The following is a 129,629-nucleotide window of genomic DNA, read 5'->3' as shown; positions in this document are numbered from 1 at the left end:
CCATGTGACCATGAGCAAGTTTGTTGCCGATCCAGAGCCTCTGAGCTATGATCTACAAACTGGGAGAAATGAAATCTATGTCCCGGGGTTCTTGAGATTATTAAGTCCAATCATGGGGAAAATATTGCCTGGCTCACCTTGCTGGCCGTCGTGAAGATCAAGCATTCATTCCACGCTTTTTAAGAAACCTACCGCGTGCTGGGCAGTCAGAAGACAGCCTCAGCTTTTGCCCTTGCCGAGCGGGGGTGAGTGGGAATTTACACGAACAACAGCAATAAGAGAAACAAAACCGAGGCACTGCCATTTGTGGAGGATTCACCAGAGGCCAGGTGTTCAGCTAAGTGCTTTACACACCTAATCCCGTTTCACCGCAACAATATCCCCAAGAGCATAATCATTCCCGGCTTATAGAGGAGAATCAAAGACTTGAGGGATAAGGAACTCACTTAAGGTTATGGAATCGGCACCTGGCAGAGCTGGGACTCACCCCCACAACTGTTCTCTTCTCAAAACAGATGTTATCCAGGAAGGTGGAGGTGGGATGGATTTTAGCAGAGATGGAACTGTGCAGAAGGAACTTACAGAGTCGGCCCTGCATCCACCCAAGCCCTTTGTGGATTGTGAAGCATTAATGGCGAAAACTTGCTGGCGCTCATTATTCCTACTGCATCATTTTTAGAGTCAAATCCTCCCCGTGAGGCATTTGAAGTTCTCCAAGCGCCCATGTGAGCATGTGGGAGAATTCCATTATTAGAGCAATGCTCCTTGATGCCTCCCAAGCCTTCACAAATGCAGGAATCACCCCCCGGGGAGCTTGTTAAAGCGCAGATTCGGAGTCTGGAGTGGAGCCTGAGAGTCTGCATTTCTCCTGAGTCCCCATGGTCTATTCTAGGTCAAAGCCACAGTTTGAATAGCAAGGCATTAAAGCCCTCAGAGCCCACAGAGTAGAGGTCCTTTCCCAATGTTCCCATGCAAATGAGCCCTACAAAGCTCTAAATCAAGAAGCAGCGTCTGAGGCAGGTGGACATTCTCCCTGGCCTGGTGGAAAATGAGCAGGACCAAGAAGGGCTGGAATCCCAGGGCAGAAGCTTCAGCTCTGAGAGGGAGAGGCGGGTGGGGAGACTGATGGCTCATAAATTCCCAGCAGCAATTAGCCGGAAGGAAGCTGGTCTGAGGAGCCATTAACATTTACAAGTCGCCCCAACAGTCCTCCCCACACTCACTCTAGGGCACCACAAAGGGCATATTATTGAGCCTAATGAAAAAGCCTATAAAATGTGCAGTTAAATTGCACTTCCTCAGGGACTGGTAGCTTATTTGGGGATAATAAACTCCCTCCACTTCGTGGTGGCCTGTTTGCTTGGTTATTTGGTTGTTTTCCTGTCTCTGGCTGGCCAGGTACGGGGCTGGTGCATATTGAGCAGAAAAGGGCATCAGTCTCTTCGTGGGAGCATCTCATTTCATCCTTGCTCCTTCCCAGACTGATAGAGACGGATGCTGAGCCCCAGACAAGTAGTTGATGACTCAGTTTCACCCCCAGGTTTCTGCACTCCAACCTCTAGTCTGAGAATGGACTGTTCGGGGTGATAGAGGGCTATCTGTGAACTACTGAAATTGTATGCGAAGTTGTACGTGTGTGGGTGCGTGCAACTAGGCTTATGCGTGTGAAGAGAACAGCTCTGTTTCATCAGATTCTCAAAAGCACCTGTGAGTCCCCCAAAGGTAAGCTCTCTCTGGCTAGATGGTCCAACCGAAAAGGAATCTCCCTGAGCTGTGGTTCTCAGTCTTTCTTAGTGAGAGGTCCCGGTTTTTAATGTCAAATTTTCCAATCATTCCCTCAAGTGATAGTCGGGATTTCAGCGTCTATTACTTGAGAAAACACATAATGACAAAAGGAACTCAATTCAGGCCTTCTTTCCAGTGAGTCTGTGTTTTAATCACTGTGCAAGCCTCTGCAGGCACTTGGTAAATAAGAGTAAGCAAATGTGCAAATATTGTTTCTTTTCTTCTCTCTTTATTCTCAACTGGCTTGTGGCAGGGTTGAGTCTAAATGACAGAGATCCCTATCAAATTTTGATCCCTAATCAAAGCTCACACCCTGCTATCACATGCCCACAACAAGCAGCTGCAGGATTTCTGTGTCTTAATCACGAAAGGCAGCTCATGACGGCGATTCAGTGCACCAGCCATGTTCGGAGCCAGACAGACCTGCACGCAAAACACAGTTGTCCTACCGTTGGCCAATCACTTCAGTTTACCAATCCATAAAATGGGGAGAAGACTAGTCAGTAGCTACCTTCTAAGGCGTTTTGTAAAGACTAAAGAGAGGATCTACACAAAGCATCATTACCATTAATCCAACACTTTCCAGGTGCTGGTCCCTTCATATTATCTCCTTTCATCTTGAGGGTTTGAAAGTTTATGTGCCTTGTTCAACATCCCAGGAAGAGCCGTGGTTTGAATCGGGTCTATCTAGAATCCACACCCAACGGTGGCAAGCATTTCACTGTCTCGAAACTTTATGCACTCAGTGCCACGAGCTATGCACACACAGGGGTTTGATAGGTGTTCACTCACATCGGTCTAAGTAAGTTCTAACCCAGTATACTTATTTGGAAATGAAACACCGCGAATCAGCCGGAGGCGCTCTCTCGGAAGGTGGGCTTGAGGTACAAACCCGGCGCTGCTGGGAAACAATGTCCTATTGTCAAAACAAGGCTTGTTGACAGGCATCATAGAAAAGAATCTGAGGAAGGCACCAGATAATGCAGACCCTTGTCTTGACTGGATAACATGGCCAAGACTTCACCTCTCTGAGCTCAGCTATAAGAGTGTTAATAGCTGCTTTGTCTACCTTTCAGAGCTGGCTGGCTGGAAGGAGTGATGAGATCAATTCTAGGAAAGTGTCTGACATTGTAGATGAGCTTTTCTCATCATTGCTATTACAGGTGTAGTGACAGGTAGAAAGTCCCAGGGGGACTCTAAAACAATTCTGCTTTGGAGGAAAGTTGCATTTATTTATTTATTAAAAAATCTAATGTTTATTTTTTATTTTTAAAAGAGAGAGAGAAAGAAAGAGCTAGCAGGGGAGGGGTCAGAGAGAGAGGGAAACACAGAACCTGAAGCAGGCTCCAGGCTCTGAGCTGTCAGCAAAGAGCCCGATGTGGGGCTCGAACCTACTAAAGGAACCATGAGATCATGACCTGAGCTGAAGTCGAAATCTGACGCTTAACCGACTGAGCCACTCAGGCGCCCCTGGAGGAAAGTTGCATTTAAAGAGACAGAGGACAAGAAGGAAACAGGACTATGGAAAGAGTCATTATCTTCGATGGAAATCTAAATGTAGCATTCCTGGTCTTAAGGCCACTCTAGGCCAGCGGGGTGGGGGGCGGAAGAGGGTGGCTAAAATTCATGGCCTTCCCAAAGAGTTAAAGTGATTTAAATAAGGTGTTTCCCAACACTTAAACTTTACTCCCCAAACTGCCCCAGTTTTCCTGACAACATCTGTAGCCTAGCAGCAGGGGGACTGGAGGAGCCCCCTCATATAGACAACCTGTCTAAAAGCACCTGTAAAAACTTGGAAGGCCCCATCAGAAGCCCATTGAAAAAGCTCTGAATTGGCTTTGTGCAGCTCACGAGGCGGCAGAGATCAGTAAATGATTTTCCAACAGAAAACAGCACAGTGAGTCTGCCTTTTCAAGTTGCCTGAGCAAAACCTCCAGCAAAGCTCATCAGAGCTGGACAGCTGTTCCCAGAGAGAAGGAGTAGGGAGGCTCAACTCCAGCTAGGGTCAGCCTCTCGGCACACCCACCTGGGTCCCCAAAGCTGGCCAGGCCACCAGCTTTAGTAATCAGGCTGCGAAAATCGCAAGCGGCCCTTTCCTCGGGAAGCTTTCCTGGCAGTAACAGATCGGTGCCCTGTCTGGAGCCTCAGACTTTCCTGGTAATTCATTTTCCAAGGCATGCTTAGGGATCACAGCAAGTAGATCTGTATCCTTCTCATCCCTCTGTTTTCCAAGCGGAGCTTTCCTTGGAATTAAAAAAGATATAATTAAAGGACCTTATTTGGGCATGCTGTAATCAGTCACCAATTCAGCGTGCCATCAAATGTAATCCAAATATAAACACCAGGGCTGCGGGTGCCAATCCCCTGGTGAGTTCTGGAAGCTAGTGGGCCCTACCTCTCTCTCTCATAAGACCTTGTCACCCCTGAGTGACTCACTTCCTGAGGCAGAGACTGGCTCTGACCACTGAGAGTGAGCCCCGAGGCAGTCTGTCTTCCCAAATATTTCTAAGCCCTGGGTGGTGGACTTCCAGGGGAGCAGATTTTGTGTCATCACCACAGAGAGAAACTTGGGGTGAAAGCGGCTTCTTGAGTCAACACTACAAAGGGAATAGTGTGGCTCCCTGATTAAATGCAAGCTTTGGGGCGACTTTTTATCCATTCAACAAATGTTTACTGAGCTCCTGCTGTGAAGGACACTGGGGATTCAGTAAGGAATAAGACAGGATAATCTGCCAGAAGCTCCACGGGACAGAAACTGTGCACTTAAGCTGTGTGACCTTGGGTAAATAAGTTGACCTCTCTGAGGCTGTTTGCTTGCCAATAAGATGGAGATAATAGCATTCATCTTACAGTGTTGTGGTGAAGACTGAACATGAGAAAAGACGTAAACATCCAGGACTTTGCTCAGCACAAAGCAGAGCTGGGACTGGAAAGTCATTCTCTCCAGTTAAGGACCTGGAACTGTAGGTCAGGGTCATGTGACTGCTCTCTCCTCATTTGGAGCTCGTGAGTTTTTCTGTAGCCGCTGGACAAGCGTAGAGTTGGCCATATACATGCAGGGCCTGTCCACTTTGCAGAGGGAATACCTCTATCTGACATTACTTGTGGGCATGGCTATTTCCTGTGGGATCTTTAGCTCCAGAAACCTCCTCCCCTCTCCTGCTTCTCATCTGTCCAGGCATTTTCCAATTCTGTGGAGAATTTCGCCCACTCAGGGTGCCTGGCTGGCTCAGACAGGAGAGCATGTGACTCTTGATCTCTGGGTCATGAATTTGAGCCCCATGTTGGGCACTGAGACTACATACATATATACATACATACACACATACATAAGTAATATAAAGTAAAATAAAATAGAATTTATTCCAACGTCCTGTGCATAAGGGAAGCAAGCCTGGCTGTAGTAATTCATTCAGCCAGCCCCAGGAGGCATGTCAACATTTATTCTCAGAACCCCGGGGTAGACTTTTCCTTTCGAGTGTGTGTGGTTTCCTTTCTGGCCCCAGTACTTAGCTGGCTGCTCAGTCAGTGCATTTCTGCGAATATTTACTGAGGCATCTACTACGTTAGACACTTCCAGGACTGCTTCACACACTGTAGTTTATTTCCTCCTCAACACATGGCACCAGCAACTCCCAATTATTTAAGTTAAAAAGTTCAGACTCCATCCTTGGTTTCTTTGCCCACAAACATCACATCTAATCTATCAGTATGACCTTCAAAATGCGATCCCCCATCTGTCCATTTCTTCCCTTCTTCACAACCACTTCCCTCCAAGTCACCTCTTAGACTCCCTGTTTCTGCTCCTCATGATCTGTTCTCTACAGAGTGACTGAGAGATCTTTTTTAAAAACACAGATCAGGTCAGAGTATGATGACCCCAGTCAAGACCCTCCAGCGGCTCCCATCACACTTAGAATCAAGTCCCAACCCCTTGCTCTGACCTCATGCCCCAGAACCCTGCTCCTCTATCCCTGCCTCTCATGGCTTCTGCAACCACAGGGTATTTGCCTTAGCTGTTGACTCTGCCTAACTCCTTCACACATCACGACATGGATGGAAACATCCTGAATGTTGACTCCTCAGAGAAGTTTTCTTGGCCAGTCTCTTCCCAACCATTCTCTGCCATATCAGCCTTTTAAATTTTGTACCCATCAATGTCTCATAATCTGTTGATTTCTACACTGGATCTTAGCCAAAAGGCCAAGAAGCGATCTGTTTATTTCTTTAGACTGTCTCTCTCCTGCCTAGAATGGAGGCTCCCTAAAGAAGGTTCTTTCTTTTTGTATCCCATCTCATCGAGCAGAGTCTGGGACATAGTGGACACTTGGTATATTTGTTGAGTGAAGGAATCTTCATAACAGTTTTCTGTAAAATGAGGATAAACCCACCTGAGAGAGGTCAGGTGATTTGTGTGACACATCCAGTATGCCACAGAGCCTCGATTCAAACCTGACTCTTTGCTACTCTAAACTTGGTACTTTTTCCACACTCGATGACTTCTGTTTATTTCTCCTTTCCTGACACTGCCCCCAGCAGCAACGACATTTCAGATTTATGATGAATGCCTGAACATAAGCCTCTGCCTCTTTTTTCTTCACTGGCTTATGGCTCACGCCCAGATGTTTGTATTTTCAGCCCCTACTGCTTTTCTGAATCTTAGAAAACACTCATTCAAAGAAGACCCTGGCAATATCCTTTATCTTTTATCAAGAGATGCCCACCACTCATCAAGCATCTGGCATTTCTGTCCATCATGACTGCAGAAAAGAGGCATGCACCACTCTGCAGATCAGAAAGTGGGTGGGAAGTTTATCTCCTTGAGGAAGAGTCAACCAAGATTGCCACCCTGGGGCTAATTGGCCAAGCTTTCTGGAATGGAGGCACCGTGACATAATAGGGGCAGAAAGTTGGGGTGGGAGCATGGGGCCATTTGCACAGAGAACTCATAAAGGGGGAAAGGGCATGCCTTGGGGGAGTGCCCAATATTCCTGTAGAACAGAAGTAAGTGAGTGACTGGACACAATCTGCACAAGTCTACATACCTGTACTCACCTTTTACAGCAGAAATGATTAGCTCTGGCCTGGGAGTCACAATATTTACCTGTGAGCACTGTTTATGATTTGCTTGCTGAAGGGCCTTGGACAAGTCTCATGACTTCCTGTCTCAGAATCCTTATCTCATAGGGTTGGGGGGGGGGGGGACGGTCAGCAACCCTGGACTGCCCACCCCAGAGCTTTCATGGAGACCATTCCAGATGATCAGTGGAACAGGACCTGTGCAAGGGAAACTAATTATTATTGTGGTTCTTGTGCAAATGGATCCCACTCTGCAATTCAACCCACAGGATATAGTGATGGGGGCAGGGCAGGCAGAGACGGGAATGTTGGGGTTTCATCCCCATCTCTCCATCTATGCCTTTTCATCCCTCAGCCCACCCTGTCCACTCCCCAGTACTGAAAGCCTCCAGTCCCCATGCTCTGCCCCACCCATTCTGCCACCTTCCCTAAGACTCTTCACTCATCCAAAATCTGGCTCTTGAAATCACACCTGAAGGTCCCTGAGGGAAAGAAAAACAGTCCTTGCCTCATTCCAATACGAAAGCATTAAAAGAGACTCAGCCGCAGAAGAGGGCTTACCTGAAAGTTGATGCCAAATCAAATGCCAAAAACCTAACCCATTGCACAAGACCAAGGCTGACATCTCTGGAGGCAAATGGGAAAGGACCATGGGCAGGAGGAATCTCATCACCACACCAATTTGGCTTACAACGCACAGAAACCTAGCCTTGCATTTTGGGTGATTTTCTTGGCACCACATTTCATGACCCTAAAGTCATTTGGTTAAGAAAGGGTAGGAGATCATATTAGTCACCTTGATAGGAAACTAATAACAGTACCACTTCTGCCCTGAAAAACACATTTGAACTTCTATGGGAGGTCTGAGAATTCATAGCTCTGGCCCACCTGCATATGAGTCTGTGAAACCATTTGAACAACTAGGGGACCAAAACCATATTCGGGGGAGATATTAAGCCTCTGTGCAGAGGGAACACCCTGTAAAGGGCTGTGGAGGCACAGTTTTGTGTGGGCCTCAGCCTGTCTATAGTGAAGTTATCAACTGCAAACGCCTGTGGGCACACACCTGGGCCTGAGGTGAGCCCCCAGACATTTCCCGGACCACAGCCAATGCTGGGGCGGGATGGCCCTGTGGTTCTTATCGTGATTGCAAACATACCTCAGCAATAACCATCAGGAAACTTTGAAAAGATAGGTTTATTACTCACAAGCCCTAGAGGGGTACACACCATACCCCGGGGCCACACGGCAAAGTTGAAGAGAGAGCAGGAGAGAGCCTGGACCAAGGGTTCCACCTTTATTGAGGTCAAGGGAAGGTGCCTAGGGTTGCATGGGCTCACTTTGGCGACTTTAAAACGTAAGAGTAGGAATTAAAGCACCGGAAGGAAAAAGCAAGCCATCTGTTGGTTCTTTATGTTGGGCACCCAGGCCCTTCCAAAAGGGGAATTTCTTGGGTGGGGGTGGGGCAGGCTAGCTCTTTATCTACTTGGGTCAGCTGGCAATGTATTTATTCAAGATGGATGCTTTTGAAATGGGTGCTTCAGCAATCAAAAGCTTGATGTCAGGCACTTACATTACAATCAAAAATGCTAATTGTGAGGCACTACAAGCACACTGTATTCAGTTCAATTCAACCCATTTTTATTGAGCACCTGCTAAATGTGGCTAGATGCCAGGAAGATGTTCTTACAGCTTTAAGGCCACATCTTGGTTTTATTGTTTATTACCAGTTCCATAGGATCACCATCACGTGGGTGACTTCCCTTCTCCAAGCCTCAGTTTCCTCATCTGTAAAATTAGGAAAAATAATGAAATTTAACCTGTGGGACTTGGTGTTTCAATAAAAATGCATATAAAAGTGATTGTAGGGGCAGCTGGCTGGCTCAGTTGGAGGAGCATGTGACTCTTGATCTTGGGGTTGTGAGTTTGAGCCCCACGTTGGGTGTAGAGATTACTTAAATAAATATTTTAAAAATGATTGTAAATAAAAATGCCAGTAAGCTGTTAAATAACCCCACAGATGTCAGCAGTGGGAACAGGTTGCATATATTGAGAGGGGAGAGGACGGTGTCTTCCTCAGCCAGTTGAAATGACAGCGTGTCTTGAGGAACCTCCTTGATTTCTATAAAGTGAAATACCTCCCTTGGTGGGCTATGTGGCAGGCAATAGATTATGCATCACAAACCCTGGGGCCACAATGACTACTTACTGGGTGACCTCAGGTGAGTTACTTACTCTGCCTGAGCCTGAGTTTTCTTATCTGTCAAACAGGGGTGTGCAGATTACATAAGTTAATATATGTAAAGTACCAGAACAGTGCCTGACACAGGCAAGTTCTGCATGTGTCTTTGCTATTTGTTATCACGTAGACATTTATTTTTATTTATTTTATTTATTTATGTTGAGAGAGACAGAGACCCAGAGACCATGTGAGCAGGAGAGAAGCAGAGAAAGAGGGAAGAGAGAGAATTCCAAGCAGGCTCCCCACTGCCACCTGCGGAGCCCCCACTCCTCGGGGCTAGAACTCATGAACTGTGAGGTCATGATCTGAGCTGAAAGCAAGAGTCGGTAGCTTAACTGACTGAGCCACCCAGGTGCCCCTTATCACATAGACATTTAAAAGGTAAATGGCTCCCAAATTACAAAGGTCTTGAAAGACAGGCCTTCCCTGAGGATCCTATTTGATATTGCACTCATTCACTACCCACTCCTTGGGTTGTCCGATAAAATACAGGATGCTCAGTTAAATCTGAATTTCAGATGAATAATGAATCATTTTTAGTACAAGTTTATCCCATGCAATATTTGGGACATACATATACTGAAAAAATTCATGCATTGCCTATCTGAAATTCAAATTGAACTGAGCGTTCTATATTTTTATTTGCTAAATCTAACAGCCCTTCCAACTCCTACCTTGTTAGATAATTCCAGGCAGCGAAAAGTACCTATGAAAGTGTCATTTTTAAGTTACTTAATCATAATGTCTTCCTCCCTAGAGTGTACACTCCATGAGAGCAAGATCTTGTCTGTGTGATTTCTGTCTGAATTCCCAGGATTGGCAGTGTACCTGGCCCATGGCAGGAACTTAACACAAAGATGTTTTTATAATGACTGAAGAAGGGGAACCTTGCGGTGCAAGGGAGAGGGGCCTTGGAAGCATCCAACTTCCTGCTTTTCCGGTCTTTCTCAAATGCTGCTTTAAAACATCTTTCCAAGCAGCATTCTGGTCCTCATACCAAACCAAGTCTGAGCACTTTGTGTTTGCGGTCTGAGGACCCTGATCCTTCTCAGAGCTTAGACTTCGATCCAGGCTTCAGCGTGGGGTTAGGAAACACGTTATATTTTTCCTTTGAACTGTGAACAATCAATTCTCTGCATTCCAATTCTGTCACAGTCCTGGGCTCCACAGACTACAAGAAATGGACTTGCCTTATGCTAATGGCATTTCATTTATCATTATGGTGCCGAATGAGGGGAGACCATTAAGCTGAGCGTGATGTTTTATTAGTGTGTTTTTCTGAGGTCTGTGAGTCTGCAGAACACAATGAATAAAAATGACCTAAATTTCTCTTCGTGAGACGTATTCAGGCTACACTTGCTCAGCCACCCAAGCCTGATGACGCCTTTGGTAAATAGCTTCAGATTTCAAGTCTTTCCTGCTAGAGCATTAGTGCAGGTGTGGCTGTAATTCCATTTAATTTGAATTTTTTTTTTTTTTTTTTTTTTGCTTTTAGCAATAACTCTGATTTCCCATAAAGTGAAAATCACTCAACTTTTTTTGACTGCTAATTTAGGACTATCTAGACTTTAGGGACTTAGGCACCAGAATGTCTACCCTATGCCTGAAACTGACAATGATTGCTGCAGTGTTAAAAATGGTGTTTCTAAGTGTGGTTGAAATGTTCATAGCCCTTTCTGATTCAAAGTGTCATATTTGTTGTGTCTGACGGACTGCATTTAAACAGAAATGGCTCTCTCTTTACTTTGGAATTGAGTTTTAAATTGGATGGGTAGTTATTCAAGCAGCGCTGTTATATGTTATAGGGAAACACTGGTTTGTAAGGACCGATGAGGAGTGGGGGAAGGTCCCACTGCCTTGCTTCCTGCATTGGGCATTAGGAGAACCTAATTAGCTACAGAAAGCTGATCTACTTTGGCCTTATGCTCCATAGGCCAAAAATTGTGTAACACAATTTTTCAAAGAAGAAAAGAAGAGGGACAGTAACATAAATTGCACTTGCCAAAAAGCCTTTGGACGGTTTTCACAGGTCACTTCAAAAGAGACAGATGATAGGAACTGTGGCCCAAAACTTCCTGTCTCTCTGGTCACAGGAAGGGATATGCAGCTTACACACAACCATATTTTGAGGCTGTAAATACCGCTTTACAGCTTCCAGCAGGTAGTTTCAAAACACACGAAGGCTCCCCCTGCCCTTGCTAGTCAATAACTCATCAGAGGGAAAAAAAGTTATACGCATACAGTGTTAATTAACAACATTATCAACACTGGCAAGAAGAGATTGGAAGCAAGCTGTATGTGCAGCATTCTGGAAATTGTTAAGTAAATTATGGTGTGTGGACTGTGATGAAATGATAATTAGAAAGACTTGGATACATGGAAAATGTTTAAGCTAAAGTATCAAGTGAGAGAAAAATTACTGAATTCTATGAGCATTTTGATTGCAACTATATTAGCATAACTAGGTAGATAAATACAAACTGGACGAGGAGGCAAAAATGAAAAGCATACTTGTATAGAATTAGGTGGATTAAAGGTAATTAATAACTTTTATTTAAAATTGTTTTCTAGGGGTGCCTGGGTGGTTCGGTCAGTTAAGCATCCAACTCATGGTTTCGGCTCAGATCATGATCCCATGGTTTGTGGGTTCGAGCCCTGCATTAGCATGGAGCCTGCTTGAGATTCTCTGTCTCCTTCCCCGCCCCTCCCGTGCTCAAGCTCGCTCTCTCTCTCAAAATAAAAAAATAAACATTTAAAAATAATAATAAATTAGGGGCGCCTGGGTGGCGCAGTCGGTTGAGCGTCCGACTTCAGCCAGGTCACGATCTCGCGGTCCGTGAGTTCAAGCCCCGCGTCAGGCTCTGGGCTGATGGCTCGGAGCCTGGAGCCTGTTTCCGATTCTGTGTCTCCCTCTCTCTCTGCCCCTCCCCCGTTCATGCTCTGTCTCTCTCTGTCCCAAAAATAAATAAAAAACGTTGAAAAATAAAAATAAAAATAAAAATAAAAATAAAATAATAATAAATTAATTAAGTCATTGTTTAAAGCCAAAAATTATTTTTTAAATAATGGTTTAAAAAAAACACACAATGGCAGAAACACGCCATCAGTTTAAATCTCTGAATCTAATGTCTACTCCTTCATTCATCCTGGAGCTCATTATTAAGGTAATATCCAGCTTATAGACTCATTTAAATTCTCCAAATATTTAGAAGAATGAAGTTGAAACTATACGGAGGTAAAGACTTCCAATAAGGAAAAAAAAAAGCCACCCTATTTTAGGATGAGAAGCTTTCAGAGATCACCAAGGATGTGCTCCTTGTATTACTGTTGGGAGAACTCCAGCTCAGGATTGAAGACTCGGGCCTAGGACAACGGGGCAGCCCCTGGTGTGGGACACATCTATCAAGTGAGTCACAGAGGCCTCCCTCTGGTGGGGGATTCCAGCAAGGTTCCTACAGCCCATGGACAAGGCCAGACGAGGGCTCAAGTTCAGCCCCTACTGCCCCCACAGCCAGCACACCCTCTCATTGCACTGCTGTGCTCGGCCTTGATGCTGGGGCTGGGGGAGGCTGGACAGTGTTCCCTTGCCTTTCCTATGAGTGTCGAGTGATCCTTTCTCTTCCCTGTTCAAGGCAAGGTTGCCTGTCACCTTCTCTCTGCTCTGCCCTTGACCCACAGCTGAGCACAGTCTTCACAGTCCCTGGAAATCTTTTCCTCTTCTTTGACAAAGTGCTGTCCTCATAGCTCTGGGCCCCTGGCAGAATGGGCAGGGACTTCTCTTGGGGGCAGCCACCCTTTACTATCAAGAAATTCTAACCCTAGAGCCTAGGTGACTCAGTCGGTTAAGTGTCCAACTTCTGCTCAGGTCATGATCTCACAGTTCTGGGCTGACAGTGTGCCTGCTTGGAAATCTCTCTCTCTCTCTCTCTCTCTCTCTCTCTCTCCCTCTCTCTCTCTCTGCCTTTCCCCTGCTCACTCTCTCTTTCTCTCAAAATAAATAAATAAACATTTTTAAAAATTAAAAAAAAAACCTGCAGGACAGTTCCTGGCATATGGTAAACATTTGCTGTGAGTTAACTATTATACTTATCCTAATCTTGATGAGGTAGCTTGGGGCAAGCTGAGGGCAAAATATAGGCTGGCACACTGTCCCTGCCCCCACCAGGTAGAATATGTGTGCTATTCCTCCGACACTCCTGGCTACCCAAGAACAGAGGAAAGGGGTTTTAAGTGCTTGCCATGGTGGTGTAGGGAACTAAGGCAAATGAAAAATTAAATTCCCTTACTGCCTACAGCCCATTGACAAGTCTTTGAAACAGGCAGACTGACCTCCCTCTGGGAGCTCAGCTGCCTGATGATGACACTTTGCTAGGGGCAAAAAGAGAACCTTTGCTCAACATCATCCTGACCCCTTGAGAATCCTATAAGTCTTCTTCCTTTATCTCAACTGTCCCAAGATATATGCTGGCAATCATACTCCAGGCTTATGGCTCCCCTCAATATACATCTGAAGGGTCTCATGACTGAGGTTTCATTAAATGGTAATAAATGGTATTTCCCTAGCAACACCTAGCCCCTCAATGTCCTGGAAACCTTGCTTCCAAAATACCTTAGAGACTTATGCTGTCCCTGACCCCCTCCCAACCTGAGGCTACATAATGAATTACCCATCACAACCCCAGTGCAGCATTTCCTGCCCATGGGTCCTGTCCCCCATGCTTTAATAAAATCACCTTTTTGCACCAAAGATGTCTTCAAGAATTCTTTCCTGGCCATCAGCTCCAGACCCCATGAACCCCCATCATCCCCAAACGTCATCAATCTCTTTGCAAAACAGGAAATGTAACACCTGTCTTCACCACCACCTTTAATGGTTGTGGCTATCAAGTATGTTCTAGAGCTGAGCCTGCTTAGGGCAAGAGTAGAGAACTGGGCAGACGCAGCAACATGAGCATCAGGGTGTTGGGTCATGGGGGCTCTTAGCATGAAGCAGCTCCCCCACTAGGACCACTCTCCCCCCATCAAAGTTGAGGAGACCGAGGCAAGTGGGCCAGAGTGTTGATGGGACATGTCCAAGATCACCAAGCTAATTAGTGACAGGACCTGTTTTAAAACCAGATTTATCCAGCTGTAAAGCCCGTATTCTTAGCCACTATTTTGTAGCACCCTTATGCTATCAGTCAAAAAATCAATTCTGCCATATATTACATGAAAAACACGTCAGTTACACTAAATGTCTATAGAATCCAGGGTATTTACGACAAATTTTGTTTTTAATATGTGAAGTTTTTGGTTTTTGTTTGGTCTTACTTGATTTGGTTCTATTTGACATCTTTATTCTGAAACAGAGCACGGGTGAAGAGATGGGGATGGCATGGAGGAAGCTTCCAGATCATAGAAGGCCCTCGTTACCCAGACTCTCTGTGGCTGATGATTACCGCGGACTCTTTCATCAAGACTCCAGGACCCAGGGAGGCCGTGGCTAGGCATCTCCTTTGAGGAAGGGCTTGGCATTAAAGAGTCCTCACAGCCCATTTGACCCAGTTATCTTGCCCTGGTGGTCAGAGAACATCTTCACCTTAAACTCTACCTCTCCGAGTCCTGTTAGAAACTAATGCCATCTCTCTACATTGCATTCAGAGCCTGTCGGTCATACTGGATTCAGATTTAAAGCTCATATTAATGAAAGTTTTATTTTAAGAATTGGGACAGGGGGAATGACATGTGCTTGCACTAATGGGAGAAAACAATAGCAACTGCATCCACACGTTATGGTTGGGTCTCGGATTCAATGAACTCTGGAATGAGATGGAAAATATAATAAGCATGATTCTGAAACTTGAATAATCAGCATTCCATGTGGTTCCAATTGTAATGGATGGAAAAACATAAGCAAAATAAAAGGATTGTTTGCTCTTAAACTTTTCTGAGCCTGTCACCCTGAAGGCAGACTTCCCTCTTCAAACAACTGCCCATTGTACTGTGGGATAAGGAACACAACCTGCATCGTTGAAATATCACATTTTAAGTCAAATTTTGAAAAAAAAAATCCAGACACTTTTAAATTTATAGGATTAATCTTCTGTCTTTCCTCCAATAACAAGTAAATTGAATCTGCAAAATTACGTTCAGTATATTATTTTCAACTGTATAATTATTGTTTAAAGATACATGTCTTCAATTTCTTCTGTTCCCTTTTGAAACTCAAGTCCATTTCAAATCTTTTGTTAATAAGCAATTTAGTTCTCAGAGAATGGTTTCTTTGTGTTGGTAATTAAGTGTTATATTTACACAAAGGAAATAGTGAAATACAATCTCTTCCAAAAAGAACATTCTAAAACATTCCACTGAATGCAAAAGCATGACCCTACAGTGTCAGAATTTCTTCTGGGGATGCCAAAAAAAATCCTTGAGCAATTTTACAAGGAAATAAAAAGAAAGTCTGATTCCTCTGAAGGATATGGCGCTACAGCTGTGATAGTTGAGGAAATACTGACACCCTTCATTAGCAATTGTGAAAGTGAATAAACAGCGAGTAAGAGATTTGCCACCATGGCAGGAGTTTGCTTCTTTGGCAGCAAATACCTTCAGTGCAAGATTTTTTTTCTGCACATTTAATATAATCACAGATGTGAATTTTTCCCTAAGGGGAACAATGGATGTTAGTTAATATTCCAATAAGCATGCATAGGGGTACGCCCTGACCATGTGACAGGCATTCTCCCACGAGCTGCAGAAGCCTTCCAAGTCTGAGTGAGATGAGGCCCCCCTCACTGGTATCCAGTCTGGTCAGGGAAATATGGGCAATGGAGCAGCAGGAAATGTAAAGCATGTTTAGGAAAGAAGAAGTGAAATATATATATATATATATACGAAGTATATATATATACACGAAATATATATATATACGAAATATATATATATGAAATATATATATACGAAATATATATATGAAATATATATATATGAAATATATATGAAATATATATATATGAAATATATATATATGAAATATATATGAAATATATATACGAAATATATATATATGAAATATATATATGAAATATATACGAAATATATATATGAAATATATACGAAATATATATATGAAATATATATACAAAATATATATATGAAATATATATACGAAATATATATACGAAATATATATATATGAAATATATATATATATAAAATGATTGTTATCATATTATGTGGTAAGTGATGTGGGAAACAAAGGCAGAAGGAAATGGCAGATAAAATTAAATTTCCTTCTGACCTGCAGCCCATTGACAAATAAGGCTGGCAGAGTAAAACGTTTCTCCAGGAACTCCCCACTGCCTTAATGTTAATGTTTTGCTAGAGGGAAAAACAACCTTAGCTTGACAACAGCTAGGCCTCCAGTCTCCTGTGAGTCTACTTTAGCACATGAAAATCCCTTTGAAAACTTCCCCTTGACTTTACCTCCCCCAACTCCATAGTGTATAACCAGTCTCTGCTCATGGTCAGAGGCAGCTCTTTTCTGCCCGCGGGTCCTGTCCCTGTGCTTTAATAAAGCCACCTTTTGGCACCAAAGGCATCTTCAAGAATTCTTTCTTGGGGGTACCTGAGTGGCTAGTTGGTAAAGTGTCTGATTTCAGCTCAGGTTATGATCTCATGGTTCGTGACTTTGACCCCGCGTCGGGCTCTGTGCTGACAGCTCAGAGCCTGGAGCCTACATCGGATTCTGTGTCTCTCTCTCTCTCTCTCTCTGCCCTCCCCAAATTGCACTCTGTCTCTCTCTCAAAAATACATAAACATTAAACAAATTAAAAAAAAAATTCTTTCTTGGCCGTCGGTTCCAAACACCACCATCACCTCAAAACTTCATCCCTAAGCACGGTTGTAAAGGTTTTATTTGTGATATGTCATAGAGAGTGACCAACTCATCCCAGTTTGTGCAGGATTGTCCCTTTCTGGCAACTAAAAGTTCTGCATACTACCCATGCCTCTCAGGCCTGGACAAACTGGGACTTCTCGTCCCTATATATAGTCCTTACAACGACCTTATGAGATTTAGCCTATAATCACCCTCAGTTTACAGATGTAGAAATGGAAGGTCAGAAGGCATGGGAACTTATCCAAGATTGTATAATTGCTAATACATGGGGGAGGGGACTGAGATATGAAATACAGTGCTCTGAACTACTAGGGCAAGACAAATCCCTCAGCTAAAATGGAGCATCTTCATTGCACAGTTCTAAGTGACCAAAAAAAAAAAAAAAAAAAAAAAAAGTTGGTACGGCATCGTGGTGGGATCCAAATTCAAAGAGTTTTCCTGTGGGTGCTGGAGAGCCATTAAAGGTTTCCAAGTAGCAGAACACGGTGGAAACTTTCCTGATTAACTTCATACAGAAGACACCAAAAAAATTCGTTCAAATCAACAATTTGTCCAATCACTCTTCCTGGCTCTAGAAATCTGCAACCTTACCACCCCGCCCCCCCCCCCCCCTTTAAGGCTACTTCTCCCAAACAATAAACAAAGCAAAGCAAACATTCTGAAGATGCAATAAATATTCTTCTATCCCAAATCCACTTCAGGATTGTTTCTCTTAACTTGTTAGAATTTTTCCCATGTTTCCCTCTAGAGCAGAAACTAGAAATACTTGGAAGGCTGTAAGCAGTTTGCTTAAACACACTTCTTTTATAGTTTATCATGCCTCAAATCTCATTTCCTTAGAGAAATAGCAGGTAGAAAAAGTGCTAGATCTAGGTTTTCCTCTGAGAGATGAGAACAGAAGTAAGCAAAGAAATTGTGTGGCGTGATTTAGAGTCTCTGTGTGTGCATGCATCTTTCATCATTCTACCAATTTCCTGTGAGTCTGTTTATTCCCTTTCATTGCCTTTTATTCTGAACTGTAATATGGTTTATTTTGAGATGGGGACTAAGTGGGGATCTACACATCCTATCTGTTGAGATGTGTGTCATCTGAGATCAGCATAATTCCATAGTCCAGTGCAGGACAGCCAAGCAGAGAAATGTCCATTCAAAGGGAAGGTGGCAATTTTCATGAGATGCCTCCCCCTGTCTGATTTAAGGAGGTATATTGTGCAGAAATCTGAAACAGCGAGCCTTTGTCCTGGGAATATTTAACTACATTCCATAATGTTTCCTGCCAAGTTGCCAGGTTCATACATTCTCAGGCTCTTGCTCGTTGGAAGTTGAGATCAGTCCCTTTACAGAAACAACCTACCCTTCTCTGTGAGGTCTTGTCCAACTGGTCAGAACTCCTGTCCCAGGGTTTATTTGATGATCGAGAAATTAAACAGAAACATCATTAGTAATGTTGACAATATTCCCCACACACATGAAATATTTAGTGAAAATCAGGAGCTGGGGAGTTGAATTTTGCACACACAGAACCTGTGTAAGATGGATGTTCTCTGATTGCAGATGCAAGCATTTTCCCCCCAAAGATCTTTGCAAATGCCTAAGAGCTGTCCCTTGTTTTGCTTTTAGTGACAGGGAAACATCCATTTAGTACTCTCTTGCCTCGGTCGATCCCATCCAGAATAGAATATCCAGAGAGAATTTAAAAGTCCAGGGATATTCTGAATATGGAAGCACAAGGGTAGAACCAGCCCAAATGGTTGGTGTCATCTGCAAAGGAGTTGGCAGTATGAATGACCAAAAGAATCCTTACTCTTCACTGGATGAGTGAGCTCTCTCGCATTCAAAAGAAGGTTGCTAAAGGAGAGTACATGTAGCTAAAGGAATTATTTACAGTGGGGATAGCTGAGGCTTCAAGTAAGAAATAAGAATTAAAAAACAATGTGGTTTGGTCCCCTAGGTGATTTAATGGGGCAAGTAGGGTTGAGAACCACTGACTACAGAAAGCTGACTTAGGACTCTGCTCAGGCATTCCTGGTTTGCTTCTGTTTTGCCCCAGTCCCCACTCAGGGGACTGCCCATGATCAGCCTTCTCCTTCAGTCTCCATGTGTGTCTTTAGACTCTTGACCTTTGGGATCCCACAATTTTCCCAGCTTTGAAAACCTCCAGCCATCATTGGCTCTACAGAACCCAAGGCTAGGCAATTAGAGAAGAGGGTTGGACTTTGATTTCCATGGAGTTTGTTTGGGCTTATGATTTCAGGGACCATATACACCTGGAAGCGCAGCTTTTAGTTCTGATGGCTAGTCCCAGCAGCGGTGTGCTGCCATGGGCTTTGATGAGAACCTAAATAGGAAAAATCTGTTATCCTGTGAGGTGTGGGTAAATGAAAATGTCAGATGTCATGCCTCTGCTTTTGTTCTCTGGTGAGCCTAATTGGGTTCTTTCTATTAAAGGTGGAGTTCCTCACTTACAAAACACCAACATGGTTAGATCACAAGAGATATAAGGCTAGTCCTTCTCATGCTCAGGACCTCCCACATACGTGAAAACACTGTAACTCCTCATTCAAACCATTAGAATAACTGTCATCAGGCTTCAGCCATTCATACAACAAATAGATATTCAGTGCCTAGTGTAAGCTAAGTCCTGTTATAGGCACTAGAGGTATTGCAGTGAACAAAGCAAAGGTGTTTCCACATGGAAGTCACATCCTGCTTGGGAAGAGAGACCATAAGTAAATAAACAAGTAAAACTATAATGTACGAGATGGCATTTTAGTTATGTATTACTGTGTAGCAAATTACCCCAAATTTAGGAAACAACAAAGATTTATTACCTCAAAGCTCTTGAGAGTCAGAAGTCTGGGAGCAGAGTAATTGCCTGGTTCTGGCTTAGGATCTCTCTTGAGGTTGTAGTCAAGTTGTCAGGAGGGGTGCAGTCTCATCTAAAGCTTTGCCTGGCTTGGGGAGATCTCCCTCCTTCCTTTCCTATCATGTTCCTCACCATGTGGACCTCTCCAGAGAGCTGCTGTCAAGTTGAGAGCTGGCTTCTCCACAGTGAGTGATCCAAGAGAAAGAGGGGTTAAGACAGAAGCCATGGTATCTTCGATAACCTCATCTTGGAAGTGACATGTCACTGATTCTGTTGTATTCTCTTGTCCCTAACCCTGATAAAAGTGGGAGAAGGCTACACGAGGGCAAGAATACCAAGACGCAGAGACCTTCGGGGCTCTCTCGAAGGCTGGCTTCCATGGATGGTAGTAAGTGCTCTGGAGCAAAAAAAGCAGAGTAAAAGGACAGAAAAGGCTGGGGGTTGGGATGGCTACTGGTTGTTCTTGAGACAGATGGTCAGGGAGGACCTCACTGATACAGCGCAGAGCCCTGAAGGAAATGAGGGAGTGGTTTTATGACTTGCTTTTTTAAAGGTTTCCACCAGGGTTCACATTTTCGGGGAAGACTTCCCTCAGCTCCTGTCTCACCTATCAGGTTTGCTAGGAACCCCTAGGTATTCTCCCAGGGATCCCACACTCCTGAAAGCTCTTGTCATCCTTTGCTGTCCTCTTTCTTCCTCTTCCCCTACAGGGGACATTTCTTAGCGCCATGGACAATGTTTTGTTCATCTTTGCATCCCTAGTAAAAGATCAGTTAATGTTTGATGAACAAATGAAATAAATGAAAAGATGCACTTACTCTGCAGTCTTTTTTGGGGATTTAGCTTGAACCCCTCTTTAACAGTACATGGGATTTTTCGTGTTTTTTTTAAATTAAACATCAGTTATCTTTTGTCTAAAGCAAAAAAGTCCTTTGACATGGATTGCTATAGCTACTTGAAACATCTAAGTCTCCCCCTCTGCTGCTATGTCAATTGCATTGCCTACAGACACTGTTAGTTTATAAAGCACCATATGGAACAAAACTACGTGGCAACTTATTGAAAGGGAACATTTTGTGAGAAAAATATTTTTGTTCCCATGCGGTAACGTTTCTATTAAATAGCTTCTAAATATGTAAAAAGGAAAAAAAAAAACAACAACCCTCCAAGTGGCAATAGAATACCCTAAGGAATCTAGAAAGCATGCAAAACAGCAATATTATTTTATAATGAAAAACAGATATGAGTAATATTATTTCTTCCTACCCTCCTTTCTTTTGGCAATCATTTTCTTTCTAAATATATGTCCTTTGTCCACTAAATCACATGCTCTGATTCACCCACAGCCCTGGGCCAGAGGCAGCCACTTATACAAAAGACAGTCGGTCACTCACAGAAATATGTCCCCCTTGTGTTTGGGAACTAAACCGTCATTCAGAACATCAGCAGTCGCTCTCTGTGTGGCTCTAGAGGTCTAGTCTGGCATGTAATTTAGGATTGCCCCCAGATTTCAGCCCTGAGAACTCAAAAGTACCAAAGCCATAGAAATTGTAATGTGCATAAGAATCCCAAGAGTACCTTGTGAAAAGCAGATTCTGGGGGGGATCCTAAGAGTCAGTGTTTCTAACAGACTCCTGGGTTATTGTAGGTAGTGGGCTGGGCTGGTGCTCATAACATGCTTTGCATAATAAGATACTAAAATAAGTTTGGAGAGTCCGAAGTTTACCTGTCTGCCTACATCTGTAGATGGTTTGAGATTATTGTTTCCTTTCTTTTACTTTTCTTTTCTTTCTTTTATTATTATTATTTTTTAATCATTCTAACGAGAGAGCAGCCTGGGTGGCTCAGTCAGATAAGCAACCAACTCTTGATTTCAGCTCAGGTCATGACCTCACGGTTCGTGAGTTCAAGCCCCTAATCGGGCTCTGTGCTGACAGTGAAGAGCCTGCTTGGGATTCTCTCTCTCTTTCTCTCTCTTTCTCCCTCTGCCCCCCCTGTGTGCTCTCTTTCTCTCAAAATAAATAAACTTAAAATTAAAAAAAATAAATCATCCTAATGAGGAATTCCCTAATAATTAAGAAACAAATTTATTTATTAATTTACAAAGTTGTTAAACCATATATTCTCCACAAGATGATCCATATTTTAGGTCTCTGTTCCCTTAAAAGATTAGTTTGAAAAACGTGTTCTAAAAACAAAAAAGAAAAAGAAAGAAAAGAAAAACACGTTCTGCCATACATTTTCACTGGAACAAATGCCAATGCCAAGGAATCTATACTTTAGAATTCAAACCAAAACTACATCCTTGCCTTTTATCTCCACATCAAATGTTCTGTGTTTCAAGCAAGCATACACCACAATTTCTCAGTCTTAAGATGTTTTTCTTGGACCAAACACCCAGACTTTAAAATCAGAAAACACATTAGGGTGCCTGGGTGGCTCAGTCAGGTAAGCCGTGGACTCTTGATTTCGTCTTAGGTCATCTTGTAGTTTGTGGGATCGAGCCTCGCATCACGCTCTGCACTGATGGTGAGGATCCTGCTTGGGACGCTCTCTCTCTGTCCCTCCCCACTCATACTCTCTTTCAAAATAAATACACATAAAAAATTAAAAATAAAAATACAAAAATGAAATCAGAAAATGTATTATCGGAATCCAATCTGGGTCAACGCTTGCTACAGGGGTGAGTTTGGGGAGACACCACAGGAAATAAAGGGGAAACTAAATTTGAAGAGCTCTCAGTTACTCTTTTCAAGTCACTTCCAGCTTTTTTCTATTTTATATGTTGAGGTGCAATTTTTAAATATATCACTCTTATAATGTAAAGTGGAGAGGAAGCCAGGAGACTTAAACCTGTGTTCAGCACTAGCTTAGTCCCTATCTATGTCCAGTTAGCGTGGGACACTACCCATGGCCTCCCCATGACTCGGTGTTTAGGAAAATGGACCAGCAGAGCTCTTGTGAGAGCAAATGAAATACTACAGCATTACTTGGGGAGTAAGTGCAAAGTATTCTCACATGCATGCCCTTGCTGGGGCAGCGGCCGGAAGGGGGGTGCTGGGGTCATGGGGTCTAGAGCCCAGGGCACGGTAGAACCTGCAGGGAAATTGCCATTGTTTTCCCAAGGATCATCCTGCCCTGGGAAAAAGTTTGAATGGTCCTATAAAGAAACTAGACCCTTTTCCTGTTCCCCATTAGGAAAACTGGCGTCATCAAAAGTAGTGGAATCTTTGGGGAAAGGGAGAGTGTTTGGCGTGTTAACATTCAGTTCTTTCCCAGCAGGGCCGATGAGAAGACCATCTTAGAATATACCTCGTGGGAATATGCTAGAGAGTGTTTCCTGAACTGATAGCCTGGGAGCAAGCAGGACATCAGAAACTGGCTTAAGTGAATTCATAACTCATTGTAACTGGAATCATGTCATCTGACTGGGATACTTTTTTTTTTCTTTTGGTCAATATAATTTCAACCTGAGGAGGAAGCACGGAAGAATAGAAATACAAGGAGCCTGGGTCGAATCTCCGCGTTTAAACTCTGGTTTAATCCCTGCTCTGTCATTTACAAACTGAATGAATTCAATTTCCTCACATATAAAATGAGCATATGTTGGGATTTGAGCAGGTCAGTAAATAATGCTTTTCTTCTCCTCCAAATGAGAATCTGAATAAAATAAAACCAGATACGAGTGGAATTGAGGGGTCAACGTCAGTTTAATAACTGGCACGTCAGACTTTGGGAATACAGCCTGGATTCATAGCCAGTAATTCCCAAGATTCCTAGTATTTCACCCTTTCCAAAAACCAAACCAAATTAGGGCAAAAGAGCTAAACAGTCATAACCATTTACCTTCCCCAAAGGTTACTCTTGGCCACGTAGAAAAGGATAATGGGCATCAGACAGATCAAGTCACTTCCAAAACAAGAAGAGAATCAGGGACTCTATGGTCTTAAGTCACCTGGGAAAAAACAGTGGGCCAAAGGCTGTGCAGACCCTTGGCCATCCTAGCAACTGAAACAAGGAAGCAGCTTCTGTAAGAGAGACGCTGGAAGGGTCTGGGATAGAAGCCTGAAAACATGAGGACAGAGGAAGGGGTTCCCCAGATACCATTCCTCTCCCCCACCCACCTCATACCATTGGTGAAATAAATGCGATCAAGGAGTTGGAGTACGAGAAAGCCAGTGAGCGAGCCTTGGTGATCATTCCTTCTTCTTTCTTCTCTGCCCCAGCCTGCTTTAGGAAATGAGAGAGGCCAAGTTGTGAAGCAGCTTCCTGAGACCCTTTCCGGAGGGCCGCACCATCTACCTCAGTCTCCCATGTCTAGCTGGAACCAGCACACCTCCTGGTTCCACCAAGCACCTTGGGCTTACGCCACCGTGGTCCCCGGTCCTGATTATTTACTGGCCGAAAGAATCCTTGCTGGGTGATTCTTATCCTGCTGCTGTCTTCCTAGCAGGAAGTTTTTTAGGCAGAGAAACAAGTTCTCCTCCCTTTGTTTCCAAATTACTGCTTTTTCTTGCCTCTTTTCTCTTCCCAGTCTCCTTTGCTGAGTTCTTTTTAATGAAGGTTGGCATTTCCCAGATGTAGTTCTTTTTCTTTTATTTCCTTCTGCTTGTTGTCTCTGGATGGTCCCCTCCCTGTCCCATGTTTTCAACTACACAAGCTGCATTTGACCCAATTCCTAATCTGTGTCCTGCCCTACCTGCCCGGCTCACAGCCTCCCATCTTCAGCGGCTGTGCCCCCACCTCGATTCCCTTCCAACACCACAAAGGTAACTCCCTTTCTTACCTTCCTTCCCTCAAGCTCCTTCTCTTTCTTATATTTCCCGGCTCTAGTTTTCCACTTTCCCCGAAAAAATATCTTAAAATTATCCTCAGTTGCCAATTCTTTCTTACCCCCTGCCTTTAATAGACACTCAGTTCTGTCAGTGCCTCTTCCATCTGGCGCTTCTCACCATGATGGCTATCACTGGCTTAGACTTGATCTTGGTCTTGCACCTGCCTCCTTGCAATGGCCTCGGAAATGATCTCCCAGCTACGAGTGTCAGCCTCTCTAGTATATCGCCCACCCTCATCGACAGGTAAGGTTGTCTACAAAAATCTATTTCTCCCCTTCCCTCACACACACACACACACACACACACACACACACACAACTTGCAACACACCCTTGAGTCTCTTCACCTCATGCTCTGAGTCTGCACTTCTCAGAATGACCAACAAGCTTTCTGGCACCCAGTGCACATGCCTTGTCTCCCATTTATGCACCCACCACATCTTAGGACCCGACGGCACTGAATTTATATCACCGTTCCCAGGACAGTCCATGCCCTTTAACACTTCTCTGTTTATGACCTTCCTGTGCCCTCCATTTTGAGTGTCCTTCCCCAACACACACCCCTACTCACTGCCTTGTAAACAGATTTTTCCTTTAAGGATAATCTCAGATGTCTCTGCCTTGGCAAAGCCTTCCCTGACTTTCCTGCTGGTTACCTACATGCCTTCTGCATGCCCTCGATATTTAACTGCTGTAACAGTCATGCATAATCAAATTGCTGGTCATCCATTGGCATTTACGATTCTCCCATTATTAATGGTAGCTTCTTGAGAATGGAATCATTTTTTTCATCTCTTTGTTTCCAGCATCTCGATATTGACCCCCTGTTAGGTATAGTCACTCTGTCATTCATTGCACGCAGAGATAAATGGAAGAATGAAAATTGATTTACTTTAGTGTGATAAAGTGTTCCCATTAACTGCAGGTCTGAGAATCAGGAAACACAGCCCCAGGCATTGGTGTTGCCTGCACTTAGCCTTGTGAACTTAGACAAGTCCCTCCTCCAGGTGTTTGGTGTTTTGGTTCTTCAGTCGGAACAATGGTCAAATAATAACTAAACAACTCTCTTTCTTTTTTTTTTCTTAACAACTCTCTTAATGGGTATTAATGGCAACATGAGAAATTACATGTTTCAGTATATTTCCATGTCTAATACACAAGTTCAGTATGATGACATATATCAATGCTACATAAAATTCACTCTGGCCAAACATCTAGGTGAGTTATGTGAGATACTTTGTAATAAGTGAGTAAAAAGATGCTATATATGCAGAAAAAGATTTAAAGAATTAGAACTCAGTTTACGGTTTTCTTATTAAGCCATATATATTACCAATTAACAGCCAGTAACATCCTGACTTTATAGATAGGCTTGCTTAGATTCCTTTTTTAATTTACACAAGGATTTATTTTTAAGTCAGACCTCTCCTGGGCTGTGAATTCGGGCCAGCCTGTCTTCAAACTTCTTCCCGACATTCTGAGAAATAAAGAAAAGAAACAAAGAAAGAAATTAGAGGCGAATACACTGCTTTGGTACTAGAACTCACTCTATGTTAAAATCGCTCTGAAGAAAATAATTCCAAATACAGAAAACTCTTTAGGCCCTGAGAGTTCATCACAATATTTTCTCCTGCAAGAAGAAAAAAAAAAAAAAAAGAAACAACCAAAACATCCAACAAGAGAGCAATGGTTAAATGCGTTACAGCATATTTGTGCCATGGAAACAATGCAGCAGTTATATATTCTGTGACAAGATTTGTAGCAATGTGAGCAAGCGTTTGTGTTACAATTTTATGTGAAAAAGCCAGGTGAAGAGCGCGTGTACAAGATGAGGACAAGTATCTAGAAAATAAGCATAAGAAACCAGAAGTACACCTGCATACCCTTGGCTATTAAGAACCATCTTGTTTTCAGGAGTAGGAACACTGCACCCAGAACTTTTCACCCATCGGCAGACTTCCTCCGCCAGTTTCCCCTGTGGGGAGAGGATTTCAGTACTCTCATATTCCCAGTCTTACTTCATTTCTCAGAAGGTTTTTTTTTAATAACTCATGTTTGATTACCAAAGTAATTTATGTTCACTTGAAAATCTCCCTCATTTTAAAGTTCCTTAACCATGTCTGGTTTGAAGTGAAATTGGAAAGTGATTGTTCTTTCAGCGACCAAGACTTTTGGCAGCTTGCCTCTGAACAGAGCTCGGCATTACATAAGTCTCAGTTTTGTAGAAAAACTTTCTAAAAGAGCCAACTTCTAGAACCCATCATTTCAAAACGGCTCTTAAGCAGATTGTAAATGGATTTTACCACCACCGTGGTGTTACTGCCAGCATACACACTTGGAAGCGTGATACAATTTATGGGTTGCTTTAATGCCTTGTAGTAGGTGGTGAATTCTAGGTAAACAAAGGGATCTTCCTCTCTCCCCCAAGAGGGCTGTTGGTGAAAAATTACCAACTAGAGGGAATAAAAAGAGAAGAGTAAAGCCTACTTAAGAAGAAGATGTGGGCCGGGGGATGCCCATCTTCTCGGTGAGTCAGGCAGCAGATGGGTGAATACACCTGACATGTAACACTCATCCCAGCTCTGTCATATGTTCAGAGGCTCTGGGGTCCTCACTGGTCTGAATAAATCTTGCCAGGGCCCCAGTGTAGATAGGCTTTCATACCAAATCACCTGGCATGACAATTATAGTCTGCAGGGCCTCACCCCAAACCCACTCAACTGCAATCTCTGGGGTGGGCTTCAAGATGCTGCATCTTAACAGTGTTTCTCTTCTCTCTACAGAAGAGAAATCTGAGTACCAACATGGGAACTTGACTTGCTTAAGGTCACACCACTGGGTGGTAGCAGGACCTCCTGACCTCCAGGTCAGTCCTTCTCTATGGAGAAATTAGGCCTTAGGACAGACCTGTGTAAAAACAGAGGGCTGCACGTTATGGGTGCCCAGGCCAGACACAAATATACCCTAAACATTGGGCTACCACCACTCCTGTCCTCCTTGGTTCACAGAGGTGTCTCTCAGAGGTTTTTAGAGGGAATGAAAGAAGAAAACTAAAAAATTGAAGCTGGGCTTCTGCAAACACATGTCTTAGAGAACTACTCACAAGGTAATCCATGAAAACAGAACTCCATTATTGAGGAAGTCACCGTATCCTTTCTTAGTATCGTGAATCATCTCGAGAAGTCACTTGTCATGTGAGCCTATAAAGGCACTGAGAAGTCCTACAATAAATAAACCCATTTAACTTTCCTTATTCATGTAATTCACTGACATATTTGACAGAAGTGTATGTGTGTGTGTGTGTGTGTGTGAGAGAGAGAGAGAGAGAGATCGTTAATATTTTTGAGAAACTAGTATTCTAGAGAAACCATCTAATCGCCCAGAAGTCTCCTTAGTCAAATCCATGTCACCAACATGAGCTGGCTAGTTTGGTGGGAAAGCACTAAGCTCAGAGTCTGGAGAGCTCTCTAACACTTGCTAGTTTTGAGACCTTGGGAACATCTCTTGCCTCATCTTACAACTGAAGAAGCCGAAACTAAGAGATACATGCCTTTTCTGTCCACTCTATGGGGTTGTTTGTATGACCACACAGAACTGCCCACAGAATAGGCAGCACTATACAAGTAAAGTTCCATCATCGCTTCTCTTCTACTCCTCCTCATCCTTCTCTTCCTTCTTTCTCACATGCTCATCACTTACGAGGTCATCTCCATCCCGGAGACCTCAACCTGTCTTTAATAGCAGGGCCTTGACAAGATGACACCACGAATTTGTTGTGATACAAGCATGGCACCCAAGGGTGACCAGCTGATTCTGGAGTTGCTATCATATCAACATTCTCTTGTCATTCATGACAAACTCTCAAAGTATCGACTATAAATGGTAGTGACTCAGGGGTCAAATCTTTCTCACTGAATTACAGGTCAGTTATTCACGTAATTGATTTTCCTCTCTAGAGACACTGGCATTGCTAACACTGTTCCAGTCAAATGGCAGAGGATAGAATCATTTTCCTTGGTCTGTGTTCCAGTGGGTTGTTCTCTGACCAGCACACTTTTATCAGGAGCAACTCCTTCCCTCCTCCCTAAGGGAGGGACTGTACTGTAGAGGAAGGGGATGAAGGCTAGAAATGGAGGCATCAATCTGTCACACACTGACTTTAGGGAAATAGTCACTCATGTGTGTCATTGGCCTGATGAAGTGTGACAAGGCACCATGCTTCATTCATCCCTGTGCCCCTCAGTGTTTGGCACGGTTCCTGCTACCTCCTAGGTTCTCAGGAAGTGTTCCTGAGTGAACAGACGAATAAATGAATGAACTATGTCCTACAATGCCCAGCATATTATCTCTGCTTTAATGGGGCCTCCACGAGCCATCCTTCTCACCCATGATTGGCCACACCTTATCATGAGGTTGAAACATTAACACACTCAGAAAACGAGAAAGTAGACGTCCAGAAATGAATAGAACAATCTTTGGACTCTCAATGATCTCACTGTGCAGTAGGGGAAATTTATTGGGCTGCAAGTATCCCAGGGTAAGGCCATGGCAACATGGGAGGTCGTTTTATTTCCCCCCGTAGATTTTAAGCTCCCGGAGGGTAGGAGTCATCTTCGGTGTCGTCATCAACATCTTCATCTTCCTCTTCATCCTCATTGTGTAAACTCCATGAGGACAGGGAGTTGCATGCATTCCAAGCACTCAACACAGCCCCTGGCACATAACAGGTACTTTTTAATCCTCAGTGAAGTGAATAATTAGTATCAAGTCTGTTTTCTGCCTGCTTCTTTCCAGGCACTGTGCCAAGTACTTTATGTTCATTATTTTAACAACAGGAGGAAACTAGGAGCAGAAATAGGTGCAGAAATGTCCTAAGTTGATGGAGACACACTTCTTACCTAGGCAATCTGACTCCAGAGAACATGCTCTTACCCACATCCCTCCACATTATGAATATCCACAGCTCCCTCTCATGCTTTGCTATGTCCCTCATGGTTCCTTGTGGGATGAGTGGCAAATGTCAAGTACATGAAAGGACAAGATTCCAAACCAAATTAACGGCCTTGGACTGTTGACTATACCTATCCCTGCACTCCAACTGTCTGACACCAAAGGAAGGTTAATAAACGAACAGACACAGGATTAACCAGATAAGCATGCCAATCTTAAACCCTGCCCAGTCAGGCAGCTAACAAGATTTTTATTGACAGGAAAATAAAGACTTCAGAGAGAAATATGATGCATTCTGCCCTGTCTTTAAGTGAAAAATGAGTTGGTCCAGGGACGTAACAGATCATTTCCCCTTTCAAAGACACTCTCTCTAGTTTCTCTCCAGTGATACTGATGCAACCAAGCAAACAGCAGGACTACTGGTTCAACTGGGACAGGGGGACAAAAAGCATGATGGCTGGGACAAAAGGGAGGGAGCTACACAGCTTCCTAGGCCTGGAGAATGCCCATGCCACTGGGAGGGACATCTCTGTATGTGCCAAGAAGTGTGCTGAGCATTTTCCCCTTGAAACGCAAACAAGAATGTACCTGGGCAAGGGCTAATATCTGGTGCCGAGCAATATTAAATAGAAAAATATTAAATAGCAAAGCCTCCTATTCTCAATAATTATATTTAATTCATGTCAACAAATATCTACTAGTCACCTACTCCGAGCCTGGCCCTGCGTTAGGGATTTATTTCCTTTATGCCTGAATTACCTAATAATAGTAGAAACACCTAATAGTATGTGACACTTTGCAATTTACAATGTGCTGTTAACATCTGCTCATTTTGATTTGGCACCCAGGCAATGGGATAAGCACAGCAGAATTCACTATGCCTGTTTTACAGTTGAGGACACCAGGGTTCAGAGAACAGCCACTAAGAGCTCCCACTTATTGGGTGCTCAACCTATGCCAGGCACCAAGCAAAGAAGTCTGCATACGTTATTTTTACAACGACCCTGTAAGGTAGTTACTTTATTATCTCCACTGTACAGACAAGAAAACTGAGGCCTTAAGTTTCCCAAAGTTGCTCAAATAGTAGGTGACAGAGTTGGTATTTAAACAAAGGAAGTCCTATACCCTTGCTCTGAAATCCAAGGCTCTTCTGTCTTCAGAGGTTAAATAATTAGCCTAACATCATGCAAACTGTGAAAGGTAAGGCTCTCCTCCTACTACAGCTCTTTCTTTTATTCCTGCTGCTTGAGGAAGTTATTAATATTGGAAAGGGTCCCTGCTTTAAAGGCATTTGTCATTTGGTAAGGGAGACAAGACAAACGTAATACAGAGATGATATCAAGGCAGGGCCAAAGTCTAGCTTTTCCTCAATTAATAAGATCTCCAGACATAAAATACTGTTTGTGTTCAGAACAGAAAGAAAATCAATAGGTATGCAGTCGACTACGAGCAAACCTTCCTTGAGAATTTAGTTGCACGAATATTTCACTTGCCTTGGTGGAGGCATCTGCCCCTAGGGAATACTTAGATGCCGCCCACACCTCCTTGCCCCGTTGCATTTAGGAAGAGCCATGTGATTCATTTTGGATAATAGGTTGCAGTTGGAGGTGGCATATATCACTTCCCAATGGAAACAGAAAGAGCACGCGAACTTTCTACATGCCCTTTTTTCCCAGCAACATTCCAGGTTATGAGGGCCTTATCAGCCTATGTTCCTGAGTTTCTTTGAGGAAAAAAGCCTCCTGCTGAACTTCACTGGATATTTATTCTGGAGGAGAAATCACTCTGTTGTGTGTTAGCCCCTGCAATTGGAGGTAAATTTGTTGCTGCAGCAAAACGTAGCCTATCCTAACTAATGCAGAGGGATGAAGCCATTTAAAAGGAGAACACACCAAAGAAAGGTTGGGATTTAAGTTATGCCTCAGAAATTCTACACAGGGGTAGGTGAACATGGGAGGCTGGAAGTCCAGAAGAGAGAACAGCCCCCAACACTTAGCAGAGGGTGTGTGTTGGGAACCAGGATTGGCTATAATGGGATTGGGGAAATAGGGTAAGGCCAGAAAGAGCTCTCAGTGCCACACCCGAGGGTTAGAATGATAGCTTGATGAGGCTGGGAAGTGCCTTAAAGATCATCTTGTAGTTGAAAAGATATAATCTTGTCATTGCTTATTATCTAATTATAAATCATGACAATGGTGCTGAGCAAGAAGCACAGAGCACTTTGCGGCCCATAAGAGAAGGCCGTGGTCAAGTTTGTTGGATAGAAGAAGACTTCCAGGAAGCACTGGGAAGCTGAAAACCAAGGACGAAGCTAAACAGAAAAGTAGCAGCATATCCCAGGCAGAGAGAGAGGCAGTCTGCAAATGCCAGGAGGAAAGGTCAGGACATTGACAGTGCAGAGAGACAGAGTCGGGCAAGATGAGACTGAAGAGGATGGTTTCCCATTCCTTGCCATGACCTACCAGGCTGCAATAACAGCCCCATTGAGAGCGATGGGGAGGCCCTGGCCAGGTTGCAGGAGCGAGGGCAAAAACGAGCCATAGATGTGACAGCAAACTAGCTGACCCGTGGGGAACAGATGTGAGGGAGGTCAGACAGCATGGGAACAGTTAGGAGCTACTGGGTTTATCCAGGGAGGGGGTGGCAATGGTTTGGTTAGGGGGCTGGAGGGAAAGGTGGGAAGAAGGGGATGGATCTGAATGATGTACATGAAGTTACAAGGTCGATTGGGAATGGAGGGTGAGGGAGAGGAGGGGCCAAGGATATCTTCTAGTTGTACAATCGCACAATTGTGCGGATGGTGTTGATGTTGACTGAAGTAGTAGAAAAGAGAGAAGAAGCCATGTTTGTGGAGAGGGAAGATAGTTAGGTTTTGAGCCAGTTGGAAGAATCCAGATGGCGCTGTATAGATGCCAGCCATCCAGGAGGGCCTGGGGATTGAGGAGAAATGGGTCCCTTCCCAGACTCCCGATCAGAAGAGTGGGAACAAAGCTGTCACACTCACCCTGCTGGCCACATTTCCAATGAGCTGACTCAAAGATCAGAGCTACAGTGTTCGACCCTTTAATCTTCTCAGTTTTGCACATTTTATGCTTTATTAAGCCCCAGTTCAGCAGTTGACTTAAGATCCATAATAAGAACTTTTTACAGGAATAGACACACAGAGATCATACTGAACTTGGGCGCTAGGGCACAGTTAAGCATCTGGGGGTTTCCACTGTTTACAGGAGAATCCCATCAACATCCCAGAGGAACACAGGATTTCAAGGCTCAGGAGGAGGAATAATTGCTTCTGGCTGGGAACATTAAGGAAGAATTTGCTGTGAAATTTGCATTTGAGTTGCATCTTGGAGGATGAGTATGATTTAAACAGATGGAGATAGAAAGGAAGAGTTTCAGCAAAGGCAACGGGGAGGTAGGTAGAAGACATGTTTCCTCTCCTGGGCATCCTCCATTTTGGTGCCTTGTCCTGAGCACAGAGCCCTTATGATCCTTAGTTGGCAAGAGTGATTGCCACCTGGAAAGGGGGCTTCTGATCAATCTGGGGGTGACTCCACCGGCTGAAGCGAAGTGGCTGAAGACAGGAAAGGCAACACAGAAAAGTCATTTCATTGTCCACCCACGTTCCTCTCTTCTACATCCACGCATGTACCCTGAGCCCTAGAGTGCCTGTCCATTATCCCCTACGTACACACCCCCGCTGTCCTCTGTCTCCCTTTAAATATGCTGTTTCTTCTGCCAGAAATGCTTTCCCTCCTCCATCATCGTCTGTCCAAAGTTTCCATATCCTCCGTGAGCAACTCAAAGGCTAGACCAGTACTCCTCCTTCCTTCTCCAGCCGGAGGTGATGCTTCCCTTAGGGCAGCTTCCCTGCACCTCTCATTCAGTACCTCTTACTTTCTGAGCCTACATTCAGCTTCTTTGGGGTCATGCTTTGATGCTCCTTGAGGCAGGGACTATATCTGGCTCCTCTTTGGAGACCCGGAACAGCCTAGGACATGCATGAGAGCTCCACACTGGTAAGACAGAGGACAGAGCCTGAATCTAGAACTCCTGGGTCCACTTTCCAGTTCTGACTGAGTTGCAAAATACACAGGAACAATGCAAAGCCAATTACACTCACGGAAGAATTTTATTCCATAGCCTGAAACCATGAGAGTGAAACTTTGAGCACCTCAAGGCTCTAGAGCTAAATTTGTTATTGCTTCGTCTGAATCTCACAGCTTTATCTTGTGGGACAAATTGCTTCCTGCCAATATATTGGTAGTTTCTCGAGGACCCAATATGCTCCACCTGGTGGTAGAGGAAAGATGACTGTGACAAAAAAAGTGTTCCTCTGCCCAAGCTGAAGTCCAAAAGCCACTGTGTGAAGGTGCCTGGGCACACCTGTGCATGTGTGTGCACATGTGACCAAGGGCATGGGCAGAGATGTGAGTGTGGACGTGAGCATATGTCATGGCCTTACCAGCTCAATCCTCTATTTCAGAAAATTTTTGCAGAGATGATGAGTGATGAGAGACACAGAAAGAGGGAGAGAGATCTATTCCCCAGGGGTAATCGTGTTACTGAATACCACCAGCAGTCATCGTGTTTATCTTTCTCATTTATCCAAACCCCAAACAGCCCTCTGCAGCAAATCGCATTTCAGCAGAGAAGATCATTCTGTCTGTAGCATAAACTTCTCACTGCATCTCTCTCAGGAGCGGCCTCTCTAGGTAAATATAAATCTATTCTAATGGCAACATTTGCAGAAGTAATGTTATTTGCCCTGATTTAGAGAAAACACAACATAGGCTCTGGCAAAGCTGATCTTTTTTCCTTAGAAATTAATCAAAAGCACATAATTCAGAGGCAACACAAATGTTCCATTGGCAGAGTGGAGCACTGGTGTGTACGTGTGTGTGTGTGTGCACGCGCGTGCATGTGTGTGTGTGTGTGTGGCGGGAGGGGTGGGGACTGTGATGAATTATTCCAGCCTTCTAACCCCTCCTCTGGGGAAGAGGAGTGGGCTTCCCTTTTATTTGTTTCCTGTCATGCAAGTGGCTTCTGGAGACCCAGTTCATGAGATTCATAGAGTTGAGAGAGTTCAAATGGCTATTTTTCACTGAAGGACCAAGAAGCTGTACATTTTGCCCCAAGGGAATATAAAAGGTCAATCCATCAGTGACCTCTGGTGCCTCTGCAGGAGAGCCTCTGAAGGTGCCGAAGCAGGCAACTACCTGGCGGGGAGAGGAGAGGGGGCGGCAGGGGAGATAGGGTTTAATGCCCACAGCACTGTGGGAGGTGGGGGAGGGAAGGCACTACCTTTCAGGGTCCATTCCACTGCTAGCCCCTGAGGACAGGGAGATAGAATTTGTAATCAATGATTTTTTTTTAAATTACAGTACATCCCCGTTTTAAAGTGCCATTCACTGCAACCAGGACAGTAAGGCATCATGGTTCCAGAGTCAGACTTACTATCCTCAAATCTCACTTGTACCACTTACAAACTAGGTGATCCTGGGCTAGTTACTTAGCCTTCCTATGCCTCAATTTTCTCATTTCTAAACTGATTTGATAAGAGTTGTGAGGTTTAAATGAGTTGATGCATGCAAAGGACTTAGAAGGGCATCTGGTACAGTAAGCACATGTGCTAACTATCATATGTTATTATCGTTATTTGCAGTATTGATTAAACCATCATGTGAACCTCTTGCTGGCCCATGCTCCTGTGACAACCACATGACAGGAGACAATCAAATTTGTGGATTTGCAAACCCCATAGGTGACAAAAACAAAAAACAAGCAAACAAAACAAAACAAAACAAAAGCTCAAAGAGCTCAGGATGGGAGGGTGGTAAGAGTTAATCCATCCATCCCTTCACAGTCTAAGATCTCTCTGGATCCAGGCCAAAGACTTGCTGAAGCATTCTATTTTTCTTGGGTTGGTTGTTAAAAATCAGCTTTTATTGTCAGAGGCCATTTTCCATCCTCTGAGCAGAAGCAGGCTTCTAACTACATTTAGTGTTGGAAGGAGAATACGATGGAGAATCAAGTCCAAATTTAACATCAGTGGGTCATGTGATTTGTCCAATTCCCTTCTCCCCCTACATGGCTTCAGTTTCCCCATCTGTACAACGAGGAGATAGCACCAATGGCCTCTAAAGAATCATCCAGCATCACCTACAGTGCATTTACAGCCCTGGTCCTCTGGGTAGACTCAGTGTGGTAAGAGACTTTGGCATGGGCAACTCCTTGGGGGTCACCACTGGCCCAGGACTCAGACCAGAGAGGTGAGCAGAGTCATGACCTTTTGGCTGTTTGTATCTGAGTGGTTTGGTTTGTGTCTCAGCAGACAGTGGAATCATAATGACCATGAGCCTCCTGACTGATCCTTACTTCAGTGCTTTTATAGTGAGACCCGTAACAATGACCAAAGTAGAGGAACAGGCTTCTGTGGATCAGCCACTTCCCTCCAGAGGGCTGGTGATTATCAGACTTCTTCACTGTGTGACTCTCCAAGAGCCCCTAGAGTGCCTGGGCTCTGGTAATCTCACCTTCCAGAAGACACCGCTCATGGCACAGGCCTCGCCACCACCAACAGCCTCTGGGAACTCGGCACTTCGTCTCCGTCTTGTACTATGGCCCTTGTCAGTCCCGGAGCTGGTGACCACCCTTGTAGAGCTGAGGCTGGCCCAGCTTCCCCTGCCTTTCTGTTCCTTGAAACCACTGGTTTCTCCTCCATTGCAATTTCAGAGCAGAGTCTGAGGAAGCCCATGTTTCAAATGCAGCAGGAGCACTGCCATCTAGATAAGGCAAGAAGATTGAATATGTTCTCAGCTATCAGAGAGTGGATCATTCAATAAATCTTCTAATAAGGATGGAGTACTTGCCATGTACTACTAACAGTAGGGGAACTTTGGAATGTGAACCGGTACTCGATATTGTGGAGACCCTTCACACTTTTTATCTCTTCAAAATTTACAGTAACCTTATAGAAGAGTTTCTAGTCTTCTATACGAAGTCTCCAAAAGCATTAAGAACATCACCAGGACTTAACCCAGAGATATTACAACACAAAATACAAAGAGGCAGAAAGCGTGGCCTCTGCCTCATAGAATGCACATCCTGTTGGAGAAACAGGATGTGGGCTCTACCTGGCTTTGTCCTGTGCTGCTATTTGATGTTTTAATTCCTTTGATAGATAAGATAATATACTATGCAGATTATGAGATATGAGAGTCCACTCGCTGGAGCCTAGAGAAGTGGGGAAAGCTGAATGGGCTTTTAGGCAAGCTTTGCAGGATGGAGAGGGATGCTCTCAGCAAGAGGAAACAAGATTAGGTGAGAGAAATAGCACGAGCAAAGGCCACCCAACTGGGCCATTCAAGATCCCATTTCCTTCTAGTTATCTTGGACTGAGGATGCTGATTTGGCTCATGAAAAAGGAGTTCAGAAGCAAATGCTGGGGTATTCCCTCTTGTTCAGAGCTACTGCTGGCCTGGAGAACAAGGGCTGTCTGCATAGAAATGTGTTCCGGGAAAGAGCACTAAGAAAAGGTCTTAATGATATGTGATAAGGCTCAAATTAAAGTCAAGTGGGATATTCCTAAGAGGCAGCTCTTTAAACATTTGCAGCAAATGTCACTAGTGGTAGAAAATATAAAGTCGCACTCCCAATATGTTTACCTGTTTGGATTTTTAAAATTTTATGCCATGCTTGTGTGATTCTAAAATATATCCATGTTTATTTCAATTGACCTGTTTAATAATTCCACAGACATTTGTTGAGCCCCTATTCTGTGCTGGGAACTGTCCTGGGCACTGAGGGGAAAGCAGTGAATACACAACAGTTCCCATCCTCATGACATTGTATTCCAGAGTTTCTTCTCACATTTTGGTAGAAAGTGATAGTTCCTTGGAGATGTAGACATCCATCCTGAGCTTCCTGTAACCCCAACACCTTGCCTGTGGGCATAAGATGAATCTTGGATTAAAGAGGGGTCTGTAAGCAAGGTGAAAGGAGAAATGCCCTCCTGGTAGGCAGCAAAGAGTATCTGATACCTTGGCTTCCTCTTACATGTTGAATTTCAAGATGGAGCTATTAATAAATGTAAAATGAAAGCTCCTGTGTTTTGATTGCCTCCTACCTGACAAACACTGTCCTTGGCACAGTAAAAGCCATTAATTCTACTTGGCCCCAACCCTATGTTTTCTTCAAAATCCCTCTCATATCCTAAGATTACTTGTTGATTACTGCTTGTTTATTATGTTGCCTCCCCAGTTAGAATACAAGCTCTACGAGAGCAACACTCATGTTTGCCTTGTTCATTGTCCCAACATCTAGCACAGCACATGGCAGGTAATTGGTTCCTAATGAATATTTTTGAAGAAGTAAATAAATGAGCTCCGTTACAAGATGAGAGACTTTCCCAGTTCTTCTATAGCCGTTCTTCCCATCTTGCATTTGCCGATAAAGGCTAGGTAACTCTCTCAAGGTCACTTGAGGAGCATGACACAATCGAACTTTAAACTTAGTCTGTCAGATTCCACATCCTTGCTCTTGTCCCTAGTGCTATAAACCCTTGTCCTTGTAAGAAGGCACCCTTTGATTTAATGATTTCTCTTCTTGGACAACTACAAACAAGTAACTGCAAATTGTAGCCATTCTTTCAGTCTCCTCTGCTCGTGCTCTTTTCCTGGGTTAGAACCTTCTCTATCCCTCTGTGCAGAGCTTCCCCCAACATATACACATCCGTGTCCAGAGTTCAGTTAGCACACCCACCTTTCTGAAGTCATCAATCACTCTATTCCCTGCCTCCACTGTTACACCCTCTACCTGTAGCTTAATTATCCCCACACCTAGACCTCATCTCCCCATGGAGAATGAAAATCCTCATGGGTCAGGAATACCCCATCACCTTGGGAGGCCACATAGAATAATGGTAAAACCTCAGATTCTAGGACCAGAGTAGCTGTATGCAAACCCCAGCTCTTCCTCTTGCGGACTGTGTGATCTCAGGCAAGTTTCTTCACTACTGTGGGCCTCAGTTTTCTCATCCATAAAGCGGGAATAATAATGGTATGTAGGGTTGTTGTAAAGGTGAGTTAATATGTGTAAAACTTAATGTGAAGCACACAGTAAGAGCATGTAGATGTCAACTATCCTTTCTCACTTATCTTCTTTTCCTTTTCCAACTGTGCCAGGCACCTAAAGAATATTTTTAAATTCCTACTAACATGAATCTGCTAATTCTCTGGCCACCTCCTCAGTGTGTAGTATTTCCCCCCTACTTCACTGCAAATTCTGAGGACAGGCATTGCTAGTGTTTTCTCCTTCTTCCCTTTCAGGGTCTACCATAGTGGGAAGAACTCAACAGGTACTTAATAAATCCTTATGGAAATGAACAAACCAAAAAGGCCTTGGGTTTTGGGGGAAAATTCTCATTTGATTTTCTTTTCTGCCTTTCCTCTCTCCTTTAATTGCACACCTCTTCTTTCTTCCTGAAATCAGATTAAGCCCCACTGAGCCTAAACCAATAGTGTTTCATGTCATTTTCCTAATGGATATGAATTGACTGTAATCTTTTTGTTTTGTGGCCACTGGCAGTTGGTCAGGCAGGTGACTGAGATGGAGATTTTAATCACTCCCAAAATATAGTATTAGCTTACAAAATGTCAGCCCTCCACTGCACTGGAGAGTCATTTATGATGACATTGCAGCTGAAGGAAAGCGCCCCAAGAAACCTTAATTGGCCTTCAGCTGATTTTAGGAACCAGGCCTTCCTTGTAATTTGCTGCAAAACTCATACAATTCTCTGAAATAAGATCAGTCATGGGACACTGCAGTGAGAACATTACAGAAAATAGCTCAAGGACAGATCTGTGCACCACAAATTCATTAGGAAGCTACCACCAGACCCAACCTCCAATGTACTTATCTTTGGGAAGAACTCATTTCTTGTCAAGACTTCACTTTGAAAGGCAATGGGAAGAGGTGGTCCCAACAAGATTTCTCAGCTGCCATTTAATCCACACTCAAGGGAACCCAAACAGCAATATTGATAACAACAGAAAACAGGAAAGCTGATTTCCTTTGGGCAGAAAACGGTTTTCCCAAAAAGATGCATCTGAAATGGAAATTGAAAACATGAGAGCATTTTAGCTGAGGACATTCCAAGTGGTACCTGCACTCACACACATACAGTAGATCTTATTAACTTAGAACAAGGCTGGCAAACGGGTGCCATTTTGCATAACGTTTCTCTCTTTTTTAAAAAAAAAAATTTGTTTGTTTTTGAGAGAGAGAGCATGAGCAGAGGAGGGGCAGAGAGAAAGGGGGGCAGAGGATCCAAAGCAGGCTCCACTCTGACAGTAGCAAGCCTGACGTGGGGCTTGAACTCATGAACTGTGAGATCATGACCTGAGCCGAAGTCGGACGCTCAACTGACTGAGCCATCCCGGTGCCCCTTGCATAACATTTCTGATGAATTATAGTGGCTGCTAAGAACACCATATCCAAAAGGATTCTTCTGTTGCATTTCAGCTCAACAAGAAAGAATGCGGTAATCGTTCAGCAATGTCTGCTGTGGCAGAAGAAGTGAAACCCATGTATTAAAGGCTTGCCATCCTCAACTTGGAATCATGGGGGCAGGATGGATTTCTGATGCAAGTGTAGAAATATCTATAAAGCTCTGTTTCATTATTATTTTCCATTATTGCTTTTTATTGCAAACAGTAGCATAAATCATAAATATGAATATCCAAAGTTGGAGCACTTATTTCAAAGTTTCTAATCAGTGGGCTCTCCCATTCTCTGTTTCCTTTTCATGAGAGCCACTTTGACAAGTTTGCCAGTGAGAGAAACAGGTCTATGCTGAGGAGGTATTTTATGGTAATAAAGGAGAGGAACTTAAATGCCAGTGTCGCTCATGACAAACAACTCCCTGAGTAAGACTTCCTTGAAGCAAACTTCATACACCCACCCCCTATTTCCATAGTGGGTTTAGGAAGGCCCATAAAAGAGAGGTCTTGCTCATTCTCACCAATTACTGGAAGGATCAGCTGGTGAGTAACTTACCTGTCCCCTGGAACTTGAGATCTGTGTCATTGGTTCAGAACAGTCGAAAGGTACAGGGAGGAGAAAAGATCATGTCACCAAAGGTAACTCAGGCTCCCTGCTGACACTGCCCCCAGCATTGGCTCTGACAGACATTTGGCAAATCCACCCTCCAGTACTGTTCTCAGTGACAGCTTGAGAGGGGGCTGGGGCAACCTTCACTTTCTCGAGAGGAGTCAATGCAGCAAGAGTCAACCTCTTTGCACATTTTATGGGGATCTGCAGTCTGATGGAAAAGGCATCATGGATTCAGGACAAGGGCAGGTTTCCCTGTGCATCTGAGACTGGAGTGCCAGAGACCAGCAGCAACTCAGGAATAAAGATGGTGCAAAGATTTCTAACGACATTTCACTCTTTTCAAAGTTCAGTCCTATAAGTTTCAGTGGAAGTTTTAGATGTAGGGAATGTAGGATGGCTTTTCTGGGAAACAGCTGCCAGCGGTTCCACCTTCTGGCTGAGCAGCTCCCCTTTCTAGCTGATGAAAGCAAGTAGGCTTCTTCGGCATCACCAAGAAAGACATTTGGAAAAAGGCAACAGAGTCGGACTAGATACTGGTTCAGAAAAGTTATTGTCCTCCTTTCCCTCCCCACTGTGACATCAGTAGTTGCAGAATCAGCCCTGGTTTCTAACACACTTCTTGATGGAAAGCTGAACAATTTTTCTGTTTTACCTTATGAAGTGGAAAATCCCCAAAGGGGGAAGAAAGGGACTACAGTCTAGTTGAAAATTAAGTTAAACTCAATTAATTTACATAAATGCACTGGATTGCTTTGGTATTGTAATTAATTCTTGGTTTGTAACGTGGAGTTTGTCCCTGCAGATTGTGTCCCAGAACACGCCATTGCTCTAATCTGGCTGGCAGCCTGGCTTCAAGGGCACCAGTGGATTGATTGTAAGCTCTCTGAGGACAGAGACAAGGCTGATACTGCTCTGTTGGATAAATATGTTGGATAAATATCTGGGCAAATATTTATAAAGCATCCACAATGGTTGTACATCAGCACACCCATGGTGCCTAAAAGTAAATAAAGTAGACGGGTGCCTACCTTCATGGATCTTATGTTCTAACTGAGGAGAGATAGATTATAAACAAGTAACCCAATCAATAAACAAGATCCATTCAGGTGGTGACAAATATTGTACTATAAAGAAATAACACAGGGTATAAAAATAAAAAAGAATGCCACAGGAAGACGTCCAAGAGCTGAGAAGTAAATGATGGGGAATCAGCCATCGCTCCTAGCAGGGGCAATGGTGTGCGAAGGTGCCGTAGGTAGGCAGCCTTGGCATGTTCCAAGGATAGAAGGCAAACCAGAATAACTGGAACCTGGTAAGTGAGAGGGAGAAAGACGTAAGAGGGGACTAGTGGAACAAAAAGGGACTTGGTCATGATATGGAGTCAGGATTCTATCCTAAATCCCACGAGAAGCCTTTGGAAAGTTTTAAGTGAGAGAATGACATGATGTGACAAAAGTTCACACCGGCTTTTAGTTGCAAAATGGATTACACAGCATAAGAATGGATGCATTTTAGATGTATATTCTCATTCCAAATCTGGGATGGGGGTTAGGTGCGGGACAAGAGTAAAGAGGCAAGAAGTTTTGCCATTTCACAGCCATGATAAAAGGGCAATGGGAGAACTATAGGCAGTCGTGTGCTGGTCAGTGTTTAATAACTGGCTTTCTTGGGGGTGGGGGGTTGAGGCCAGTGGAGGGAAGGGGATCCAATTTGTAGAATTTGCTGATGTTCACGGTGTAAATACTTCTACCATGGTTGATTTCAAACTATCAACACGACCTCGCTGAGTTCAGAGTTAGAAAGAGATGCATACAATGGAGTCTCACAGGTCATGATGGATTGATTCTGTCATACCACTGTCTCCAGTGCAAAAGCTTCTACTATAAACTAATCTCATCTGGGGTCATGACAAGTTATAGCACACCTGAGAACACTAGGCTATAGTGTTTAGGGGAAGTCACACATTCATTAGTGCAAAAGGGTCCAAAGTTTTCCTAAAACTCACAGAAAAGGAAAACTTTAAATGATCGCTATGAATAAAGTATGGGGGATTCTTATAGCAATAAAACTATTGTGAATGATACTGTAATGGCGTGTGCACGTCATTATACACCTGTGAAAGTTCCATAGCATGTCCAACAGAATGAATCCTAATGCAAATTATGGACCTTAGTTAATAATATCAATATTGGCTCATTAATTGTAACAAACATACCACACTAATGCATATGTTAATATGTATATTTTAATCAGAGGGAAGGGGTATCACGGAGTACGTGGGAACTCTGTATTTTTCACTCAAATTTTGTAAACCCAAAAGTGTTTTAAAAATAGTCTGTTAATTTAAAAAAATTATCAAGAAGATATCAACACATGTACTTGTGTAAATGTGAATGTGTATACGTAGGCATTTGGAAAAAATCATCTTTCATGTCTCAAAATATCCCATTTCCTTGCTATTATATTATGGGAGGCTGAATGATGGCCCCTAAAGACTACACCCTAATCCGCAGAACCTGTGAATATGTTCTTTACATGACAAAAGGGACTTGCAAGACGTGATCAAGTTAAGGATCCTGAGATGAGAGATTATCTTGGATGATCCAGTTCAATTCAATGTAGTCACCTTTTATTTTTTTTAATTTATTTTAATTTTTAATTTTTAAAATTTACTTATGTTTTTTAATTTACATCCAGGTCAGTTAGCATATAGTGCTATAATGATTTCAGGAGTAGATTTCACTGATTCATCTCCTATGTATAACACCCAGTGCTCATCCCAACAAGTGTCCCCCCCTAATGCCCCTTACCCATTTGGCCTATCCCCCTACCCACAACCCCTCCAGCAACCCTCAATTTGTTCTCTGTATTTAAGAGTCTTTTATGTTTTGTCCCCCTCCTTTTTTTTATATTATTTTTGCTTCTCTTCTCTGACGTTCATCTGTTTTGTACTTTAAAATTTTTTTTAATGTTTATTTATTTTTGACAGAGAGAGAGAGAGACAGAGCATGAGCGGGGGAGGGGCAGAGAGAGAGAGAGGGAGACACAGAATCCGAAGCAGGATCCAGGCTCTGAGATGTCAGCACAGAGCCCTACGGGGCACTTGAACTCATGAAACGCGAGATTGTGACCTGGGCCAAAGTTGGACGCTCAACCAAGCCACCCAGGTACCCCCATCTCTTTTGTATTTTAAATTACAAGGGTCCTTATAAAACAGAAAGCAACATCATAAGGGAAGCAGAGGGACACAGAGAGAGACTGGAAGATTTGAAGCTGCTGCCTTTGAAGATGGAGGGTGGGCCACTTACCAAGGAACGTGGGCGGCCTCCAACAGCTAGGAAAAGCAAAGAAACTGATTCTTTCCTAGAGCATCCAGAAGGAATGCAGCCCTCCTGACCCATCTTAGCACTTTTGACTTCCCAGTTGTAAGACAATAAATTTATGTTGTTTCAAAACACTAAGTTTGTGGTAATTTGTGGCAGCAGTTTGTGACACAGTAGGAAGCTAACATATATTCCTTCTACCTGGGATTTGCCCTCTCTGTCCCATCAAACCACCAGGTATCTCTTTGGCTTCTCCTGTTCTTTTAGCTCCTCTCTTACATCTGTACCTCCTGGGCCAAGCCCAAACAGAACACATGCCACCATCTTGCCTCTATTCTTAGTCTGGCACAATTGCCGGCTGGCAGATGACGATACTCAACAAGCATTTGTTAAATGAATGAACGAATGTTGCTTCCAAATTCATCCCACACTTAAAAGGATGATGTGGGGGTTTTTGTTTTTTAGTATTTGTTTTTCAGTTGTGCTGTTTGCTTTAATCTACCCTCTATCCCATAAGAAACCACTCGCACACGTGGTGACTTCTAGCTGTAAGTACACATGGATTCATTTTTTCTTTTTGGTTTTGACCTGCCCCCGTGGCTTGAGTTCTTTATGGGGCTCCTGTTCCCAGGACTTCCTGCTGGTAAATTCCATCTCAACTTCTTTTTATGTGGGGCATCAATCTAAACTAGAATCAGATGGAATCTCTATAGAGCCCCAAAATATACAGCTGTGGGTTGGGGTCAAAAAGAGACAGTGACTGATCTGGCTGGGCTAGCACAATGGTTAGCATGTGGAACTAATAAAGAAAACCGGGGAGCTGCACAGGCTTGTTGGATTCATAAAGAGGAAAACACTCCCAAGTCACAGATATTACCCGTGACCCAGTCATCCATCTCAGATATGCAATGTCCTAGGTCACAAGGGGACAAGGCGACAAATTGTAAGCAGATGAGACCTCGAGATGAAAAAACCACTCAAAGGATGTCTCCTTCTGAGGGTGGGTCATAGAGTCTAGGAGTACACGAAAATGCATTGCAAAGAAATGTAGATTCCCGGTAGTCCCACTTCTCTTTTGAGTTGGGTGAGTTACTTCTCCTCTCAGACCTTGGTTTGCTGAAGACCGCACAGAAAGCAAATGGCAGCATGAATACAACAAAAGAGGCACATTCATTATTCGCTCAGGATAAGTCGGAAGGCAGTGAGATGATGAAATGATCACATCGACTCTCTAGATTTTAACATTGAATCATTTTGCTGTTTTAGTTATCTGCAAAATGACTGAATTCAATCAACCAAGAACACACGCCCCCAACTGGGAGGAGCACTCACTGTTCCACTGAGGTGACAGTGGCCATGGGATGATCAGCACTGCTCTCCCTTGTCTCTTTTGGATTCCATCCCATGAAGCTGGGAAATGCCAAGTGTCAAATAATTCCAGTTACCTAAGCCCTGCAAGATGGAGCCTTTATTTCCTGAAGATAACACTAAGAAGAAGACTTCAGAGAAGGCACCATTTAAATGTCCCAAATTGGTTTGCCTGACGACAGGAGCAGAGAAGGAGGAAGATACCAATTAAACGGAACCCTCAGGCACAGATGTCTCATTAGAGGCATCTGTTGAGTAGAAACTGCTCAGGACCACCTCCACTGTGCCGGACCTCATCTCCAGTGATTGCCCACCTCTTGGCATGACCCCCAGGCTAATGACAGAACATTATTTCGGTCATCCCAAATGAGACCCCCACTGCCGTAAGCAACATTTGGCATTTCTGTAGGGGTTCATTTAAGACTGCCTCCCCACAGTTCTAGGCAGAAAAATTTATATCAGCTTAAATACAAGGAAATGCTCCCAGCTCATGCATGTCTAAGGAGGATTGGCAGAGTCCATCTGATAGGAAGAAAGGCACTTGTGGCTTTGTAGTACTGTTTTGTACAGAAAAACCTCACACACTGGTGTTCTCGTGGTGCTGAGCTTCCATCCTAAACTACCACCCATGAAATTATTAGAGGAGAAAGTTCACAGAAGCAGAAATACAGGTTGACAACCATAGGGAACAAGTTTGATCTCACTTGTAATCAAAGACGCCTAAGTTCTACACAACAATGGGAAACCACTCTTGTCTGCAGGATATGAGGGGATATGTACATATCTTATTTATGTATCAGAGCTGTTGAAGTTGGATGTAATAAACATTCTCATAGTGTGCTAGGGACACTATTTTACAAAGAAAACCAGTCATTTTTATCAAGAACCTTAAAAAAGAACCCTCCAAAATCATACCATTTCTGAAAAAAGTATTTGAAGGTACATACCCAACACTTAATGCACAAAAATCATCAACGAAGTATTATCTACAGCAGCAAAAATAGTAAGAGGAAGCATTCTAGAGAACCCCTAGATAACTATGGCACACCCACATGATGGAAAACTATGCAGCCCTTAAAGTGGTATCCAAATACCATCTTAAAAACATCTGAAGATGTTGTGAGATATAAATATTGTTAAATTTAAAGAAAAGGATAAAGCTGTATATACAGACTGCTGAAGACTTCTGGGGGGAATACTGTGTAGTAACATAAGCACATCGAAACGCAGCTGGGAGGTAAGGTTGTGGAAGATGTCTTTGTTCTTATTACTTGGCATTTTCCAACTTTTACAAGCACATACTATTTTCATAATCAGGAAAAAAAAAGGAATTAAAGAAAGGAACTATACTTCACAACCTAAGTAACAATGAAAGTGCAAGGAAAAACGTTGCACATTTATACCTCTACTCTAGGGAACATAAACTACAGGAAAACCCACATCCTGTTTTAATCCATATGCAAATAAAACCCCTTGTTTTTTATATGCAGATATTCATGAATACGGAGAATCTGGCAGCTGAAGCTAGTACTTTGATGTATGCCAATGCACGCAGAGCTATTAGAAAGAGGATTTGTGATAATCCTGTTGACACAACCCAGAGAACCTTACCTATTCCAGAGCTCAACTGAAGCCCAAAAATATCATAGAAAGCCAAACAGCATGGGGCAATTTAGCAATTAAGGGAATTGCAGTAAACAGATTGGAGGATGGGCTCATTTATCCCCATTTCCAACGTTTCAATAGTAGATTTCTTTGGAGGCTAAGAGAGAGTAAAATACTGCAAGCTAATATTTGCTTTGAGAAACAGTAAGGGGCAGGAAATGTTTCCTTTGCCAGTTTGGAAAGGTTAGGGCAATGAAAAGCTACCAAAAATGCTTTGGGATCCCACAGAGCGGCACGTATCACAGGACAGATCGTGGCTCTGGCCGTGGAATGGTCCTCTGAGGTGAGACCCCATGCACAGCCCCAAACAAACTTGCCCACAACAGATTCGGGAAAACTCTTTAGATTTGTTTGTAGGAGGCAGTTTTGACTTCACTGCAAGAGTACTGTCCCATGGAATCTGCTCTGACTTGAGACTTTTGATAATATGTTTTGCCAGAAGATACACAGGATGATAGAAGAGAATATATTTCAGGAAGTTGCCAAAGAAAAAATTTCTACGAAGATGCAATTTTGTTTTAAAGGCCCAGTAAGCAAGTAATGTGAATGACAGTGGGCAGGGGGCAGTACAACGGAGTTTCAGCACTAAATCTGAACGTTTCATGGCTTTTCCTCCCAGAGACTTTGTTTCCATAACTATAAAGTGGGAGACAGGAGTATAGCAGGGTCGGGGAGCAGGGAGGGGTTTGCATTAGGTGAGTTCTGTGTCCCATTACAGGGTTAAGGTTCCACTGACCCTAAGGAAGAGGATGAGAAATCTTGCTTGGGGTGGAGGAGAAGCATCTCGCAAAGAAAGAGATTATGCAAACCATACAACCAGCCTGGGCAGCGCTGCCCACATCATTGAGTCGCAGTTGATGATACTGCACAGGACCGTGTGGGTGCTATGGTTTAACCACACCAGCACTCAGTTGCCTGATATGAAGCACTTGCCCAGGAAACCAGAATCAGTTGCTCTGTCTCCCAGTAAATCTCAAACTGCACATTACTCAGGGAATCATCCCTGAGCTCACAGTTGTTGGTGGTCAAGCTGTCAGCACTGGGTGGCTTCATTCACATTCAGTGTTGGATGCCTGCTCCTTCTGTGGGCAGGGAACAAAGCTGCTGCCCTGGGCAGGTCATGGCCCTGCATGCCCCCATCAGCCTGCTGTCTTACTTAGAAATTCCCCCTGGTGCTTAAGTCTTTCGCTGGTTCCCAGGCCTCTTTCCATCTCGGGGCAACAAAGCCCCCAGGTGACAGAGAGAATCATGAATTCATCAAACCAGCTGTGTTCACAGGCAGTTGTTTGTGGTCAGTATTTTGAATATAACCCCTGGCTACACGTCACTAAAAAAACAAGTCCCTAAAATATGGAGAAGGTAATAATTACTAACTTAAATTCTTGCCCCAGTTCTGTCACACAATGAACTACTGACTTCTCTGGGCCTTGGTTTTCTTTTCTCAAGAGTGTCTGGGCCTGTTGAGAAGGATTTTGCTGTTTTATTTTGTTTTACTTTAATCTGTGTCAGGGTTAAAGCAAACCCCGTGAAACTGTGTGACAGATGTGGGCATCTGTGCATGTTTTTCTTACAGAGGATCCACAGCTTTTCAGAGTCTCACAGGGATCCATAATCCAAAAGTCGATTAAAAGCCACTTCTTTAAGCAGATCCAGAATTTGTACACAGGAGGGGCCTGGTGGCAGGATGCTGGCTGGCAAACAATTGTCTTGAAGCTGTGTTTGCCCAGCAAGCACGATAATTTTATTTACACCATATGACACAGATCGATAGGAGAGGCAGAATTTTCTAAAGATGCATTACATCAGTGTAAGCAAATGGTGTGTATTTGTCCATGTCGTTGGTGCCATTTTTTACCAAGAGTATCACTGCCTACTGAGGATGACGTTGGGGATGAAGGAGAGGCCAAAGCACTCCCAGGTCACTTCTTGGCTCTAAGACCTCAAAATGTTCCATAATTTCCATTTGGGATTGTAAGGTCTGGAGAAGATCCAAAGAACATGGTGCCTCTCCACAGAAGGCAAGTGCAGGAAACCACAGGGTACAGAGGCATGCCACTAGCAAGGCCAAAGAACCAGACTGATGGGCACCTCAGCAGAATCTGCCCCATCTCGTAACTGTCTCTTTAAAAATCCCCTAGCCTCTGCACCCTGTCTCAATGTCACTTTTTGAGAAGACTGCAGTGACTTTACCAGCCTACTGTATTCAGGTGGTGGTAGGAATAAGGCATGGAATGAATTAAAAAAGATGGTAACAAATTTTGCCAAAAAGAAAAGTTTGATTAGATTTGCATAATCATGATGCTTTCAATAATGATAATCCCCACTTTAGGCTTGAGTGTCAACTCTCCTGGAGGTGTTAACATCATTATTCCAAGGAACCATCCACAGGAAAATACACAAAAGTAAGAGAATATTGTGTCCAAACCTCTGTTGGGTGATGTAAAATCGGCACTAAGTGAGCTGATGGCACATCATTAAATAAGAAATCTTGTTTCCCCATAGGCTTCCCTGGAGAACGGCATTAACTCAGAAAACTTAGTTGGGGGAAGGCAACTCTTTCCTGGAAAGCATAAATGTGCAAAGACTATGTTTAAAGTTCTTGTGGACCACTGTTCAGCCATAATGACCTCCTAGGGGAGTTTCCCAAGCGCTCACATGGTATCATTACATGACAAATACGTGGAAATTTAGAATGGCTATCCAGGACGGTCTTAGGATGAGGAACACGTTGGTGACCTCCCAGTGACCACCATAAAAACAAAACCACCCTGACAACTACTAGGCACACAATGAAACACAACACTGGCAAGAAGTTAAATGTCCAATGTTAGAAAAATGGTAGCAAATTATGGTATGTCCATAAGGTAATTATGATGCTGTCAATGAAAATTATGCTCATGAAGAATATCTAAGGGCAGGAGAAGAAAGCTTATGACGTGTTAAGTGAATAAATCAGGATTAAGAGCTATATATAAATAAAGCATGATCCCAGCTATGTTTAAAAAATAATGATCTAACAGAGTAACCATTAGTAACATTTGTTATACAAATGACTTTTCTATACAAGTGACTTTTACTTTCTTCTTTACAATTCTGGTGAAAAAGATAAACAATTTAAGATCTGATCTTTCTGATCAAGAAAAACTTTTGAATTTAAATATCTAAAAGTAGAGTTTCTCCTAAAATTAGGAGGACATATGTCTTTTATCCCCAGGATGTTAAGCTGCTGTATCTGATGAACTCAAGGGAAGGAGTATCAGGTCTACTGCCAGCAGGAACTTCAAACTCCTTGCCAGCCTTCTCTCCCTGTTCCTTCCCCCACCCCCACCACCACCCCCCCCCCCACTGCTCTGAGTCCCCAAGACAGAACACAGTAGAACACAACAGCCTTTGTCATGTTCCTACCCAGTGAATTTTGGCACAGTTGCAGGTACACATAGTTCCCCTACTTATGACCTCTAATGGGCCCTGAGGTAGAATGCCATTTGTTGCTGGCACTTAGAAGCCAACCGGAAGCAGTAACACATGTACAGGACGGAGAATAGAAATCGTTGCAGAGACAAGATTCCATTTCCATTATCAATTGTCACTGAGCCTGGCTTTGAGTATTCTTCTGCCAGAAGCATGTTGTCCAAGTCAGGTATAGGAGAAAAGGCACAGGATAAAATCCTGGTAGAACCCTAGTTCTGCTCTTATGAACTGTGGGGCTTTGGGCAGATGGTTCAACCTCTCTGACCCTCAATATCCTTTCTGTAAATACTATCTACCCCTAGATAGTTGCTGCAAGGATTAAATGAGACCATATATATATAGTACTCTGGCCAAGGCCATCCGTGTGCTTTGGCATGAGTCAACCATCACAACTAAAGTGAAGGCTCACCTGGTGCTCCTGCTGTGGAAATATATTGATCCTAAGGGACAGCATCTATCCCTAGTGAGCACAAAGCCCTCTGCAGAAACATGGGAGGAAATGGCACTAATGAAAGACAGTCTTCAATTAAGGGCTCAAGTTAGTTGTGCCAATTCTATAGAGAATTCAGACTAGAAAAAGGCAAAATAAAGACTGCCATAATCAGAAATGCCCATGAAGCAGGTTGCATTTGAGCTAGGCTTTGGTGACTAGGTAAGAAAAATATTTTTTCTCTATCTTTCTAAGCTAACACAATTATTCTTGGTAAAATGCACCCAAATGTCCATCCTGCAACATTAAATATGAAGTCATAAAAAGGAACAGCCATATTTGTTTTAAATAGCTATCCTTCTTTCCCTTCCTCCTTCCCTTCCTTTCCATCCTACACCCATTTTTCATTTTAAGGAGTTTAAGGTTAATGTGTTTGGGGAATTAGGTGATAAAGAAAAAATATCACAAAAAATGGGAATATTTTGCAGATTATAGAAGTCTACAAGTTATTATGGTGGACTTCTCTTTTAGATGGCAGATGTACTTGGTAGTCAGATGGTCAGATGCTAGTCTAAGCATCTCAGATTTTACCCTGAGATGTATCTGGTTTGATAGCAACTTAGCCCACTTAGGTACTCACAGTCATTTTCAAGTCCTGTGTAGAGTTCCACAGTCCCACAAATATCCCTAAGAGAGGAAGCTGCTAATCTAACTGGCCCTAATAATTCTTGAAGTATGTTCCTCATTGGCTTTATTTTGTCGACCAACAAATATTTACCAATTTGTAAATATGGGAGAACACAGCATGCATTGCTTCTGTGCCTGGGGACACAGTGGTGAATAAGGAAGAGTAAATCCTTGCCTTCATAGAGCCACATTCTGGGGAGAAATATCATGCACACCCATGTAAACAATTAAATGCAGAAGATGATTTCAGATGGTAGAATGTGTCACAAAGAGATAAGGCAGAGCAACGGATGACCTGTAGATGGGTACTCACCGAGCAAGGCCTCTTGAAGGAGATGTCTTTTGAGCAGAAACCAGAGTGACAACAAGCAGACTTGTCTCCTTAATGACTTGCAGCCATGTTCCTCACTTCTCTTAGAGGAATGATAGACTCCGTGGAATAACACTCTCTAGCCTTTTCTGTTTACCTGATACTCTTTTTCAACAAGTATTGAATGAGGCCCTATCATAAATGATTTATAGGTAAAGGAATAGTACTGCAATGGCCAAAGCACAGAATGTGCAAAAGCATCATTTATTGCACTGTGTGGGGTTTCCCTTCTAAAACCTCTACCTCCCAGTTATACTAGGGTCAACATGACAAACTGTTATGGCCATGTAAAATAGTAACTGGAGAGAGCTCTCTGAAGAAATATACAAATACTTCTCAGAGAGAGTGTGCTGGTTCATAAAGGAAGACTTGAAATTCTCCAGGCAGAGAAGGGTAGAACTTTCTGACCAAAGAAACATCTTAATTCATATGACTAGAATCAAAGAAGCATTTCTGGGAGAATGAAGAAGCTGAGGCACAAAATGGAGTTGGGAAGACCACTTGAGTTATAACTACAAAGAGACTTGGATGCTTCACTAAGTCATTGAGACATGAATCCATTGGCAGTGATGAGAGGAGGCTAACCTGTTGTGAGACATGGCCTGATGATTGCACTGGGAAGATCACTATGGGTGCTGGTTGAAGGTAGGGGAGCCAACCAATCCAGGGGAGGGAAGGTCTGACTGGGCCACCTGTTTGCTGGACAACATTAAACACCCAAGCCTGGAAGATCTTACCTGGTAGATGGGGCTTAATGAATTGTATGAAAGATAACAGGCAGATGTTCAAGCAAGATGGCTAAGTCGCGGTCATCATGGTTTGAGAAGACTTCACACCCGAAATACACTCATTCATCTCATAATTCGTCTTTCATTCAACAAATTTAGCTAAATTAACACTTCCTGTGATCTAGCTGCAGGATTTGGCACTGGGTGTGGAGCATCAATCTCGATACTGTTTGTCCTCAAGGAGCCTTCAGTCTTGAAAAGGTGGTAGACTCCTCAACAGACCAGAAGAGCAGCCAATCCACCCAGGAAATCCCCAGAGAGGGGGTTATGTTCTGAGCAGTGAACTAAAGGATGAGAAGGTATCATCCAGGTGAGAAGGAGGGAAGGCTGCTCCAGACAGAGCCCAGCACAATTTGAAGGACACTTCAGGGAGTCAGTGTGACCAAAGTGTGGGCTTCAGCACAAGGAGGGGTAGAAGAAAAGCCCAGCAAAATAGATAATGGACATTTTCTGAATTTCTGTGGAAGAAACAGAGGGGAAAGGAGAGAATTCAGGCTAATGATACAAAGCTTATCATGCATTTTCCTGTAAGCTGAATTTCCTGCTGCCTATCCCGAGGCAGGGTAACCACCAGGTGACAAAGGAGAAACCAGGAACTTTTTAAACTTTTCTTTCCTTTTGTTAATACCAGACTGATGAATCAATAACATGTCTGGTTCCCAGGGCAAGCTCTCTATTTTCTTTTCAGCACATTTGTTTTATAGTTCGAAATGTGTGGCTGGGGGATCTTAACCTTCTCTTGATCTGTGTCCATCCTCTTCAAGGCCGGCTGTTGCTCAACCAAGCAGGACTACTTTTCCAGGGGAAATCAAATTGATAGACTCTTGCGTGTCCTGCAATTTCACCTGCCATACATTCCAACCACCAAAGAGAACGTCCATCCATCATCACCAAGTGGAAGAGCTTCACTGTAGGCATTGCCAGGGTTTGGAGAGTACACAAAAAGTTGGGGCAGCACTGAAGGCAACTCGGAGCCTCTAAGAATTTGCTCCCAGTGGCAAATACGACAAGTGTCAATCATCTGCTTCCTTCAGATATTACACAGTGTGTTAAATTGTCCATAGATCTCCTCTTCTAAAAACACCTTATCAGTGCATAGCTAAAACAAAAAGCCAGGGACATCCGAATAGTCTGAAATACTCTTTCCTCCTGCTACCCCACTGGCAGCATTCGTTTTGCAAATCAAGGATAGAGATGGAATCACTGACCTGCACCAAACATTTTTGTAATCTTCTATCTCTAGACAGCCCATGCAACTTGAGGGAATCAAGCAGGGGGAAGAAAAAAATCTACAAGAACCAACTTGCTAATTGTGCCTTAATCTTCCTTGTATCCCAGAGTCTGACTTATAGAAGTTAATTTTTTTTCATTGGGTGTCTTTTTGAGTGATGTCAGCTTCACGGACAGGTAGCTGTGGATATAGGGTTGAGACGTAAATTAGGCCAATGGTTTTTAATTATTTGTGGCCATAAAATTCTTTCTTTAAAAATAAAAATGATAGGACATGTGGGTGGCCCAGTTGGTTAAGCCTCTGACTCTTGGTTTCTGCCCAGGATATGATCTCATGATTTTCTGAGTTGGAGCCCCACATCTGGCTCCACGCTGACAGTGCAGAACCTGCTTAGGATTCTCCATCTCCTTCTCTCTCTCTGCCCCTCCCCTACTTGTGCTGTCTCTGTCTCTCTCAAAATAAATAAACATTAAAAAAATCTTTACTCCCTCTCTCTCTCTGCCCCTCCCCGACTCATGCTCTGTCTCTTTCTGTCTCTCAAAAATAAATAATTGTTAAAAAAATTTTTTAAAGAAAAGGTGGGGGGCACCTGGGTGGCTCTGTCAGTTAAGCTCCGACTTCAGCTCAGGTCATGATCTCATGGTTCATGGGTTCAAGCCTCACGTTGGGCTTTGTATTGACAGCTCAGAGCCTGGGCCCTGCTTCGGATTCTGTGTCTCCCTCTCTCTCTCTCTGTCCCTCCCCCGCTCATGCTCTGTCTCTCTCTGTCTCTCAAAAATAAATGTTAATTTTTTTTTAATCTTTAAAAAATAATAAAAAATAAAAAAGACAAATACTAGAAATTTCTGATTAAGTAAGGAGTGGGGCCCTGAGTCACATACCCCCCTCTCCACCCATGTCTGGTTGATTCATGCTAAGCGCACATGAACTTAGTTGGGCTCACTGCTTTAGTATTGATGTTAATCTTTCCACTTTTGTTTTTACCCACCTTTCTTGTCTTATTACTTAAATAAGATACAAAGGATAGGTCATCGACTGCACTAAGTAGACTTCCAACCAGGAAGTGTGATACCTGTCTCCCTCTTAGAAATACCCTCATCCAAGGGGTGATTCCTCTGGAACTAGAGTCTCCCCGTCACTTGCTACAACTTTGGGTATGACTACATCTCTCTAGATCCCCAGTGAGGGGAGAAAGGCTAACAGTTTACTATGCTAACAATTTTCGTTGAGTCCTTCCCTCATCCCACACCCCACCTCCAGTTGTCGATTTGTATACATTGGTAGAAAATGGAGGGGGGTGACTAGATGTAGTAGCAGAGCTATTAAAATCCTCAAGAGGCATTGTCCTTCCAAATGTTTTAGGCTCCCTATAGAACTTGCGGTACAGAACTTTGCCCTTTTCTTGGTCCTAATTGTCAATTTCCAGACAATAGGAAAAGTCCCATTTAACAACCTCATATACAATGAATATACTCTCGTGACTACAGGAGTTTTAAGAAGATAGATGATACATGGCCCTTCACTTAAGAGAACGTCTAAGTCAGTTGGAGGTCAAGGCACACATGCATATGTATACACACTCACACACATGCACACACACAAATGCTAGCAAGACAAGTCAATAGGCTCTGAGTTCTTAAAGAAGCAATTCTAGAGCATGGAATAGACGGTCCATGTTGTGGTTCAGAGGAAAAATGAACACTTTGGATTGGGTGATCAGGAAATGGTGGGCCTGAAACTGTACTGTGAAGGATCACTGCCAAGGTTAGGGTGTTGTGGCAGAAGACAATGTGAACAGAGCATGTTTGGGTGGCAGATCTGCCATCTGGCTGGTTTGGAAGGATCACACAGGGGAGTTGTAGGCAGTCAAGGTTGGAAAGTCTTGGTGCCTGACTGTGGAGTCTGGAATCTATCCTCCAGGCAGTGGGAGAGCCATATGGGTTCTTGAGCTGAGACAGGACAAGATGAAGGCACTAAAAGGGGAGACATAGAAAGGCAGCAAGTCTAAGTCCTTCCTTTAGTTCTGTTTCAGACTTGGGGATGTGATTCCATCACTTAAGCAGTCATGAAAAGACCATCCTTAATGAAAAGTCTGGACAAGAGAGTCACATGAGAACAGGTCAGAAAACAGGAGATGTCAGAGGGCATTTGCAAGACACCTGGCAGGCACTCATGGGAAAGGCTGGCCCAGGTACAGGGGCCAGAATGAACCAAACCCCAACCTTCTGTCTTATTTCTTTTTGCCCCTAAATCCGGATATGCTTCCTCCTAAGCCCTGTTTTCCATTATGTGCTCTAGCTGACAGATGTCATGACTCAAAATAGACTCCATTAATCACACCCGATGTTTTCCTTAGCACTTGCAGAGATGTTGGATGTGTGAGCCATGTGGCATAAAACTCCACATGACTTCTCAGGGCCTGTCAGAGTGACGCAGTGATGGAAGAATGACAGAACACTGAGGAATGCAGGAATGAGGATGCTGCTGAGATGTCCATGAATATGGTCCACAGAGCTGCCACATGAGGTCACTAAGGCCCACAGTTATTCATAAGATGTTTGAAATCCTTTCATTCACATGTGATTCTGACATCCTCATCTCTGGAGGCTTAGATGACCAGTAGCTATGCCCTGTTCTTGGACTCTGGGATCTCATCCTCTTCAGCACAGCTGTCTGTCTTGGAGATTATGAACAATACATAGAGACTGGAGACGATGGTGACAAAGACCTTAGCCTAGAGCTGTCTGACCATTTGATGGAAGAGGTTGTTTCTAGATTCTCTGGTCCCAGAAGTTGGGCCTGGGCACTGGGCATAATGGCACCCATCAGCTGAGTAGGAGACATGGACTGGTTTTCCTATTAGAGAGACTTTATTTCCAAAGGTAGATTGTCTCTGAACTAATAGATAAGGAGAGAATGTCCCCTTAACTTTTGATATAAGGAATTTCTTAATTTCTTAAATCCTTGAGTTGGGCTTCTGCTGTCAAGTCAAGAGAGGGACAGGGGGGCCACGGCACTGAAGCGCCATCCCTTGGCTCATGCATGAAATAGCTGATTGCTGAAGGCTGGGACTTCAGCCTGGTTCAAGATCAAACTAAACTTCTCTGGTTTGCTGGTATGTTGGTAAGAGTTTCTGAATTCAAAATGGACATGGCTGTGTGTATAACAGACCTGGTTTCTGGTGAGGCTCTTTTATACCATATACTTCCTTATACACACACAAAGAAAACAGGTGTCTTTTTAGAGGCACATCCCTTGCGGGATAAACACTGAACACAAAAAGAAACGCTAAAAAACAAAAATCTAAACTTTAAACTGTTTACAGTAATCATATTGTTAGTTGAGGTAGTGGAAATTATTATTTTGAGACATTTATGTGTATTGTGAGATAAAACAAATAAGTAATTATGTGATATTCTAATTCTTTTATTTCAGGTGTTCTTGAGAACTGGATTCTCAGAGTAGGAGAAAGATATGGTTGTGAGATAGCAGACCTTAAGAAAAACAGTGTTGATTTAAAGAAGAATTGGTATGAACTCAAGATGTATTTTATTTTAAATCAAACAAACAAAACAGAACATAGTTCTGCTCACTAAAAAGACTTATAAAGGTCTAGAAATATTGAGCTATTCCTAAAAGCAGAGACAGAGAAAAGGACCTGGGTTCAAGTAGTTTTGGTGGGGTGGGGAAGAGTGATCCCAGGAAGCAAGAGTGAGGCATCAGAGAGAGTACAAAGAGAATGAGCAAAAAGCCAGTCAAAGGGTGTGTTATCAGGGTCGCAGCAATGGACAGAATGCCCCCCAGAATTGTCCATCTGCACACAGGAGGCCAGGACATGATCTCCCATTTCCATTTCTCATTTGATGAGCTGATAATGCCAGTACTGATAACTCCCTACATTTCAGAGAAGACTTTGAGGCAGAAAGGGGAACCATGCATGGCACACCCTTGACCAGTGACACTTACACTGTCAGTGAGAGTCTGAGATCTCACAGAAATTCTGCCATAGTGGCAGCTGAAATCAGAGGTAGACAACCAGATGTGACACAGGGCACCAAGAGCTACTACAGATTCATGTTGTAATATTTACAGATGAAATGCCATATGCCTACCTAGGACTGGTTTCTAGATAATATGGAAGGGGGTACATGAGGCTATAGATGAAATGAGTGTGGCCAAAAACTCATAATTGTTTAAGCTGAGTAGAATACATGGTCATTTGTTAAACTATTATGTATTGTAAGTGTTTAATATTTGCCATAGCAGAAAGTTATATGAGTGGGGTGGGGAGGCAGTGAGGGAGGAAGCAAGGAAGAAAGTAAGGGAGGGAAGGAGGGAGGAAAGAAGGAAGGAAGGGAAGAAAAAAGGAAGGAAGGAAAGAAGGAAGGAAGGGAGGGAGGGAGGAAGGAAGGAAGGAAGGAAGGAAGGAAGGACAGCAAAAAGAGTGGGGTGTGAAAGCAAAAAAAAAGATCTAAGGTTTTTCTGGCTCCACTGAATTGGGCAAGTCAAATAATCCTTCCAAGTCTTGGCTTTGTCATCTAAAATGGAACCGGTAAAAAGAACCAACTTCCTAGAATAAATATATACATAATGAAAGTGACTCACTGTTCAGACAATGCCATATACACAGTAAGTGCTCAATAAATGTTAATTATTACCTTATTATTATGAAAACTCCAAGTCCTGAGAGAACAGGAAAGGGTAAGCACACTAATCCTCGTTGACCAGGGAGTGTGTCCGGAGCAAAGCGATTTTGCAGTAATGCTGTGATTCTGCTCAGCTAACATAGTTTGAAATGCTCAGAAGAAAAAAAAAAGCCAGAAAACTGTATTGTACGTGTGCTTCTGAGGGGGAAACTTGTCACTGAAATAGGAGGCCCCAGCTGCCCAGCATGCTAGGGTGTTCCCCGTAAAAATGTGGGATGTCACCTGCTTCTCTCCTATCAGAAGGAAACAGTACCTGAGTAATCTCATTTAGAGGCTGAAGGGGAAAAGCACAGCATGGTTTCTGCCATGATGTGCTCCTGAAATGGTGGTCATGTTGAAACAATTTCTATTGTGTTGGCTGCTGCTGTTGCTAAGAACCATTTCCCCGTCTCCTGACATTGAGGCCACCATGACTCATTCACCTCAAATTCTTAAATGAGATCATCCCTTCCTCATCAAATGCCTTCCAACCTCAAAGGGCTAGCATGAGAACTAAAAAAAGTAAATGAAGAATATTGTGAGATATTGAGAGCTATAAAAATACACTCTCTTACTGTGAAAACTTCACCAACTAATGTTGTTCAGGAAACAAGAGACTAAACTTTCTCATTCTTTGTGAGTTAACTGGAAACCTCCTTATTTCCACACTTGTTATAATCTTTATAATGTGCATTAACCCAACTTGCTGTTTTCAAAAGTTTAATCTTTGAAGGCTTTGATCATATTATGCTTCAGGATCATCTTTCTGACCATCTCTAGTTCTGTGCAAGAGGAACCAACAACATGGAAGTCACGTGACCTCAAAATATTCCAAAGGCATTGTGTTGACCAATAGATAATAATTTTTTTTCTTGTCACTTGCCTCCTATATATGAAAAATTGATGCCGGAAAACAGTTGGGTTACTTGAGTATTCAAACTAATTAAATTTTTATTCCATTTTATTGGCTTCTATGAATCTGATGTTAACTTAATATAAAAACCCCCATGGGTAAAATCCAAGTTCCTAACCTACCATTTTACAGTTTCGAATAGATATGTTATAAATGGTGCCTGAATTACACTTACTGACTAAATCGTGTCACCTTTATTGGGATACTTTGAATATTTTCTCTAAAATTGGAGAAAAGTACCCTTAATATAAAAATTCTTGAGCTCTCTTGGGTCACAGCTCCCTTTAAGAAGCTGTTGAAAACCATGGACCTTCATCCCTAGACAGAGAATGTATACATATACCCAAAGAGCATCCATAGACTCCTAGGGGGTTCCAGGGACCCCAAGTTAATAGCTACTGGCTTAGATTTTCTTTCATTGTTGAATGGTTAAGCCCTTCATTAAAGAGTGGTCCTGGATGCTGAAATTGTATAAGTAAAAAATAGTGGGGCACCTGGGTGGCTCAGTCAGTTTAAGCATTTGACTTCGGCTCAGGTCATGATCTCATGGTTCACAAGTTTGAGCCCTGCATCAGGCTCTCTGCTATCAGTACAGAGCCCACTTGGGATTTTCTGTCCCCCTCTCTCTCTCTGCCTACTCCCACTTGTGTGTGCTCTCTCTCCCTCCCTTTCTCTCTCAGAAATAAACATTTAAAAGAATAGTTATTCTGACATTTATAAGCCTCACATAGAAACCATTGAATTTAGGCTAACTGAATTTTTTTAGGCCATCAAATTTTGCTGAGAGGTCACTTATTAATTAACCAAAGATAAGCTCTTTCCTTCCTATAAGTTGGCCACATTGGAACATGCCCCTCTCTCACTCCCTGAAAAAATATGACGTACTGGTATCTGTCACCTTTGTCCACACTCAGCTGTTTTCCAGCCACCGTGGGAGCTTCCTGGTATCCTCGGGAGGGAATATGTTTCACATCAGAGTCAAATGAAAACTTCAGAATAGAGGGGGAAAATGGACTCCTATATAAAGAAGCACTGAACAGAAAAAAAAAAATAATAAGAATTTCCAGGAGAGGAAGGACATCACAGGCAGAATGGAATTAATTGTTGCATTTTTTGAAAACATTCATATCCAGCTGTATCTTTGTAGTCATGAGACTTAATTTCTAATTTTAAAAATGGATCAAAAGCACATGTCAATAACTGGTTCAGATGGTCTCTGAACATTTGGGATTTATGAAATAGATGGGGAGTTTTAAAGCAAGTCTCCTCAGCTGAGATGCTACACATAGCCATTTTCCTCTTCACTAGCCTATAAACCTATCAAGGTGAAATATAGTGACACTGTCTCATCTTCTTCCCCAAATTTAAATTCTAGCTATATGTCAAAAGAGCTGATTGATCTTAAGAAAACTATGTAACTCTTCTAAGTTTCCCTTTCTTCACTGTTAAATGAGGATGTTAATACCTACTTGACCAGAAGCTTCTGGGCAATCAGATTGTACTTATAAGGTACCTATCACTTTACTAACATGAAGTAATAAAATATCATTTGAAGGTAGACAGGGGTCAGGAAAAGAGGTATACTCTAAACCTGAAGCAACCACTGAAACAACAAAACATTATAGCTAATCAGTCAATAAAAAAGACTTAAAATTTTTTTAATTAATCAAAACGAAGACAAAAGAAGAGAAAAAAATAGTGAACATGGATATGTAGAAAACAAGTGGCAAGGTGATAGATTTAGACCTGGCTGTAATAATAATCACATTAAAGGGAAATACTCTAAATATCACACTTGGAAGGTAGAGATTGTCAAATTCAATTAAAAAAAAAAGTAAGACCCAACTATACACTGCCTTCAGGAAATGAACTTCAAACATAAGTACAGAAATGGTTGGTATGGTGTAAAAATGGGAGATGATATACCATGATAGTAACAATCAAAAGGAAGTTGGTATATCAGTGTTAATATCAGACAAAGCATATATTAGAGCAAAGAATATTACCAAGCATAAAGTCGTTCCATAATGATAAAAGGATTAGTTAACCAAGGGTGCACAACCATTCTGAACATTGATGTGCCTAGTAACAGAGCACCTAATAAAGGAAGCAAAAACTGATAAACTAAGACAAAATAGACAAATCCACTATTTTATATTTACATAGTTTGATGTAAGGGTATAGTTCAATATCCCTTTCTCAGTAGTGGACAGAATAATCAGACAAAATCAGTAAAAATGCAGGAGATCTCCACAATGCTACAGATTAACTTGACTTAATCGACACTTATGAAGTTTTCCACCAAAAGGCAGAATACACATTCTTCTTAAGTGTGTATGGAACGTTTACCAAGATAGACCACATTCTAAACCACAAAAAAGCCCCAATAAAAATAAAGGATTTAAGTTATATGAAATATAGCTTCTGAACACAGTGGAATTAAATGAGATAAATAACAGAATGATCTTTGAAAAAAATCTCTGAATATTAGAAAAGAAAATTATACATTTCCCAAAACCCATACACTAAAAAAGAAATCAGGGGCTCCTGGGTGGCTCAGTCGGTTGAGCGTCCGACTTCAGCCCAGGTCACGATCTCACGGTCCGTGAGTTCGAGCCCCGCGTCAGGCTCTGGGCTGATGACTCAGAGCCTGGAGCCTGCTTCCGATTCTGTGTCTCCCTCTCTCTCTGCCCCTCCCCCGTTCATACTCTGTCTCTCTCTGTCTCAAAAATAAATAAATGTTAAAAAATTTAATTAAAAAGAAATCAAAAAGGAATTAAAAAGCATTTTATACTGAAGTAAATTTTAAACATATGAATTTTAAACATATACAAATTTGTGGGATGCTGATAAAGCTAAAAATGTGTGCGATACTGCTAAATTTACAGCCAAAAACTTTAAAAAGAAGAACAAAATAGGAGAATTAACATTACCTGCTGTCAAGACTTAATATATAGTAATCAAAGACAGGGTGGTATTGACATAAAGATGGACAAATACTATAGATTCTCATTTTTCAGATTATGTATTTGCAAATTCACCAACTTGTTAAAATTTACCCAGGGCCAGGAGGAAGCTTTTGTGATAAAAGATATTTTCATTGTCTTGATTGTGGTGATAGCTTCATGGATGTATCCACATGTGAAAATTTATCAAATTCTTTAAATATGTGCAGTTTATTGTATATCAATAAAGCTGTTAAAAAATTAGAGACTCACCCAATATTTACACCTACTTTCTACCATGCTGGACTGAGATTTTCACACATCCTTTAAGAATTTCCTAATTTTTCAGAGAATTTGAAAACAACAAAATATGCTAAATGTTCCACTGACCAGATGATAAACTTTTCTGTGATGTTTCGGAGGGCACATTGGACTTTGCTTGTATCTCCCGTCACCAATATATATATTGTAGAAAAATTAACATTTTCTTACGGAGTCGGAAGTTTGGGATAAACCAATGATTTTTTTTTTTTTTAAGATTTCCTCGTGAACACTCAGATATATACAAGAGGGTCTAAATTCTTCTATATACAAATAATTAAACTTTGAGAGATGTCAAAATCTTTTATCTTCTGAGCTGTGCCTTTCAGCGTCAGAGAAAGGGAGTAAGAAGAGCATGAACCATCTGGTACTTGATTAGTCAGACATCAGTATGAACTCCCATGTAGCTTAATATATACAGAGAGACATACACAGAAACAATTATAGATATGTGTATATACACCGGTTACTAGGCATATGTAAGTTTCCTAGCTCTGTCCTTGAGAGGGCCTAGGAGCAGTGACAGTCTGATGGCAAGAAGCACATCTGTGCCTAGATCTTGGTTTCTAATACCACCATCCACTAAACGGAACCAGGGCTCCTTGGAGAAATGCTTTATTCTGAGATTGAGATAAAGAAAATACAACACGACCCTGGGGCATTTGATAGTGCCAGAAAGCAAGAAAGGATTCAAAAGAACAAAAAGGATGGGGTCTTATCAAAGGGACATAGGAACCAACCTGGAAGAGCCTCCGATGGCTAAAGCTGAAATAATTTAAGCAACAAAATAAATACATAGTATTGAATAGTAACTCAAAGTATAAAATAAATATACATGCATCCATGTTAATATAAATAATATAAATAACCAAATAAATAAGAGAGCTATATCTTCTTTCTAGAATTCTAAATAACATATATAGATATTCCCTTATCCAGAGAGTGAAGTTTAATTCCCTACCTGAACCTAGTGACTGACTTCCAAAGAACAGAAAATGGAAAACAAAACATAGTAACTTTCAATGGAGAGTCCTGGAAAAACACTATCTTAACTAAGTAATCAAAATTGCCATCGTCAGTGATAAGTCATGTTGTTAGCATATAACCCCTGATATGAAGAGATAAGAACACTTCACTTTTGTGGGGTTTTTCCCCAAAATTTCATATTCCCAGTATCTGCATGAGGAAAACATCAGAGAAAACCAAATGGAGGGACATCCTACCAAATATCTAACCAGTCACTCCTCATAAGTGTCAAGGTTTTAAAAACAAGAAGGACTGAAAAACTGAGAAGGACCAGAGGAAACTAGGGAGACATAAAATATAAATGCAGTGTAGTACCCTGGATGGGGTCCTGAAATAGAAAAAGGACATTGGTAGAAAAACAGGTGGAATCCACACAAAATTTGGACTTCAGTTAACAGTTGTGTACCAATTATTATCTCTTAGTCTTAAGATTGAACCATGGCTTTTAAAGAGATTACATTAGGAAATATTGGGTGATGGATATTTATAGGAACTTTCTTTACGATTTTTCTGTAAGTCTGAAATTGTTCCAAACTGAAAGTTTATTTTCAAAAAATTTCCATCCTCTCATTAAATTGGTTAAAAGCCTTCAAAGAGTGACAGAAGGTTATCATCATGAAACTGCTCAACTGGACAAATGAACGCTGAGATTTGATTCTGGCCTGTGGCGTTGAGAATGTCACTCTGAGTAGGAGATAGTAAGTCAGTTGTTCTCTTCTCCCTAGCCCCAGGAACACCAAAACCTGCATCTGCCCTTGCCACCTAGCCACCTCTCAGAGAAGAGGTGTGTCCATCAAGGACAGAGCTATTCTCGCTTAGAGAAGAGAGAAGCCCACGGTCTGGAACAGCATGGATGGCATGTGTCATGATTTCTCATGACAACTGGGCACCCAAGAGCTCTGCCTGGCTGCGGGGCGACAGCACAGGGTTCTAGGAGCTTAGGTATTGGCAGGTAGGGAGGTAAGCTCAATGAATCTTTTCTGTTTAAGCAATCTGAGCCACCCTGCCAGCTTGATATTTTAAATGCACCAAGAATTTTAAAAAACAAGGCTTACACATACTGAAATGTATGTCATCCTTCCCAAGAGGCAGAATCACAAGCTTATCCAATTTGCCAGCTGACAATTTGGCCATCTCACTGTCTGTGTCTCAAAACCAATTCAAATAGACACATTGCTCATCCTGAGTGATGCTAGATGGACAGACATGTCAGCAGCCAGACTGTTCTGAGGCTCTCATCGGGCAAGCTCTTCTGTTTTATTTTTTTAACATTTTAAGAGAAGAGCCTACCTTCAAAGGATATGAGATCTCCAATCATCTTCAAATTATGCTGTCTGGAAATGTCACCAATCTCACACAGGCTCCAAGAATTAATTCATGACAAGCTTGAAAGAATGCCTAGCACTCATCCCTGTAATTCATCACCATACTTACCAGCTGATCTCTTCCATGACTCCCTTAAATGTCTTTTCTCCATCACGTGACCCACACTACATGTAAAAGACCTGATGAAAAGATTCATGAAACATCATTTCATCAAATGAACTGTGTTTAATTCTGCAGAAAGAAACAAGCCCCTCCAAGAGTGAATTCTGATTTCTAAAACCTACAGCTAAGGAGGCATCAGGGACTAGCAAGACAAGTTTCACAAAAAGCCCTCAGAGAATGTCTACATTTTACCCCTGCTGATGCCACCGGCCTTCCTGGATGTCTGGGTGTGGCTCTCCCTAGATACCAATCCCTGGTCCCCTCACCCAATTATACCCAGTTTGTCATGGGTTCAGCACTCTTTTGGTGACCATATGTCCCCATACTCTGCTCACCTGCCAGACTAGCCTCCGCATCAAAGGCTACCACATAAAATAGAAGGAAAGTTGGGGTAGAGGAGAAATCCACATCTTTGGCTTGGGTTTGCTGATCTACCATCACAATAGTATATAGGAAGATGCTCAGTTCTGGTATGTGTTGAGGATAAGCTGTTGTTCTAGGCAAAAGAAACCCATGTCTCCATGTGGCTTCAGATTTATCTAGAGTGACACAGCCCTTACCTCAGGTAGCATTGACCCAATTTAAAAGAAGCTCGTGTTCTTGGCAGACAAGACTGTGTATCTCCAGACTGGGCTATGGTGGCAGGGGTGGGGGTGGCAATAAAACTAGGCAGTACCACAGGAAGAGGTAGAAGAACAGTCTTGCTCTAGACTTCCTGACAAGTTGGTTAAGTAACTAGAATCCGCTTTCCCTGGCAACAGGTACTGACACTGATGCTCATCCAAGGAGCACATCTTCTGTCAGTCTGGGCAGAGTCACAAGAAAGGTAGTGTATCTGAGACAACGTGTTAGGGTGTCAGGTGGGGTATAGGAGACAGAGGTAGTATATCCAGGGTTGGCTGCACCCAGATGTCCAGGCAGTCCATTGTTGTGGGTAAGGTGCAGCAGATACTCATCAGAACCCATGGAGCACTTGCTCTAGAAAGAGGCTGCAAAGCACCATCCATTCTGATGATTCTGTTTTTGTTGGTGTATGCCATTCCATTTGTTGTCTTTGTTTTATAGTGATTATACTCCATGGTTATTTAGCTATTCTAGCCTGAGAGCTCATGTCTCCTAGGACAACTAGTCTTTCCAGTAATGTGTAGAAGGGAAGGGCTGAAGTTCAAGCTCCAGTCTATGAAGTGAAAGAGAGAAAAGAGAAAGATAGCTCCAAGCACTGCAGAATCATTGCAGGCTCCTCCTATTTGCCACCTTTCCATCAAGCAGTTCCTCTGATCATAGATTCATTTTTTTTTAATTCGGTAAAGACAAACAGAGTTGAGAAAAGGTTTACCCCTAGATGTCAGCCCACCGGCCCAGGGTGGCAAGAGGAGGAGGAGGTGGATAGATTGCTCAATGGAAGACAGCCAGCCCACAGCTTTTGTCCATCTTTTCACCCCAGAAACCCTTTTATGTTGCCTTGCTATTATCCCACTGTTGATGATAGTGACTGTTAATGTCAACAGGTGACTAAGATAGGGGCAGACTATGGCTGCCTCAAAATAATCCTGGGGAGAGGAAAAAGCAAGCATAGAACTCAAAAACTTTTTTTTCCAATTTGCCTTCTGTGCTGCCTCTAGCTGTCTGCCCCACAGTACAGACATCTCCCTTCCAACCAACAGCAGAAACACACACACAGGCACTCATACACCCATAGTATTTCTGTCACTTCCTCTTAGTCATGTTTTCTTCTTGCTTCTATAATTTTGCCAAAGTTGTGTTTCTTCAGGGTTTGTTTTATCATTATGTAAATTCAAGTTTTATTTCAGGGAAGTTTCTTGAATTGCATCTTTAAATATTTGTTCTGACAATTATTTCCTTTTTATTCCTTAGGGAAACAACAATTGTACATATGTTGGATTTAATTTGCCTGTCCCATCTATCATTCTCTCTCTAACTTGCTTTCATCATTTCTCTATTTCAACTTAATGTTGTTTACTTTCTGTATTTTGACTCCTTATGTTATTTATCCTGTTTTCAGCACAATCTATTCTCTCTTGTGAGTTTTCTAATTTATTTTTCATTTCTGTGATGAGTTATGGCTTCTCTTCCCTCACATACACATGCATACTTCTTTCTTGAGTTTTGACAACACATGTTTTTTTCTCTTTTAAAAATCATAGTTAAACTTTTGGCCACAATTTTTGCCAGTTCTATGGTAGTATTTTTCTGATTTTACCATAGTTTTTCCTAACTTTTCCCTTTTATTTTTTTCCTGTAGTATTTTATATAGATCATGGGTTAGTTTCTTTTTTATTATTTATATCTAAAGAAGATAAGACTTCTCTGGACCAGCTATTGACTCTTTATGCTTCCATATTTTTCACTAGTAATATGAAGATAAAATGAAATAGGGCAGGGGTGCCTGGGTGGCTCAGTCGGTTGAGCATCCGACATCAACTCATGATCTTGCAATTTGTGGGTTCAAGCCCCATCTCAGGGCTCTGTGCTGACAGCTCAGAGCCTGGAGCCTGCTTCAGATTCTGTGTCTCCCTTTCTCTCTGCCCCTCCCCTGCTCACACTCTATCTCTCTCTGTCTCAAAAGTAAATGAATGTTAAATTTTTTTTTTAAGAAATAATGCAATTAATAGAATTTGCCCTTATAATTATATAGATGTCAGTATTTATAACCTGATTTGTTATTTAGATTTTTTCCCTATCTATTTCCACTCTTCTCTTTAAATGCCAAATTCATAAAAAGAATTCATAAAAGAAGATCTGGAGGAAATTCTAGCTTATTTAGGACCAATGTAATGGGATCTCCATGACAAATCTGATGTCTTGCCCTGCTCTGTGGCACATAATTTCTTCTTCTCTGAATTAGAAAATGGCTCAGGGCACCTGGATGGCTCAGTCAGTTGGGCGTCCAGCTTCGGCTCAGGTCATGATCTCACAGTTCGTGAGTTCAAGCCCTGTGTCGGGCTCTGTGCTGACAGCTTGGAGCCTGAGGCCTGCTTCGGATTCTGTGTCTCCCTCTCTCTCTCTCTCTTTGCCCCTTCCCCACTCACACTCTGTCTCTCAAAATAAAATAAAAAACATTTAAAAAAATAAAAAAAAAAAAAGAAAGAAAATGGCTCCCAAACTGTGCTCCATGCAAATTGGTCTTCCATGAGATTTGAATAGACAAATCACCAAAGAAAACATACTGATGTCAAATAAGCACATGAAAAGATGTTCAACATGATTGGCCATTGAGAAAATGCAAATTAAAACCACAGGATACTACTTCTCACCTATAAGAAGGGTTTCAAAACACTTGATTGACAATACCAAGTTATGGAGAAGATGGAAGCAACTGAAATGTTCTACCAAATATTGTACAGCCACTCTGATAACCCCCTTGGCAGTTTCTTATAAAATAAAATATACACTTATCATATGAACTAGCAACTGCACTCCTATCTTTATCCCTAGAAAAATGAAAACTTATGTTTACACAGAAGTCTGCAAAAATGTTTCCAGCAGTTGTATTCATAATTGCCAAACTAGAAACAACACCAATGTCCTTCAATATTGGTCAATAGATAAAATAATTCTGGTATATTCATAAAATGATTATTGTTCAGGTATGAAAGAATTTGCAAACAACAATATGGATGAATATTCAAAGCATTTTACTGAGTGAAAGAAGCCAGTCTCAAAAGATGACATATCATGACTCTACTTAAATGATATTTTGGAAAGAGCAAAACTGTAGGCACAGAGAAGAGAGTGGTTTCCAGGGGTTAGTGTTGGGGAAGGGTATGTCTACAAAGGGGTAGCAGAAGGGAAGTTTTGGGGGTGACAGAACTGTTCTGTATCTTAATTGTAGTGGTGGTTGGATGAATCCACACATGTGTTAACATGTGAACACATTTATATGAACCGTACACCAAAATAAAGTTAACTTTACATTATGCTAACTTAAAAAGAATACCATTCATGCTGGGAGAACTGGACAGCAACATGCAGAAGGTTGAAACTAGACCACTTTCTCACACCATTCACAAAAACAAACTCAAAATGGATAAAGGACCTGAATGTGAGACAGGAAACCATCAAAACCCTAGAGGAGAAAGCAGGAAAAAACCTCTCTGACATCAGCCATAGCAATCTCTTACTCGACACATCCCCAAAGGCAAGGGAATTAAAAGCAAAAATGAATTACTGGGACCTTATGAAGATAAAAAGCTTCTGCACAGCAAAGGAAACAACCAACAAAACTAAAAGGCAACCAACGGAATGGGAAAAGATATTTGCAAATGACGTATCGGACAAAGGGCTAGTATCCAAAATCTGTAAAAAGCTCACCAAACTCCACACCCAAAAAACAAATAATCCAGTGAAGAAATCGGCAGAAAACATGAATAGACACTTCTCTAAAGAAGGCATCCGGATGGCCAACAGGCACATGAAAAGATGCTCAACGTCGCTCCTCATCAGGAAAATGCAAATCAAAACCACACTCAGATATCACCTCACACCAGTCAGAGTGGCTAAAATGAACAAATCAGGAGACTATAGATGCTGGAGAGGATGTGGAGAAACAGGAACCCTCTTTCAATGTTGGTGGGAATGCAAACTGGTGCAGCCGCACTGGAAAACAGTGTGGAGGTTCCTCAGAAAATTAAAAGTAGATCTACCCTATGACCCAGCAATAGCACTGCTAGGAATTTACCCAAGGGATACAGGAGTGCTGATGCATAGGGGCACTTGTACCCCAATGTTTATAGCAGCACTCTCAACAATAGCCAAATTATGGAAAGAGCCTAAATGTCCATCAACTGATGAATGGATAAAGAAATTGTGGTTTATATACACAATGGAATACTACGTGGCAATGAGAAAGAATGAAATATGGCCTTTTGTAGCAATGTGGATGGAACTGGAGAGTGTCATGTTAAGTGAAATAAGTCATACAGAGAAAGACAGATACCATATGTTTTCACTTTTATGTGGATCCTGAGAAACTTAACAGAAGTCCATGGGGGAGGGGAAGAAGAAAAAAAAAGGGGGGGGGCTAGAGAGGGAGAGAGCCAAAGCATAAGTGACTCTTAAAAACTGAGAACAAACTGAGGGTTGATGGGGGGTGGGAGGAAGGGGAGGGTGGGTGATGGGTATTGAGGAGGGCACCTGTTGGGATGAGCACTGGGTGTTGTATGGAAACCAGTTTGACAATAAATTTGATATTAAAAAAAAAAAGAATACCATTCAGAGAAAACTATAGTCAGATGTTATCTTTTGAGATATGTTCATGCATTCACACACATAATCTTAAATACATGCATGTATTTTTGTTTTATTTTTAACTAAATAGTAATATTATACTTTGAGATTTTTATAGGATCCCCTTCTCTCAAAACCAGAAGTTATTTTGTTCATTTTTGGTGGGGGAGGAGCAAGGAGACAGGGAGAGAATCCCAAGCAGGCTCCACACTTTCAGCCCAAAGCCTGATGCGGGGCTCGATCTCACAAGCCATGAGATCATGACCTGAGCTGAAATCAAGAGTCAGAGACTTAACCAACAGAGCCACCCAGGTGCCCCAGACTTAGAAGTTCTTAAGTACATTGGATCAGGGTGTTCTCCTTTAAAGATTCTTGTTGTTGTTACATAGACTGTATTCTCCTTGCAGTTGGGTAACTCCATTGAGACCACACAGAATCAAAACCCCCCTGGGCAGGAGCAGTAAGGAGAGCTTCCACAGTAATGTATGATGAGCCTTTCCAAGAGGGACCCAGTAGACACTGCTGGCAGCATACTCAGCATTCTTTTCTCCCTTCTGCCTTCTCAGAATCCTAATTTTTGTTTAGACACCTATTCAAACTCTTTCAAAATCCTGTTAGAGGCTAGGGGCGCCTGGGTGGCGCAGTCGGTTAAGCGTCCGACTTCAGCCAGGTCACGATCTCGCGGTCCGTGAGTTCGAGCCCCGCGTCAGGCTCTGGGCTGATGGCTCGGAGCCTGGAGCCTGTTTCCGATTCTGTGTCTCCCTCTCTCTCTGCCCCTCCCCCGTTCATGCTCTGTCTCTCTCTGTCCCAAAAATAAAAAAAAAAAAAACCAACAAAATCCTGTTAGAGGCTCTGTAAGCAAAAACTTCATACATTTGACTTCCAAAATTTGTCAATATATGCTTAAATAGCAACAAAGAATGAATTTTCCAGCACATTGCAAATATTGACATCTTGCAATAAATCCATTAGGTCCCTTTTAAAAATCCACTTGATGGGACTTAATACTACAGAGATTTGGGCCTCAACACTGTCTATTTTCACACACATGCACAAAAAAATAGCTGAAAAATCTCTTTTTTAAATAAGAGGCAGAAATTAATTTTTTTTTAATTTTTATGTTTTACACTTATTTATTTTTGATAAAGACAGAGCGCAAGCGGGGGAGGGGCAGAGAGAGAAGGAGACACAGAATCCAAATCAGGCTCCAGGCTCCCAGCTGTCAGCACAGAGCCAGACACGGGGCTCGAACTCACAGACCGCGAGATCATGACCTGAGCCGAAGTCACACGCTTAACCGACTGAACCACCCAGGCACCCCAATAGGCAGAAATTTTATACCATTGATTTATTTCCTTGAAATCCTTTTTCCTTTCCACTTCCACCATAGAACTTTATCCTAATATATTGACTTAGAGATCTTTTGCAATGCTCACAACATTGACATTTTCCTACAATGAAGACTTATAAATGAATGTCCTAGTCTCCCAGATTTTTATTTCAAGTTGTATCATAAGGTTACAGTAGACGCAAAATAAAATGTTCGCTGATCATTCTTTCAACATTAATAATGGTATTTACCAAAATGTAAACACATTCTCATTTTAAGGGTCAGGAGCAGGACTTGACAACCAGTCCCAGAGCGAGTATATTCAAGACTCTTATCAGCAATGAGAAAGCAACCCTGGGTGATGAGCTGTAGATAGGATAAAGCCAGGAAACTCTTACGACATGGAAACTCACAGGGTTTGGGGGTAATAAAGAATGTAAATCCAAACATTTAAGAAAGAAATCCTAATAATCAAATACAAATTTTTTTTAATAGAGAAGCTCTTCGCAATTTGTTTTCTGAGGCCAGAAAAACCCTGATAACCTGAAAAAGACACTACGAGAAAGGAACATTATAGGCAAATATCTCTTATAAACACAGGCATAGAAATTCTAAACAAAAATGTAAACAAATTGACTCCAGCAATGTACAAAACTATAATATGTAGGAGGGGAATTTTCTGACCAAAAAAAACAAAACAAAAACAAAAACAAAAACAAAAACAAAAAAAACCCAGATTAACAAGAGAAAAGCATACAAACTTTTTTAAATGTTGTTAAATGTTTTATATGTCAATAAATGGGGTAGAAGTCCTTCAGAGAAAGAAAAGAAAACCCCCTAGCCTTGGAGGCTTTTAGATCATTCTAAGAAAAGATAAATTTATAGAGATAACAAGTCAAAGGAAAGAAGCTTCTGGACTTTTTAGGGGTGGTAACTTGTGGGAGGGTAAACTTATGGGGTACAGTAATGGTAGAGAAGAGTTATTTAGTAAGATTTCTTATGTAGACTTTTCTTGGTGCTGACTCACCTTAGGTGATAAGCTTTTCTTCCCTTCCTGGCACAGGAAAGGTAGAGTCAGGAGGGGAACCTTCACCAGGGTAATTGATACCCCACTTTTCAGGCAGATAGAGGGGAGAACAGGGGACTCATTCTGTGTTTGCTTTTTCTCAGCTGCCTTCAGCCCAAAATGATCCTTCTGCAGCGTGGCACATTTGGGGATGCAGTCTTCTGATCCCCTACAAATACATCATGATCAAGTGGGCTCATCACAGGAACGCAAGGTTATTTTAATACTTGAAAATCAACCAACATAAACAACCACTTTCACATAATAAAAGAGACAGCTATATGACCTTCTCAACGGAGGAAGAAACGGCCCTTGATAAAATTTAACACCTGTTCAGGATTAAGGAAAAAGCTTGTAGCAAATTAGAAGTAGAAAGAAAGTTCATTCATCTGTTAAAAGATATGTACAAAATATCTATAGCCAGCTCTACACTCAGTAGTGAAATATGAAAGTATCTCTCCTGGAGGTCAGGAACAAGAAAAAGGTGTCCACCATCACCATATCTCTTGACATGGCACGGGAGGTTCCTGGCAATGATATGAAGCAGGAAAGATAGAGACACAGAGATTAGAAAGTCAGAAGAAATATTGCCATTACTTACCTATGATATGGTTGTGCACATTCCAAGAATTCAAAACGACACACACACTGCTGTCATTAACAAGTGGATTTGTCAGGGCTGCTGGATTCAAGGTCAAGAACAAAAGTGAATATACATGTGCGTGTATATTTTGAGAGAGAGACAGAGTGCAAGTAGGGAGGGGCAGAGAGAGAGGGAGACACAGAATCCCAAGCAGGCTCCAGGCTCTGAGCTGTTAGCACAGAGCCCAAGGCAGGGCTCAAATCTACAAACTGCAAGACCATGATGAACCGCGAGATCATGACCTGAGCTGAAGTCAGACACCCAACCGACTGAGCCACACAGGTGCCCCAAGAAAACAATCTTGAAATAGAGCAAAGTCGGAAGACTTCCATTCCCAAGTATTCCATACTATTATAAAGCTACGGAAATTAGGACAGTGTCATATTGGTGCAAGGACAGAACAGAATAGAAAGTCCAGAACCAGATCCATATATATATGGTCACCTGACTTAAGATCAAAACATCATTGCAGGGGCGCCTGGGTGGCGCAGTCGGTTAAGCGTCCGACTTCAGCCAGGTCACGATCTCGCGGTCCGTGAGTTCGAGCCCCGCGTCAGGCTCTGGGCTGATGGCTCGGAGCCTGGAGCCTGTTTCCGATTCTGTGTCTCCCTCTCTCTCTGCCCCTCCCCCGTTCATGCTCTGTCTCTCTCTGTCCCAAAAATAAATAAAAAAAAAACGTTGAAAAAAAATTAAAAAAAAAAAAAAAAAAACATCATTGCATTTATACATACTATGATTTCATTTATAAAAATTGCAAGAGTGGGAAAAACTAATTATTGATGACAGAAGTCAGAATAGTGGTTACTCCTTGGGAGAGAGGTAGGACTAGAAAGGGGCGTGAGGGAATCATCTGCATGCTAACATAGATAATGCTAACATACTATGTCTCATCTGGATTATGGCTACACAGGTCTATTTGTATTTAAAATCTTGCAAGCTATATGCTTAATATTTGTGCACTTATTGTGTGTGTTGTACTACAATAAAAAAAATTAAGAATATAAGCTAGATCCTTACTCCATTTTTTGATGTTTGACTGCTGATAGCTTTTAAGTCTCACCGCTTTATCTTCCCCTTCTGCCCCACATGCCCTATACCTGGGAAAGCTGATAAGAAAGATGGGTGCTCCCTACTTTGGCCCTGATAGGAGGTTCAAATCACCCAAGCCCCTGCCCACGCATGGAGGTCCTTATCTCATCCCCATCCCCAAACCACCATAAGAAACCCCAGCCAATCTCCTTTCCTGGTTCTCTAAAGGAGAACCCACTTTTGGACCTACTTGAGAGCTTTCCTGCTGTTCCCAGAAAGTCTCTTTATGTGAATAATGAAATTTTCATAACCTCTTGATTCACATATGGCATTATCAGTCTCAATAACCAAATTTTGACTTGAAAGTCAAAAGTCCTCCTTCCACAATAACCACAACAGAAGGGAAATGATTTTGCTTTGGTTTTGTCTTTGGTTTGCACTGCACCCTCAGCTACTACACCAATGCCTTGCGCATAGCTCTTTTGCAACAAATCTGTGTTGGATAAATTCTCGTTTGGTAACTGCAAGGATAGATGGTAGAACTGCAAGGGTAGAAGGATAGACAGGATGATGTCATCAGAAATCTCAAGGTATATCTCTAAACCAAAAAACTAGATTCTCAAATCAGGGGTGTTCCATAGGAGGCATCAACTACAGTAGAACTCCACCCATGGTAAAATAAATCGACTTAGAGTTATGAAAAAAGAGGCCAGCTGGTAAATGAATAAAAACGGCACAAGTTCTGGGGTAAAATATGTCAGGAATTTCACTTCTCATTACATGAAACAGCAGGCAAGTAGGTCTCTGTGGAAATACTCCACCCTTCGGTGAGCACAGTGTGGCTCTTGCTTAAAAAAAAAAAAAAAAGGAAAAAAATAAAAACAAAAAAAAAATCCAAAAATGCTGCTTCTCTGTAATCATTCTCATTGCCTTATCCATGGGATGTTTTGTTCAGAGTCAGCTTAGTGATGCTTTATAAAGAAGGACCGGAATCCAAGAATATCTCTGATTGGAAATAACTTGTCAGAAACAGGGGAGGGCTCCTCTGAGCTCCCCAGTGAAGCACAAGTAGTCTAGAGTCAAGCTTCTCTGGAGAACATTCTTTGGCGGGTTCCAGGATTCAGCAACACAGCCTTCCCTGGGTTCCACTGCATTTTCTTACCTAGGAATGGAGCCCCAATGTAAGTAACCCTTTGTCTTAGAAAAGTTTAGCCTTCCCCTAGGGGTCAGGTGGCTTCTCTGTAATTTCAAATGTATGTCTGATATGCTGGTGTTGGACATCAGGGAACATCCATCCAAAGCCCATAGGGCCTGGCTAGCTGTGAGGAGAGAAGGAGGTCCAGGTCTTATCAACTGATTTCATGTCTGGGTCTTTGTCTTTCTGCGGAAGAAGTAAAGTCTGTGCCTATGAAATGAAAATGCTCCACCTTGCTGGGAGGTGGTCTTAGGATGTCTCCCAAATGAGGTCCATAATGATAGCTCACAAGTGGTGTTATTTGACCAGTTATTTGGCTGGGTGTATAAGTATGGGCCCTTTTTCACAGGTAAGACATTAGGGTCAGAATTTGTAGAACTGTAAGAGGGAAGGAGTTCTCCTGCTTTGTCTCTTGGTCTCCATCTCAAGCTGAGAGAAAAAGCAGAAAGAACTACTTGAGAACGGTGGGGGAGATCATCAAGGACGAAGGCCACACAGAGGCTCCCAAAATACAAGTCATTCTCCTTGTAGCTTCCAATTTTTACCATTTTATGTTTCAGGGTGGGATGAAAATCTACAGATGCTGTCCTTGGATGTGACTAAGACGCAGGATTTGGGGGAGGGCAATATGCAAATAAGGCTACACCAAAATTTTGCTTTCTAAAAATAAATAAAACAAAAGCATTTCCAAGGATCCTGTCAGTTAATAGCCACTAATGAAAGCTCATTTTCTAATTATTTGGAGACGATATAGATAGATAGATAGACAGATAGATAGATAGATAGATACACACACACATGTATATTCACTTTTGTTCTTGACCTTGAATCCAGCAGCCCTGACAAATCCACTTGTTAATGACAGCAGTGTGTATGTCGTTTTGAATTCTTGGAATGTGCACAACCATATCATAGGTAAGTAATGGCAATATTTCTTCTGACTTTCTAATCTCTGTGTCTCTATCTTTCCTGCTTCATATCATTGCCAGGAACCTCCCGTGCCACGTCAAGAGATATGGTGATGGTGGACACCTTTTTCTTGTTCCTGACCTCCAGGAGAGATACTTTCATATTTCACTACTGAGTGTAGAGCTGGCTATAGATATTTTGTACATATCCTTTAACAGATGAATGAACTTTCTTTCTACTTCTAATTTGCTACAAGCTTTTTCCTTAATCCTGAACAGGTGTTGAATTTTATCAAGGGCCAGGCTACTTGTAGTGCCAGGACTCTTTGAAAGGGATTGAAATTATCTGAACTACTGTTTTATTCATTAACTCTTAACTATTCCACCAGCAAATGAGGGCTGTATCTTAATTTTGCTAGCATTTGCTAAGCACTTGGCTACTGTAGTCACTGTGTTAAATTTTCTATACGCTTTACCTTCACTACACCTCACAACCATCCAATGAAGTTGGAACAGAGGCACAGAGAGGTTAAGTGACCCAACAAATAAAGTGTGAAGCTGAGATCTGAACACAGAATCCACCCTCTTGACCATTATTCATTCTACCTCTGTGGGTACAATGGAATATTATTGATACAATATTGGGATTGAGTTGGAAAGGTAGGAAAATTCAACCCATAATTACCTAAACATGAACAATTTCATTTTGTGTCTCATTTCAGCATCTCACATAACCCTCCTTGGGCCCATTTCCCTTGCCTAGAAGAAAGATCAATATTGTGGTTGACCTGTGGAAACAGGTGAAGACGACCTGAGACCTCAGCCCAAAAGTATGCCCTGACAGATTGGCAGTGTCTAAGGGTGCGAGTTGAAATGCAGGTAGCATACTAGCCAAGAATGTGCCATCCTTGATCTAATCTAATCTCCATCCTCTCCATCTAATCTCCTTGTTGTACAATGAACTGCCTAAGGCCGCATGCCAAACCCCACCAGACCTCAGGTCTTCTTGATTCTAATTTTGCCACTTTTTCTATAAAGTCCTGCGGCCTTCTTCTTGTGAAGCAACATCCTAACCCCTTTCCCTATTTAACACTATTGCTGTGAATAGCCAAAATGATAATGCTCATGAAATGTCACTGAAATCCATAAAGCCTGATTTTCTAGCAGGGGGTTATAAAGATAAGCAGCTATATCAAGCCATTCCTTACTTGCGAGTTTCATCTTTTGGAAAGATTCATTTTGAAGGGAATTATATAGAACATTTCTTCCAGTAGAGCTTGCTAGGCCTTCATCACCATAAAGACCTTTGTTAATTATTCTTACTGGGGCACCACTTAAGAGTCACGCGAACACTTAAGTGCCCACTTAGCAATGGCTGTCTAGTGGCCAAAAGTAGTTAATGCAGCTACCCAAGGTGCCTAAAATTACCCCCAGGAAGCAGTTTTAACACTAGGAAAATCACCCTCACTCATGTAACTATCTAGCAATTTGAGGAAAGAAATCCATCAACTCTTCAGGGTACCATGATCATTTTTATAATTTACCATTTGGGGCAGCAGCTAGCACTTGAATGCACCAAAAATGAGCCTAATTTTGTTTTGTGCCCCATCTCTCACTGCATCATCTATTACAAATCCAATTTGGCAAAAAGCATCATCTTAATGCAAGCATTACTAAGAAAAGAACAGACGGACACAAAGAAGAGAGAGACAGATGTACCTTTGGATGGAAGTTAGGTGTGGAACTTCACGCTACCAAAAATAAACAGTAATTTTGATACCGAAATTAGTCATGTAGACGGGCATCCAAGGAATAGTCAAGGAACTCAAAACTTCCACAGATGTTGGAGAAATTGCTCACATAGAACTCTCTTCCTTCACACACGTAGCTTGAATTTGTTATAAATATTAAAGGACTTTTATCTGGTGTTCTGTTTTACTAGCTGAGAAGGTCAACAGTTGACAACAAAAGTCTTACTTTTTTTTTTCAAGACGGACTTTGACACCTCAGAGGTCAGTTTTGTGCCTGACACAAGGTCTTCTACACAGTAGATGTTCAGTAATTATTTTGTATTGTGTAACATAAATTAACATTGACTCTATGTTTAGCACACTAAGTGCTCAGCACACTATCAAAGAACTTCCCCACAACAGTGCCTATTGCACATGAGGTTAGAAAGATTTCTAACCTAAATCTAAAGCCTTCGTCTTACAGGGAGTAGAATGAGGTAACTCAGCCCAGATCACACCGCTGGTAAGCGATGAAGCCAGGACTCCAAGTCAGCCTCTCTAGTTCCTAGACATCCTAAGCACTATATTGTATTTTATGAGTATGATAAAATCAGACATTCTAGTCATCAAATATTTGGAGAAGATTGCATATGAATTGTGCTCAATCGTGAGATATGACGGCCCGATGTAACGTGGCTAGTGTACAATGTGTTTTAGCTTTGACCTTTGAAGCCAGCTTTACAAAGGATTACACTGCTCTTGAAATGTCATTTCTGATCAGTAATTTAGGTGTCATATGAGGGCTTGTGCCTCTCACAACCCTCTGCCCTTTTGGATTGTTTGCTATTCAATTTACAAACTGGAAAACAGATCAGTGAAGGGAGGGGAGGGTGAAATAGAAGAGAACATTGGATATAGAGGTTTGGCAAGTAGCTTGGCTACATATACCTACCCCACAACCACCAAATCATGTCCTGCTCTATTATATTGAGGGGAAAAAAAGCTCTAAATCATCTTTCTCTGGGAAGCTTCTTCATCATTAACATGAAGACAACAAGGAGAAATTCTTAAGGAGTCTTCTTTTTGAAAATTTGTTCCCTGGGCAACATTCATTCATCTCCCCCTCTTTGATCTATCTGCAAATCCTTGGTGCAGTCTGCTTCCTGCATCAGAACTCAGCGCAAGCATATCATCCTATCACGGACATTAAAGCCCCGCTGAAAAATAACAGTGGAGATAAGAGAAAGTTTCCTTGATTCTTGTTCTAGGTTTTGGGTCCCTCATCACAGAACTATTCAGGCTTTGCCAAAATAAATAATGAAAAAAAAAAAAAAAAAAAAAAAAAAAGCATTAGCCTGGCCCAAGAAAGTTGTCTTTGGAATGAGAGAAGAGTTTTCTCTGTGCACTGTGCTCTCCTCTGTTTCAGTGTCTGCTCACCTTGTACTGTAACCATGTGATCTGGTAAGATCAAGCTGGAAAGAACTCAGCACAGCATGGTCGTTTGGGTGGCCAGCACTACTAATTCATACCAAGGCAAGGGGTTTCCCTCCGCTTCATCGAAGATCAGTACACTAGTTTAGTATGAGGACAGTTTTCCTATCATTGGGGGGAAACCATCTATTTCTCAATCATGCTCAGATTGGGTCAACCAATGAATATGTTTACCAGAGACTGGGAAAGATACAAGTTGGCAATTACTCAGCAGCCAATTCGTGAGAACAAAACGTTTATATCCTCCAAATTAATAGGCATCAGGGAGGTTTGGCCCAACATCAGAACTAGGAATCAAGGACCTCATGATCAACACAATACCAGGGACACCTGACCCAAGATGCTTTAAGAAGAGTCCATCAGGATTAACACTACCATGTTCTCCAAATGCTATTGGGTTGTACGAACTGACAACTCTGTTGGAGACCGTGTAAGAGCTGGCTTTGTCTCCAGAGAATTTTGACATGGCCTTTGTCCAAGAATAGTAGAAAAAAATACCTTGTATACTTGGATTCGCAACCCTCAAAGTGCCACCACTGGTCAAGCTAAAACAGATTACAGCAGATATCTCAGGAGTCACTCCTGAAGTTCTTAGGCCATCTGCTACCAAGCTGGCTGCTGCTGGCCAACAGAGGCTTCAACAATGTGGCTAAAAATAAATACAACTTAAAGGTAATAACAAATATTTATCCAATCAGGTGATATTGAGCCTCACACTTACAACACGTTCCCCCCAAATTACCCAGGCTTCAAAGATTCACAAATACTCCTTCCAAAATCAAGTGCTATTTCAGTTCCAGCCAAGACCAATCTTATGGCGGCATGCCCAATCATCACCACCACCTTTGAGAAGCAGTTCCCTTTCTCCAACCATTCTGTGGTCAAGCCTGGGGTTTGGTCACTAAGGCCCATGAATGCTTGGGCAGGACGCTCAAACATTTGGCACAGCTCATAGGAACCCCAGCAGTGTAATACAAGGGAGCGGCCACCAGTGTGTAGGAATTCTTCAACTTAATACAAGTAAGCAAAAGAGTTTGAAAAAAGTATCACTCTCAGGTGAACTGAAGCATCTCTTATAGGGGACACCCATGGTTCATACAATCAAACAAAAATGACACAATGTTTCAGACAGAGATGGATGCTCATTATATAAACCCCATGAAATTCATTGTTGGAATCATTCCATTTACAGGAGGTCAGGGCTCCCTCTCAAGTTCTTCTGAACAATCTGAATGGTCCCTGCCTTTGGTCTTAAAGCATTTAGATCTTCAAGCATTCATGTAGTTTCCCCAGAATTGAGGGAAATCAGCACATATGACTTGGAATTTTTCCAAGTTCACCTTTTTGTTTTCTTTCTTTTTTTTTCTTTGCATATTATCTACACAGATATAAAGAAAAGGATTGGAAGCTTCTTCGTGCCTCAGCGCTGACACTTGGCCTTTCTGCCTTACTTCTTGCTCTACTAAACCATTTCCAAGCAAAATTTCCACCTTTCAAGCCTTAGCCGGAAATCAGCAACCAAACGTCTTTGGGGGATATCAAATGCTGGGGTTTGGCAAAAACCTTTGCACGTCTGGTCAATTTGTTTTGTGTTGGAAGGACATTTAATCGATATCTGTCTTATTTGCTTACACATGTATCATCCAAAAGTCATTTTGAAAGAACCATTTCCCTCCCCAGAAACTTTTATACATCTGTTGCTGGATATATAAGAGATATTATAAATTTTCTTGAATCCAGAGAATGACCATTCAAATCCTCCACACATCAAAAGCTTCAGGAAACGCAAGATTTAGGACTGCTCTAAACATATAACATTGAACAAATTTTCCCATTGCTCCTAAGTGCGTAAATGACCCCATCTCTTTATTTTTATAGAGAACAAAAGGCAGCTATTAGACAAAAGTGATGGTATTGACCAATGCCTAACCAACCAGTTTCCCAAATTTCTTAAATATAAAACTTTGCATCTTCCCTCACATCCCCAAGAAAGGACCAGTTCATATTATAAATAGACAGAAATAATCCCATTTTATTCCCCAAGGAAATCATATTTTCAAAACTCTACAATTTTGGCACAACATTCAGGCCCCATCTTAATCTACAAATATATTCCTGTCACGAGAAACCTACTTAAACTTTGTGTTTCAAATGAGAAGTATGAAAACTTAGAGCAATAAAGAACCTTACAGATCATTCCATTTGCCTTTCTTTCTGTTTCTTTTAAGTCGGTGTCTAGAAATATATTAAGATTTCTCATAAAATAACAACTAGTATTCACTAACAAATTAAACCCAATGCACTGTATGAGCACTTACCTCCGTTATCCTATCTAGCCTTCACAATCGCCTTACGAAACATATCCAATTATCACTTCCATTTGACACAGAAGAAAACCCAGGGAATCATACTGCTTATAAGTGACAACAACGGGATTCAAATCTTCTCTGTCTGACACCACGGCCAGGTTCTTTACACCAGTCTGCCTCCAAGGAAAACAGTAACATAAACATATTTCAAAAACTTCAGAAAATAGGACATAAACAACGCATTAATCCACCCTAACACAACATGTTGGAACATTTGGTTATTTTCTTCTATGAAGCTCTCTCCTTACCTGTATAATATTATTGTCTTTATTACTTAAAAATGATTTTTATGAATATTTCCCTGTTTTCTTTTTTAATATAGTTTATTGTCAAGTCAACTAACATACAGTATATACAGTGTCTCTTGGTTTTGGGGGTGGGTTCCTGTGATTCTTCGCTTACATACAATGACACCCAGTGCTCATCCCAACAAGCGCCCTCCTCAATGCCCATCACCCATTCTCCCCTGAATATTTTCCTTTTTTCAACTAACATTATATCAAATATTTTCCATGTTACTATAGAAACTTCATGACAGCTTTTTTATTGGCTGCATAACATTTCACTGGGTAGACAACCATAATTCATTTAACTATTATCCATTTGATTTAGCAGTTAGGTTGTTTCAATGTTTCACTCAATATTAAAAATTTCACCAAACATCTTCCGTACATATATTCACTCTTAGAACATGCTTACAATTGATTCTCAGAAACAAAATCACTGTGTCAAGAAAGGAAATCTGTTAATAGCTCTTACTAACCCACTATATTCCTTTCCAAAAATTTATACCATTATCTGAGACTGCCTTTTTTATCACATCCACATTAGCATTAGACATTATCTTTTATGTTTGCGGTGTTTTAACAAGCAAAAATGAAAATGGCTATTCAGTGGTGTGTACAATTGCATTTCTATGATCACTAATGAGATCCAAGGTCTTCCATGTTTAGGGGCCTGGGTGGCTCAGTCAGTTGAGTACCCTACTCTTGATTTCAGCTCAGGTCATGTTCTCAGGGTCATGGGATCGAGCCCTGCATTGGACCCTGGGCACTAGGTGCAGAGCCTGCTTGGGAGTCTCTCTTTCCCTCTCTCTGCTCGTCCCCTGCTCATTCTCAATCTCTCTCTCTCTCTCTCTCTCTCTCTCTCTGTCTCCCACAAAAAAAAGGTTTTCCATGTTTAAATTATTAGATGAATTTTGATAACTCTCATTTATCAGATGAGGAAAGAGAGACTCAACATAAATGACACAACTGGCATTAAACTTGGTCACAGGATCATTTTTTTCCAGTCAATATTTGTTAGTTAAATAAATAAATGAAAGAGGAAATGAAGAAAAGAATGAGTACCTCATTCCAAGTTCCTGTCACCAAGCACACTGCTTTCCTTACACGGCTCTTGTTCTCTTCAATTCTAAATGATTTTCTTTCCAAGCCTGCCACAATCGAGTAAGAATATTATGAGTTATCTGCCCCCTTCAGTGGAGCAGTACCTCTGACATCATAAACAGAGTATTGGAACGACCTAAACAGGCCAGACTCAGCCTGGTTCTTACTCTCCCTGTATTGAGCGGGACTCTGCACCAGGCACCTGCCACATTTTCCTTGACTATGAAAAATGAGCAAAAAATCATTTCTCAAATCTTTGCTGTTTCCAACTGATTAGGGTTATGAAATCGCCACATTGGGCATCAAAATAGATCATAATTACCCCTATACTCTAATGACACAAAGTCATGCCACCGAATAGTAAGACACAAAACATGATTTGAAGCCCCAGCACCTTTTCTCCCAGACCGACGTGGTGAATTGGAATGCTTCCCACCAATCACTCATAAAAAGGAGAGAGACTTAGCCAATCAGTGCCCAGTGACACTGCTTCCTGTGACTTCACATAGTCAGTGGATGGATTAATTCCTTTGTGTCTGAAAGGAAAGAATGTGACCTAACAGAATACAGACCTGGGTCAGATGGACTTGGATTTGAACCCAACCGCTGTACCTTCCCAGTGGGAAACCCTGGGAAAGTTACCACCCAACCGAGGCTTAGTTCAGGCTCAAATATCTGAACATGTTCCATAAAGGTCACCAGTGGTTGTTATCTTCACTATTAATTAGTAAACCAGAAGATATTCCTTAGAACCACATCAGGGAGAGTGACAAACGGACTATTTAGAGATGACTTGGTTGCGCCCTCACCGAACAAACTCTTTCAGCCCATTACAAGTGGCTTGCTTCCTCCTTTCAGGGAACTCAGCCTTTGGCAGATGCTAAAGCACGGCTTTGGGGCATAATTTTCTGGGGCTGAGGTAGCTGCTCTCTCTCATACAACAAATACTTCTTGATGCTAAAGGAAATTTAATCTTTTGGTACTTAAACTGAGCCCTGAGTCCTGGACCCAATCTTGGCTCATTATCTCAGACTCCACCTGGCTCTTTGAACTGTTACTACCCTCAACCTTCCACTTAGGCTCCAGAACGTGGTTGCAGGTGTTTTCAAAGGAAACTGCTACAAGCTGATTCTGGAAACCCTCAGCATAATTAAACACCAGAGATTCACTGAGAACCAGAGGAGCTCCAGGTCACAAATTGCCACAGTGACTGTTTACATGATATTTCACAGAATATTCATTTCTATTCCACAGAGGCAGAAGTATCTCTTTGTTAGCAAACATGCCTGCCTTCATCGCTTGGCCAAATTATTTCTTTGGATAATTGGGAGACAGAGAACTAGAGAGAAGAAACTTGGAGGTGCTTGCTGATTAATGATTAGCTACAGAGAACAGAAGGTCTTCTACTCAGTGGCAGAGGGCAGAGGAGGATAATAGCAAGAAAAGTCCTCTTCGGTCTCACTGAATAATAGATGCAAAGGCTGCAAAGGGACTCGGTTGCCAGGGTTTTGTTGTCATTGTTTGGGTCTGGTCTAATTTGGTGTAGATTGATAGAGCTTGGTTTTGGCTTTTTATTTGCTTTATTTTTGCCTACATGTAAGGACAGTGTCTGCTTCAATTAGTTCTCCCGCCTGCCTTTCTCTTAACATAGATGGAGCACCAGCATTTGGGGCCCTGGGTCAGGAACTTGCCTAGGTTTATTCTCAATTGTTTCTTTCCCAAACGTGTTCAGCACAATAATGTCTACTTCGCAAAGTAGTGCTGAGGTTAAAGTAACTCGCTGAAGGAGACAGAAATAGAAGAACCAGAGTCAGGATTCATATGTAGAGTCTTCTTTCAACCTCCAGCAGGTGGATGCTCACATAAGAATAGGAAAGAAACAAGAACGCTGTTCCAAACTTCATATATCCAAGTCATAGGACTTTTATATCTACTCAGATATAAAGCCTGTACCCAGACTGGATGAGAGGGAGAAAATTCCCCAGAAGTCCAAAAGATGAGGGGTGAGTAACCCATTGTTGTGTCCTTTACAGTGGTCAGCACCGAGTCTAGGCACATGTTTCGTGTGTCAGAGCAGATTCATTGGCAATACTTGCCTGAAACCCTGTCTTGAGAAGGATTCTGGAGCCTCTGAATGGCTCAATGGAGAAGAGTTTTGTAATCATTTATTGATGGCTGCTATGGGAAACAGGCTAAGGGGGAGAGACCAAAACCAAGCACGTCATATATTTGCCACCTAAAGGTATCAAAGCTGTTATGCTCGAAAAAGACCTTGAGATGTCCACTTATAAGATAAATAATTTCTTATGTATTCAGGGATATAATTTACAGTATGGTGACTACAGTGAACAATACCGTGTTACATATGTGAAAGTTACAGTACACCTGAAACACATATAATGCAGTATGTCAATTATATCTCAATAAAACTGGAAAAATAAATTAAATTAAAAAGAAAAGGCCCTTAGGTACTATTAGGAATAGTGAGAAAGGTAATTACCTCCTTCATCTATTCATAAAGGCAACTCTTCTGCTAAACGCTGTTCCCACTCCCCAACACACAGTTCATGGGCCTCATGTCTTAGATCAGTCTCCCGCTCTCTGGCTTTTCAGCAAGTTTTTCAGGAATTTTACTCAGGGCAAGTCCTTCCTCCAGCTGAATTTCTAAAAAGTTACTTGCAAAGCAGAGAATAATCAGGGGAAGTGGGGAAGAAGAGAAATGTTTTTTCCAAGTGGAACACACAACACTACAACATGACTTTGACAGTCTACTGTTGAAATAGTTTTGGATTACAGCAACTCAAAGAGTTGGCCCCTTAAGCCAAAAACAAATGGATTGCATTTCTCTGTCCCACTGTAGACATGATGCAGGCTTTAATTCATTCAACAAACATCTATGCAACTCTTGTGGTTTCCCAATATTGTCTAGGAACTAAGGACACAAAGACGCATGTTGACAGTCCCTTTTCTTGAGGAGCTCATGTCTTAAGAAGGCAGATAGCAGACAGAAAACCAAATTTGATAAGGTAAATGCTCTGATGGAGTCTGTCCCTGTTAGAACAGCGAGAAGAAGGCAACCTACTCTGATCTGATGAGAAGAGCCAGGGAAGGCGTCACAGAGAAAGAGACCATAAGACCCACAGAACTGGGTCTTAAAGAATCACGGGAATTTTCCAGATGAAGAGGAAGGATGAACACACTGAGAGGAAGAAACAGCGTGTACAGAAGCAGGGAGGGATGAGAGGAGAGAGGGAAAATGAGTTTATTTGGCTGCTATTTATTTTCCCCTCTTGGGAAGGGATTGGATGGGAACCAAACTGGACCAACTTATAATGGGCACTTCATAATCAAAAGGTGATATGTAACCTTTCTCCCCTGGAGTTCTGTTAAGTCCTCTGCTGTATGCCCAACCACTTTACCCTAAATACCTATAACAAATCTGAGAAAATAAAATTTACCAGGATCCCTTTGAGGGACAGCAGTGCAGGTGTCCTGACGAAATTCCTTGGGTAAACTGCATGAAGCTAAGATCCCAAGGAGCTTAGTAAGTGGGGAAATTCAGGTGCCAGAGAATGGGGAGTCTTTTGTACTAGAGATGAAAGAGAGAGAAAGAATAAGGGAGAAAGAGCCCCGTAGCATATAGGTAGTCAGGCGCTCTGTGAGGAGACCCCCTCCCTGTGTCCCATCAGTAATGCATACCAAAAGGTAAAACAAAGATATAGATAACTCCTTAGGTCAGAGCAGATTCCTTGGAGGAGTTGAGCTGTTTTCTGGCAACTGAGGTTGGAATAGGAACAGCCCATAGGTGGAGATAGAGAGAAGCATGAGAAAGCAGGAAGATGCCAGATGCCCCACAGGCTGTGGAATTTCACCAGATCTCAAAGGGGCAAGAGACCTCAGCTGACATCTGAATTATAGGTCCTATCCTCTGAAGTGTGGAAAATACAAGCGAGGAGGAAGCAGGGTTGGTTAATCCTGCCAACATCCCTGTTTCTATCTGAAACTGTTTCAGTTCTGATGCCTTAAACAAATATGAACAATATCTTAAAACAGCCAAGTGACTTAGGCTCACTCACTTGGATATACAGTGAATCCTGAGGATGTTGGACTTGAGAAACAGTGACCACCTAGGCAGCATCACTAAAGAGGTATGTCCGACCCAATAAGCAGGACAGTACAATGCGGAGATTTATGCCAAACTTCCTAGAGACTGGGCCACATGAGGCCCAGCCTCGGAGATGCCCATTTCCTCTTCTAAAGAACTGGCCCCCTCCACCAGCGCTAACCGTAAGAACAAGTTCATTAAAAAGCAGTGAAACAAACAACCGCAAAGACTGTTGTGATTAAAAGGTCCGCTGAGTTCCTCTTGCTGGTTGGCACTGGGACCCAGCAAGAAGGAGGCAGAATCCAGAGTAATGAGGATTTTTAAAGCCCTTTGCAAATTGCCTCAGATCAAAATACTTTATTATCATAATCACTCCCATTGCCAATTTGGAAATGACAATCTGGAATGACAAAGTGCTCTTTAAATGTTTAAAAACCAAAAATCACAGGGAGGAGGGGCTTGGCAGAAATCTGCATTCTGCTTAAAGCCATAAGTCATATTTAGACTTTGCCTTCCAGAACGTCTACGGGGTGTTCGGTTTTATCGTACTGCCAGCAGCTACATATCTTTCTTTCTTCCGTTTTTCTTCCTTCTTTGGCAGCATTCCTAGAGGGCTGCTCATTCCCAAGTTCAGAGGCCCTTCTCGGTTGTTCACTTTCACATGGTCTTAAATGCAAAGATTTGCTGCAAAGACACTGTCACCTCCTGGCTTTCCCCTCCTCCCAGAACGGCGGAGCACAGGAGAGAAGAAGAAAAAGGAAGAAAAAGAGGGCCAATAAGGTGGTTGGTTGATGGAACCATGGTGAGGGCGAGCTAATCGGAAAGTCAAAGGGAATTTTGTTAGCATTCTGCTCTGTGGCGGGCAGCATGATTCCTCTTCCAGAGCCCCTGAAAATTCTGGGTAAAATCTCCATTTCTTATCCAGGCTCGTGGAGGTAGCACCCCAAGGCTTCAAGGCAGGAATGGGATGAGGAGAGAAACTGCCCCAAGGAAGGTCTGCCACATCCGGATCATATACACTGTGTAGACACTGCTGAGAGAAAGCCCAAACCCCGCAGCCTGGCATGCAGGGCTGGCCCAGTGGTGGGTGCCCTACGGGGTAACTTGTTTCCGACCTCACAGGCAAAGTCACAGCCTGATCCCCCTGCGAAAGGAAGCCCAGTGGCCAATATCACAGCCTCACAAACCAGCCCCGGAACTGCCTCCAGTTTGCCCTTCCAGATGGACTCTGTCAATCTTACCTTCCACTCCAGCACTTTGCTCACTTCATGCTATCTTTCTCCTCTTTGCCTCAGGACCAGCTTTCCGCTTTCCCCCTAAGATCAGAGCCCTCTTTGTACTGTCCCATAGATCAAGCCTATACTGGGGACACTTTTTTTCAAGCAGGGAAATTTGTTTTTAGTATAGTTGACACACAATGTTAGTTTTGGATGTACGACATAGTGATTCAACAAATCTGTGTGCTGTGCTCCACTCACGGGTGTACTCACCATCCCTCGCCAGACAACTGTTACAATATCATTGACTACATCCCCTAGGCTGTGCCTTCAACGCCCATGAATTACTCATTCCCTAACCCAGGCCTGGGTCTCCCCCTCCCTCTCACCCATTTTGCCTGTCCCTCCACCCCCTCCCCTCTGGCAATCATCAGTTGGTTCTCTGAAATTTTTAGGTCTGATTCTTCTTTTTGTTTGTTTATTCATTTGTTTTGTTGTCTAGATTCCATAGGAGAGTGAAACATGCTATTTCTCTTTCTCGGTATGACTTATTTCACTTAGTCCATCCATGTTGTTGCAAATAGCAAGATCTCACCCTTTTTTTTTTTTTTAATTTTTTTTAACGTCTATTTATTTTTGAGACAGAGAGAGACAGAGCATGAACAGGGGAGGGGCAGAGAGAGAGGGAGACACAGAATCTGAAACAGGCTCCAGGCTCTGAGCGGTCAGCACAGAGCCCAACGCGGGGCTCGAACTCACAGACCGTGAGATCATGACCTGAGCCAAAGTCGGACGCTTAACTGACCGAGCCACCCAGGCACCCCAAGATCTCACCCTTTTTATGGCTGCATAATACTCCATTACATAGATCGATCAATCTATCTGTCTATACGTCTATTCATATCTTTATTTCACATATATTCCATATATATCTATATTCCATGATATAGATCTATCTACCTTCTTTATCCATTTGTCTATTGATGGACAGTTAAGTTACTGCAGTATTTTGGTCATTGTAAATAATGCTGCAATAAACATAGGAGCACAGGTACCTTTTTGAATTAGTATTTTCAATTTCTTTAGGCAAATACCCAGCAGAATTATTAGATCATAAGGTATTTCCATTTTTTAATTTTTTTTAATATTTATTTGTGAGAGAGAGAGTGTGAGCAGGGAAGGGGCAGAGAGAGAGGGAGACAGAGGATCTGAAGTGGCCTCTGCACTGACACCAAGCCGCCTGATGTGGGGCGTGACCTCACGAACAGTGAGATCATGACCTGAGCCGAAGTTGGACACTCAACCGACTGAGCCACCCAAGTGTCCCTTTTAATTTTTTGAGGAAAACTCCATACTATTTTCCACAGTGGCTGCACGAGTTTGCATTCCCACAACAGTGCATGAGGGCTCCTTTTTTTCCTACCTCCTTGCTAACAGTTGTTATCCCCTACCTTTTTTAGTTTAGCCATTCTGACATGTGTAAGGTGATATCTCATTGTGGTTATGATTTGCATTTCCCTGATAATGGGGAAGCTCACTTGATTGCATACTCTGTCCAGACCACCTTTTTCGTTCTCTGCCTTTCTTCCACTCAAGATGCCACCTTGAATTGTCCCTTTGCAATATGCTGCCATCATGGACCAACCCCCGTCTAGTCCTAGCCAACCCCTAACTCTGATCCTGACCTTCAGTCCTCCACTTATGAGGAAGGCAAGTAGAAAATCCTCAGCACTCCCTTCCAACCTTACCTCCTAATTCTCATTAGTGCATCGTTGTGCTCCAGCCACACTATTTTCTTCCAATAAATCACAATTCTTCCCAATTCCAAGCTTTCTCACACTCTATCACGCCAGCCAAAAACACTCCTTTCCCTCCCCTTTTTTAATCAAAAGCCTGCTTATCCTCCACAGTGCAGTGTAATCCTCATCGCCATCACCAATCATTTCCCAATCAGTCCATGTTCAGGCTGCGGATACTGACTTCCTAGGAAATGTATCCAAAACATGTCACTTCCTGTTAAGTAGTCGGTGGTCTCTAGACCTTGCACTGACTCTAGTCTGTGGCAGGCATTGCCTCTTTCTGGAGAAGCTCACTGTCTACCAAGAGATAAGAAACACAAGTGTGCAAATGACATTGGTGTGTATACAAAAGAGGAAAGGTATAAATTAGCCACTGATATGGAATTGTATCAAGTGTCTATGTTTCCTGGGAAGGAGAAGAAATACTCGGTTAGACTAAGAAGAAAGAATCGACCACCTCTTTTGAAAATGACTGCTCCTGATGTGCCTGGATCACAAACAAAGAGGCACGAGTTATCAAGAATGCAGAGCTATTAGAGGCCAGGGAAAAATGTTTAGACCCCAAGTCCTGCCTCCCTACATCATTTACTTCCCACTTTCTATTCCATGAGAATCTTAGCTCACTTGTTTGGAAATAGTTGTATGAGCAGTTGATGTGGGCCACCTGTCACTCCCTGGTCCTCCTCCCCCCGGATCAGTTGGTGCTGAACAAAGGGAGGTGATATAGCTAGAGCTATGAGACTTCCTACCCTTCCTACCCTGCTGCACACACAACCAGCAGTCAGCCATTTTAAAATGAAGGTTGTGGTAAAATACACTATTCCAACAAGTCAAAGTCGCCATTAATTGTAGCATTGTAGGTAACGACGATTAGATTCATCATGCTATACAATAATATTATTTAAGTTACTGCCAAAGGCAAGAATATCAGTGAATCTTCAAAAATAATTCCTCTTCCACTCACTCCCCTCCAGCCCCATCTCCCTCCTTGCAGTTTCTCAAACTCTCCAGGCACTCTCAGATCTCAGAACAATTGAACGTGTTCTCCCTACCTAGACAGAGCTAGCTTGCACAAGACCTGTGTGGAATATTCTCTGTTACCTGTCCCTCTGTTTCCACTGCCCACCACTCAGCTTCAGGACCTGCCCCTTACAGACAACATTACTCACACTCCCTTGCCTTCTGATTTCTAGTTGGGTTGACCAAAGGGAAGCACTGGCAAGAATTAGAGGTTGGAGAGAAAGAAGGTTGGGCTATTCTTCCCTCGGCTCCCTTCCTGTCAGACACAATTTGGCACTGGCTATGGGGATGCCCCGTTCAAGGCCAAAGCTCATGCAAGAAGGGAGAGAGCAGGCTGAGCACTAAGCAAAAGAAGCTCTGGTAATCTTCTTAGAGATACTCAGAGATGAATCCACGTGCGCAGTCGTCCCCTAGTTTTTAGCCAGAATCTTGTATGGAAGAGTCTCTTTAGGACCACCCCACCCCCCGCCAGTCCTGTGAACACAAAAGGTTACAAATCAAAAATTCAAATTGGATTAAAAAAAGGATTAAAAACAATTACAAAGGAACTTTGAAAGAAGCGATCTCTTCTTCCTCGTTGTCCTTGAGTTCATCACTGTGCTCATCCAAGACCAAATGAGGGATACCAAATAACCAATATTTACTCATTCATTCATTCACTCATTCATTCATCCATTCGTGTATTTGCCTGATATTTATTGAATGTCTTTCATGTGCCACACACTATGATAGTCATTAGCAATATATTGGTGAATAAAGTAGATACACACCTGCCTTCCTGGAACTTCCAAACTTGTTGGGGATCATAGACATTTTTATCTTTTTAAAATACAAAATGATAAATGGTAAAAATGACATAATAGCGAACACTTGCTGGTTTTGTCTGACTGGCATCCATTTTCCCTTTTGATAACTGCACCTCCTCCCCCATTCATAGTCCCTGTCATTTGGGGAGCTCCCACTCTAACATTCTAGGTGTAGGGTGGGAACCCACGCTTGGCCAATAAGGATATGGCCTCACCTCACCTCAGTGATTCATTCTGTTCAAGGTGTGAACATCACCCAAGCCAGGTTCTTCAGAGCCAAGAGCATCAGATGTGGGAGCCATAATATTGCAAATGGTAGCTCTATTTCTACTAGTATTGTGGAACTGGTGGGATGTAAATGTGAAGCCATCTTGGGACCATCTATCGGGAAGGACCTTCAGGGAAAGAATCAATGTGAAAGAAAGTAGAGCTAAAGTTAAAAAGAGGACAGGTTACAATGGTTGGATTTAATATCCTAGATCCAATCATCCCTGAACTGCCAAGTTACATGAGTTGATTCCCTTTATAGAGTAGTCTAGGTTGAGTTGGGTTCTATCGCTGTGACCAATACTGTTCAGAGGGCAGCATGCAGGGAGCTAGGAAAGAACAACAGGAAAGAACAAGGGGAGGTCTCTGCTGACTTAAGAATTTGGAGAAAGGCAGATGAAGGCCCCTAACACTGATTAAGCACCACATAAAAATTCTATTGTGTCTAAAAGCAATTACAGTTAAAATTTATTTTTGTTTTGATTTCTAATTTGGGATCTATTCCCTGTCCCTGCCAAATTGCTGTAACTTGGGTTAATCATTCCTTCTCTACTGTCATGTTTTGTAGTCACCAAAAAGGAGCACTCAACTGAGTCATAAAGTTTATCTGAGTGACCAAATGGACAGGAAGCTGTCTTCATATCTGAGTGCTTACTTCTTTTTAAGTCTATTTATTTATCTTGAGAGAGGGGGGTGGGGAAGGGCAGAGAGAGATGAAGAGAGAGAATCCCAAATGGGCTCTGCACCATCAGCACAGAGCCCTATGCAGGGCTTGATCTCACAAACTGTGAGATCATGACCTGAGCCGAGACCAAGAGTCAGTTGCTTAACCGACTAAGCCACCCAGGCACCCCTAGAGTGCTTACTTATAATTTAAGAATTCTCCAAGGACCTGGAACTCAGCAAGTCGGTATTTTTTTAAGACCTCAGGAAAGGACAAATAAAAGTAAGAATGCCTGGCTTCACCCATACTCAGCCGCTGGCAAATACAGCACAACACTTCACCACTTGAGCAGCTTTTTAAAGCTGCTGACATCTGGATAAGAGTTATTATAACAGACAAGAAGCACATGGTTGTTTGATTTGTATCTACCCCAGATTTCTTCTGGATCAAAGATAGATGGATGGGTCTCTCCTGTGTGTGCATAGCATCTTTACACACACACACACACACACACACAATCACAATCACAATTACAAAATGACATTTTACTTCTCAGACTTGAGATTGTATTCCTGTAAGCAAGGAAACCCTAGTTTTAGATTCCTTCCCTAGAGACTCTTTGTCATGACCAAGAAAGCAACTAAAATCCACATAAAGCCAAAAATTCAGCTCAGGGCCAGCTCAGGGAGGGGGCATTGCTCTGGATGGTTTAGCACCTGCACACTGAAAGCAGGTGTCCTTTCTCTTCTTGATAATCTAGAGGGTGGTATCTGAGTAGTGCTGGGGTCTTTCCACCTAAAGGATACACACTCTGCTCAAAGACAATGCCTCCTTTTCCTCCTCATAAAGAAAGCCAAGAAGTTGAGTTCAGTCACAGGCCAGGTGCTCCAGGCCCAAGTTCAACATCAATTGGAAATAAATATATTGCACAGCCCCAGGGATTGTTCCCAAGGTGACACTAGGATTCCCACATGGCTCTCCTCCCTAACAGGCACCAGTGTCCCCAGAGCACATCAGAGAACACCTGACAGTGAATAGATTGATCTGCTCTGGGAAGAGCAAACAAAGATTGCTTTAAGCCAAAAATTCCTCCCTTCTAGCCAATCAGTTGTCAGTTATAGTACATTGATCCACACATTTCCAATGCAGGATTACTCACCCCAGGGAAATGCAGATACCTCATTGACACAAGTGGCCTTAAGAATCTAGCCAATGTCAAAGGCTCACCACCCCTTGAGTCTATTGCTGAACTGCTTTGCTTACAGCAACTCCAAAGGCATCTGTTTTTACATTCCTTGCACAGGCTCCTGATAAGAGAGACCTGGGTCCCATTCCAGCACTTACTGACAGAGACCGTGGGCAAGTTAACTAATATGACTGAGCTTCAGAGCCTTCCTGTGTAGAATGCGGTTCGAAATACCTGCCTCATGGACAGTTATGTGGGTTAAATGATGAATGCAGGTAAGTGTCGAACAGAAATGGCTATATAGTGAAGGTTCAAGAGAGATGGGACTCCTGCTTTTACCTCCTTCATCACTATGGCAACTGACAGGTTTACCCCAATCTGAGATAGTCACAGCCATGTAACTTGTCTATATGCCTAACACCAAGATCTTATTGGAGTGGCTGGGGGGTTATCTTGTTGTTTCACATGTTTTTGGTTAATAGTGCCCCCAAAGCCATTGAAATAATAAGAGAAATTAGTTCAGATAAACAATACCAATATCAGAAGTACCAGTTGACTTTCCTTTCAAACTGGGCCCAGCAGGCTGGTGAAAATAAGGACCATTATGCCACCATTGAGGTGGTGCCCATGAACACGCCGTCAGTATTCACAAGGGCATCCGTGGGGCAGGCTTCAAGAAGTATGCCTTCGGGCACCCAAAGAGACCCAGAAATTTGCCATGGAGGAGAGGAGAGCTCCAGATGTGAGCACGGACACAAAGCTCAACAAAGCTGTCTGGGCCAGAGAGTAAGAAATGCCCCCATACCATAGCCCTGTAGGGTTGTCCAGAAAAAGTAATGAGGATGAAGGGTCACCAAGCAAACTTTACACATTAGTTACCTATGTACCAGTCACCAGTTTCAAAAATCAATGTGGATGATAACTAACCCTGATCGTCAAATAAAGTTATGAAACTGCCAGAGGGGAGGGGTTGGGGAATAAGCAAAACGGGTGAAGAAGAGTGGAACGTGTAGGCTTCCAGGTATGGAATAAATAAGTCGCAAGGATGGAAGTCACAGGGAATAGAGTCAATGATATTGTAGCAGCAATGTATGGTAATAGATGGTAGTTACACTTGTGGTGAGCATAGCCTAATGCATAGAGGTGCCCAATGACTGTGTTGTGCACCTGAAACTAACCTAACATCATGTGCCAAGTGTACTTCAGTTTAAAATACATACATACATACATACATACATACATACATACATACATAACAAGGCTAAATTTGTTATGAAACTGCCAAAAAAAATTAGCTTAGGGAGGTGCCTGGGTGGCTCACTCGGTTAAGTGTCCGACTTTGGCTCAGGTCATGATCTCACGGTTCATGAGTTCCAGCCCCACGTCGGGCTCCGTGCTGACAGCTCAGAGCCTGAAGCCAGTTTCGGATTCTGTGTGTCGCTCTCTCTCTGCCCCTCCGCTGCTCACTCTTTGTCTCTCTCACCTCCAAAAATAAACATTTAAAACGATTATTTAAAAAAATTACCTTATGTACACAACAAGTTGCTCTCCACACAGCCAGGTGTATATCTATTCGCCAAATTCCTTGATAGGGAGAGATTTAAAAATTGTTCTGGCTTCAACTAGCTTCACATAAGCTCCTAGTCCTGATTACATTCTGCATGTGGTAATGCAGGTTGGCCCCTGCTGAAGTAGGAGCCAAAATCCAGTCCAGGCTTCACTTTCCAAGCCAAGAACAGCTGCTCCAGGTTCCGTCTCCAAAAAGAAGGGGTACGTTTTTTTCTACTTCACACAAAGGCGCTGCATAGACCAGCAGCAGCCCCGGTCTGGGCCACAGTCCTGCTCTCTCATCATGGGCATTCCTTGGCCCTTGGGTCCACTTTCTGGTTTCGTGTGGGCCCACACCAATTCCTTTCCGGAGTCCTGGGGGTTCTCGGGCACCACTCTGTTTACACTTGAAGGTGATATTTTCCCATTAAAAGAGCTCGTCACCATTAACACACACATAAAAATTCCCTCCTGCTCCCCCCATCTCTTTGTTGTAGTATATCTGCCCTACCTCTGCCCTTCACACGCACTGTTCCCTCAGCGTAGAACAAGCTGTCCTCCTGTGGTGGAATCTACCTCGTGTTTCAAGTATTGGCCTAAACATCAACTCTTCAGAGGGGCCTTCCCAGCCGCCCTAATTCCAGGGGGGCCCATCCTCATCCACACTTTCTGTCACTTTATGCCACTTGTGGTAAGTGCCATGTAATACACAAAAATAATTTATAATTATATACTGATTATTTTCTGTCTTATGCTTTAAACTCTAAACTCTCTGAGAAAAGCAGCCATGTCTGTTCTATTCACGAAGTAACACTTTGTTTCTAGAACATTCCCGGGGACAGCCTTCACCTTTGTATTTATGGAAGAATGAACGAATGAATGAATGAATGTTGAAGTTACTCTTCCTCAAGAAATCTTCCCTGGGCTGCACTGTACCCACTTCTAAGGCAGTTCATTCTCCTTGGATATATGAGACTTAACTCCCACAAACAGGCAACCAGACTCCAGAGGAGCTTTCCCACTATGTCAGTCAGGCCCAGTTGGGAAAACAAAGCACTCTAAGTTGTATGGAGATAAGAGTTTGTTAAAGAAATTAGAATCTACACAAACATGGGAGGAACTGGGAAAACGAATGTCTGGAAGGGGGAAACAGAAAAATCAGAGAAATGGTTACTCACCAGTCACCTAACGCGCACTTGCATCAGGTGGACAAGTTGGAGCAAACAGGATGTTCAAGAGGCCAAGTCCACCTGGCCACTGAAAAGGACCCAGAAGGGGGAATTCGTGGAAAATCCGTGGAGCTGCTGCCTTTGTGGCTTAATGCCAGGCAGCCAGCAGTGGGCCTGGGTCCGCTGATGGTCAGAGAGGCCAGCAATCAATAAGATGAGCTAGGTACAGAGTGAGAACATGGCCAAGTCAGGATCCACAAGGCCTTGGGGTGTCCATCTGTCACCAGGGACAACCACAACCACCCGCCAAGAGGAATGCTCTCTCTCCACTGCCACCTTTCAAATCCATGCAAAGTACTCCTGGGCCAGAACCCCACAGTGAAGGGGACTCAGGAAACATGACTCCAACTTTGGCCAGGCTAACAAGACACTACTCAGCAAACCCACCTGGCCCTGTCAATGCCACTACTTCTCTGACCACGTCTCTGAGGGCCCCGCTGGCCTGGATGGCCCAGTCCTGCCCACACAATGACCAACATCCTTTTCTGCCCCTTATGACTGGCTTCCACAGCCTCTGTGACCAAGTTCCACCAAGATTTCCCTTGAGTCTGCAGGTAACCCAGTCTGCCTGAGCCCCACTAGGAGCAGGAGGTGTTTAGCCCATTCCTGTGGTTTGGAGAAGGAGCAATGTCTTCTGGGTAGAGTGCCTCAGAAAAGACTGAAGTAAAGGAATATACTCTCTTAGGGAAGACATGATCTTTTCCTATTTCCTCATCGGAACTGCCCTTTAGCTGCACCAGGTAATCAAGGATTAAATCCACACTTCTGCACTAATCACAGGTTTTCCTGGTCTGTTTGAACACACTCTGTTCCTTCTAAAGTCTAACTGACCTTCCCAACTCCACTCTCACAAGGAGGTCAGGTTCCCACTCACAGGAAAAGCCAGATAAACCAAACACAGCATCTGTCTGGTGCTTTCTCCTGCTCATCTGCACATCACTCCTGAGTCCTAGGACGGAAGGAATTTTGCTACCTGTTCATCAGCCCTTCCCTTCAGCTATTGGGCACAGGCTCTGCTCTTCCTGCCTGGCCTCCCAGAGGCCACAGGCGACAGCACCCCTGATGCTCGGGAACAAAAGAGAGCTTCCAAGGCAGCAAAGCACCCTGCCTCCTCTTTCATTTCCAGGGCAGCTGCCATGACCCCGCTCATCTTCTCCAGAGATGACGAGCTGTCTGGCTCAGTCCATCATCCCACCACTCCAGAATGTAAATCACAGGAGGTCTCCTGTCTGAGAAAAACAATTAACAAAAAATACTAGGATTACCGTCTGCCACATTCACAAATCCCTCCAGCTCACATTTGTCTCTCCCGACAATTTATGCCTTCACAGTGTCAAGCTGTTCAAATACCCTGTGTTTTCCCTAAACGGACTGACTTGTGGTTCTTGGCACTGTTGGGACCATTTGCTGTAAAGCCAGAGCTATCAGCAGCAATGTCCCATCAGAGGTGCTCGTGCATGGAGAGGGTCGGCATGTTTATCTTCCTTTGTCCCACCAAAGTGAAGGCTCGTGTCCTCTTTCCAGCGAAAGGGAAGAATAAGCTTCCAAACCTTTCTTTTTTTTTACCACATGGTTTGCACAGACCTTTCTGAGCTACTCCACATGATCGACTCTCTGTGCTCTAAGTCATGAAGACAAGAAACCATCATCACAATGGGTGTGTAACAACAACCCAGTGTTTCCCAACCAGTGGTGACTTTGACTCCCTAGGGGACATTTGGCAATGTCTGGAGAAATCATTGACTGTTACAACTACAAAGTTGGGAGTGGTAGTTCCTTCCATTGGCATCCGAGGGTGTAGGGGCCAGAGAGGCTGCTAAACATCCTACAATGCACAGGACACCTCCCTCCACCTACAACAAGGAATTGCCTTCCACAACATGCCTTTAGTGTTGGAATTGAGAAACATCACCAATAACCCATTGTGGGCTGGCTTCTCTCACATTCTGCTTTATGTATCAGAAAGCCTTGCCTCAAAGCAAGATGGCATTTGGAGGGGAATGAGAGACAAAGACCCAAGTTAGATGGCTCACTGCTTCCTGATCTCTCTTATACCTCCAAGAAACTTCGATCTGAGAGCATGATTGGGCAGAGAGAACTTTTTACCAAAAACAAGCGATGCACATTTGGCCAGTCATCCCCTGGAGGTTCAGGTTCCTTATGTACACAATGTGGCCATGAGACTTCCCTGCCTGGCTTGCCAGGTTACTGTAGCACTCACGAGAGGTGATATATTAAAAAGTTCACTGAAGCTCCAGCCATTCTAGGCATTTTAAGTGCTAGTTAGGAGAATGCATTGTGGTAACGATGAAGTGAAAGGAAGCATTGTTAGCAGCTGGCACAAGAACTGTTGAAAGGAATTCTCTTTTCTTCTCCCTCTTCCTCTTGGTCCTTTGAAACACACGTTCACTAGCACACACACACGGGGACACACACACACACACACACAATTGATGAGTACACTTAAAGCAGAAGAATCATAAAGCTTTTAGAGGAGAGCTATGAAATAGCACTGCAGAGGACCAAGAGCCAGATGTGTTGTTCCTCACTGGACAGACTCAGCTGGACCTAGATGGGGTGAAGAACTCCATGGAGTGACGTGGATATCTTAACACAGTGATGCCCACTTTCCCATTTGAGCTTGTTTGGGGTGATGTAGTGTGAATCCACCTACTAGCCTGTCCTCAAATTCTCATGAATGCTTTGAGAAAGCGTGTGTATGTGTGTGTGTGTGTGTGTGTGTGTGTGTGTGTCAAAATCAAGTGCTGAGTTTCACAGCTGAATCAACACGTGGGGCAGAGGCTCCTGAACAAAGGAAAAGCCATGAGCATGTAAGTCATTCCCTACACACACACACACACACACACACACACACACACACACTCATTTGCTCACTGTCATAGAAACCTTGACAAAAATCATAGGAATTTAAGGAGGAAGGCGTTTGAATTAAGGATGCCCAGATCAAAGTAGGGACAGGAAAGCACTGTGCTCAATTCTAGGTGTATTGCTGGTGTTAGAGTAAGATTTTTTTGTGCATTTTTAAAGTTATCCTGCATTCCTAGCTAGGCCATGGCACACATTTCTGGTTCACCAACTCCCTACCACCAGGTGCTATGGATAGGTCACTGCAGAGATGCCAGTCACAAAATCTTTCAAAGCATATTGAACCAACAGTGTCACATGGGTTTTGTCAGTGCAGAGATCCTCTCTCTCCCTGAAGAAGAAATGAAAGGATTCTTGAAACTCAAGTTTGCTTTTTGTCTCCAACTAGCCTTGGATGGACCTGATGATATTTGTGATTTTGTCTATGGAGCCATTGTTGGTCTTAATTGGATGGCAGCCCAGATGGCCTTTAAGAAAAAAAAAGTTTTTAAAAGATCAACATTCATTAGTTTGGTTCTACATTAAGTGAAGCACATGTGGTGAAGGGAATAATTAGTGAAGTTAATTGCAGCTTCTCAGAGAACCAAGGGGAATCCACTGAAATGTCCTGACATTCATGCAGAGCAATATGTTCAGTGCTCCTGTAACTAATTGCAATTAGCAAGTGAGAGAACATACGTACAGTCTCTATGTGTAATTAATCACACGCCTTTATCACAGTAGACACAGGCTGCTGAGTGACAGGAGACACCTGCCTTGTGCTGTGTCTCTGCACTCCTGGGTTAATTCCTGCTGTACTTCTTACCTTCTTTGCACCTGTTTTGTGCCTCTTGCTTATCCAAGTCCTGCCTCTGTGGGGCAAGGTTTCTCAGCTATCTCCCCAGTAAAATACATATTTATAATCTTCCTGGCATAAAGGAGGTACTCAGTAACTATTTGATTAATGAATGAGCAAATGAACGAAAAGCTGGAAGGAACTTTCTCCCCGTCATGTAGATTACAGTGGCCAAAGGCTGACTTTGAGAATACAGGGTGCAGACAAGGAGATTTCAAATGAAGGGACCAGGATGACGCTGCTTGTCTAGAGGTGGTAGCTCCCAGGATGCTTGGGTTAAGTGAACAAGATGTCCTTGAAGATAGTCCCCTCCTGTGTTTTCTGGCACCATCTTCTCAAGCACGACTTTGAATGGACAAATGCTGACTTTCCCGTTTCTACCATTTTTTGCTCCCAAATCATCTCTAAACCTCCCCACCACCAAGAAAAATGTGATCCACTCATATGTAAAATATAGATAATTGCTTCTTCATTGATTTTGTAAATCTAAGATTAACAAAGAAGGTAATGCACTGGAAAAAGATTGCATCTTGACTCTTTGACACCTGAAGACATGAGAAATTATTTTAGTTTTGAAGTGTATAAAATCGTAGATATGGAAGAGGTGAGCTTGGAACCAGCATTTGTCCGACTCCTATGACTTCAGGAATCTCATATGACAAACAAAATCTTCTAATTTTCTACGAGTCAAGTGACACTTTTATTATTTTGAGCTACCCTAGAACCTCAAAAAAGTTGTGACTACTTAATTTGTTACAACAGAAGCTATAATAAAGAGATCCCCAAACTCAGTGGCTTGGAGTACTTAGAAGTTCATTGCTTTCTCATTTGCGAGGCCAGGGCAAGTAGCCAGTAATACTCCACGGAGTTATCTGGAAAAGCAGACAAGCAGGGAGTTTCTGTTATCCTCAACAATGCCTTCCAAGGTTGCCTGGCATTGCCTTTCCAGACAGAGGGGAGGAAAGAGTGAACATTCATAGCAAGGGATTTCCTTTAAGCAAGGGACACAGAAGGTGCACCCATCACTTTTACTCAAGTTCCAGTAGGGAAAACTCAGTGACGCCAAGCTGCAAGTGACACTGGGACATGCCACCTTTCTCCAAGTATACTTTCTTATGTCCAGGAAGAAGGGAGGATAAAGTAGGGTGGGAAACAGATACCAAAAAAAGAGAGGTCTTAAGATACTTCATAAAAGTAGTTCTATCTCCATCATTTCCATTACATAGAGACACATATCACATGGTGCATACTTAGCATTAATCCACTGTATCATGAGCTCTTTGAGGCAAGGACCGACACAGTGCCTAGCACACAGTACCCAAGGAAATGTCTGGGCGTGAATGATTAGATGGATTAATGAATTGATCAAATAGCACCTAGATCCCTCCAGCCTTGTTTGGAGGACATATTTCTAAGCATCTGACACTTCTTCTCTTGCTATGCTTCCTTTGCCTCTGAATAAATGAGGCCCAGAGTCTAATAATCCAGCAATCCCTTAAAGATTCACTCACTCTGGAGGTTTCTGGACTCCGCCCACTCTCCATTCAACTGGTCCCTGCGCCCTGGAGTCGCTAAAACCTCACTCTCTTCTCAGCTCTATTGACACTTGACCTTACCTAGAATATCTTGTGATGACAGAAATCCTGGGAACACTTTAATTATTAGTATCAGAAGAAAATCAATACAAAACAACACACAAAAAGGCCCGACATCAAACACAAGAGGAGAAAAAAAGAAAAGGACGTTTATTGGGTACCTATTGCATTGAATGCGATAAACATCAAGATAAATCCTGAGTACCCAGAACATTCACACCCTCCTGAGGAGGCAGTTATTATTGTCTCCAACTTGCAGATGAGAAAATGAGGGCTCAGAAAGGCTGATAACTTTCCCACGGTCACCAATTAATAAGAGACACAGCAGAATTCAGACCCAGAATTATCCAAATGAACCAGCTCGATTCCCGCTGAAGAAAACCACTCACTGAAAAGCCAGCAAACCCAGAACTCATTTCTGAGTTGACCTAAGTAACAGTGACTCATCACATTCACTTAGGGCTAAAGACAAAAAAAATGCCCCTGCAAAAATGGCCTAAGCAGAGCATAATAAGAGACCTTTGCTTCAGTCCTGTAGAGGGAATTTTATTAAAAGGATGGAGATACCACATAAACCCTCCTCAAAGTCATCAGAGCCTTTAGACCAGGGGACTTTGAGAACACATCACAGTGCAGAGCACAAACAAGACAAGATGTTCTTTAGCAATCAACCCAAGAGTGACAGGTGGCATCTTCCCAGCTGGGGGGACACCCTTCAGGAAGCAGACAGTCTGATTATTTTAAAAGAAAGCCAGCCAGGCTGAGTAACAAATCTTGTTCCTTTCTTACTTAGTTAGGAAACTACTATTTTTTTTTTTTTTTTTTTTTCAGAAATTCCCATGGCACAGGATAGCTGACGAGAATGAGAAGGCATGAAACAAAGTCGCATCTCCCTGGGTAATTAGAAGTAACTCCTAATGCCAACATTTGCATATTATCCTCAAATGTAAGTGTAATAGCACTGAAAATAAGGAAAAGGGAAACAACATGTGGCACCGAGTCTACTGGGCTTAGGTCTGATGACCCAGTGCCACACTAGTCTGTCAAGGCATCTTCTGCTTTCTAAGGCTGGATTAGGGATGACAAAGATCTGACACACGTGCTTCACTCCTACACTCTTAGACATAATTTATGAATTTTAACCAAACTTTCAAATCAACATATTTATCCCTCAACCACTAACAATCATTCTGCATTGGCCAAAAAAACCAAAAAAAAACAAAAACAAAAAACAAAATAAAACAAAAACCTAATTGTCACCTTTTGCCTAAATCAACTTCTTCATAAAGTATCTCTGATTAAGGGGAGCCAGAACAGCCCTAGGGAGCAGGGAAGACTGAACTGAGAAAGTGCAAGGGAAGGGAAAAGCTATCCTCCTACAGTTTGGTCAACAGCTGCAAAGCCTTCTGGGAAATGGCCATAATTCCAAACCTCTAAGGAAAATCCAAAAAACAGCCACAAGGTTTTCCCCCAAGATTGTCTAGAAGATAAATGACATCAAGAATATGTCCTAAAGCATTTGAAACTTTGAGAAACCAGAGAGAATTATCACAATGTTTACATTCTCCTAAAACCATTTCTAACCCACCCAAGACAGACTGATGACAAGCTTAGTCTCTTTTTCTTAACTAAAGGACTCCCTTGGCCCAACAGTTTCCTCCTACACATGTTAATCCCATTCACAGAGTTCTGATTTCTAAATGGCAGCTGAGTCACATTTTGCTTCTAATCAATTTATGTCAGGAAGCCAACACGTTTTAGAGAGGCCATGTGACAACAGCATTTGAAAAAATATATATTAAAACTTATCAAAATGCCCCTTTAACTTAATGACCAAATCTGTACTAATCCCCAACCATCTAACTTTCTACTTTAAGCGTGATCCTTAAATCAGCATCATTAGCATCACTAAGTGCTCGTTAGAAATGCAGAATTTCAGCTCTACCAGAAGCCAGCTGAATTAGAATCTGAATTTTACAAGATCCTCAGGGGATTCTGATGCACTTTAAGTCCAAGAAGCACCCAACTAGAACAGAGACCATTTTGTCTCAAATGTTTAATTGTTCTGTTTCCAAAGCTTACTGACTCTTGTGTATCACAGTGTGCTGACTGGTTTGTTACCCAGCCACAGAGACTAAATGTGCAAATGTGAAAGAAAAACTATAGCAGGAAATCAGTATTAGTAACAAGAGAAAAGGAACAAGAGGGTAAGAAGAAAAAGTGATGAACACACAAAGAAGCATACAACACACACACACACACACACACACACACACAACTTCATTATCAGACAGTACTATCACAGAGCTCCTTATGAGCATCCTGATTTTGGTGAAGTACCCACACAATATCGTCAAAACAAATATTGATGAGCCCCTGCTGATTAAATCAAGTTTGCCTATGGTCAGCCTCATTTTTAAGGAGCTAAGAAAGTTATTTTCAAATTCTAGAAGAATGCCATTAACTAGAACACAAGTCATTTGATACATGTTAAATGTATACTAGACGAATTTTCTAGAAATCTAAAGTTGGCCACTTTCTTTTGGGATAACTGGGACCTTACAATACACACACACACGCACACACCAATGAATAAGCAAAAAAAAATTTTTAATGACCTGAAAAGTGTTAAATGATCTAAGTAAAAATAAGGAAGAAAACTAGGAGGGAAAAAAGTAATGGAATAGATTAAAAAAATAAAAAGCCTGTAATCAGCTTTTGTTACTACATGCTGATATAAATTTATGAAAGAATATGATAATCATATTTCTTTTTTTATCATATTTCTTTTTTTTAATGTTTATTTATGTATTTTTAGAGAGAGAGAGTACGTGCACAAGCAGGGGAGGGGCAGGGAGAGAGGGAGGGAGACAACCCCAAGCAGGGTCTGGGCTGTCAGCACAAGGCCCAGTGTCAGGCTAGATCGCATGAATCATGAGATCATGACCTGAGCCAAAATCAAAAGAGTTGGACACTTAACAAACTGAGCCACCCAAGCACCCCAATAATCATATTTATTAAATAGCTACATACTACAGACCCTCATTGGATATTTCTCTGTGTTCTATGGCTTCTCATTTGAAGATTAGGAGGGCTCAAAGTCACAGACACCAATCATTATGGATCCACAAGTCTCCGGAAAGAGTTTCAAGGCCTCAGTTCTATGTGATTTTAGTGCAAGCTCTGCCCGGGCCCAAATCTCAGAGATGGGATGCACACATACACGTGCACATGCACAGTCCTACATGCAGAAGCACAAGCTTTGCTATCTCAGTCTCCTTGGACTTCCGGTCACCCTTTGAGAATGGGCCTTTGCAACCAGGGAACTAGCTCTCCTTCTCAGTTCTGTCCTATTCTCTAGAGGCAAAAAGGCCTCTTTGGCAAGACATGACTCTTGCCTTCAAGACATATGGAACACACACAATAGAGCCACATTTAAGGTAGTCTGGGAACACTGAAGAGGCAAATAATTTATCCTTCCTGGGGTGTGGGAAAGACGTGGGTCTGAGATTGTATGACTCTGCCATCTTTTTTTTTTTTATATTGAATTGTAATCGATATACAATATCCTATTAGTTTCAGGTATATATCTTAGTAATTCAATATTTTATATACTATGAAGTTATCTTCATAAGTCTAGTTACCATTTGTCACCATACAAAGTTATGACAATGTTATTATGTTCCCTATGCTGTTCATTCCATCCCTATGACTTATTTATGTTATAACTGAAAGTTTGTACCTTGTAATACCCTTCAACTATCTTTAAATCAGACATTGACAGTATTTTTTACGCTCCAGGGTTAAAGAGTAACTCAGTCAATATATGCTCTCAAAAGCTTCTCTTCAAGTAAGTACTTACTTTTGCTTTGTCCTCAAAGAAAACAAACGCCAAGGTAATAAGAAACAAAAACTTAATTTTCAATTAAGCCAAAAGATACTGTAAGTCCAAACAATAGGATACGAAGATTGAAAGCTGGTGAAGGCTAGATCAGCCAGAGTCCCAACAGAAATCAGATAGATCACACAAATAGGGCTATTGAGTTTTTTTAAGGAGTAATTTACAAAGGCATCTACTAGGTTAAGAGAAGACATTAAATACAACATCAACTCAAAATGGGTCATAGAGAAAAGCTAAACCTATGGAAGAAAATCTACTAAAGAAAACATAAGACAAAATCTTTGGGACCTTGAGTTCAGCAAATCTCTTAAATTAGACAAAATGGACAAGGAATAAAAGAAAAACTGACAAACTGAACTTAATAAAAAAATTTCTTCAAAATGTACATTTTGTACTCCACTCTCAGAAATTCTGATTTAATAGCTCTATGGTGATGCCCAGAAATCCTTATTTAGCAAGACTTTTGGGTGGTTCTGATGCAGGTGAGCCCCAGAACATGCTTCCTATTCCTAGTCTGGTGTTTCTCAAAGATGGACCAGCCACTCTGCCCCCTGGCCCCTGCCAAGAAGCTGATCTCTCATAGTCACTTCCAGTCAGATGAATTTCAACACCATTTGTTTTACATCTCTGAACCTCGGTCTTCCCACCTTCATAATAAAAATAATAAAACCTAACTCTAAGAGTTTTGGAAGTATTAAATAAAATAGAATATATGAGAATGCTTTGTATAGCGTCTGGCCCACAACAGATGCTCAGAGGACTATTTCCAGCTCATCTTTTTTCCCTGATTGGCTAGGCATATCTTATCCTATACCTTGTGATGTTCTCATTTTTAATCCTTGTGTGACTGTATTTTTAATCCACATGCTTACGATCTAGGTCCCTGAGGGCCACCTCCTTCAAGGCACAAATATGGTTTGTATGTGGCTTCTGTATGAGAGAATGCATATTATGGTCATGTATCTTAACTCATTGATTATAAAAAATGCTAATATAAACTGCCCATCCATCCATATGCCCCAGGAGCCTACCTACCTGAAATTCCTCTATCACCAATTAGTTCCTCAAGTTGAGCCAAAGTTGTAAATGGGAAAATACCCATGGTGGAACGGGGTGGGTGGTCATTCTCAATCTTCTCTACCTAATGAAGGAGTCTTTTGTCCTTTGCTGGCGGCTTCTTCTTCACAAAGCTAGAGATCCAGATCAGGGAAACCTTGAGGAGGCAGGAGGGAACAAGAGATTAGGTGCATAGATTTAAGAAGGGGAAGAGGTCGAAGTCTAGATCCAGTGAAAGGAAGATTAAGTCATAAGGGGGAGTTGGGCACCTAAGAGGCAATTTAAGAGTGAGGGTAATGTGGTCCCTGTGATCAGCCCAGGACAACACAGAGTCCTGGGAAGAGATGGGGGTAATTGGTAGGTGGTAGGTGTAGTAGGAAGGGGAGGGAGAGACTCTAGGAAGCCCACCATGCTTCAGAGACACCCATCCATTTGCCCATTCCCCTAACAGCCACTCAGGTGGCTCTGGCTCCTCCCAGACTCTGAGCAGCAGCTCCATGTGGGTATTCTCATGGTGCCTCCTCCCGCCAAAGCAAGAGGGCATCTGCATGGAAATTTGGAAGCTTCCATCCTAGCACGCATGAGAGGAGTCAGCCATCGGGACATCTAGTTCCCTCTGAGGTCAGTGCTCATGTCAGCATGAGCCTTTCTTCATGTTCTCTGAGCTCAGAAACCAGGGTATGGAAAAACTCACAGGCTGTGTTCTAGCTAAAGAAAAGTGAATCATGGTATTTTCCAGAAAACTCTGCCAGGACCTTCAGGCCTGTGGGTACCAGCTGGGTCACATAAGTGGCATTCCCCCACCCCACAGTCTCACCATATGCTCACAGCCTCAGTGAAGAATGGCACTGAGCAGAAAGGATGAGGTCTTTGTTCAGGCTTTTGCAGGAACCAGATTTCTGTGATGAGGAAATGCATACCCTTCTACATCTGAAAGTCAACCTCTCTAGAGGCTTCTCCTACTCAATGCCAGCCCCTGAATCCATGGCTCTTTTGACCCCTGCCAATGGCTATAACTCTGTCCACATGAGGGCTGAAGATCAGGGCAGCTCATCGCAGAGGAGGTCCATGGGGCATTGCAAGAGAGTTCACTGCTGGTCATGCAACATAATCCAATTCTCTATTCCTTATTATATTTGCATGTATAAGATATTTTTGTTTAATATTAATACGCTGCGAAGGATACCTGCTTGCTGCTAAGGGATACAAAGCTAAATAAGCATAGTCTCTGCTCATATTCCAAGTACAGATTTTTAGGGAGGTTAATAAATAATTTACTGACCAAGTGCTAGACATCTCATTATGTTGTAGTTTTAAATCTTTCATACATATAAATATATACACATACATATGAATATATGTAGTTATATGCTTATTCAAATTTCTTTTTTACCTGTATGGACATATGTACCATTTCTACATATAAATATATTTTATACTTATACATATCTTATAAATAACAGATGCATTTATGTATGTATCTTCATATGTATAAAACATATATTTGTGTTTTGGAAATGACAATGGCCTTTTTTCCCTCATAATAAAAGTAATAAAGGAGTAATTAAGGGTACAGGATTTAAAGTCAAGCTGCCTTTGACCTTGGGCAAGTTACTTATTTGTTAAAAGAAACGAGTCATGCAATTCCAAGAAGGCACAGAGAAGGAAATGAGAATAAACCCATCACCCCAAAGTAAAACAGTTAATATTCTGCTAAATACAATTCATGAGTATTTTCTATACAATTCACTTCCCTGCTTTTACAAAATGACATATTCTGCTTACTGTTCATATCTGACTTTTCTCCCCGACGTGGAGTAGCCATCCTTACGAGTCTTTTTAATGGTTTCACAGTGGTTCACAGTCTGTAAATCATGATATTGTCTCCTCTCCTCTATTTCTTTTTCTAATAGAGTTGGCACATCTGGAAAAAACACTACCAAATAACAGTTGTGACAATGACTAAAATACCCTACCTCCCTTAGGGTATTTCTGGTCATTTACATCTTTTCCCATTTGGGGGTGAAATACTCACAAAGCCCTGACTTTAATGGGAGTTTTACCACCGAGCTGAGGCCAGCCATGGATTATAAATACATATTTAATGCTATAAACTTTTCCATTTTTTGATATTTTATTGAGAGTTTTTGTATCAGAAATGGATATTAATTTTTATCAAACGTTTGTTCAGCTTCTATCAAGATGATCAGTTATACTTTGCCGCTAATAACCTGAATTATATTGATTTGCTAATATTAAATAATTAATGTGGTCCTAAAATGAACCTTACTTACCTTGTCATGGTGATTTTTCTCTTAACATACTGCTAGATTCTATCTGCTATGATGCTTACAGATGCCCAAATCCCAAATAAGATAGAAAATATATATATAGTCAATGTAGACAATATATAACTATTATATACAATATAGCTATTATATATATATAATATATATGTAATACAAGTACGAGGAGTACACAAAAGGATTATATAATATAAATATATTTTCTATTTTCTGTGTCCTTTTTGTACTTATATTGGAGTTAATGTTGTTTTTTTTATAAAATAACTGGAAATATTTTTGTTCTATCTTTATACTTATAAGGCTAGGTAGGTTTGTCCCCTGAAGGTTGAAAGTAATCACAAGAAAAATAATCCTTTGACAAATGTCTCAATTTTTAACTCTAGATACTATTTGTACTTTAATTTTCTACCTCCCTTAGGGTATTTCTGGTCATTTACATCTTTTCCCATTTGGGGGTGAAATACTCAGAAAGCCCTGAGGCTTTTCAGCTGTTTGGTGGAGTCCGAGTGTTTCCCTCCGCCAGACACCTTTGTCCAGTAGTGTTTCTGGTTCTCTGCGCAAATGGCTTTTCCCACCTCTCCTATTATTTGCTGAAACCTCTGGGTTGCAGAATCATTCCCCCCACAACATCAGACTAAAATCAGGCGGCTGATGAGAAGCTGAATTAAACAACAGAACTAAGCATGTGATGAGGTGTAACATTAAGCTATGATCTCTGGCCCCAAAGCACAAGAAGAAGGCTGGGCATTGTTTGCTTCCCCTGCCTTTCCAGGCTGCCAGTCCTCACTTCTTTTAATTCCAGCTATCTATTTTGTCTTATTGAATGCCCACCTTAGGAGGACATATCTGTCACCTCCGTTTTGCAGAGCGAAATGAATGTGAGAGATTTCACAGCCAAGCTGAGCTCACATTGGTAGTCAGTGGTGCGGATTCAGGACTTGAACCCAAGGCTGTAAGCCTTGCATCCATGGCCCTTCCACCACTCTCACCAGAGTATCTGGGGTCTGGGCTCCAGTGATTCTTGAAGTCTTACTGCACTCTGTGCCTCCCGCAGAGTTGGAGACATATGACACCAAGAGACAGTTAAGTTTCTATCACTTGCAGGCAAAACAAGTCCAATTAATGAAGCTGCTAACGTGTATGCCCATCCCTACTCAATTACAAATTCTTTTAATGGGGCACCGTGCTTTCTCTGTAGAGCCTGCCTATCACAAGGAGTCCCGTAAGAATGCAACCAAAAAGATCAAGTTCAAGTAAGTCTACCGTCATTCGATTGATTCTGAGTTCTAACTATAAATCATAGGAAAACAAACGTAAAATGTACAACATAATTAAATATTCATAATTATGATATGTAAATGGAGACAAACAGTAAGCTAGAGGGGCTGAATCTTAGCATTCTACGCAGGTACTACATGGTCAGTCCTGGCTGTTTGGTTATCTCTTTGAGTTTTAATTTCCACAGCTATAACAGAAATCACTGGGCTTATGTGGTATGAAATGTATGTGAATCCTTGAAGATTAAAAAGTGCTGGATGTGAGGGGTTCTGATTCAAGATGATGAAGACTCTGAATTCACCTCCTGCACAGAACACAGGAAATTACGCCTATTAATAGAACAATTCCTCCTGAAGGAGCACTGAGGGCTGACTGAACAGCTATTGAACAATGAAGATGGAGAGAACGGCAGACCTCTCTATCCCTGAAGATAGAGAGAGAGTGGAAGATGGAGACACAGTAACAAAGGGAACCCCCACCCCCGATGTCGTGAATGGCAGTGAGAAGGGATAGTACTGAGGAACCAGAACAGATCCCTCTGTCCTTGGGCACAGAAAAAAAAGCCACGGTTTAAAAGAGCAATTAGCACATGAAAGAGATGATACTTGAAGTCTGGGAGCTGAGAGAAAGCTCTCCAGGTGAGGGACTGAAGAATGATGAGGTTTATGTTCCCAACCCTACCTTAAAAATCTAGACTGGAGTAGGGTCCAGACACTATAACAGGTGGGTCCAGTTGTCACAGGGAGCTTGTGACCTCAGTGAGCCCATAGCCCACAAGCCCATACCAGCTATCCTGTGGTGCTGGGGCACAGAAAACAAGCTGCAGGTGTGTGTGTGTGTGTGTGTGTGTGTGTGTGTGTGTGTTGTAATTTTTACTGTTTTATTTTATTTTTACTTTTTAAAATTTGTCTTGTTTTATTTTTATTTTTTTCTTTTGGTTTTGTTCTTTTTGTTCTTGTTCTCTTTTTCCTTTTCTTCTTTTTTCTTTTATTTCTTCCTTGATTCTCTTATATTTTCTTTTTTCTTTATTATTATTATTATTATTATTATTATTTTATTTATTCTCTGTAAAAAGCTATAGTTTTAAAGAGTAACTAGTATATACAGGGGCTCCTAGGTGGCTCACTTGGTTAAGCATCAAACTTTGGCTCAGGTCATGATGTCACAGTTCATGAGTTCAAGCTTCATGTCAGGCTTTGTGCTGACAGCTCACAGCCTGGAGCCTGCTTCAGATTCTGTGTCTCCCTGTCTCTCTCTCTGCTCCTCCCTCACTTGTGCTCTGTCTCTGTCTCTCAAAAATAAATAAATGTTAAAAAAAATTTTTTTAATTAGGATAGATTAAGAGATCTCATAGACAACATCAAGTGAACTTTCACATTATAGGAAGGAGTTCCCAGAAGAAGAAGAGAGAGAAAGGAAGAAAACTTATTTGAACAACTAATAACTGCCCTAACCTAAGGAGGGAAATAGACATCCGAGTCCAATAAGCCCAGAAAGTTCAAACAAGATAAACCCAAGGAGGTCCAACCACAGCACATAAATTTTTAAATGTCAAAGGTTAAAGAGAAAGAGAAAATCCTGAAATCAGCAAGAGAGAAACAAAAAATTACCTAGAAGGGAATATCTATAAGACTATCAGCTAATTTTTCAGTAGAAACTTTGCAAGCCAGAAGGGAGTGGCATGATATATTCAAAGTGCTAAAAGGAAAAAACCTACAATCCAGAATACTTTACCCGGCAAGGTTATCATTCAGATTTGAAGGAGGAAGAGTTCCCCAGAAAAAGAAAAGATAAAGGAGTTTATCACCACTAAACCAGCCTTATGAGAAATCTTAAAGGGAATTCTTCAAGTGGAAGACGGATGGCCATAATTAGACATAAGAAAAATATGAATAAAAAGATGCAAAATGTGACAACATATACATAAAATGTGGAGAAGCGCGTAAAAAGGTAAAAGGTGGCAAAAAAGAAAAAAGATTTCTTCATGCTCAAATAAAAAGACACAGAGTGGTGAGATGGATTAAAAATCAAGGCCCATCTATACGCTGCCTGTAAGAGACTCACCTCAGACCTAAAACTCATAGAGACTGAAAGTGAAGGGATGAAAAACATTCACCATGCAAATGGAAACAAACAAACAAACAAAAACCAGGGTAGGGGGGCCTGGGTGGCTCAGTTGGTTAAGCATCCAACTTCAGCTCAGGTCCTGATCTCATGGTTCATGGGTTCAAGCCCCACATTGGGCTCTGTGCTGACAGATCGGAGCCTGGAGCCTGCTTCAGATTCTGGGTCTCCCTCTCTCTCTCTGCCCCTCCTCCACTCAAGCTCTATCTCTCTCTCTTTCAAAAATAAATAAACATAAAAAGAAAAAGCCAGGGTAGTTATACTTATACCAGACAAAATAGACTTTAAAACAAAGACTGTAACAAGAGACCAATAAAGGCATTACATAATGATAAAGGGACCAATCTAACAAGAGGCTATAACAATTATAAATATCCATGCACTTAACACTGGAGCACCTAGATACATAAAGCAAATATCAACAGACATAAAGAGAGAAATTTACGGTAATACAACACTAGTAGGGGACTTTAACACTCCACTTACATCAATGGCTAGATCATCCAGACAGAAAATCAGTAAGAAAACAATGTCTTTGAATGACACATTGGACCAGATGAACATAAGAGATATATACAAAACATTCCATCCCAAAACAAAAGAATACACACTCTTTTCAAGTGCACATGGAACATTTTCCAGAAGAGATCACATATTAGGCCACAAAACAAGCCTTAATAAATTCAAGATTGAAATCATACCATGCATCTTTTCCAACTACAACAGTATGAAACTAGAAATAAATCACAAGGAAAAAAACTAGAAAGAAACAAACACATGGAGACTAAACAACATGATACTAAACAATCAATAGGTCAACAAAGAAATCAAAGAAGAAATTTTAAAAAAATACATGGAAACAAATGAAAATGAAAACATAATGGTCCAAAATCTTTGGAACACAGCAAAAGCAGTTCTAAGAGGTAAGTATAAAACAATACAGGCCTATGTCAAGAAATTTAAAAAAAGACTCAAATAAATAATCTAACCTTATGCCTATAGGAACTAGAAGAAGAACTAACAAAACCCAAGGTGAGCAGAAGAAAGGAAATAATAAAGATTAGAGCAGAGACAAATGACGTAGAGACTGAAAAGAAAAATAGGAAAAAGTCAATGAAACCAAAAGCTGATTCTTTGAAAAGGCAAATAAAATTGACAAATCTTTAGCCAGACTTATCAAGAAAAAAAAAGAGAAAAGACCCAATAAATAAAATCAGAAATGAGAGAGGAGAAATTTGTGATACCACAGAAATACAAAGAATTATAGGAGAATACTATGAAAAATTATATGCCAACAAACTGGACAACCTAGAAGAAGTGATTAAATTCCTAGAGACGTGTGATCTTCCAAAACTGAACCAGGAAAAAATAGAAAATCTGAATACACCAATTATAAGTAACAAAACCAAATCAGTAATCAAAAAATGATCTAAAAATAAAAGTCCAGGACCAAATGGATTCACAAGTGGATTCTACCAGGCATTTATATAAGAGTTAATACCTATTCTCAAACCATTCCAAAAAAATTGAAAAGAAAGGAGAGCTTCGAAATACGTTCTATGAAGTCAGCATTACCCTGCAACCAAAAACAAAGACACTCCAAAAGAGAAAGCTACAAGCCAATATCCCTGATGAACACTGATGCAAAAATCTTCAACAAAATATTAGCAAACTGCATACAACAATACATTAAAAAGATCATTCAGCACGATCAGATGGGATTTGTTACTAGGGGTTCAACATTTGCAAATCAATCAACATCATACACCACATCAACAAAACAAAGGATAAAATCATACAATCATCTCAATAGATACAGAGAAAGCATTTGACAAGATTTAACATCCATTCATGATAAAAACTCTCAACAAAATGGGACTAGAGGTAACAAACCTCAACATAATAAACGCCATGTATGAAAAACCCACAGCTAACCTCATCCTTAATGGTGATAAACTGAGTGAAAAACTGAGCACTTTCCCTCTAAGGTCAGGAACAAGACAAGAATGTCCACTCTCACTACTTTTATTCAACATAGTACCAGAAGTCCTAGCCATAGCAATCATAAAAATAGAAATAAGAATTAACCATATTGGTAAAGAAGAAATTAAACGGTCACTATTCACAGACAATATTATACTATACATAGAAAGTCCTATAGATTCCACACCAAAAAAAACAAACAAACAAAAACAAAACAAAACAAAACCCTACTACAAGTAATAAATGAATTCAGTAAAGTGACAGGATACAAAATTAATACCCAGAAATTGGTAGCATTTCTATGCACTAACAACAAAGTTGCAGAAAGAGAAATTTTAAAAATACCATTTACAATTGCACTAAAAAGAATAAAATACCTAGGACTAAATTTAACCAAAGGGGTGAAAGACCTGTACTCTGAAAACTATGAAACACTGATGAGTGAAATCAAAGATGACACAGACAAATGGAAAGATATTCCACGCTCATGGATTGGAAGAATCAATATCGTCAAAATGTCCATATTACCCAAAGCAATGTACAGATTCAATGCAATCCCTATCAAAATATCAACAGCATTTTTTTTCAAAACTAGAATAAATAATACTAAAATTTGTATGGAACCACAGAAGACCCTGAGTGCCCATTTGATTTTTTTAATTTTTTTTTTTAATGTTTATTTATTTTTGAGACAGAGAGAGACAGAGCATGAATGGGGGAGGGGCAGAGAGAGAGGGAGACACAGGATCGGAAGCAGGCTCCGGGCTCTGAGCCATCAGCCCAGAGCCCGACGCGGGGCTCGAACTCACGAGCCGTGAGATCGTGACCTGAGCTGAAGTCGGACGCTCAACCGACTGAGCTACCCAGGCGCCCCCTGAGTGCCCATTTGAGAAAGAGGAACAAAGCTGTAGGTTATCGCAATTCTGGATTTCAAAATGCACTACACAGCTACAGTAACCAAAACAAGACGGTACTGACATGAAAATAGACACATAGATCACTGGAACAGAGTGGAGAACCCAGAAATAAACCCATATTTATATGGTCAATTAATGTATGACAAAGGAGGCAAGAATATACAATGCAGAAAAGAACAGTCTATTCAACAAATGATGCTCTAACAACTGGGTAGCTACATGCAGAAGGATGAAATTGGACCATTTTCTTACACCATACACAAAAATGAACTCAAAATGGATTAAAGATCTAAATGTGAGACCTGAAACTATAAAGATCCTAGAGGGGAACACAGGTGGTAATCAGCTATAGCAACATTTTTCTAGATATGTCTCCTAAGGCAAGGGAAACAAAAGCAAAATAAACTATTGGGATTACATCAAAACAAAAAGCGTTTGCACAGCAAAAGAAATTATCAACAAAACAAAAGGACAATCTACTAAATGAAAGAAGATACTTGCAAATGATATATCCAATATGGGATTCATATTCAAAATGTATTAAGAATTCCTACAACTCAACACCAAAAAAAAAAAAAACCCAAACAATCCAATTTAAAAATGAGCAGAGGACCTGAATAGACATTTTTCTAAAGAAGACATCCAGATGGCCAACATACACATGAAAAGATGTTCAACATCACTAATTATCAGGAAATGCAAATCAAAACCACAATAAGGTATCACCTCACCCCTGTTAGAATGGCTAAAATCAAGAAGGCAAGAAACAACAAGTGTTGGCAAGGATGTGGAGAAAAAGGAACTCTTGTGCACTATTGTGGAAATATAAATTGGTACAGCCACTGTGGAAAACACTAGGGAATTTCTTCAAAAATTTAAAACTAAAAATAGCATATGATTCAATAATTCCACTACTGGGTATTTACCCAAAGAAAACAAAAACACTAACTGAAAAAGATATATGCACCCTTATGTTTATTGTATAATTATTTGCAATAGCCAAGATATGGAAGCAACCTAACTGTCCATCAATAGACAAATGGGTAAGGAAAACTGGGGTATATACACAATGGTATATTACACAACCATAAAAAAAAAAAAAAAAAGATGATATTGTGCCATTTAAGACAACATGTTTGGACCTAGAGGGCATTATGCTAAGTGAAATAAGTCACACTGAGAAAGACAAATACCATATGATTCCACTCACAAATGGAATCTAAAAGAAAATGAGTAAACAAAAAAGCAGAATCAGAACTATAAATACAGAGAATTGATGACTGCCGTGGAGGGGGGGCGGTTGGGTAGAGGGCTGGGCAAAATGGGTGAAGGGGAGAGGGAGACACAGGCCTCCAGGTATGGAACGAGTTAAGTCATGGAAATAAAAAGCAAAGCATAAAGAATTCAGTAAATGATATCGTAATAGTGATGTAATGGACAGATGGGAGCTATACTTGTGGTGAACACAGCATAATGTATAACCTTGTCCAATCACTAAGTTGTGCACCTGAAATTAATGTAACATTTGGTTGCTGGATGCAACCAAAAGTAACGAGAGAAAATTCTTCTACCAACAGCGCCCAAATCTCAGATTCCCTTGAAGACAGCAAGAACACGATTAAGAAACCTATTATTGCCATTTCTTGGATGAGAAATCTAACTTTGGGAAAACTTCCTTGCTAAGTCGGTCTATCTGAAACAACACGTCTTATCTTAAACAATTCCTGACTTCCACAGTGTAACAGAACCCAAAATCTCCAGAAAATTCCTTTCCCCCCCCGATTCTCCTTTTTTTACCCATCTGGATTGGTCTAGATATCTTACAAGTGTGCAAAATTAGTGCTCAGGGAACACGGACATTTTTCCAGGGTTTTCTCTTCTGCTGGGCAGGTATTTTCATGTTTAGAGTTCTCTGTCTTCTCTTCTTAGAAAGAAGAATTTGTCACGCAGAGGCACATTGCAGTGTTTTGTTGTTCTCATTTTGCTGACCTTGCTAAGCACTGTCATTTCCTTTAATAATATTATTCATAAGAACAGCAATTGCCTCTAAAATGGCAAAATGCCCTATTTTCCCTGACACAGTAACAGTGCTCTAATGAAATGTGCCCACCTCCAAACAATGAAGAGAGACCCTTCCCCACTTGGAGGATATTTAACACCACAGGCTCATTGTTAACTACAAATGTCCGAAAGAATCATATAACGGTGCTGGTTATTGGATTTACTCATTAAAAACATGTAAGATCTGCTTAAATATTGAACAGCTGTTTCTACTTCGTATCTTCAGGTTTGAAAAAAAATATTTCCTTGCAACTATAACTGAGCTTCACTCATCACCTGATGTGCTGGAAATTAATTATGCACCAAAGAATTTTGCTGCATCAGGGCTTTCTTTCCCCAATCCTAAGACATAAATGTTGTCTATAACTGTATAAAAGGAAAAGATTATATGATGAGCTCAGCTTTATTTCACCAATATCCGCAATGGAAAGAAAATAAAAGCACATTTCTTGAAAAACAGTTCATCTCCAGGGGCTAACTGTACTCTCTATGCCTGGAATAATATAGGGGATGTTGCTGGGGAAATCATGAGGATGTCCTTGCCTTTTTCTGGAAAACAAAACAAAAACAAAACAAAACCACTTTTGAACATAGCTCCTAAGCTGCAGGAGAAGTCAAAATGTGAGTCTAGCCATTTAGTGGCAACTCCAAGAGAAACAAAATTTTCTCCACATTCCTGCACCCACCCCTGCCATTCCCCAACTCAATGCCCATCTTCTGAGTGATAGGAAACCCAATCCACCCTGTCGCCATCTACGGTCTTCCTCCTACAGAAATGACCCAGTGATGGAGAGCCTTCTGTGGGCTAGGTGCCAGGTCCTTTGCCTGTGTGACTCTGAATGCACTGCACAGGCAAAGAAAGTGAAGTTAACTATCTCAGATCCTTACCCAAACTACTCAAGGGTTAGAAGGAAAGAAGGCAGCCCCCAACATCCAGGAACTAACAGCTGAGCCCTGAGGATATTACAAACAGATCTGATGCTTACTGCCAAGTCATACTGTTCTCCTGTAGGTCATAATCTCACAGAATATCCACTTAGGTCACTGCACACCCCAAACACCAAATGTCTCTCCTCTCCTTGGCAAAATGAGGTACTGCTGCTTCTGTACCAATTACAACTTTATCCTCTCTAGTCTGCCCTCCTTATAGGTGAAATTTATTAACCAATTATAGAATAACTCCATCAAGAGAGAAACTCTGCTTCCTCAGACACTTCCCAAATGTTACCCATCCAAATCCAAAACCCTATAATAGCTCTTTCCAACACTCTCTTATCAAGACACCCCACAATCCCCCATGGTGTGTTTTCTCCCACTCTTACAATGAGGGATAGACTCCACTTTCTCAACCGCAAATGTGTGTCTGTGGTCTAAAGCTTCTGGTTTCTAGTCACTCTGCCGCGTCTTCACTTGTTCTCTGAACTGGCCTAAGCCTCTGTTTTTCTCATCTCTAAAATGGGAATGATCCAAATATCTAACTCTTGGGGTGGTTGTAAAAATGAAATGAAATGATAAGCTTACTGAAGGCAAGCTCCATCTATTGCCATTTCCACCATGATCATAATTACTACTGTTTTCATTACCATGACCCCTTACTGCTTCGTGGAGATCTTTTCCTAAAGCCCAGTTTCAAAGGAGTCTCTGCTTCTAAACATCACCTATGTATTAAGCTCCTGCTGCGTGCAAAACACTTTTCCCTCCCTCTTGGAATTCCTTTCTGCTGAAAACTTCAAAAAATTTTCAAGAAGTAGAATGTCTTTGCTCACCATTAAAAATTCTTTACATGCTGCCTTGTATATTACTTCCATTTTTACCTCTTTGTCTCAAACAAGATGGTTTCTGCCTTTAAGGAGCTTACCATACCCTGGAGTTATAACCTCCATAGCTCCTGGCACATAGTAAATGATCAATAAAACATGTGTTGATTGACACCAAAGGCAGTATGGACAGAAATGTACCACTGAAAGTGTAAAGGAGCTAGTTTTAATTAAAGTAAATTGTACCCTCAATGTGGGGCTCAAAATAATGACCCTGAGATCAACAGTGGCATACTCTACCTACTGAGCCACTAAAAGCCTTAAAGGACGTGGCTTTTAAAAATGCAGGTTCTTAGGCCTGGGGACAAGTAGGTAAAAGAAATTCAGGTGCCCTCTGGGGACAAGTAGGAATAAGAAATTCCGGTGTCCTTTGGCTTAAGTCTGCTCCTTACTGACTGTTTCCTCCTGTCAGCTGGGGGGAGGGGTGCTCGTTTTTTTGCATCCTTCAGGCTAACAAGATCACACTGCTTTAAGGGTTTTTCCCATCCAGCTAGGAAAGAGTCTTACAAAAAGAGTAAATTTCATAGTGTTCCCTTTCAGGAATTTCTTTTAATACTCCTTTTCTTTCCCACTCTACCACCAAACATATTTTTCTTGGTTCCAGTTAGCACAAATTTCTATTAGCAGTGAGGAAGTTTCTTTCCAATCACTCATGTTTAGCACATAAACATCTTCCAGGATTGTCGTTTTTGTTTTTGTTTCTGTTTTTGTTTTTAATGATGGGGTGGAGTCAAGGGGGCAGGCAGCTTTCAATAGAATATGAGTGTTTAATTTGCTACATGTAGCAAGCATTCCTTTGACGTCCAAAGACTACAGTATTAGATTTTTAGTTATTTCTTAGAAGATGGGGGTAGGGAAACCCCTTTCCCACTAGTAAGTACATCATTTTCTTTGAAAATTAATCAGCTCTACTGCTAGGGTAATACTTTTTTTTTAACTTTATTTATTTATTTTGAGAGACAGAGCCCAAGTGTGCACAGGAGCATGAGTAGGGAAGGGGTAGAAGAAGAGAAAGAGAGAGAGAATCCCATGGAGCATGGGCACTGTCAGCACAGAGCCCAAAGAGGAGTTCGATCTCACCAACCATGAGATCATGACCTGAGTCAAAATCAAGAGTCAAGAGGTGGAGGCTTACCCGACTGAGCCACCCAGGCACTCAATAATATTTTCTTTAAAACTGAAGAGCAATGCTCCCGCCTCAAACCCTGAGCAGTTGTGAAATACCATCACAAGTGCATTTGGCTGGGCAAAGATGTGCCACCACTGTGACCCAATTCAAGTAACAAAGCCTGCCCCCCTTCCCCACTCCCCACCATACCTACTTGCAAGGATACCCCTCTCCTAATCCCCCACTGTTTGCATTTCTTCCTCACTCAGTTCCAAGTAGCAGAGGCTTGGAGGACGGTATCCCTGTCACGGCATGTCCTGCGGCTACTTGTGTGAATGCATTCCATCAGTATCTGTGCATCTCAGACATCCTCAATGTATTACTTTATGTAAGAAAAGCAAGATGCAGTTACATATACAGTGTGTTTCCACTTGTGTAAACTCTCACAACCCAAATTCCTATATGTGTGCTTCAGTGTTCGTGTATGACTGTTGAAACATGAGGAAGGTATAGATAGGTATGTGATAAACCATATTGGTCAGCCCTGGGGCAGGGGACATGTTGGAGCAGGGGGAATAAGACAAATACTTATATTTTACTCATATATTTTTTCACTTTTTGGAGTAAAGAATATGATTTTTTTAATAAAAAATTAGAAGATACAAAAGTTCAAAAATATCTTTTAGTCTTTTCTGACTGTTGAAGTTGTCCCTGCAGTGCTCAAAAACTCCTTCTGGCAAGAGTAAGAAATAGGAATCTCAGAAGACCATAGTCTGCTGGAGAAAAGGGCCCTAGGCTTGAAGTAAGAACATCTGGGTATAAGGAAATCTGAAGTAAGCAAAATAGATTACTGGGTGTCTCCAAAGGAAAATTATGCATTGTTTTGCTCATACCCCTCAGGATTATCTGATTCTCATCGTTCATCACCTTTGAGCAACTTTACAACTCTTTAAGTTGTCGATAATTGAGAACAATGCAAAAGAATTTTTTCTATAGGCAAGCAATTGTGTTTTTTTCTGCCCAAGGAAGGAGTCTCATTCCCCAGGCCATGTTTTCCTGCTATCAGTGTGTCTGTTCTTTGGATTTTTATTTGAACTCCTTATAAAATCTTACCAGTTGCCTCATTAGTGATGATTTAAATAAAATGTTTATTTTATATCTGAATGAGAGTCATTGTAATTTTACTTTTTTTTTTTTTTTTCAATTAGCCCTTACCATGAGATTGAATCCCATGGCGGCTGGGGCAAGAGCGGCCAGCTCCTTCATTGCTCTGTCCCCATCCATCCATCTCTTTGCCCTTCGGTCTGTTAAATTCTGTCTCTCTCTTGCTCATATCCCTCGGTCCACAGGGGATCAGAAGGCAACATTTGTCATGATGCTTACTGGCTGTCTCTGGGTGGTGGCATTTGAAGAAATCTGTAGCCTTTTTTGACTTACCTGCATTGCTTGAATCTCTTATCATTGACATCTGCCAGTTTTATAAATCAATAAAGCATATGCAGGCAAAGTCTGACACTTGTCCAAATTTGTTCAGTGCTTTTTTTTTTCTCTCCTAATTCTTTATATCTTTGATCTTCAAAGAACAAGAACAGTGAGAAATCTGACATATTAGTAGTGGCCAGTGAACTTTATCAAAGGAGATATTACAAGATGAGCAATGCTCACGCAGCAAAGTTTCTGAAAGGCTGTCCCACCTGCACAGAAGCCTCTGGCACGATGCAGACTTTTCACAGGGAGGTCCCATCCCTGAGGCACTCCCAGAGCTCAGCCTCCCTGCCCCTGAGTTCCTGCTGCACCACTGTCCCCAGGAGGCCTTTTCCAGGTGGCCAGACCTTTGTTGGGGGCAGGTTTGACTCCCTGATATATCCAGCCCTGTGCACCTTAGAAATTGGCACATCCATTTTGTAACAGCGACCACCAAAGGCATTTGAGGGACATACACCACTCTGAAAAGTACGTGCAGCACACCCAACTTGCCAAGGACATTGTAAGAGGTCTAGCAGCATCCTGATCCTCCCCGCTACATGGCAGTAGCACTCTCCCCTCTCCCTTTTCCCATTTGTGATAAGCCAATGTCCTCTGGAGAGCACAACTGTTCCTGGTTGAGAATCACAGGTCTAGTGCATTTGAGCTTGTGCTCTAACCAAGGACTGTGCTAAATTCTGGAAGTAGAATGTTGCACACAACAGTCAGGAAGGCAATCACCAGAGTGTTCTCCACTTGTGGACCCTGGTCACCATTTAGCTGAAGAAAGTAGGTAGGACTTGTCTTTCCATAGGACTCTTTTCGAAGAATACTATTCTGCTGCAATTCCAAGCGGAGACCCAGACTCTGACGCTGACTGGAACACAATGCCAATGCTACAAGAAAAACAAATCCCTTATGACATCATTACGAACATAATTCAGCACTAGATCATGCGTGACTTTCTGATACCAAACCAGATGAAAATAGTACATGAAAATAGAACTACAGACCAATATCCCTCATAAACACAGACACAAAAATCTTCACTGAAATTTAAGCACTTTGAATCTGGCAATATATCATAGAATAATATATCATGACCAGGTGGAATTTATCTCATGAATGCAACATTGATTTAACGTTCAAAAATCAGGGGCGCCTGGGTGGCGCAGTCGGTTAAGCGTCCGACTTCAGCCAGGTCACGATCTCGCGGTCTGTGAGTTCGAGCCCCGCGTCAGGCTCTGGGCTGATGGCTCGGAGCCTGGAGCCTGTCTCCGATTCTGTGTCTCTCTCTCTCTCTGCCCCTCCCCCGTTCATGCTCTGTCTCTCTGTCCCAAAAATAAATAAATAAATAAATAAAAAGTTGAGAAAAAAAAAAAAAATTCAAAAATCAATTGATAGAATTCAATGTGTTAACAAATTAAAAATTAAGGGGCACCTGGGTGGCTCAGTCGGTTAAGCATCCGACTCAGTTTTGGCTCAGGTCATGATCTCATGGTTTGGGAGTTCAAACCTCACACTCCACTAGGCTCCACACTGTCAGAGCAGAGCCTGCTTGGGGTTCTCTATCTATCTGCCCCTCTCCCACTCACTCTCCCTCTCTCAGAATAAATAAATAAACATTTTTTAAAAATTAAAAATAGTCATTTACATATTTTTCTTTCCACATAGCTGTGGAAGAAAATTCTGCAAAACTTCTGCCGCCATGTAACGGGGTCTATCTTCCTCTAGTTTCCAAAATTTTGCTCATCACTTTGTTCCAAGCACTTGGCCTTCTCAATGTCTACTACTCGATAATATTTCAGAAAGTCTTTTCAAAGTGACTGGGGCGTTTTCTATTTTGTTCTTTGGAAGTCTTCCAACACCTCCCTGATTCCAAAGCCGTTCCCACGTTTTAAGTATTTGTTATGGCAGAACCCACTTCCAGGTATCAAAATGTCTATTCGTTTTTTTATTGTATCTAAAAAATTTCCACAAGCATAGCAGCTTAAAATAGTATTAAAACACTCTTTCAATACCTCCGAATTTTTTAGGTCAGAAGCCCAAGTAGGCTCAGCTGGGTTCTCTGCTGAGGGTTTCCCAAGACCAAAATCCAGGTCAAGTTGGGCTTTTCTCTGGAAACCTTGTGGAAGAATCTGCTTCCAAGCTCCTTTAGATTGTTGGACGTCCTTGTGTTTGCAGGACTGAGGTACCTGATTCCTTGCTGGTTGTAGGTCAGAGGTCACCCTCAGCTTCATAAGGCCACCTGTAGTTCCTTCTCACATGGCCTCCCCCATCTTCAAACAAGCAAAAGCAGGTGGAGTCCTTCTCATGTTTTAAATCTCTGATTTATTCTCTCTGCTTTTAAAGGGTTCATGTGATTAAGCTGAATGGTCGAGCTGAATGGTCTCCCTTTTGCTGTATGACATATATAACCGTTAGAATGACATCTCAATATCGGCAGGTTCCACACACACTCAAAGAGGAAGGTGTTATAAGGATGAGCTCCATTAGGGATTATTCTTAGAATTCTACCCACCAACCAATTTTTGGATGTGACGGAAATGGTCATTATCTTGACGTTAGAGGTGGTTTCATAGCTGGATACAATGGTCAGACTCACTGAATTTACACTTCAAATGGATACAGTTTATTGTGGGTGAATTATATCTCAGTTAAAGTTTATAAGTTTCTTACCTAATATCATATTGAAGGATGAAATAGGGAAAACATTCCCCCAAAGAGTAGAAGCAAGATAAGGACATACTCTATTGCCCTGTGTATTCAGGATTGTACTAGAAGTCCTAGCTAGTACAGTAAAAAAAAAAAAAAAAGTGACATGAAAGGGACAAGGATTGGAATTAAAGAAGTACAAATACCATGTTGTGCAAATGACATGATTGAATATGTAAAAATCCCCACAGAATCTACAAACATGTCATTAGAATTAATAAGTAAATTTAACAATTCTGCATGACTGAAGTCAATATACCAAAATCAGTTGTATTGGTACACCCTAACAAGAAATATTTGGGAAATGAAATCTTTAAAAAAAATACCATCTACTGTAGCATTTAAAAATGCCAAATATCTAAGAATAAAGAAATATGTATAGCTCTCTACAACGAAAGCAGCAAAATATTGCCAAAAAATTAAAGAGCTAAATAGAGAAATATACTGTTCTTATGAATTGCAAGAGTAAATATTATTGAGATGTTAATTCTTCCCAAATACAGTTCCCAACAAAATCTCCAAGTTTTTTTTCGTGGAAATTGACAAGCTTATCATAAAGTTTATATAAAAATGCATAAATCTAAAATAACCTAAACAAATTTTGAAGAAAAAGAAATTTGAGGGACTTACACTACCTAACTGTAAGACTTCGTAAAAATGCTATTCTATTAATGTGCTACTATCACATGGATGGATATATAGACCAACGGAATAGAACAGAGAATCCAGAAACAGATCACACACGTATAATCACTTGATTTACAATAAAGCCCTAATTGCTGTTTAATGGGGGAATGGATATTTTATACTGAATGCATAGTGCTCGAAATTAGATATCCATATGGGAAAAAAATTTGACCTTAATCTCTATTCATGTCCTATATAAATATCAATTCAAAACTAGGCCTAAATGGAAAGGCAAAATGGATAGAACTTCTAGAAAAGACATAGGAGAAATCCTTATTGCCTTAGAGTAGGCAAAGATTTCTTAAACAATAGGACAAAACTGGACTTCAACAAATTAAAACATTTTATCAAAAGTAATCCTCAAGAGAATTAAAAGCAAATCTTAGATTGGAAGAAGATATTCTTAATACATGTATCTGACAATCTAAAAGGATAAAGGGGTGTATGGGTGGCTGTTGGTTAAGCGCCCAACTTTGGTTCAGGTCATGATCTAATGGCTTGTGGGTTCGAGCCCCACATCAGGCTCTGTGCTGACAGCTTGAAGCCTGGACCCTACTTCAGATTCTGTGTCTCCTTCTCTCTGTGCCCCTTCCCTGCTCGTGCTCTGTCTCTCTCTCAAAAATAAATAAACATTAAAAAAATTAAAAGAGAGAGAGAGAGAGAGACAAGCAACCCACATAAAATAGGCTGAAGGTATATCTCCTTCGCAAAGGAGATACACCCAAATAGCAGATAGACTTGTGAGATGGTGCTCAGCATCAAGGAAAGATTTAAACTACAATGAGACTGCCGATATATACCCTGTCAAATGATTCAAATTAAAAAGACTGAAATCCCAAGTATTAGGAGAATATGGAATTGGAACTCTCTCCTACCCTCCTGCTGGAAATTGGTACTACCACTCTGGAAAACTGATGCTATCTAACAAAGTCTGACATAGGTTTACTGTATGATCTAGCGTCTAGGCATTTACCTAAGAGAAAAGCTCAAGAGGCAGACTGGAATTGATTCAAATGCTCTCTTTGTCCATCCCTCTACCATATACCCCCAAAACTCTAGAAACAAAAACAAAAAACATCATTTGGGATAATGTATAAGCAATCTTCAAAAAAGAGGAAAGAATATTGAACCAAGAGTCAGTTCACATGGGTTTCAGTCACTTTCACATGACTCAACCCTCAGTTTCACCATCTTAAAATCTGGAAAGTGCCCTGAGTCCTGTCTCATCATGGGAGGTTTAGAAGAGGAAGACAATGTAGTGAGGGTGACTTTAGGGGAAGTGGGAAGGGCTCTGGGCTTTAGGATCAGGGATCGTCCCCTCCCTCTGCCACTCTGGACTAAGCAATCCTGTCACACGGTAGCTTGCATTTCTGTATTTAATAAACAGAGCCACTGAGTTGTTACTGATTTATTCTACACCTCTCCCCTAGCTGATAGTCAGATTGTCGGGTAACCTTGGACCTATCTGCCTGCTGAAATATTAATTCTGGAGAAGAAGCAGAAGCCCACAAGCAAAGATGTCTTGTGAACCCAAATTCTTTGGTGTTTATGCTCAGATACTGAAGATGCCAGGAGTTCACAGGAGAAGGTGGGCAGGGAACTCTCAGGTCAAATGTCAAGGTCATTGCAGCAAATGCAAAGATCCACCTCTCCCATTAATTCTCCCTCTGACTTCCCATCTCTCATCCTGCCTTCTGGTGATATCTGAGGAAGGGGGTAGAAATGTAGGAGGACAATGGGGAAGTTCAGCTAAGAGAGTGACTTCCAAAGTTTTACAGGTCAAGCTTGAGCCAGGGCACCAGCACACCTCGTAGCTGACACAACTATCACTTCTTAGATTACTTGCCAACTCTATCTTACGTTATCCCAGAGCCCAGAAAGAGTTGCAATACTTGAAAGACAGGTCATACATAGCGGGTATCTCTGAAGATAAAAACCAAAACATACCAGGCATAGGTGGGAGTTTTACAATCGTAGTTCCTTCACCTGCACACACATTTTTACCAGTGTAGGAAACTACCCTCACACGCTGGAGCTTGCACCAAAATAAGATCGACGACTGAAGGGCAGCAGGTCAAAGAGAGGAAAGGACCAGTCCTGACCTTGCTAGCTCTTTTTTCCCAGTAGTACGATGGCACTCCTAGAGGAGATCCCCCTGCCCTTACAGCCAGACAGTGATGCTCTCCTGAAGCTAGATTCACTGTCTCACACGTCGACAGCCTACCCCTGGTGGCCTCCAGAGCAATAATCTTTGACCCTCTAACAGAGATGGCTGCAGGAGGTGTTATGAAATCAATAAAATCCTATACCCAAGGATGTGTGGCATGTGGAGTGCAGGCCGAACAGAAGATGATAATTTAACTGCAAGGCTTGGGTTTTATATAGAGATGAGTTTTCTTCCTCCATGAGCCTATCACTTCATGTACACTAATCTGTCTTCATTTCTAGCGCAGAACCTGCTACAGACTTTTAAATTGCCATCAGGGACAGGAACTAAAGTGGAACATGAACCAGAAGCTGGAATGAATATACTCATTTGCGAAATCCCACAGTGAATCCAAATATTAACTTTCTAATTGAATTGAAAGTTTTTTAAAACAAGTGAACCAGCTCAAATTGAAACCGAACCTATATTTTTTCCAAAATTACTAAATGGAAAAAACCTACTCACCTGGAAAAAAAAAAAGGGCGAATTTAAAAAGTCTCAGGGGTATCTACCCCTAAGAAATAAAAACAACTGTCCACACAACTATTTGCGGGCAAGGGTTTACAGCAGAAGTGTTCAGAATAGCCAAGAACTGGAAACAATTCGAATGTCTACCACCTGATGAAGGTATAAAAAAAATGTAATATGTCAGTATGATGAACTATTATTCAGCGATGAGCAGAAACAAAATACTGATATATGCTAAACGTGTATGAAACTCAAACACATTATACTAAATTAAAGAAGCCAGACTCAAAAGACCACCTGATATACAGTTCCATTCATATGAAATGTCCAGAAAAGGCAAATCCATAGAGAAAGAAAGTAGAATTGTGGTTGCCTAAGGCTGGGAACAAATGGGTAAAGGGGATCTTCTGAGGTGGCGGAAATGTTGAAGAATTGAACCACGGTGATGGTTGCATAACTAAAAATCAATTAATTACTTGCTTTACAAAGTCTCAGAACCAACAACTATTGTTTCAAGTCTCTGA

The 129,629-nt window shown here is 41.8% G+C and overlaps 1 protein-coding gene and 1 long non-coding RNA gene across 5 annotated transcripts in view; both read right to left on the bottom strand.

Annotated features, from left to right (window-relative positions):
• Window positions 1-8,496: 8,496 nt before the first annotated feature.
• Window positions 8,497-83,952, bottom strand: LOC131493371 (uncharacterized). Of its 4 annotated transcripts, none has more exons than XR_009252603.1 (5): window positions 83,819-83,949; window positions 82,419-82,582; window positions 37,303-39,743; window positions 36,172-36,420; window positions 8,497-8,652 (listed from the first exon to the last, which is right to left on the bottom strand). It is a non-coding gene; the product is annotated as an uncharacterized LOC131493371 (long non-coding RNA). The 4 variants fall into 4 exon arrangements; XR_009252602.1 differs by lacking the exon at window positions 8,497-8,652 and adding an exon at window positions 24,955-26,162 and having other exon boundaries at window positions 83,819-83,948; XR_009252601.1 differs by lacking the exon at window positions 8,497-8,652 and having other exon boundaries at window positions 36,045-36,420; window positions 83,819-83,952.
• A 39,752-nt stretch (window positions 83,953-123,704) lies between these two features.
• LOC131492443 (RNA-binding protein Raly-like) overlaps window positions 123,705-129,629 on the bottom strand; it is a 7,741-nt gene continuing 1,816 nt past the window's right edge. The window contains exon 3 of the mRNA XM_058696050.1: window positions 123,705-123,925. Within this exon, the coding sequence (XP_058552033.1) occupies window positions 123,705-123,925 (221 nt within the window). The remainder of the gene's footprint in view (window positions 123,926-129,629) is intronic.

Source organism: Neofelis nebulosa, chromosome 13 (assembly GCF_028018385.1).
Source record: "Neofelis nebulosa isolate mNeoNeb1 chromosome 13, mNeoNeb1.pri, whole genome shotgun sequence".
NCBI classification, from domain to species: domain Eukaryota; kingdom Metazoa; phylum Chordata; class Mammalia; order Carnivora; family Felidae; genus Neofelis; species Neofelis nebulosa.
The sequence above is the reverse complement of the archived record's forward strand: the minus strand, read 5'-3'. Positions and strand labels throughout refer to the sequence as shown.